At 40.7% G+C, this 137806-nt stretch overlaps 5 protein-coding genes across 16 annotated transcripts; 2 read left to right on the forward strand and 3 right to left on the reverse strand.

The window, feature by feature from the left end:
- Positions 1 to 7562: 7562 nt before the first annotated feature.
- On the reverse strand, positions 7563 to 15128 carry DNAJC25 (DnaJ heat shock protein family (Hsp40) member C25). The gene is made up of 4 exons (XM_041486321.1): positions 14799 to 15128; positions 13625 to 13777; positions 11215 to 11685; positions 7563 to 8266 (listed from the first exon to the last, which is right to left on the reverse strand). Exons 1-4 carry the CDS (start codon positions 15105 to 15107, stop codon positions 8144 to 8146), a joined length of 1056 nt encoding a protein of 351 aa, XP_041342255.1. The 5' UTR covers positions 15108 to 15128; the 3' UTR covers positions 7563 to 8143.
- Positions 15129 to 17859: 2731 nt separating this feature from the next.
- ECPAS (Ecm29 proteasome adaptor and scaffold) lies at positions 17860 to 75298 on the forward strand. Of its 3 annotated transcripts, none has more exons than XM_041486281.1 (49): positions 17860 to 17969; positions 24836 to 24966; positions 27937 to 28053; positions 29608 to 29726; positions 30816 to 30968; positions 32969 to 33137; positions 33612 to 33751; positions 34941 to 35022; positions 35267 to 35386; positions 35558 to 35643; positions 35902 to 35980; positions 37061 to 37110; positions 37670 to 37736; positions 37844 to 37966; positions 39063 to 39166; positions 40291 to 40414; positions 42359 to 42439; positions 42935 to 43169; positions 43705 to 43796; positions 45572 to 45706; positions 47661 to 47826; positions 48239 to 48411; positions 48881 to 48982; positions 50768 to 50891; positions 51794 to 51939; positions 52877 to 52931; positions 53689 to 53803; positions 54694 to 54759; positions 55005 to 55122; positions 56904 to 57071; positions 57920 to 57999; positions 58740 to 58845; positions 59439 to 59486; positions 60452 to 60573; positions 61657 to 61807; positions 62596 to 62661; positions 64379 to 64468; positions 64958 to 65024; positions 65659 to 65750; positions 65839 to 65905; positions 66140 to 66331; positions 67294 to 67502; positions 67987 to 68030; positions 68535 to 68727; positions 69304 to 69448; positions 70051 to 70156; positions 70310 to 70398; positions 71589 to 71660; positions 72469 to 75298. In XM_041486281.1, the coding sequence occupies exons 1-49, from the start codon at positions 17948 to 17950 to the stop codon at positions 72606 to 72608; spliced, it is 5541 nt and encodes a 1846-aa protein (XP_041342215.1). In that variant the 5' UTR covers positions 17860 to 17947; the 3' UTR covers positions 72609 to 75298. The 3 variants fall into 3 exon arrangements, with proteins under 3 accessions (XP_041342215.1, XP_041342214.1, XP_041342216.1); XM_041486280.1 differs by lacking the exon at positions 17860 to 17969 and adding an exon at positions 18183 to 18320; XM_041486282.1 differs by lacking the exon at positions 17860 to 17969 and adding an exon at positions 19360 to 19514.
- Positions 75299 to 76132: 834 nt separating this feature from the next.
- SMC2 (structural maintenance of chromosomes 2) lies at positions 76133 to 96902 on the reverse strand. Its single transcript, XM_041486338.1, has 25 exons — positions 96821 to 96902; positions 96003 to 96251; positions 94964 to 95113; positions 94246 to 94368; positions 93278 to 93316; positions 92985 to 93095; positions 92763 to 92807; positions 92058 to 92291; positions 91250 to 91399; positions 90357 to 90590; positions 89355 to 89514; positions 87389 to 87506; positions 86568 to 86706; positions 86201 to 86320; positions 85681 to 85885; positions 84966 to 85101; positions 83856 to 83980; positions 82933 to 83126; positions 82493 to 82636; positions 82056 to 82250; positions 81252 to 81452; positions 80341 to 80457; positions 78900 to 79060; positions 77540 to 77687; positions 76133 to 76656 (listed from the first exon to the last, which is right to left on the reverse strand). Exons 2-25 carry the CDS (start codon positions 96168 to 96170, stop codon positions 76456 to 76458), a joined length of 3618 nt encoding a protein of 1205 aa, XP_041342272.1. The 5' UTR covers positions 96171 to 96251; positions 96821 to 96902; the 3' UTR covers positions 76133 to 76455.
- Positions 96903 to 96938: 36 nt separating this feature from the next.
- PTGR1 (prostaglandin reductase 1) lies at positions 96939 to 121390 on the forward strand. 10 transcript variants are annotated; one of them, XM_041486327.1, is made up of 13 exons: positions 96955 to 97032; positions 97450 to 97578; positions 98364 to 98447; positions 109961 to 110110; positions 110565 to 110671; positions 112517 to 112562; positions 113256 to 113315; positions 114525 to 114692; positions 116485 to 116602; positions 116887 to 117042; positions 118583 to 118688; positions 119716 to 119834; positions 120728 to 121390. In XM_041486327.1, the coding sequence occupies exons 5-13, from the start codon at positions 110566 to 110568 to the stop codon at positions 120836 to 120838; spliced, it is 990 nt and encodes a 329-aa protein (XP_041342261.1). In that variant the 5' UTR covers positions 96955 to 97032; positions 97450 to 97578; positions 98364 to 98447; positions 109961 to 110110; position 110565; the 3' UTR covers positions 120839 to 121390. The 10 variants fall into 10 exon arrangements, with proteins under 10 accessions (XP_041342264.1, XP_041342262.1, XP_041342261.1 ...); XM_041486330.1 differs by lacking the exon at positions 97450 to 97578 and having other exon boundaries at positions 96939 to 97032; XM_041486334.1 differs by lacking the exon at positions 109961 to 110110.
- A 6988-nt stretch (positions 121391 to 128378) lies between these two features.
- Positions 128379 to 137790, reverse strand: TXN (thioredoxin). The gene is made up of 5 exons (XM_041486316.1): positions 137604 to 137790; positions 131600 to 131704; positions 130906 to 130965; positions 130033 to 130098; positions 128379 to 128599 (listed from the first exon to the last, which is right to left on the reverse strand). The coding sequence occupies exons 1-5, from the start codon at positions 137625 to 137627 to the stop codon at positions 128537 to 128539; spliced, it is 318 nt and encodes a 105-aa protein (XP_041342250.1). The 5' UTR covers positions 137628 to 137790; the 3' UTR covers positions 128379 to 128536.
- Positions 137791 to 137806: the final 16 nt, after the last annotated feature.

The raw sequence follows: 137806 nt of genomic DNA on the forward strand, positions 1-137806 counted from the left end.
GGAGGAGTCATCAGTCTGGGTTTGAGACGGGGACTCTGGCATCAGCTAGCAGGTGGTGAGCAATTGCATTGTGCATCACTTGTTTTTTTCCCTTTTTGTTATAATTGTAATATTATTTTACTTTATTTTCAATTATCAGATTGTTCTTATTTCAACATAAAATTTTTAATTCAGCTCTCCTTCCCACCTCTCCAAACTGTCCAGCTTTTGGGCAGATCTCTAGATAAGGTTCTCAGTTATTTATCTGACTTTAAAGAAGACTTGAACCATTTGCAACAACATGCTGACTCTGTAAAAAGACCAGTTGGGTTTCAAAGGTAGACAAAGGATATTCAAAATCTTAAAAATTCTTGACTACTGTAATCAGCCTGGAGAGCAAGGAAGGAAAAAAGGAGGGGGGGAAAATAGGAAGGTATTCCTCCCATAGGTTGTTCCTCTGAGGAGAAAAATACAAAGATTATTAATTGTTCACAGTAAAGAACTCCCAAAGCACAGAGGTGCCTGCAATGCTGAATACATACACCTGATTGGTGATTGGTGTCCTGGCCAGCAGCAGCGTTGTATCATAGTCCCCCCCTACAAAATACACCACAGAGAACAAGTACTGCAAGTATCACTGGTACAATACAGACAAAATGTCACAAATATGACACCGAATGAGTTCATATTGTAGCTAGCAACTGTTAAACTACTACAATGAATGTTTATAACAATTTTCTTTTAACACACTTTTCAGACCTGCCCTTATATCAGCCTTTTGGCTCCATGATCAGGTGCCAAATGAACTGTTGTGATTTAAGGCCAGATGGAAATTAAGCACAAAGCAACCACTTGCTCAACTCCACCCCCTCTCTCCACCTCCAACCCAGCGCAATGGGGAGAAGGATCAGAGTAAAATTAATACATTGTGATAACAACAGTTTAATAATTGAAAATACAGTAAAATACAAGAAGAAGAAGAAGAGGAGGAAGAAGAAGAGGAAGAAGAAGAGGAAGAAGAAGAAGAAGAAGAAGAAGAAGAAGAAGAAGAAGAAGAAGAAGAAGAAGAAGAAGAGGAAGAAGAAGAAGAAGAAGAAGAAGAAGAAGAAGAAGAAGAACAACAACAACAACAACAACAACAACAAAGTCCTTGACTTTGGATAAACACTATTTAGCAAAAAGCAAAACATTGCTGTATTATCAAGTCCATTCTCATTCTCAATCCAAAACACAGCACCATAACAGCTACTGAGAAGAAATTGACTCTGCCCTAGCTGTTACCTGAACAGCTGAATAGTTTGGAGTGGCAGGGTGTGTGGGATTTTATGAGCAAGTATGTAGGGCAGTGGGCACCTTCAAGATGTTTGCATCTTACCGCTCAGCAAGCACAGAATCCAGAAACTAGTAAACTACTTTTTAAAAGTGTGCTGTCACCCTGGCAGCCCAAAGAGGACCCAAATCACTGCAACATGTTGTACCTTGGCCCAGGCTTATTGAGCCATGGTCAACACTGCTCAGTAGTCTCAGGGGAAAAGAAGATCTCTGAATCTGATAATGAAATGAAAACAGACCATGCAGCTGGTCCAGCCACTGTGAGACACTGCAGCTGCTCCAACCCCAGCAACAGGAACTGCCACTGAAACCACTGAAACAGAATCTACAGGTGCCAATGTCAGTTGCTGCTGTACAGAAGCAGAAGAAATGTACATGAAAGTCAGCCTGTAAAAAGCCTTTAGCAAAAACAGTCAAGGAGGACAGGAAGAATAAAGAGGACAAAGAAGCAGCACTGTCACAAGGGTGAGTTACAGAGCCATCATCAAGGCTGTCACAGGAACTGGAGGAGGAGACAGAAGAGACAGCCACAATTTGATCCCTTTCCCTGAGTGAGCTGCGGGAGATATGAGAATATTCAGTCATTGTCCAGGTGACTGTATAATCACCTGGCTGCTCCAGTGCTGGGACAAGAGAGCCAATAGTGCAGCTTTAAGAGAGTAAGAAAAGCAGGGAGCTGGGACCACTTGCCATGAAACCGGGCATTGACAAAGCAGTGAGAAAAAAGACACAAGTCCTTTGTCTGTGGACATGACTCTTATCAAGTGTGAGGGCAAGGTATCCCTATAAAGATATTCCATGTAACTTAAGCAAGTGGGCTGCAAGAGAGAAAGGTATTAAGTACCTGAGGAAATTAGCCATATGAGAAGTGATGTATTTTGACCCAGACAATGTGCAGCTCACCCAGGTCCAGATGATGTCTTATATCCACAATTCATGGTGGAAATTTCTACAGAGTGCACCAACAGCACACACCAATCCCCTGTCAACAATAGTTTGGAAAGATGATGTACAACCAACAGTTGGGGTGATTTTTCACATCCAGGAATACAAAGACAGTATTCCTTCCCCCATCACTGCAGCTGTGGAAAAGCTATCAGATAAACAGGTAGATAAACTGAATGAGGATTTTCAGGATTTCAGAGGGAATATGTCCTGCTTCTCACCTATAGGGACTCCTGTTTCTACGACTGACAGCAGGTGTCCTCTTGCTCAAGATAGAGGATGTAAAAGATACACATCACAGGGTACCCTGTGGTTTTACCAGCTGACCATGCAGAGGATATGAGGAAGTGGGATGAACAATCCACCTTGATCCTCGATGCAGACGTGCAGGAATTGAAAGGAAAAACAAGCAAAGTGCAATTTTTTTCCAGGGAGGTTGCTGCTCTAGTCTCCGGCAGACAGTTTTCCAGGCAGAATGAATGTCTGGTCATACTACTCACCCTGTGGAGAGAAGTTCTAGTCCATTTCTACAAGATGTTAGTGGGGAACCTTCACATCAGTATTAGAGAGGCCCTGCCTCTAGCCAAGTGGAGGAGAGGGATGACTGGGTTTACTGGACTCTGTGGATTCAATGGCCTGGCACAGCAGCCCCACAGGATTAAAGGCTGTGGTAGACACTGGTGCACATTTTATCCTAATGCCATCAAGCTATACAGGGACAGAATCCATTTGTATTTCTGGAGTGACAGCTAACTCTGCTGGAGGCTAAGATTAGTCCAACTGGGAATTAGAGGCAAAAGCACCCTAGTGTGCCCAAAGCAGATACTCCACGCATCCTTGGCATAGACTGCACCAGTAGATGATATTTCAGAGATCCAAGAGGGTATTGGTGGGCTTTTGGTGTAACTTCTCCAGAGGCAGAGGAAATTAGGCATCTCTCTACCTTGCCTGGTCTCTCAGAGAACTCTCCTGTTGTGGGGCTGATGAAGGCTGAAGAACAGCAGGTGCCAGCCACCACCACAATGGTGCATGGGAGGTAATGACGCTCCAACAGAGACTCTGTAACTCCTACCCATGAGGTGGATTGCTGGCTGGAGAGACAAGGAGTGATCAGCAGGACCTGCTCACCCCTTAACAGCCCATATGGCAAGTGTGAAAGTGTAATGGGGATGGAGACTAAGAGCAGATTTTCATGGCCTGAGTGAATGCCACCTCAGAGTGCTGACACACCCAACATTCTGGAGCTTCAACACAAACGTGAGTCAAAGGCAGCCAAGTGGTGCCACCACTGACATTGCTGACGTGTTTTTCTCAGTCCCTCTGGCAGCAGAGAGCAGGCCACAGTTTGTTTTCACTTGGAGGGATGGCCAGTAGACCTGGAACTGACTGTGTCAGGGATGGAAACACAGCCCCACCATCTGCCGTGGACTGATCCAGACTGCACTGGAGCAGGGTGAAGCAGCACACCTGGAATATATTGATGATATCTTTGTTTGGAGGAATACTGCAGGAGAGGTTTTTGAGAAAGAAAATCCAAATCCTTCTAAAGTCCATTTTTTCCATAAAACAGGGTAAGCTAAAGGGACCTGCATAGGACATGTAAATTTTAGGAATAAAATGGCAAGATGGACGTCACCAGATCCCAGTGGACATTATTAATAGGATAACAGTGATGTGCCCACCAACTACGTGGAAATAAACACCAGCTCTTAGGCACTGGGATTTTGGAGAATGAACATTTCAAATTAATCTGATTGTAAGCTCTCTCTAACATGCGACACAGAAGAAGAATGATTTTGAATGGGGCCCTGGGCAGCAACAAGCCTTTGAATAAATTAGTCAGGAGATAATTCATGTTATATCCCTCAGGCCAGACTGAATAGGGCAAGATGTAAAAAATGTGCCTTATACTGAAGCTGAAGAGAATGTTTCTTCCTGGAGCCTCTGACAGAAAGCACCAGGTGAGGCTCAAGGTTGAATCCTAGGTTTTTGTAATTGGGCATACAGAGGATCTGAGGCCTATTAGACTCCAACTAAAAAGGAGATAACAGGCAGCTTATGGTGTCCAAGCCACTTTGGAAGTGATTGGTACTGAAGCACAGCTCCTCCTGGTACACTGGTTATAGTGGGCTGGATATTCAAAGGGGGGATCTCCTCTACACATCATGCAACCAATGCTATATGAAGTAAGTGGATTGCAATAGTTGCACAATGAGCTTGGATAGGAAACCTCATCATCCAGAAATCTTAGAAGTGATCACGGACTGACCAGAAGGCAAAGATCTGGGAATGTCACCAGAAGGAAAGGTAATGTGCTGGAGAGTCTCCACTATGTAATACATTACCAAAAAGGAAAGAGCAATGTGCCTATTTTATTTCAGTCCTTGCAGTCCTTGTGGGAAAGCACTGGAGATGGAAAGTGGCTGTATGGAGTCCCCCACAACAAGTTGCAGAAACTGCTGAAGGAGAAGGTGAATCAAGTCAGTTTGCAGAGTTGAAAGCCATCCAGCTAGCCTTAGACATTGCTGAATGAAAGAAATGGCCGATGCTTTATACTGACTCACAGGTAGTGGCAAATGCTCTGTGGGGCATTTGTGGAAGCAAATGGCTGTGTAGGGGTAAACCCATCTGAGCTGCTGCATTGTGGCAAGATATTGCTGCCAGGATGGAGATCCTGGTTGTGAAGGTGCGTACTCAGGTGGACCTGGACTGGCAACTCAAGGGTAAATTATTTCTAGCTTGGCAGGCCCATGACACCTTGGGACACCAAGGAAGAGATGCAACATAGAGATGGGTTTGGGATTGAGAGGTGGTCTGGACCAAGGGCACAGGTTATCCACGAACGTGAAACATGAGCTGCCGTAAGGCAGGCCAGGCGGGTAAAGCCTCTTTGGTATGGAAGATGATGCCTGAAGTGTAAGTATAGGGAGTCCTGGCAGATTGACCATATCATTCCCCCCTAAATCTGCGATGGCTAAGTGTCATGTGCTTACAGTGGTGGAAGCAGGCACTGCACGTGCCCTGTGCCTCATGCCGCTGCCTGGAACATCATCCTATGCCTGGAAAAGCAAGTCCTGTGGCAAAATGGCATCCCAGAAAGATCTGAATCAGACAGTGGAACTTCCTTCCTAAACATTCTCATAGACATTTGGGCCAAAGAACATGGCATTGAGTGGATGTATCATTCCCTTCCGTGCACCAGACTCTGGAAAGAATGAATTATGTAATGGACTGTTAAAGACTACACTGAGAGCAATGGGTAGTGGGACATTCAAATGTTGGGATAAACATTTAGCAAAGGCCACCTGGTTAGATACCAGAGGATTTGCCAATCAGGCTGGCCCTGCCCAAAGATTGTTGAGGTGTAGAAGGGGATAAATTTCCTGTAGTGCATACTAAAAACATGCTGGGGAAAACGATCTGGGTTATTCCTGCCCCAGGCAAAGGCAAATCCATCTGTGGGATTGCTTTTGCTCAAGGACCCAGGTGCACTTGGTGGGTAATGTTGGAGGATGGGGAAGTCCTGTGTGTGCCTCAAGGCGATATGATTTTAGGTGAAAATAGCCAAGATTTTAGGTGAAAATAGCCAATGAGTTAAATTGTATGATGTTCATCACTACGCAACACTCTATTACCACTTCTGTGTGTAGAAGTGCTAATAATAGCTGCATGTGTATCACCTCACGGCATCAATCCTAATCACAACTGTTCTGGGGATCTGAGCCTGACATCCCTCTGATCACTGCACTCACGAAAATGAACTTTGATAAAACCAAGTGCAGCAGTACCGGGATCAGAACTGACTCAAATGTGCAGCATGCAAGACCTCATACCATCTTTTCTGCTTGAAAGACTTACCAAGGATAAAGGCCAAAGTAATGGATTAAATAAATTCAACAAACTTTTTTTTTTTAATTGTGTGGATGTTTTATGAACATTTAACAGACTGTTCTATTGTCTAAGAGAATGATGTTTGTGTATCTATCAAACAGATAAACAGGGAAGGCGATGGGATATTAGGGAGTGTGCAATTTGACATAACACAGATGATATGGAATAAGCAGTGGGTATTGTTCTGATTACAGCTAGGGTAATTTCTTCTCAGTAGCTGTTACAGTGCTATGTTTTGGATTCAGAATGAGGATGGTGTTGATAACACAGCGATATTTTGGTTTTTGCTAAGTTGTGTTTATCCAAACTCAAGGACTTTTTCCCTCCTTGTCTGCCAGTGAGAAGATACAAAAAAAAACCTCCAAACAAACTGGGAGGGAGCATAGCTGGGACAAATGACCTAAACTGACCAAACGGATATTCCACAGCAGAGAACATCATGCCTGGTATTAAATTGTGGGGTTACCCAGAAGGCCTGCGGATCTGGGTACAGGAAGGGGAGTGTGGCATTTGTCAGTGGCTGGTGAGCAATTGCATCATGCATCACTTGTTTGTTTTATTATTTCCCATTATTATTGTATTTTACTGCATTTTCAATTATTAAACTGTTCTTATCTCAACATACAAGTTTTACTTTGACTCTCGTCCCCATTCTACCGGTGTGGGGGGAAAAGAGAGGGGAGTTGAACAAGCAGCTATGAGGTGTTTCATCTCCAGCTGGGCATAAAACTACAATACATGTTTTTGAATATGTTATTTCACAAGTTTTTGAATATGTTATTTTAAACAGAAAACTGAAACAACATTTCAAAAATGTGCAAAAGGTCAGGAGTAGCAAGTTCAAAACCTGTGCTCCCAGAACCAATCTCCACAGAAGGCAGCTAACAAGGCATGTTTTCAGCAGTTTCCTTCTAAGGAACTCACTTTTACAAGCGTGATGACAGGAGAGAGACCATGCTCCCATCTTTCCTTCCCCAGTAAAATTACTGAAGAGGAATAAGGTAGCAGAACCCCTTTTACCAGCAAATTACAGAAACTCTGCCCTGGGTTGTTACAGAGCAAAGCACAGACTGCTGTTATGCATTATTTATTCTAAGTACTCAGAGGTCTGATCAGAAGAGATAAATGTAATGAATACTTAAGATTTAGAATTTAAAACTAATTAAGTCTGCATATATAAACTTTTATTTACATAAGGCATCAAAACTGCCCTTTTTAACAAAAGGGTCATTTTTCCCTTTAATCAATACTTTGGTGAAAGAAATGTCATATTTTATAAACTAATCATCACTAATAAACTGGTGTACTTGCTGAACAAGCAGGTATAATCCAATGTACAAGATGAAAAATATCCAAGCATACTGTTTCATTAATTACTCTTTAGAACAAAGAATTAAGGCTTGTTTGCATCACAATGATGATCAATCATGCATCATTTATTCCCACAAAGAATAAAATCCATTTCCAAGTGAAGCAGGAATAGCAGTAGTCTTGTATAATCCCCATATTGTTTACATGAAAAACAACCAATTTGGCATCTTAGAAATTAGATTGAAAAGTAGGGGGAAAGAGAGGAAAACAGAAAATGGCCTTTGCTTCAGAATCCTTTATAAGCATTTTCAGTTTCCACTTGCAGAAACCCTTCAGCTTAAAGAGGAAAAGTGGGACTTGTCAAGGTTTGAACTAAAAACATTTTCAGAAAGACTAGAGTTATGGTTTCATTGATGATGAATATTAAGTGTCTAGCAAAAATACATTGTTTGGAATAATGAATTCCACACTGATATCCCCAAGTAAATGGCATATATACATTAGGCTGAGCCTGTTTTAATAGGTCTGATTTAAAAAATGGTAAACCTGTATTATGCTTCTGCCTGATGTAATAGTTCCTGAGTTTTAGATCACTGCTAAGCCACAGCAGACAAAACTCTGAATGATGTAATGAGAAGTTTTGCAAATCACTTTCAGCAACAGCACACATTTTGTTCAGCAACCTTCAATCATCAATGAAAGTCAGTCTTCCAGGTCCTTCATTTTTCATCCACCGCCGGTATCTCTTCCATCGGGGATCCATGGCCATCTTCTTCTTTAACTCCTCCTCTTGTTCTCGTTTATACACCTGGTAAGACAAAGAGAAGTTTCTGATAAGGGTGAAGAAACAGCTTAACTGAGCCTCTAGTGGGGTCTGTCTAAGTGTTTATTCTTCAATCGTTTGCCAGCTTATTTTTCTTACAAAAGACTGGTTTGCAGCGCAGAAGCAGCGCCTGACCAACACAAAGTGTTGGAGCACCTGCAGCCCAAGAGCCTACTACTTACTGCCCAAGATGCTTTGTGTTCTGCTGAGAGCAGAACAACCTTACTGTAAGCTCCAAAACATTTTTTTTTTTGCTAGAGAAGTAGATGCTCAACTAATTCAACAAAATACACACTAAGCAACTGCTCATGTTCTGAAAAGCTAACCTCGCGAGTCCCTTTCAGCACACACGCTGTTCAGTGCAGCTGTTCAGCTCCTCATTTTAGCTGTTCTCCCTTTTCAAAGTCATCATCTAACAGAAAACCACTATGGAACTTTTTGTTCCCAAGTAAGGTTCTCAACAAAGCTGAGAATATCTCAAATATCTCTGCATCCAGTATTTACAGTACTACAAGATAAACTATTGTATTCTGTCAAGAAATATTCTGTCACCGCAATGGAATCTACAGTTATCAACAGAGTCAATAATCTTAAAAAAAAAAAAAACCACAAAAATGCAACAGTATCTGCATTTTTATTCTGGAAGGCAGTTTATGTAAATGCAGCCAGCATAAATCTCAAAACCATCCATGATTTTATCATCTCAGTGTCATGTGACTTAGTCTGACTCAAAGGCCAATTAAATTTAGAGTTCCACTATGCATGAACAAGATTTTAAAAATATATTACGGATGGCTACACGAATACACAAACTCAATGCTCAGTGATCATAAGGGTTTTAAGAATCATTGGGAAACAGTAAAAATACTGTGAAGCTCTATGATGTCCCTGTGTATTGAATTCCTGGTCTTTCCCACCCTAAAGCACTGGAAAACTGAACAATACTTAGATAAACGTCTCCAGTGATGAAGGAACAGACAAGCTTTTGGGGAGAAACACTACAGCATTATTTTTCAGCAAAGAAAATACATTACTACGTTTCAAGTAAGGATATAGCAGTGGTACACAAAAGCACAGCTAGCAGAACAGAACAGAATAGAGCATGATTATTCTTCATTTCCAATAATACTGGACTGAGCAGGAGTCCAGGTGGCTTCAAAAAATCCTCTTCTACCACCTTCTACAAGTACTGATGAACTCATGACCAGATGGCACAGCAGAGACTGAAAACTTCAATGCACACAAGTGACCAGGTAAAACTCATTAAAGCAATTACCTACAAAGACACCACTTCCTTTTCAGAAAGTCACAAAGCTGCAAAATAGCTTGGATAAATATTACTATACAGGTGCAGTTGACATGTATTTCTCAGGGAAAATGAATTGCTAGCCACCACAGGAGACAAGTGTGAGCTAAAAAGACTTCACTTGTGGCAAATACAGCTCTTTCACATTCAGTGACCAAAACATCCTTAGTTAAAAACTGCATGGATGAGAAACCAGGGCAGTTTTTCTCTACTACAGGATATCCATCCAACCTCTTTCTATATTAACAACTGCTTTAACCAGCAGCACTACTCAGTCATGGGACTCCCAGACTGTTTCTTCAAAAGCAGCCAGGGGTGGATTACTCTACAAACTTGAAGAGGAAAACGGTAAAATAGGTGTTAATGTAAGGAAAGGATTAGCTGCCAGGTATGTATATGTGCTCAGTTAGGATGGGTTTGCTAGGAAACATTCTCTTATCTTGGATGTCCTGCCATCATCCCATCTCTTTTCCCAGCATATGCAGAACAGCAGCACCAAATCCTTTTCCCCTTAAGCAGACTAAGTTCACATTCCCATGTTTTTCTTTAGACACCTCCCATCCAAATGGCCCACAGATGCACCTCTGTGGAATAACAGAAGGGTTTTGTCAACCTGCCATGCCCCAGCATCCCAAATAATTCTGGACTGCAAATTCCATGCTGTGGCCAATGTTCCTTCTCCGCTCTCACAGAATTTTTAAAAATCACATATCACATATGTGACTATCTAGCATTGACTATCCATGGCAAGAGTAGAAGTTGTGCCTAATGGTGGTTTTTATGCCATCCCTACTTGAATAGATATACAGCACTGCAACAGTCTACGACTCACCACAGGCCAAAGAACTATCAAAGGACAGATGGGAAAACCAAACCAAAACAATAACAAACAACCAATCAAAACAGTCTGAGCCCAGAATTAACAACTTAGAAGACTGATGAAATAGGAGTTTCAGACAACCTGGGTAATGCTTATTAACAATTATTACTGTTTGGAGAACAGACAATAGTCTTCAACCTACTGTAACAGCACACTGTTTTTATTGCCCTGGGACTGCTGGATAACCAACATTAGTTTTTCCACCAGGGCTACTGATCAATAACATAGACAAGAGAGATTTTCAGTTTCCCTGAAGCTGCTGGATAGACCTAAAAGACTAATTAGCAAAAAAAGGTAAAGGTATGTGAGAGTAACTGGAACCAGTGGATGAACAGATAATAAGGAAAACAGTGGTGTTTTTGCATGTAACAAGAAGCAACAGCACTTGCCGGAAGAAAAAGTTCAAGGAAAGGACACCTGTAATATTGAAACATTTGTCAATACAGCCATCACAGACCCTGTCAGACAAGCCTTTAGAAACCTGAAAGGACTTCCAGCAGGACTCAGATGCATGCAAATTAGCTCTAGGAAAAGTGATGTTTATGTATAAGCTAGGAAGTATATTGTAATGAATATGTATAATCATGATGGAATAAATACCCCACTGTAAAATTTCACGACACATATTTGATTAGAGGATATATGCTTGGGGTGTGTCCAGTGCTGTAATAAAGCATGCCTGCTTTCTAATACTTCAAGTTGTGTTAGAAAGCTTATTTCCTGGCCGATTTCAGTACTGCTACCCACCTCATAGTTTTCTCGTATCCACAGCTGCCGTTCAAGAAAGGTCTCTTTTTGATGATCTTCCAGGCTGTCAAACTGAGACTGAGACATTTTCATGTACCTTCGTATGATATACAACTTCTCTTCCACACCATACTCTTGCCCTTTAATAGTGAAACAATAAATCCACCAACAGTACCAAACTATGTATTTGCACCAGTAAAAAGGAGCAAGAAGGATCTGAAATAGGAGGATATCATATATTTTGGGCTTCTGATAACCACCCTTTATATCTATTTTATTTTTAATAATGTCTTTGATAATTTCTTCCTCCTCTTCACGAATTTCTTCTTTAGACCGCCTGTTCTTGCCTTTTTCTTTAGTCTTGTTGAGTAAACCTTGTTGCCTGGCAATCTCAGTAGCTTGTATACGGTATTTTGGCACAGATGCTAAGTAGTTGATAGCTTCATTGTAACTACTCCACCAGCTGAAGAACTGTAATTTAAAAACAGTAAAAGTAAAAACCATGTTTTAATACAGACACATTCCTATCTGGGGGGCTTGCCAGGAAAAGAAAAAAGTAATGCTGTCACACACTTTTAACCACAGTTACATTACAGTAAGGGTAAAAAGTGAAGTTAACAGTACTTCTGTGGTATCACAGAAGCTATCCCTCCAGGCTCAGTGAAGCACTTGGAAAATGGATGTATACAAGTGAATCTCACAGCAATTTATGATGACAAGGAAGGCCAAGCAGACACTGTTCTGAACAATTTTGTTCCTGGGTAGATGGCAATCTCCTGCAAGTTAATAACAGGCTGTGCCAGCCATTCTCAGAAGCTTCTCTTCTTATATTTATAAATATAGGAGATAGTAGAGATAGTATACGAATATTTAAGTATAAAATTGTTTTAAAACAGTTCACTGAACATCAACTAAGTATGTGACAATCTTATTAGTCTGGCAGTGTCCACTTTACAAGACTCAACATACCTCCACGATCTCCAGCTGCCCTCTAGATTTCAAGGGAATGGGGGGAAAAAAAAACCCAGACAACAAACCAGAAATTTACTGCCCAGATGAACACACAATTGTAGAACATCCTGTACTGGAAGAGACCCACAAGTATCATGAAGTCCAACTCCTAGCCCTGTACATCACAACCCTGAGAACGCTTCCTTCTGAAGACAGAAGAAGCACAGACTAGCTGAGAGCTGATGTTACTCCCATCTAGCGTCTTGTAAATGACCTGAGATCAGCCATGGAAAACATGGAAGAAACTAGACAGGAAAAGAGGGAAAAAGTTAACAGCTCACTTTCATTCTTGGGACATCCAATCATGTCTCACTGACACAACTTTTTTAACCATGACACATCTCACACCATTTACTAAGACCAAGCGCAGACATAAACCCACTATACAATCTTAGCAAAGGCCAAGGAGCAGAAACAACAGAAAGCAAGATGGGCAAACCAGTTTACACAGATGCTTACACTGAATTTAGAAGCATTTTGCAGTTGGGACTCCAGGAAAGTGAGTGTCTGCACTTACAGACAAAATAAGAAATAAGATGTGAAATGAACATGGCCACTACTAAATCTGAAGATAAATTAGTTATTTGGATGAATACGCCATTAGAATTTATTATGCCAAGTTCTCAAATTCTGATCAACATACTTTTTATTCTAACTTCCAATATCCCACTGAACATTGACCTACCTGCACCACAGCTTAAGCTGTATCTTCCTCTCTTAAACTTGAGTATTTTTAATGATGTTTTGAACCAGTGATTTAAAAGATTCTAAAGAGAAGTTATGCACTTTTGTCCTCTTGTCATCAACAGCACAAGCATTTTCACCTAAAACACAGGGGGTTTTCTTGGCCTTGGATCTACCACCTTCAGAGTAAACTCTGCTGAACTGGATTTGCTTCTCTCCAGATTTCATCAATGTGGTATTTAAAATACACCGCAATGCGAGATTCACACAAGTTTAGTAAACTCCTGATACTCAGTCCTATCATCTGAATTGAGTCTTGAATTCAGTTTGCTACTCTGTTGTTTTTTTTTTTTTAATTTATTTATGCATCTTGACAAAATGACAACGTTATTTGGGGCACTAGTCCTGCCTGAGCTACTCTGAGCCTGCCAGGAAGAACCAAGTAAATTCTTCAGAAAAGATGCACCTTGTCTCAACAAAATTAAAAGAAACTTAACCTCTACCTTTGTTCAAGGTACCAAGGGCAGTCAAAAATCTGCAAAATACCTCCTGACTTCAGCATTTTTATGGACACCACACAGATCTGAACCACAGCATAGAGAAACAGGGCTCCTCACTGACACTTTTTATTAAATGGCACATTATGAGAGCTGCCGCTAGTTCTTTTCTTGTTCAGAAACTCACAGAGCAGTATGATGTAAACATGAAATTTTACCTGAAACACAGAGATGGCACACACTGTAACTAGGATTACTATTGTGACATCTACTTTAGGTGCCAGTCTCCTGCGGTAGTAGTGGTAGTAATGCCTGTAATACTCTTCAGGATGATCCAGCATGTAGTCATAATCTTTACGTGTTTCTTCATCCTGCAGGATGACATGAAAAACTCATTCAGGTTTAAATTCCTGCTTTCACTTGCTCTACTGCACATGTGTTTTACGTCTCATTAAGGACCATGCTTCTGTAAAACTGGCAGCAGCCCAAGGGAGTATGAGACATAGAGGAAATTTGTCGTTTTCTCATATTCTCTATTAATTTCTCACACTTATCTGCCCATGCACATATATGTTTAGTCATAAAATGAATAGGCAGGCACTGTGCAAAGACATTTAAAACTAGAAAACACACAAGCACCTAAAATCCATAGAGTAAGTTGTTTAACTTCAGAATGGGAAGTCCAGCTGGACTGGAGTTAATAAGTACTGCTCAGGAAAAGATTTTCAGATGAAAAACCTATTAGGAAATTGCTTTACAAAACTTAAAGGAATTAGTTTACAGGGCTATGGAACCTGTCCAATGGAAGGCCCATTCAAAACCTCATTGTTCTCATGTCTTCTGAGTTTTTCATAATTTTCCTCCATGTAACTGCGGGATGGGAAATATAATTTTGCCAGGCTCAACTGAATTCCTTCCAAACTCGTCCCCCTTCACCCCCGCAAAAAAAAAAAAAAAAAAAAAAAAAAAAAAAAAAAAAAAAAAAAAAAAAATTCTTTTTTTTATTCCCTTTTCTAATCCCTTGTAGCCTTAAAACACTTACACGTCTCCTTCTTCCATTCCTGGATTCCATCTTTGCCAAGTCACACATGCTTTGCCCTGAGAAGCCTTCCCTTACAGATCCCATATGCTACTCGAGTCACTGCTACTTTTAAAGGTATACAGCCAAGATAAAGCCTAGTCAGATCGTTATAAATAAATAAATAAAACAGATAAATAAATAAATGTGAAAAGAACGTATTCTAGACACAGAAGGATCTTCAAGAGCACTCCATCCTCCTTCCCGCACTCTCGGGCTGGCTACGGAAGGAGGATTTTTCGGGGTGTTTCTCCTCCCCTCCCTGACTGCTTACCGGAGCGGCTCCGGCCGCGGCGGCGGTCCCGCTCTCTCACCTTGAGGGTCTCGTAGGCGGCGGCGATGAGCAGGAACTTCTCGTGCGCCGCCTGCGCCCCGCTGCCCTCGCCGCCCGCGGGCTCCCCGCGGTAGCGGTCGGGGTGGTACTGCCGGGCGAGCTGCCGGTAGGCGCGGGCGATCTCCGCCTTGCTGGCCTGCCGGCTGACGCCCAGCACCTCGTAGCAGACTCGGCGGCCGCAGTAGAGGCGGTCGGTGAGGCTCCGTGCCGGCCGCGGCAGCAGCGCCGCGCACAGGTACAGGCACAGCGCCCACCGCCCGCCCGGACACCACCGCGCCGCCGCCGCCATTTCTGCGCCGCCGCCGGGGCCGGGCCGNGGGGCGCGACAGGGGGCGGGGGGACGGAGCGCGGCCTGCTCGGGGCGCCGGGCGCCGGGACCGGCCTTTGGTCCCCGGTTTGTCACGGGCTGCAGCCGGCCCGTTCTTGCAGGCGGCGGTGTGCCCTTGCGTTGCACCCACGCCAGCGGAATCCTGGGATGCACTGGGAAGAGCATTGCCAGCAGGTCGATAGGTGATCCTGCCCCCTGTACTCAGCCCTGGTGAGGCCGTGTCTGATCTGCTGTGTTCAGCTCTGAGCTCCACAGCTCAAGAAAAACACTGAGATACTGGAAGGGGTCCAGAGGAGGCCACAAAGGTGATTTGAGGTCTCAAGCATCTCCCTCATGAGGAGAGACTGCAGGAGCTGGGCCTGTTCAGTCCAGAGCAGAGAAGACTGAGAGGGGATTTCATTAATGCATGTAAATATCTCAAAGGCAGATGCCAAGAGGATGGTGCCAGACTTTTCAGTGGTTTTCAGTGATAGTACGAGGAGCAAAGGCCATAAGCACAAGAAGTTTCACCTCAACAAGAGGAAGAACGTTACACTGAGAGTGGGACCGACTGCTCAGGGAAGTCACAGTCTTCCTGTCTGAAGGTATTCAAAATCCACCTGAACATGTTCCTGTGCCATGTGCTTTAGGTGGCCCTTGCCTTGGCAGGGGAGTTGGAGTAGGTGATCTCCAGAGGTCCCTTCCAGCCCCAGTGATTCTTCCAGGGAAGAAACCTTTGAAGTACTTCCTGAGCCTGTGCCTGGTTTAGGCTTGCTCCTGGCAGAGCTCAGGGTCTGACCACCTGTCATGTAGGGTCAAACACAATTTAACTGGCTCCACGTTGGTAACTGCCTGGTGCACCGCCTCCATGGCACGGAATCATGTAGAACGCTCCTCCTGCTGCTGCCCAAAGAGACAACTGATAGGTGACCTCATCTATGTCTAGAAGTATCCTAAGGGAGGGTGACAAGGTTCCACCTGAACACGAGGAAGAATTTCTTTACTGTGCAAATGACTGCATGCTGGAACAGATTGCCGCAAGGGGTTGTGGAGTCTCCCTCACCTTAGAGATTCAAGAACTGTCCAAATGAAATCCTGTGCCATGTCCTCTAGGGTGGCTGTGCTTGAGCAGGGAGGTTAAACCAGATATCCTTCCAGCCTGACCCATTCTGTGATTCTGAGTGATTCTGTATGCACAGCTCCCTGAAATGGTGGCTTTGATAGCAGGTCTGCCACCTGTGATGTCCTGTACACAAAGATTTCTCCTGGAAAGGAGGATTACATCTCTACTCTGGTATAACCAGCAGGAACACCACCTCAGTGTTTGACCTTTAGGAAAGCAGATATGGGCTTGATGCTGCAAATATTCACCACAAAATGCTCAGCTCATCAGAGAGTATGTGCTGTTCTTAAAGCTAGAAATGAGTGTGCCTCCCATGTGGCTGGTCTCCTCCTCTGTCTCCTTTCTGCAATAATAAATGCTTGTAATTTCCATCAGTTGTGGATGGGTCCCACATCTGCTTCCTAAAAAAAAAAAAAAAAAAAAAGGGGGGCCACCTCTTTGCAGCTCATTACTCATTAGGGCCCAGCCTCTCAACACTGGACGCTGTGAGTGAACTCCTCAGACCATGACCTTAAAAATTGTGGTGGGTTGACCTGGGCTGGGTGGCTAGTGCCCACCAAACTGCTCTATCACTTGTCCTTCTCAGCTGGATGGGAGAGAGAGAGTAAGATGGAAAACGACTTGTTGGTTGAGATCAGGCAGTTTACTAAAGCAAAAGCGAAAATTTATGCACACACAAGCAAAGAGGAAGAAAGTAACTGTATTGTTTAGTTCCCATCCACAAGCCACGTCTGGCCATTTCCTGGGTAGTGGGACTTCAGGATTGTAGAGATTGCTTTGGAATCAAACACTATAAAAAATTAATGCTCCCTGTTCCTCCTTTCTCCCTCAGCTTTTATATCTGAGCTGACATCATATGCCACAGGATATGGCTTTGGTCAGTTTGGGTCAGCTGGCCTGGTTGTGTCCTCTCCCAGGATCTTGCCCACCCCCAGCCCCCTGGATGGAGGGAGGAATGTTGGAGAGGCAGCGCTGATGCTGTGCCAGTGCTGCTCAGCAATAGCCAGAACACCGGTGTGTTATCAGCACCTTTCCAATTATCAGGGCAAAGTGCAGCAAGGTGAGGGTTGCCGTGGGGGAAATGAACTCCAGCTCAGCCAGAAACATTGCACAGATGTGGCAAAAATGGTGCACAGAAGCTTTTGTCACCTTTTTTTTCCTGACTCGAGAAACAAGCTAGTCCTCTGACACCTGTCGCTTGAGCTCATGTCTGCCTTGGGACTGGCCCTGGAGCTTTCGGGAGACGTCAGCAGCTGCCCCCGTGCCGCCTGCAGGAAGCAGTACGGGAGGTGGGGAGCGGGCGCCACGCCGTCTGCTTCCAGAGGTGCCCCCGCGACGCCTCGGCTGGGGCATGTTGCCAAGATGCTCCTTACAGAGATCACACATGGCATGGCAGAGTTTGGGGGAAAGATGCGGTGCGGTGGTGTCTCTGAGTAACCCCAGAACGGCAGGGCAGGAGTTCTACGGAGTAGCTTTATTCCTCCGGGAAGCGGCTTTGGAAGAGGGGCTCGGCAGCGCCGGCGGTGGCGGGGGGGGCGTGGCTGTCGAGCTCGGTGGGCGGGGCCTTTCCCGGTTGTGGGCGGGGCTTTCCGCCCTCCTCCTGCTAGCGTCCCCACGGCCGCGCGGGGGCGCCCTAGGCCGTTCCCGTCCCGTCCCATCCCTGCGCCGCCGTGCCGAGCGCGGAGCCGGCGCGGCCGCCATGGAGGTCAGCGCGGACTCCGGTCAGTGCTGCCCCCGTAAACCTCCTCCTCAGGGCCCGCCGGGCGGGGCGGCGGCGGCGGGGCCGGGCCGTGTACGCGACGGGGGCGGGCGGTGGGGACGGCAGCTCTCTCTAAATATAAACTGGTGGTGACAGAAGAGCGGGAGCTTGCCAGTGTCGAGGGAAGCCGCCGGGAGCAGGAGGAGGAGGGGGTGGAAGAGGTGGAGAGGGAGGAGGGGGAGGAGGAGGAGAACAGACGCGGCCGCCGGCCCGGTGCCGGTGGCGGAGAGAGGTGGGAGGCGCGGGGCGTCTCTCGCCGCCTCCCCTCCCTCCTCAGCCGGCAACATGGCCGCGGCCGCCCAGGACGAGCTCAGTAAGTGCTCGCGGCGCAGGGACTCGCAGCGGGGGCTGGCGGGCGGCGAGCGGGCGGGCGACCCGGGGTTTCCCCGCAGCGGGTCTCCTCTGCGGTGGGACTCGGTCCCCGGCCCGGCCGGACGGTGACGGCAGCGGGGCCGGACCGGCCGCGGGTGGCCATCTCGGGAAGCGGAAACCGGGAGCAGCGGCACCTCCCGCATCCCCGGCCCCTCCGCGGACACGCCGGCGGCGTGACCTTGCGGGGAGGTGGCGGGGGCTCCTGGCCGGGACGGAGCCTGGGGTTGCCGGGACCTCCGACTCCGGGGAGCGGCCTCCGCCCACCGCTCCTGTTCGGGCGCTAGCGGCAGCGCCTCTGCCCGTCGGTGCTCTCGCCCTGCGTTGTGCGACTGCCGTGTTCGAACCACAGCAGCGATGTGAGCACAACGCCGGCTTGCACGTCCAGGGGCGGGTTCACCCAGCCCCCGGGGTGCTGTGCCGGGCCGTGGGTACGAGAGCGCATCGCGGCCGCCCCTGCAGCGCTCGGCACATGACCGGAGGTGCCGCTGCCGCCAAGCATTCGAGACAGCAGAGCTCGGCCCTGCCTTCTTGTCACCTCCGAAACCCTTTTTCAGAGACTCTGGGAAAGCACCCGCTCAGCTGCTCTTTGGAGAAGCTTATGGAACTTCAAAAAAAGCGGTTTCTTTTCCCTTGCTTGCCGTGGCCTGGCATAAAGATGGTTCTTATCTGAAGAGTTGATAGCTAGATAGCATATGACTCAGCCAAATGAGAGGGCCTTTGGTTGCCCTGAAATAGTATTTGGCAGTCGTCAGAGAGAAAGGGCAGAAGAAATACTTTGAGCATATTTGAGCACTATTGGCTTTCACTACTAAAGAATTTCTGTGTGCTGTTTCTTAATTTGTTTATTTTTCGTTGTTGCTGTTGGTTTTTCAGTTTGTATTTTTTGGTTTTGTTTTTTTTTGTTTTTTTTTTTTTTTTATTGTGAACTTCTGTGTAGACAACATCCTAATTCTGCTCTTTGTTAGATGTTACTGGAACTAGGCTGAGTGATATGATGATAATGGTGGGGATGTCCCTTATGTAGTAGCCAAGGTCCTATGGTGGAGTAGAGAAGAATCTTGATCCTGTGCTGATCCTAGACCTGGAGGACCCAAATGCAAGATATTTTTTCCATTGACACCTGGGATAACTTGATGTAAGGACAGTGAAAGCTCTCACTGCTGCTGTCATCCAAGAGATTCTGTTGTTAGATATACAATGCTATCATGATTCCCCTTGGTGAAGCCAGTCAGTGAGATCTCTTCTTTGTGTCTCCTTGGCTTTTATCTGTGTGTAATCTAACTTTCCAGGCTCCAGATCTGATCCTGCAAAAAATAAGTCCTCAGCCATGTGCCTGTTGCTACACAGCCCTTTCTCTTAAGCTGGGCTAAAAAGACAACTATCCCTAGACTGAGATTCACATTAATAATTATATTATGTCATTCAGGTTATTTGACCACAACATCTTTGAAAAATGAGAGAGTTTTATTGGTTTGCTTGGAATTATTTTCTTTGGGTGGGAGGAGGAATCTCTTCTTGGAAATTTATTTTTGTGTAGTTTGGGTTTTTTGTGGTACCTCTCTGTCATTGAATAGAAAATACTGTAATCTTAAATAAAAAATTAATTAAAGCTAATGGAAAAAAAAAGTAACTTCATGTAGAGAAAGAGATGGAGACTAAGCCTTCATGTGGGCTTGACGTCTTTTCATACATTCAAATAGGTAAATTTCAGCATATTTGGAAATAAATAATGTTTTTTGTAGGATGATGACTAGTCCTGAAATAACAAAAATAATTACCATTAGTTTTAGATTGGAAAACTAAGTTTCCTTGCTTTATATTCACACGGCTGTAGAAAGCTTTCAGCTATAGCCCCTGTCAAACATGGAAACTCTGTGTAAGTGCTGTGTAAAGGATGCTTCTCATTTTAGAGGACAGGTTGTTTGAAGGCAGCATAAGATATGGCAGTTTAAAAATCAATGCAAAATTAGTAAATTGGCCCTAAAGCCGCAAGAGTTCAGATGCAAGAGAGGCAAGTTAATCTTGAGTAATAGTAGTCATCCATTCAAATGGAGAACTTGTGTCTGGAATATTGCAAATTGCAGCATGGGTTCTGGTGTAGTATTCAAGGTTCTATAAAATGAAACAATAGAATGGGAAAAAAACATAATATATTCCTCCTCCAACAGGCCTTCCTAACCTTTTTCCAGTCAAATCTTGTAAAATGCAACCTGGTGAGTGGCCTGTTTGTACAAGTGCTCTCTTAAGTTTTTTGATTGTAGGCACATAAGGGGTTACTGGTAAAGACAAGAATAGCACTAGCAAATCCTGACTCACAGTTTGCTGCTATAATCATACTAGTTATATTTTCTCCCAGAGTCTAATAACATTTGAACAAGAATTTGACTCCTATTTTAGTAGTTGTGCAGCAGATGAGAACTTTTTTCTTCTGCGTGTGGAATAATGAAGAATTGCTTAGTTCTAGAGAAACAGAAGGGTGTGCTAGAGCTTTTGCTTTAGTAGGAACCTGCCCCTAAAACTACCCCTGCCATCCAGGAGGTGAAATTGAAATGCTTTTGTATCCAGAACTCTTCATTTGGTATAGGGCCCTTTGGAGAATATGTGGGGGGATGCTTGTGCATGTAGTGCTTCTACAGTGCTCAGGTAATAGAGGAGGGTCTCGGGGGTTTTTGTCTGATTTACTGAAGCCACTGTAGAAATTATTTATTTTGTAGCAGTTCCGCCAGTCTGTCAAACTGATAGTTCTCAGGAAAGTGACGATAAATTCTGACTTCATGCACAGGTCTGCTCTGTTTTGCAGACGACTCAGACACTCTTTTTAGTTCCTCAGATGTTTTGTGGTTAACAGTCAAACTATGAAGTACAGCTAGTTTGACATGTCCTAGCCCCAGCAGTTTCTTCAGTCAGTTTTCATAAAAGGAAGGGTGTGTGTTTTACTTGATACTCCGCTTTACAAATGTGCACTGCTGAGGGATCTCTGTGTGCTGTACATAATATCTATAAATGCCAGAGGGAACTGATTTGAAATAAAACTGTGTTTGGCTGAACCGAGAGATTTCTGTGATAAAAATACAGAGATACAGCATAGCCAGGCTCTTTTTTTTTTTTTTTTTTTGTGATTAAAATAATGAGGGTAAACTCTTTGAATTCTTGGCTGTATTGAGGTAGCTATTTCACTGTTTATCCATATTTTTTATCCTTTTTCCCTCCTTGTCTTTCTCCCACTTATCTTTGGCGAGCTCCATGTCATTTATTTACCAAATGGACGGAAAGGGCATGTTTTTTCTGTGAGCAGGTTGTGGGGTTTTACTGTTACTTTGGGTGACCACAAAGTCAGTTCTGAAGTAAGGAACCTTAAAATAACGTGACAGTTTTGTGAATGGTATTGCAGGATTTGGAAGTTAGTGTCTCATCGTCAGTGTAGTTTTTTTGTAGAATTTGTATCCATTATCTGTGTTTTGAAAGTGATTCCTTTCTTTTCTGTCTTTGTAAGGTTGTTAAGTGCTGAAACCAGTATTCCTCCTTGTAGTCTTAAATGGGGATTGGAGAGAACCAGAAGTGAAACATTCATTTTCTCACAGATAGATAGCTACATTGCCATGGTAACTTGGGAATTGCAGATTCAGTTTACATAAATTGGACACTGGTGTTGGAAATAGAGATAGAAAGATACATCTTGTTTTTTTGCCCCTTTTTTTCTTTTACATACAATGAAAGGAATGTCGTCTTCATATGTAATGCCTTTTGTTCAATTCTCCATATTTATCTTTGTCTTCTTGTAAACATCTTTTTTTCCTCAAGAAAGTGCCACAAAATTGGCGTTTTTTGTGAAAGTACTACACAGCAGCATGAAAAGAAGTGATTGTGCCAAAATATGTTAATAACTGCTTCAAATTCTGCATGGACTTAGTTGTATGTATTTTAAAAGTAAATCTACTTACCAGTTTTTTTTACTCACGCACCTTATTCTTTGTTGTGTTGTGTTTTTAAATCTATAGTAAAATGCTAACTGTCATAGCTGTGGCACACATGCCTTGTTTCTAAGATTGGTTTCCAGCTGCTAAGGCTTTTTCCAAACGGTTTTTGTCCTTTCTGCCCCTCCCCCTCCCATCCTCCTTGGTATGTAGTAAGCAAGTTAGACATCTTGCTTTACTTATTTCTACTACCAGATAAGTAGATACCCTAAAATTGCAATTATGCAGTTTTTCAGTTGGTAGTAGCGGCTGTAAAATCAGATGACTTTGCAGTAGAGGTATGAGAAAAGTAATAAACTTATCTCACAGACAGTGTTAAGAAGGGGGTGGCTTTTTTCCCCTCCTGATTTCTGTTATTATTGCTCTTATTATTATTTTCACCATTCTGGTTGTTGCTTGAAACTACAGTAACGGAGGAAGGTGGAAATGGGGCAGGTGCTTGCAATTATGTGCATTGCTGCGCTTCCTGAGAGCACATGCAAAGTGCATCTGTCAGTTTCTCTGCCTTTGAGAAGGTCTGTGTGTAGTCCAGTGATTACCAACAAATGGCTTTAGAACTAACTTCGGTTGTGTTTCCTTACACTTGTTTTTGATCGGTTGCAATGTGAAAGAACATGTTGAGAAAGTTCCTCAGTTGACTTACTTGAGAATGATGGATCTGAGGTGTTCTCCTGGAGTTCTAGGTCCACGGGGAAAGATTTTATAGTTTTTATTAATTGTTAGAGTAATTTTAGCTGCTTGATGTGACTTCTGTAGTCCCTTACTGCCTGTGTGGTAGTGAGACACCAGGGAGGTCCTTGAATGGGGGCTCATTGGGATGGGAGGGCCAGGAGGGGTGGGGGAAGGATGACACGAGAATGAAGGTGAAAAGAAACCAAATGTCATGATTTTTTTAAAAATTGAAACATGAGATAAGTGTTATAGAGCCCTTGACTAGCTGACAACCTGAGTAGTCTGAAATCTGTCTGAAGTGAGATTGACTCATATCTTCAGTTTATTGTATAGATGCTGCAGAGTTTTGGCAGTCGTTTCCTTGACAGTAAAATTTTATCGTCCTCTTGTCTGTTCAGTTGCCTGTCATATTTGCTCAGCAGAAAATGAAATTTTGTTAGTAGTATGTTTATGTTTAATCTGCATCTGGCAGAGGAGGAATGATGCTATGAATGCAGGGATAGCGCAGGTTTTAAAAGTAGGGCAGTAAAGGCTTCTGAAGCCAAATCATCATAGGTTTGCTGGTTAGAGCTGTATTTGCATTTCAACATCCCTTTTGTTCACTTTGGTTCTAACCATATCCATTCACCTCAGTCTTTACTGCTGCCCTGTACCAGTGCTATTTTTCTTTTTTTTCCCCACGGTAGTCCGTTACAGTCAGCTTGATGATCCTCCTCTGCTGAAGGAGGCCTCTCCTTGGTGTCCCTCTAATCTTAGCTTGTTATGGGTCACTTTACATTAGTCTTTGGGGAAATTATTTCCTCTTTGTAAGATGTTTTAAGACCTTTAGCCCTTTAAAAGCATTGGATCTCCTTGCTGCCTGTGGGTTTGGGTTTCATTGCTGCAGGATGAAAAACATGCTCCTGGTCCTATGCACAAGGACTCTTCTCGGTCCAGCTGTTGGGAGTGCTGCTGTTGCTGGAGAGGCTTTTGCTTTGCTTCTGGTGTAGCTGTTGGGGCAGATGCATGCTGTCACTTAAAATAAGGACTTCTAACCTTGTTTTTATAAAAACAAACGATCCTCAGCCTTTGTCCTTGAGCAATTGACAGAAGATTTTGCTGTCATCTGTTTTTGTGAAATGATTTTTTGTTTGTTCCTTTTTGGATTTGGGGAGTAGATCAGCTGGCCAGAGGAAGGTAAGCTGACACATTCAGCCACTTTGTTGAGTGATAGTAGGATCACAACAGTATGTCCTACATTTCATGCTTGTGCTCTTACTCCTATTGATAATAGTGCTGTCTTTTTGAAAACAGATCAGCTGCTTATAACAAAAAAGTAACTGGCTCAGCCAACATTTGTTTGGCTTTTCTGGGAGACCTAATTGCCCCAGTGGACAGGTGCTGGACAGGTTAGCCTGTGTCAAGATGTCACATGAATACTCCTGTAACCCTAACCTGTGCGTATCAAATTTACCGTGGAACAGGTGTCTCAAGCTTCAAAAAAACTGATTTTTTCACTCTAGATTGTTTCTTTTGTTTTCAGGTGTGTTTATGCAAAGGTGGCATTAATTGTTTTTGTCTTTGCTAGGAGAGGTCTCCCTGTACTTGTGAAGGCTAGTACTAGAAGCCATAAGGCTGGTTTCTACCATGAATCATTTTCTCAGTGGTAAAAAAGTGTGATGAGTGCTTTTGAGATATAAGTACTCTGATGACATTGTGAAGCGTTTCTTGTAAGTCCATTAGGGAATGTTCAGAAAAAGTTTCCTTGCTACAGAAATTTTGGGTTTCAACCAGTTTCTCTTTTTGTTTTTTATTCTTTAATTATTTGCAGATCAGCTGGAGCGTGTGTTCTTACGTCTTGGCCATGCAGAAACGGATGAGCAGTTACAGAACATTATTTCCAAATTCCTGCCCCCAGTTCTCCTCAAGCTGTCCAGCACACAGGAAGGAGTTCGCAAAAAGGTAAGGGTTCAATTTACCGTAAAAGATACATTGTCCTGATCAGGGAGAAGGAAGTGCCTGTGATGTATCATGATTTGCTATGCTTGGATGTTGTCTGTTGAGAATATTACTCTTTGAGGAAAATTTATCATTACTGTAAGAGAATTGGTTCATTGCACCTGTTAGGGCTTAAACAAAACAGTCAGTGCTTGTGTCAGCATGGGTTTTGCAGATGTATGGAGACTGTATTTGTTTCCACTTGAGGCCAGCTAGCTCTGAGTTTGCTTGGGACCAAGGCTTGCTGCCACAGGGACGGTTGCCTTGCCTTCCAGGGCTGTTGTGCTTCCACCTGACTTAGGGCACATGGGAAGCAAGCTTGCTTCTGTGCACAAAATACCATGAAGCCATACTCATTCACTTGGCTGATAACTGGAATAAGAGCAAGAACTAAGTAATTTTGAAGACCGACTGTCATACCTACCTGAAAAAAAATCAGTTCTGTGGTACATAAGACAGCTTTATCACAAAATATACTCAGGTATCTTAATATGTACCAAAACAGTTTGTTTTTTCCTGTAACCAGGCATAAGGAGCAAGGACCAGTTTTAGAGGTGGAATTTAATATTTATATATGAATACTATTTTATGTTATATAATAATAATAATAAATTTTTATATTATATAAAATTATTAATAATTTTCTATTATATAATGATAATACAATTTTTATATAGATAATTATATATAGAATATATAATTTAATATAAATTCAGTTTCCTGCATTAGGTTTTAGGTCTGGTAATAGGAGTGGACTGGAATGTTTTGGAGCTGAGTGCAGATGAAGTGTTGGGGGTTAGTGGTGGACAAGAAGCTTTTCATAAGTCTCTCTGTCTTGTAGAAATAGGGGAATGATCATACTGTCACTGCATTTGCAAGTAGATTTTAGAGCCTGCAAGTTACTGTAGCATAGACTTTTCTCAAAATTCTGCACAAAACATGTCCCTAAGAGTGATTACATGAAAGCAGATCTGTATATGTCATGCCATTCCACTGTGCTGAAGGACAGATACTCCAACTCAGATGTGGTGTTCTTCTGAATACCTGCTTACCATGTGTGCATGAAGCTGTGAAGAAAGGCATTTAACCAGCTGGTGAAATTTCTTAGGGTGTTTTTGTATGATCTTTTTCTCTAAGCTGGAATCTGTTGACAATTATTTGGGAGTGTTGGAAGAATCAGGAAAGGGGGAGGGCTAGTCTTTTGAAAATTAAATTTTAAGAGGCTCCTTGAACTCACACAGCCTAGTTAAGGGTGTATTGTAGTGGTAGCAGTTAATGGCTTTTTACATTAGAGTGAATAATGAAATAAAATGCATTTCTTCTTTCTTTTAGGTGTTTAAACTCTTGATTTTCATTCTTACCAGATGGTAATAATACAAGCGATTTTGGCACTTGATAATTTGAACAGGTTTCTTGAGTTCTGTCTCTTTCTCAGAGAGATCTATGCAGGCAGGGTTTTTTTTTCCCTCTCTAAAATAGTATGAATTTGTAACTGTTGCAATAAATTTACAGCAGAAAAATTTGGTAGCTGTCAGTGTTACTCAGTTTGTTAGTTTATCTCTGGTTTTGATCACATGCTTGCAGTCAGCTCTGCAGTTTCTCTGGATTATAGCTGGACATTTTTTTGTTTGAGACCTAGTCATGGAGTGGATGTAAAGATGGTGTCTTAAGAGGCTGCTCATATGCAGCTCAGCATCCATATGGTTCTGCAGTTTCCATTATGGGCTTCAGTGACAGCATATTATGACCAAAGCAGTGATCCCGTGAAAACACAGGACACCCTGGCTTTTTGGCTTGAATTGCTTGAAGTCAACATGAATCTAGAACTGGGTCTGACTGGTTTTGCCTGAGCTGAATTGACTTCATCTAATGTCACTTCCATTTTTTTTGCACCACCTCTTTTGAGAATCTAATAAAGATTGCAGGCAAGATGCAGATGTTCAGTGTGATTTCTCGGAATGAACAATTGTTCCAGAGTAGAAATTGTAGTTTTTCAATTTTCTTCATTCAGTTATGATACGTCGTTCAGGAGATTTACAAATGGCACTTTGGTGTTGCTAAGAATCTTCCTAATGGGATTGTAGAATCATGGGGATAATTCAGGACCTAGAAGGTCTCTAGACCAATCTCCTATTTAAAACAGGCTACTGCAAGTTCAGTTCAGGATGAAGGTGAAGATTTTATCAAGATAGGTTTTGGGAAACATCTAAGAATAAAGACTGTACAAACCATCTGGGCCTGAGCTTCACTGCTTGGTAGCCTTCATCATGAGGGAGTACCATGGTGCACCTCTCTTGTTTCAACACACTCTGGCCCCAGTTTTGGTTTGCTGTCTGTCAGAGCCCAGGGTCATTCCCCTGGAGCATCTGCCTGTTCCCATTGGCATTGCTGCTGGAGCTGTCCCTGCCCAGGTGGGACTGCACATTGCTTCTGCCTGACATTCACAGCACTCCTGTTGGCTTCTTCTCGTTTGAAGGATTTCAGTTCTGTAAAGTTCCACTCCAAACAGTTCTCATACACTTATTTGGTAATTTTATTATGGGTGGGGATATTATTTTTTGTTTGCTGTGTGAATTGGAGTTATTCTGCAGCTCAGTATGGAGCAGGAGTGCAGATTTCCAAGCCAAAGACAGTTTTGACAGATAGTAACCAAACTGTGGAGAGAACTAGTCATCTTCAGTAATCCTTTCTTTTATTTGATGGATGGTATTGATCGTGGTGTTGTTCGGGACTTTTGTGTTTGTCTTAACAGTGACATGGTTTCAAGATAATACTATAAATGATGGCTGCTGATTTCTTACAAATTAAATAATCAGTTAGATGAGGCCTGATTTGCTTATACTAAGCCTGCCTAATGGATTGAGGTCGACGAGTGGACCCCAATTGATGGTGGTTCTTTGAAGTTTATTTGTTGTTTTTTTTTTTTTCTGTCAGGTCATGGAGCTGCTGGTTCATCTGAATAAGCGCATCAAAAGTCGACCAAAAATTCAGCTTCCAGTAGAGACACTGCTAGTTCAGTATCAAGATCCTTCTGCAGTGTCATTTGTCACTGTAAGTGTCTGTTCTTCCAAGACTGTTTGCTGCTTTACTTTAGCAAGCAGAATATTCTTCAAAGCTCCTGTATTTAGCTCTGTCAGTTTTCTTAGCAAGTATGTAATTGTTACGAGGTTGATGTTTTAAGAGCTTTTTTATACTCAATTTTATAGTCTGGTGTGGTTGAAACTTGGTTTCTTAAGGCATTTTTATGTTCAAATTACTGACAGTTACTCTTGAGATTTCATGATTGCATGAATTGTCATTGCTTGTATTGTAAAGGGTCTGTTCATTGTACCAATCCTTATCCTGATATCTGCAGGATCAGAGTTTTACTTAAAACACCTTTATCTCTTTGAACACACAAGGACCTGTATTTTTATGTGGTTTTAGGGTCAGGACCTTAGCTGAATAAAATGAAAAAAATGTTATTTCATAGATTGTGAAACTTTCATAAATTATATAATTCAACCTAATTTAAAAAGTGATAATAGTTTTAAAATGTTTTTTCCAAAACTATGAAACGATTTAAATTTCAGTTTTGATAGGTCTGTTGCAAATCATCATCATGGAACAAAAGTGATTAAATCATAGGGAAACTTTGTACTTTCATTTTACTGTTAAGTCCTGTGTGTAGCATAAATTAAAAATATGACATCTTAGAAATGTATGGAGAAATACTTAGACTTTAAACAGCAGTGACGTACATAAAAGTAGTCTTAGGTTGTCCTCAGCAAGTAGCATTATCTGGAATTCACTTTTTAGAAATGACCAAGGCTTCTGGAGTGCATGTCTTGTAAAGCAAAACGAACCATCTTGTTTAAAGACGTACTTGACAAACTCTGTATTTGGCTGTACTTGTCAAAAACATCTGTTTGTTCATGTATCTCAGAGATGCATATTGCTTTGCATCATACGGCTTCGCAGCATTTTAACTCAAGTGTCATCTACAAAGTAGTGTAGTGCAGTACAACACTCCTCTTTGGCACTGCTTTCAGCCAGGTCATGGAGCACAACTCTTACCTCTGCAGTTCTTGTCTGGATGTAGATGAACAGCATAACAGTTAAATAGTCCAGTATTCAGTATTGCTCTGCTGTGCTGTCCTGTCACTGGACTCTTAACTACATTTGCAGCTTTTAAATGAGGTGATTTAGAAACATGTTTTCAAGAGAAATTTTGTCTATGCTGCTGACTTTGTATTTATTCAATATTGTATTTTGTTTTATTTCAAAAATAGGTAAGACAGATCATTAAATTTGCTTTCTTTTAAGCTATTGCTTAGTTGCAGCTGCTTTTGGTGAAATTGGCAGTGAAAAAGACAAAGCAGAGAGGGCTTTTTTCATTGTATTTTTCTGCCTTTTAAAGCAGAGGCCCAGCAAGACCTGCTCTGACTAGTCCTTGCTGAGTCTCCACTATAATGGTTGTCAGACTGATAAGTCTTAGGCTTAAGAAATTGGTCTTGCAAAACATATGTCATTTCCAATTATGTAACAGAACTTACAAGAAGAGTTTAAGGAGCACATACTTCTTTTCCATTGCTGCAATACTGTGTGCTTTTTCTACCCCTTTAGAATTTTACCATAATTTATGTTAAGATGGGATACCCCCGTCTGCCTGTGGAAAAACAATGTGAATTGGCTCCAACCCTTCTCACTGCAATGGAAGGGAAACCTCAGCCACAACAAGACAGGTATGACTACTTACTCTTGGAGTGAATTTTGTTGGTATTGTTTTAGTAAAATAATTTATATTAGTTGTTAAAAGATTTCTTTTCCTTAGTGCTGTCTTCATGACTTAGGATGTTCTTGCCATGCACAACTTCAATCAGTAAATCAGTCATTTGAGTGGTACAAGAAATTCTTATAGTCTAGTGCTATAATAATATACAGAATTTGCAGCAACAGACTCCCTATATGATAGGGGGTCTGTGTTATGATGGAAGTGAAATGCCTGTCCATATCCCCCATGCATCTTCATCAAATTCTGGTTTCCAGCTTAAGGCCAGACCTTCAGTAGATACCCCCTGACCAGCTGCAGCAGGAGCAGTGCTAGATGTCTCAGATTGGCCACTCTAAATTGGGAGGTAGTGTTTCAAGTAAGTAGGAATTGTAGCTAAGTTGTAATATGTGAAAAAAAGAGTGTTTGGAACTGCTGTGTACTAAGAACCTCTGTGGGTGGGCCTGGTTCTTACCTACACTGAGATTAGTTTCCACTGTGTTAGTATTGGAAAATGTCGTTAAAAACATGTCTTTGTTCACTCTACATACTGTAATGGTGTAAAAATATTTTTAAATTACATTACTGAAAAGCCTTGAGTAAAATCTTGCTTGCATTCATGAGATTAGTGTGAAAATACATGGTTTTTCTCTGTTGAAAAGGCAAGTACATGACTGAAAAGAGCTTTGGAAAATCTGGGTGTACTGCTATACATTGGCCAGTGTGTCTTAAGGATGAGACAGCCCTATACTGTATTTTGTGGCATAATTATGAAACTGTCAAAAATCTGGACAAAGACAGTGACTTTATCTCTCCAGATGTCTGCATGCATGCAGACACATCTATTCCATTTAAAGGACAAATCCTAACTTGTGCTTTCCATATTTAAGTACATCAGGTGATAAATAGAAGCCACTGGATTATGAATATGTTCAACTTTTGTTAAGATTTTCTTTTTTGGCTATTAAGGAACAGGTTTGTTGTAAAAGGTTTCTCTCTTGTATGTTATAAGTAAACAGGTGTGGTTTTTTAAATGGTTGCAGTAAATGTAATTGTTTTTCAGCCTAATGCATCTTCTAATACCAACCCTTTTTCACATGAAATACCCTGCTGAACCACTGAAAGCAGCAGCTTCTCTGTTTAATCTTGCTGAAAAACCAAAGACTGTACAGCTGCTTTTGGACTTTATGTTGGATGTTCTTCTTATGCCTTACGGGTGAGTTGATACCAGTCTTCTCTAGGATTGTTGTGTTCTTTATGTGTGGAACAGTACAAACTACACCCTTGAAAACATATTTAAAGTGTGCTGTTACTTCCTGGCTTGAATGAAACTAGTAGAAAAGTACAAAATTAGTTGATAATTGTAAGAACCAGATAGCCAACCCTTTCAAAGAGAAGCCTGACAAAAATGCGTGCCCATCTTTCTGCAGTTGAGTTTTAAGGCTTATGCTCTGAGATCATAAGCAAGAATAATCTCTAAAAACTTGTGCTTTCCAGAGTTGAACCTTTGAACAAGATTGGTCTTTTGTCTGTCTTCTAGTGAAAAATGCTCAAACTGCAGTGCTGTTGTCTTAGTGTGAACACTGTTTTTGAAAGCAAGAAGAATGTACAGAACAACTTGAATTTACTGATCGCTGTTTGTTAGGAACCTTCTAGTGTCTAAAATCAATACTTTCTCAAAATGTTTTTCCCACTTACTGGGTTTTTTTGTGTCTTTGTATTGCTAGGGCAGCTTTTGCTTTGAAAAAAAAAAGGGATAGTTTTGATGGTTGAACATGTTTCTATTTTTTTCTGGCAATAAAAATCTCATAGGATTTGAGATCATAATTCTTGCTCACCTGAGTGGATTAACCTGAAGGAATGAATTTAAAATAGCGAGCACATGGTCTTTCTCCATGTCAATTTGTTGGAGGCACTGCTTTCCATTAGATAATTAGGGGGCCACTTCCCTTTTGTTTGATATACAGAATCTTGCAGCTCACAGTTTCAAACGCCTGTTCTGTTCATGATTCACACTCCTCAGCTGGCCCATGTTAATTGCCCTTAGCTTCATCCATGGCTGTAGGTGCAACAGATGTATCCTTGGGCTTTCCAGTGAGACTTCGCTCCCTTCCATGCTTTAATACTCTGGCCAAGCATGAATTTTTAAATCACAGAATCATTTAGTTTAGAAGAGACCTCTGAGAAAACACTCAGAGACACTGAAAGTAGGAGGTGAAGGTTTTAATTTTCTTTCCAGAAGGTGCTAGAGAGTGTCTTGAGTTAGCCTGTGGCTCTAGTTGTCTGTCTCTTAAAGTATTGCTCCCTGGGATGAAGCTGTTTGCAGTGTTTTACAGCTAATTCATGCATGTTAGAACTTGGTCTGTCATTGTCCAGTTGTGAGCAAAAAGCTTAACTGTAGGGCTTAAAGCTCATAATAAGGTGTTTAAAGTTTTAACTGATGAGTCTTGGAATGAATTCCTGTTGTTGAGATTGTTTACCTCTTTTTGTTGCCTGTGTGCTGAATGCAAAATGGGAGGATGGCTGGGGCAAAAGAATTCTTGTTTGTCTGCGCAGTGCAATTTTTAGGCCATTTGGCCATCTTCCAAGGATACATGGAGCGGTGGGATGGCTTTTATAAAAGCATGAAGGTGAGCACAGGGCAGCTGGACTAGTCGGTCTTACAGGAGAACAAGCTCTGTAAACTTCTTCTGATTTTTGCTTTCCTTCTCTGCCCAGTATTAAAACTGCCATTTTCCAAGACATTATCTCATTCATTTATTTTTTTTACGTCAGGAAGTTTCCTGCCACTTGTGTTGCATATGCTTCATTGTTTCCCTTGTTAGGTTTATATTTTTTATAGAAATCATGCAAATGTTATTGGAGCTTTTAGCATGAGTTTCATGTAGTACAGCACGAGTATTTACTCCTAATGCAAAATAAATAATTTTTTCTGGTTTGTAAGCTAAGAACTCTTTCTGGAAATGTCAGTGGGCCGTTCTCTTTTCTAACTGAAGTTTGTTTTCATTTACAATGACATTGTTAAGGGTCTTGCAGAATATGTTGGGATAATTGGTAGCAGAGCCTCAAATTCTGTCTTATGCTAGAGTAATGGAATTAATTGAAGAAAAATAATCAAGTGGGACAAGTTATGTGTCTTTCTCAATTCCAGAATGTAACCAGCTGGTAATGTGGATTGGAAAAGGCTCTAATAAAAGTCTTTCCCTGCCTGCTTAGGTTTGTATTGAATGAATCTCAAAGTCGACAAAACGTGCCCTCAGCCCAGGGGTCTTCATCAAGTAGCGTGGGAGGTCCTGGAATCCCTCAGCCACCTCCAGGGATGAGCTTTTATGCAGCCAAAAGGGTAATTGGAGATAGTCCATGGACACCAGAGCTGCTAGAACAGGTATTTAGAGCTGTGGGGCTGGTCCATGGTGAATTGTGGGTACAGTAATGGGCACAGTTGTAGATGGAGGAATGGAAAGCCGGAGAAAAAATATGTAACTCATTCTGACCAGGTCTTTAGTTGCCTTGAGGGAATTAATTGAGAGATGTTGCACGATGCCTTGAGGAATTTAGCAGTGGTGAGGTAAGGAGGAGGGTGGTTGGGAAGCAGCCATGACTGCAGCCTACTCTTATGTTTTACTCTGAAAGGTTGCAACAGTGTCTTCTGAAGCATCCCTTTTCAGCAGTGGTGTAATAAGAGTATCCCATGATGGTAATGCTGGTACTTTGCTGCAGATGACTTTGACAGGAGGCAAGCTAAGAGATGGAGAGGATGTGAACTTCTCCTTAAGCAAGCAGAAGCTGCTGACGTGATACAGTTACTGTAACATCCACTTTCTTGTCAGTAACACTGGTTTTCCCTGGTGTTGAACAGTGTAAGCTGGGCATAGTGAAGTTCATTGAAGCTGAGCAAGTGCCCGAACTTGAAGCTGTTATACATCTGGTTGTAGCCTCCAGTGATACAAGACACAGTGTTGCCACTGCAGCAGACCTTGAACTAAAGAGCAAGCAAAGGTAAGGTCTGGATGGTTGGAGAAGATGGTGTTAGTATTCCTGAAACAGCTCTCTGCAATGAATGTAGTGCTCCAGAGAGACTGTGCTGGACGTGAGGAAGGCTGAGCTTCCCTGTATATCTGAAGCTGCCATGTCTTCCCACTGGGCTGGGAATGGTGTGGTTTGCAGTCTTGCAGCTGGAAATGTCATTTGTCTCCAAAGCTGACAGCTTTAGCTGTTTGCGTTTGATCATTTTTATATCACTTCTGAGCTATTTTGTTACCAAATCATAAAAAATAATGGTGGTTTCCACATTGTCCCCTGTGGATTATAAATTGTCAATAAAGCTTTAGTAAATGATTCCCAGAAAAGTATACTTTCATTTAATTTATTACGAGAGTAAAGAGACTAATTGTGAAATCAATCACCATCTAGAAAGTTTGGCAAACACTGTTGTTGTTACTACTGAAGCTTCTGCTCACCTGCAGTTCAACCTTCATCATCTAAAGAGAGTGCTTCTGTCTTTAACTCATGAAGAGGCCAGAGTAATGGCTGTTGATACTGTTTGCTGAGACATTGACAGTTAGAGATTTGCTGGCTTATGTAGGAGGGTGGAACAAGGCAGCCCATCTTTGAATTATGTATGTGGCTTCTGTAGAACTATTTAACATGGAGTCAGGTTTTTCACTTTCAGCAGCTGAAGTCTGTTCATGTAGCTCATGCGTGACAGGGGAGATGATTCTATTAAATGATGAAGCTTGATTAAGGAAGCTGTTCTCTCCTTCTCATGTCGTCTTTCCTTCTGATGAGAAAGATGCCCAGAGAGAAAAATGACTGTGTGAACAATATGTAATGTTGTCTTTTATATGTAATGAATGTCTTTTATAAGAAATGTATGCTGGTTCACAGATTACTGTTTGATATTCAATTGGTAGATTATCATGTCTTGTTTCAGTGCTAGAGAAGGGAACATGTAGGTTTCCAACAAATTACTTGATATCATATTGTCAGAAATTGTTAAAGTGTAATTAATTCACATTCTTTATGCCTGTATATTATGTGGATGTGGGAAAAGTGGTCAGAAGCAAACTGTGAAGTTCTATGTAAATTTTGGGACTGATATGAATATGAAGCAAAGTGCTGTCTTTTAAGAAGTAGTCAAAGGTCAGAATCATAACATATTTGTGTTTAATGTGTTTTTTTCCTTCAGTTTAATTGACTGGAACAATCCTGCTATTATCAACAAAATGTATAAAGTGTATCTTGGGGATATACCACTGAAAACCAAGGAGGTAAGATTTGCCCCCAGAGGTGTCTATCTTCTTAATTGCTGAAGAAGTGATTTAGTTGTCTTACTTTATTTTAAAAAAAAAGTATATGTATTTCTTTAATCTATCATTTCCTCTGATATCTGCTTTCACTGAATATTTATGCTATTTGAATAATGCTTTTCTCTGTGCCAGTGTGTTCTGATTTGCAGCAGAAGGTAATTTGCTGTTGTCCAGAGATGCATTGTTTAATCTCTGTTTCTGACAGGGATCTGTTCTGAAACCAGAAATGAAACGAGAGTCAGTCAGCACCCGTGTTAAATTAAAGATAGTTCCTCATCTTCTACGGTCCCGGCAAGCTGCAGAAATGTTCCCAGCTAACATTCAGGTGATGCTTATTTTCCAAAGCTACACTTCCTAATAAGTTTGATGATACAGTTCCTCCAGTACTTAGAGGTAGGAGGCGTTGTTACTGATGACAGTGTTTAAAGAAGAGGAGGAATAAAATCTTTGAAAGTGAAGCCAGACACTCTCTAATCTGCTCCTTCCTTTTCGTCAGGTGGTATATGATGGACTCTTCGGTGCAAATACAAATGCAAAACTGAGAAGTCTGTCATTGCAGTTTGTGCATCATATTTGTATCATGTAAGTAATTCAGAGGGCACATTGTTTTTTAGCTATTTGCCTAGAAGCCATTCTGTTTAAAAAAGATATAACTGAACTAGTGAGTACTAAAGTGCGGAGAAAGTAGGGGTTTTACTAAATCCAGAAACCTCAGTGTGTCTGTGCTTGCATACTGTAAGTTGTAATATCTGATCTTAACACAGTCAAGAGAAGTGATACTGGAGAAGAGCCTTTTCAGGGATGCAAAAGATAATATTTTGTTGGTTTCTCTAATTGCAGTTGTCCAGAGAGTAAAATAAAGCCCTTAGGTCCAATGCTTTTAAATGGACTTACAAAGCTGATCAATGAATACAAAGAGGTAAGATGAAAATTCTTTACTGTAATTCTTCATGTGAATACAAGCAAAAGATAAATTTGTGATGGAAACTGATGTATTTTTTTTTTTGTGTTTGCTTGAGAGTTTGCGGGAGGATACCTTTAAAGAATTTTTGTTGGAAGAGAAGCAAATATTTTAAAATGCTATATAGCAAAACTGTTTTATTTAACACCGATAGATAGATATGTGCTTGGGCACCAATTGCAAAATCTGAAGAAACAATAGTGTTAGTAATACAAAGAGAGAAGTCAAAGTAGTATCTAGTTGCCCTTACTCTGGAGCACACAAGGACCTCAACTCTGGATGTTTATCCCATTGTGTTAAGCATCTGTATGGGTCTGCTTGTTACACATTCCATCCTGTCTATCCAGAGATGGTATTGCTGTGGGAAGGGTTTTACCAAAGAGAACTGCAAATGCCAGTCTGGCCTGATGAGGTGTTTCCAGTGCCGTTTCAAAAGTCAAATTCCGCATGATACTCCTACAGGTATCGTAGAAAGGGCAGATGTTACAGATCACCTTTTCTGCAGCTTTGAACTGCTTGCTGCTTTGTTTGACCTTTGAATGTGACCTTCTGGCCTGAGTTGGCGTTTGAATGCATGGGACACCCTGCCGTTGGGAAGGGAATTAATAAAGAGGAAGTAAGCTCCTGTGTATAAATGTGCTGTATTGGTCATCCACAGGATGCATTGTGCAAACAGCTTCCTTTGTTTACAGCTCCTGTTCAGAGCAAGTGGTTTCTCTCCCTTTGCTATTGTTTTATATCCTCACTGAATCTCCTTATTTTTTTCTCTTGAACTAAAATGTAGTTAGCTGAGACAGAAGAGAGATTTGCATTTTGCCACAATTTGCAGTTTCTCTGTTTCTTAGACAAAAGTGTGCTCCATTTCTATATAACGTTTTTGTTCTTGGATAGAAATACTTCGTATTTTAGGACTCTTTCTCCATGAAAGCCTGCTTGAGCAATTTGAAGACAGGATTAAAGTAAATGTTTATTTATAAAATATATACCTGTGTGTATTTCTGGTTTTGCTAAATTCTGTTTATTGTTTTATTATTCAAGGATTCAAAACTGCTATCAATGGCATATTCAGCAGTTGGAAAGCTCTCCAGGTAACTGAAGCATCATTTAAGCAGTGGGACATTGAATAACTTTTCCAGAGTAACCAGTTAATTTATCAGCAGCAAGCTTTATGCCACCTACCAATTTTGGAGCTGAGTGCACAGTGCAGAGAAAAGTGTTCTTCTTGTGACAACTCCAGAGATGTGAAATGAAATATGTTTTTAACTGATAGCTTCTCTAGCAGTGATTAATGGCAGCTCATGAATTATGCACAGGATTTAAGAAATAGTTCCCCATTCTGGATTGCCAGAAATACAAATTTAAGGAATGCACAGCAAAGACCAGAATGCATGAAGCTAGGCAAGTGGTGAGTTCAGTCATGTGCTGGTGATCTAAGTGGTTGTCCATAAAATGTCTCACTTTATAAACTGTGTTAAGGGAGGGAGAATGTGCTGCTTTATGGTGGATATTGCTAAGATAGAGCAAACTTTCTGTACTGGCTCTAATTGTTGGATGCTTAAAATTTGGAATGAGGGGAAGACCAATGAAGTGTGAAGCATTTCATTTTAATAAAACAAAAGCTTCAGGAATTTAAATATCTTGTTTCAGCCGAATGCCTCAGCTCTTTACCAAGGATATAGCACTAGTACAGCAGTTTTTTGAAGCCTTATGCAAGGTGAGTGCTTGATGGGGCTTTGGGAAATCATTATTGTTTTCTTCTGATTTTTCTGAATTCTTGACACTATACACTGTAAAGTGAAAACTCTTGTTTTTTTACTGCAGGAAGATGCTGATACTAGGCTTGCCATTCAAGAGGCATTGTCTATGATGGTTGGAGCATATAGTAACTTGGAAGGAGCCCAGCGTACCCTGATGGAAGCTCTTGTAGCTTCTTATTTAATAAAGGTATTTTCAGTGGAGTCGAAATCTTAAAAAAAGAGCAATTAATTGTCTTCCTGTTTCCTGACACTTCCTGTTAGATAATTCTGGAGCAGATGTTCCTTTTCTTACTGAATGTATTGGCCTGTCTTAGAAAAGGCAGTGTGTGTACGCTCAGATAAAATATTTTTAACATGGCTTGGTGATGGCAAGGAAGGTAATACTGCGGTTCTGTATTTGTGTTCTGTTTAGCAAAAAACCAAATCCATTAAAATTGCATTGTATGTTTCTCATAGTCTTCTCTTTAGAAAACATTGAGAAGTAAATGCTTCAGGGACAGTCTTCTGAAACACTGTGGGACGTTGAGAGTTTGGTAGAAATAATCATTCACTGCTAAGTAGGGTCTCAGCAGGCTGTGTGATATGTAACATAAGGCACCTGTGAACCTCTCCAGGAGCTTAGCCTTGAGACACTAGTCTAGACTAAATCAGACTTGACTTACTCATCCTTTGAGTACCTTGTTTGTGTTCAGCATACACCAGAGGTCTGGATTTTCAGAAGGAGTAATTGTTGTATACTCTGTGTTTGCATAAGTAGTCAGTCTGACTGTGGAGGTTGTATGTATTTCTAGTGTAAGAGATAATTTTCATGCTGACAACTCCTTTGCTCAAGGGATCTAAATCTTCAGGCAGTACCTTTTTGAGACTGTGTTTACCTTACAGACACAATCAACACGCTAAGCTGGTATTTCTTTCCCACCTCTGGCTATGCTGTTCCTAAGCGTAGCTCTGTTTTCTGTGGCAAGATGATATATGTCAGTTTCATTTCAAAACTGCCTGGATGGAGTAGTTCAGTTTTTCAAGAATTGGTATGAATCCCTGAAGTGTATATGTGTTTAATTAAACATTTAATTCCCCACTTGTCTATATATGAGAACTTTGCTTTTCTTTCCCTATCTCCTGCCATATGAACTGTAAGCATGAGTAGTGTCTCAATGTCTAAACTTTTTGAGTCGTGTTGGTACCAGAGGTCAAAACAAATGACTGATGATGTACAAGGGGTGAGTGAAAGTCATTACTGCTGTCATTTAAGACTCCAAATGTTTATGTCTTTTCCCTTTAAGCCTGAAGTTCAAGTACGTCAAGTGGCCGTAAAATTTGCTAGCACAGTGTTCCCGCCAGATCATATCCCTTCCAGATACTTACTCCTGTTAGCTGCAGGAGACCCGTAAGTTGTTTTCCTTTATAAATGATTTTCTCATATATATATATATATATATATATACTTATGTATGTTTGTGTATCTGTATATATATGTGCGTACATATATATATGTATATATATGCATATGCACACACATGTATATACATTCAGTATAATATATATCTTTGCATTAAATATGAATACTTGTATCTCTGTGTGTAAGTTTGCACATAAATAATGCAAAGAAAATGTGGTAATTTGGAAATCAAACTTCACATTCTCGACATTCTGATGGAGAACTGTTACTCTACTCAGTGACAGTCTTGAGATTGTCCTTCTTGTTTCAGATGAACTGCAGTCACTAAAGCATTTCATACTAATGATCAGTTGCAGTTGCAAAAGTAAAAATGCATTAACTGAAATCACTTTTACAGTGTCTAGAAGTTATTTTTTCCTGGCAAATTCTGTCAGTCTATTTTTAGCTTGTATTTGCAGAGAGTTGAGCATGCAGTTTTGAGAGCTGTCACTCTCTGCTGAGGAGTAGGTGACTTGTTAAATTACAGTAATCATTTCATTTGTGGTTTTCTGTTATTGCAGTGTAAGTGATGAGGTTTTTTTCCCAACTTACTTTAATTACTAAATTTTGATGAAAGCAGCTATTGTGTAACTAAAGAAAGCTAAGCTGATCAGCTGCAACAACCAGCTCTGTCATTGCAGTGTCAGCATTGTTTCAGGAGTAGTTATCTATTGTTAAGTAGATAATGATAAACCTAGTAGGTGGCAGCTGAAGCTTGACTATAGGAAGTGATAGAGAGAAGTAGCAGATAGGAAAACAAGGATGTGGGAACCAGGAACTGATTGTGAACTAGAAGGATGTAAGAGGAACAGAAGTGAGCTCATCCAGACAGTTTTGCAAAGACCACTAAGTACTATCCTTTTTCTTCCTGTCTCTAAAATAAACAAATATTAAAAGTTGTAGTGGAAGATTTTTTTCCTCTCTTTTCTTTCAGAAAAAAAAAAACAAAAACAAATCCACATCTCATTTGAAAACTGTTCTCTCTCCCCCAGCTTCCCAACATATCTTGCTGCTCATTAAAGGCTTTTTGTTCTGTGCAAATAATGTCTGTTTCTCATCTTTTCTTCTGAAAGGCGGGAGGAGGTACATGGAGAAGCCCAGCGGGTACTGAGAACATTTTCTGGAAAAAATGAAAAGGAGAGTTCTGGGAAGCAGATGCCTTCCTTCCCTGAAATGGTCCATTATATTCAAGACAAGGTACAGTGCTTCTGTCACAGTAAATGACAAACAGATATGTGATACTCAGGCATGGGATAAGTGTGGGCTTGCCTTCCCTGTGTGTTTCCTACAGCTGCCCCAAGGAATGACATTAGTGAAAACCAAAGTAAGGACCACACATAGTATTTCATTGCCAAGATTACCACTCGTCGTCACTTTCTACTGGCAGTGATTGCAAGAGATTCAAGTGTTAAGTAGTGAGACAGATCTTTTAGTAAAGGAAGTGTTTTGCTTTCTTAAAATTTGTGCAGATGAGATGTGGAATGAGGAATCCAATTCTCAGGGGTTATAATCTAGCATGTTTTATAAACACAGTTCCTGAAGGTGCAAGAAGACTACTTTTTATTTGGCTAAAATATTGCCTGTGTTACACACTTCTGTCTATAGTAGCTGTACTAGGCTTATAAGCAGTAAAGGAGATGTGGAGAGTCACTGACAATATTTTTTCTTATGATAGCCTACCTTTTAAAAAATGTCAGAAGTATGTAATTGTGAAGCACATGTGATTTAGCACGAGATCTGTGATAGCAGAACTCTTGAGAGATTTCATGTGAAATATGTGCCCTGGTGGTGTTGTATTCTGCTCATACTCTGAAGTATTTCAAGTTCTGTCAGAAAACCTGATTTTTTGTCCAGAATGCTGACTACTTAAATAGATATTAAAAAATTAAGAAACCAAGATTCAGTTTAGATAACACTCCTAAATTCTGTTGCCCTGTAGTTAAAGTTTTCCTTAACATTTATTATGTCGCTAAATAATTATGGATCAGTGTAGTTTAATCACTAGTGACAAAAGCAGGAGTCCCTCAATCATGGGGGAATTAAAAATTTTTTGAGCAGTTTTCAGATCTTTATATGTCCTGAAGATGTACTAAAAATCCTAGAGGTATATTTATTTGTTTAGTTATCTCAAAGTGTTATTTTTCACATACTGTCAGTAATCTGTGATATTTGGAGATATTTGAGAAGACTGTATGCATTACTTGACACAAATGGCTGAGATGAAAAATGACTGTATGATTTAGCTTGATCCTTCTCTCCTTCTGAAAAAAAAATACATGTGAAAGAGTAGGACCCCGTCTCCTGGGTATGGGTGGGAAACCATTCGTCAAGGGAGTCACTGTCTGTTCACTAAATCAGGTTTTCTTTAATAACTCTGTATGTCATTAAAATTAGCATTGCAAAAGATCATGGCATGTTAAGGGGAGTTCTCTTCTGCAATTGCCTTGTGTGTTTACGCAGGTACAAGGCTGCCTGACTGACAAGCACATTGATGTGTCTGTTTGATACATACATACTGCTTTTCTGCAACATTTGCAGTGGGCGTCACTTAAAACCTCCTGTTTGCATGTTTTTCTGCTGGCATATTCCTGCTTGTGAAAGCTAACATTTACATGGAAAGAAGTTGCTCACTTGCTGCTGCAGCTTTCCACATAGCAGGTAGAGAGATTACCTCAGAGTCTCTCTCAGTCTGAGAGGCTCCCCAGACTTGGCTGGCACAGCACAGGGCACTCACCTCCCAGGACTGGGGGAAGCATGGCTACTCTGCAGCCTCTTCTGGCAGAGCTGCCATTTTAAAGCTTTCTGGCTGCCTGTCAGGGGGAAGGCTCAGAGTTTGGAAGTCTGTGAGGTACTTTACTTTTAAATTCTTAAGTGCTTCATTGTTTCCTGAAAGGAAGAAAGAATGTTGTACTCTTTCAGCCTCCTCTGCTATTCTCTCTCATGCATTGAGTTTTCACTTTCTGAATTGCTGTAAAATAGATTGAACTTACTATTACCAAGTGCACTGTGCCCTTTTTATTACAGAGCTGTTACACATTTTCAGGATTAACACAGTCATGTCAGCAAAATTTCACTGAGCTTTCCAACATCTCTGTTATTATGGGTCTGAATGGTTCACTCTTAATGTATTCTGTTGTTTAGGCCACTCACCGAATGAAAACTCCAGCTAAATATATGACTGGAACTTCAGCGTTGCCTTTTAATCCTGCCACATTTGGAGAGGTAATTGTCTGGTTTTACTTCCTCAGATATGTATACCACTATCTAGAGGGCAGTGCTCCTTGGGGCTTTTTTCCTAACAGAATCCCAGGCTCCAGTGATCTGTAGAAACAAACTGAGATGGGAAGTGAGATTTGTATTAGCACTGTGTCAGTTTGCATTTGTACACATTCCAAATTGGTATAGGGTATAGGCTGAACTTCTGCAAGGAATTACATCAGCTGATGATAAACCAAAAGTCTGCATATGATTTAATACTTAGACAGTGATATAGGGTTGTCAGACCTATTGCAGAAAGTGATCCTAAGGTTTGTTACGCTTTATATTTTTTCTTGTCTCTATGCTAGCTTTTCTGTCTATATTTGATAAAAGAAAAAAAAAAAACTGTTCTGTTTTGGTTACATTCAATACAGCATATTCTGTGCTCTTTTGTTTCCTGCATGGTTTTTCAAGTGCTTATGCATTCAGGATCCTGTGTTTTTCATTTTCTCTACTTAGATAGTTCTCTATCTGCGGATGTGTCTTGCTCACAGTGCTGGTGTGGTGCCAACCTCCCAAAGCTTGGCAGATATGCAAGATCATGCTCCAGCCATTGGGCGTTACATAAGAAACCTCATGTCTGGCAACCAGATATCTTTCTCTTCCTCTTCCTCCTCCTCTTCAAAAAGTGCAGAAACCAACCCTGTACATATATATATTGGCCTTCTTCAGCAGCTCCTAGCTGGTGTCGGAGGTAAGAAGATATGTGCAGCAATATCCTGAAGAAATAAGCGTCTTCTCTTGCTAGAAATGAGTGGTCTTGTTTTTTGAACTTGGCTTCAGCAATCATAGAGTTGAAACACAGACTATGTACTATTTAGTTTAAACTTGTTTTCTTCTGTGCTATTTTGTAGGTGGGAGAAAGCATAGCTGTAAAATTGCAGCATCAGTTGACATAATAGTGTAAAATTGTGAAGCCATTGTATATAACAGCTTCTTCACCAGTGAATGCTGTGTCTTCCTCACTCTGATAATAGTCTATCTGCCACAAGTGTAGTCTAAAACATTTGAATGCATTTTGAACGAATTGCTACTAGAGTGTTTTCTTTTATTAGATTCCCTAATATGTCTCAAAAATATTATACCTTATTATTCCATATTGTTTGTTATTCCTAATAGTTTACAAATAAATGCCTGAAATGCCTGATACTTCTTTACCTCTTTTTAGCACTGAATGTTACATTGTTGTAAATACTGTTTAATAACCTTGTTCTTTAATTATTGTTTAGGTTTACCAGTCATGTATTGTCTTCTAGAAGTTGTTTCAGTGTATCCAGAAAAATTAGCCACCAGATTTGTAGACAAAATGGATTGGATTAAGGTATTGTGAAAACCCTTTCTTTTGGTGTTTTTCTGGGGGGGTGGATGGAATTTGGCATTAGCAGAATCTGGCACATTTCCCATGGTGAAACAGGGTATTATTTCCAAATATGCACTTGATTTGAAATCTGGTATTTCTACTCGCAATCAACACCTCATAAAATGTTGTATGCGCCAGGATGGGGAAAATTATTTTTTGGTTCTTCTGTATTACTGTTTTTGTTCATTCACTTATATGTTCTAGGTAATCTGTTAGCTATCCAAGGTATAGTCACCCATTTTTTTTCTCTGCAGAAGAAAACTGAAGACAACATTCTGCACATTTTTGATAGCATGAATGTTTTCAGTGGGAAGATTTGAATGACTTCTTAGAAGATGAGATTAGTTACATCCCTAGTTGTTTTAGAGACCTTCCTGTGGAGATGTTTTTTCTCTGTTTATTAATCCCAGACAAAAAAAACCCAAACCTGTACACTGGAGTCTGCTTGGGAATAAGTCTAAGGGAAATCTGTGTTCTCTAGATTCTTTTCTCAGGCATATGAGAAAAAGCTCTCTGCTTTTTCATTATTTGCCTCAAACATCTAGGATTTTTTGAAAGTCTTACAGGTTGCCATTACTTTCACTGGGGCAATCTGGCAGAAACAAATACTTAGTCAAGTATTAAAAAACATTAGAATGTATTCTAATAGTTTCTTCTGATATCTGTGCTGCATTGCGCTGTATGCAGGTTATCACTTCTCATTTAAGTGCAGGTATGAACTACACAGGAGAATACTTAAAAACATTGCCCTTTTCAGTATTCCTCATCATTTGTAGGAAACTCTTCTTTGTCCTGGGCCTAGTGTCTGTTTGCAGAATTAAGCTTCTAGGGGTAAATATTGATAATACCGAGTTCCAGAAATAGTGTTGTAAATCATATTTTGTGTGTTTTTGCCTTGCCAAGTGAAGCAAACAGGTTGAGGAGTTTTTTGGAAGTCAGATATGTGATCTGATGCTATATTGAAGTTAGCATTACATTTCATGACCCTGATGGATCATTTCTTGTTTGTTTGCGTGGCTCATTTTGGTTTCTTTATGGTAGCCCAAGGCACTCAAAGATTTGGGTATGAATTTTTCATGGGAGTGTGTTGCATTATACATCAAATTACTGGTAGAGGTAAGATTATGTCTTAACAAATTACCCAAAGCTTCCAAAATTCAAATTTTAATAACTTACTTGGACAATGCAAGATCTCAAGTACAAATTAGGTAATTTTGCTTTGAGAACTTGATTTCCTGGACACTTCTTTTTGTCATGGTTGTGTTTGAATGGTTAACTCTCTTGAGGTTTTTTTAATTCCCTTTGATTAATGAAAAGGGTATGGAAACCTCCAGCAGCTCAGGGAAAGTGTAGTGGTTTAGGGTAAGTGTAGTGGTTTAGGATGTGAGGTTTTTTAGCACAATATGAGTGCAAAACCTGGAAGCTCTTAGCTGAAGACAAAATTCAGCCAAGAAGTCAATGTGCATGGTTTTGACACAGAGCTGGTGGGTGGCCCTCTTATGGCTGGTGGTCTTTCACCGAAGTGCTCAGTGTGTAATGAATGTTTTGTTGAATTGAGGGCTGTGTTTCTTACTAAATGATAATGCTGTTGGTTTAAAGTGTGCTTTCTGAACTAAGAACTGTTTATGTATCTCCATGACAATTGTCTTTGTATATTGAAACTCTTTATGAACATACTGGGTAAGAAGCTGCTTCCATATTTTATGGCCCTTTTTTTTTTTTTTTAACTCCCACAGAACTTGATGAACACTAACAAAGAGGAAATGCGTGAGCTTGCAGCCCTGTTTTATTCTGTAGTGCTGTCTACCATGTCTGGAGATGAGCTTAAGGCATCCTTGGAGCAGCTGATCAAGATGACAAAAGACAACCATGTAACTACCTTCCTTGTCTGCTTCTTGCTTTTTCTCACATCATGTAACTGATAGGATATCTGAATCTCACCATGTGTCCAGGATGTATTAACCTTAATCTGGGTGTAAAATTAACTAACTGACTTCCAGTTGGATGTTGAGAAGGGATTTTTGTTGTAGGTGAGTGCAACAGATCTTTAAATAAATTAATCTCTGAAGCTGTTAAAGTCAGTAGGAGGATTTCATGGAGACACGTCCCAAGCAAAGTACTGTAATGTATTAAACCAGTTTTAGTCAGCTAAATAGCCACATCCCATGGAGTGGTAATGGATCGCACTACCTACTTCATTCAAACTGTTTACCTGTTCCTTATTCCTGAGCACTCACAGAATCAAGAAAATTTTTAACTTGTTAAATGTTCAGCTCTTCCCTTCCTGAGCCATAGTCACCCACTGGATCCTCACCACCTCAGGATCTTGTGCTGTGTTAGAGCTGTGCCTTCTTCCTTCTTGCCCCACATGGGCTGCTCAGCAGACCTCCACAGCTGTATCTTTACATGCTGGGTTTGCCTGCCTTCCCTTCTCCAGCAGTTCCTTTTGCTTCCCCTTATCCTTATTTCTCCATTTTGCCACTGCAAGCATGGAAAAGGAGTTCTGGATACAAATTGGTTGGGTTTCTGTGCTGGTGTGTCTTGAATCCTGTGTGGGAGGGAAAGCAGTAGTATTTCCAGGTTCTGTTTCCCCAAAATGGTTTTGTATCAGTCTCTAAAGGACTTAAAGGGCCACCATTTTACATTGCAGGTAACAGGCTGACAAGAAGTGCTGATTGCTTTATGTTGTAGTTAACAGACATGATTTATTTTGAATCTGTGAAAGCTCTGCGTGTGAGCCAAAGCCATGTCATTGCTCAGTTTTGTGTAGGGCGCAGCTCCTGCAGTCACGAAGCCAGTATAGATGGGTCCCAACCCCCCCTCGCTTTCAGCCCCACTCTCCCATGTGAACCATGAAAGGAAAAAAAAGCAGGGTGTTCCCATGCCTTTGTGAGTCTGAATCAGGTAGAGCTCTGACTTGCTGTTACAAAACCACTTGAATTTGTACACCTAGGGGTAGTGGTGATCCTAGTGTCTCAGTAAGGACTGCTATGTGGACAACTAAAATGGAGATGAGGGAAGGATCCATCTTCTGCTGGCTTTGCTGCAGTGAGACCACATCATGGCCTGGTGGCCAGGCTAGGTTGAGGATCCCATTGTGGCGGCACAATTGCACTGGTGCAACATTTGTAGTGTTAAGAAACAAGAGGTATTATGAACTAATCCAAGCTTAAGCTCCTGCACCCCTCCCTTTGTTTTTTTCTCCAGCTAGGTAGCATTTGAGTCTCACAGCCTTGTTTCTCCACAAAATCCTTTTGCTAGAATTCACTTGTATGAATAAACATGATCATTAAATAGTTCCAGCATCAAATCAGAGAAATTAGTGTTCTTGGTGACATTTAATTGTATTGATTAGATTTCACAATTTGTGGCCTGCCAAGCTATAAAGGTATTGCCTTCAGCATTGGCCAGGTGTGAACTCATTCTTAGCCATGCAGATGCTATACTGCCTTTTACCTAAGCAGTATTACCATTTTGTCCCCTTTGTCTGAATATGTCTGGTTTTTAAGTAGAGACAATGTAGTTTGGGGTTTTTTTTTTAAGTCTGGCTACCAAACAGCTTTAGGAATGTGCATGCTGGTTATACATTTCTAATCTGTCTTCCTAGATCTCTTTTAAGTTTTGTTAATGAATCTTAAAGAACTACATTCATCAGAGAGCACTAACAATATCAAACTCTGTTGTTTTATTATGTGTTAGAGCTCTGCATTCTTTAGGGCAACTTCTGATCTGGCTTGTCCGTATGTGTTTTTAAATCAGTGCTTTGTGCAAAGTGTTACTTACTTTGAAAATGAGATTTTTTTTCACTGTTGGTGTTGTCTGTAGAGCCCAGAGGTCCAACATGGATCCTTGTTAGCTTTGGGATTTACAATAGGAAGGTACTTGGCCAAAGGAAAAATCAGAACAATGGAGCAACATGATCTAGAACAACCAAATACTTCAGTCATGCCGGAGCAAGAACAACTTATAAAGTCGACAACAGAGACAATAGGTAACTTCCTGCCTAAGACTTTGATGCATGTAACAGTTGGTTTTTTTTAGTTCAACCCAGGCTGAGAATTTTTCTGAGATGCTCAGCCCATAGATAGTTTAATGCTGAGTTCAATTTTTGTGATAGAACTTACAGCCTGTAGGAATATAATCTGATTAGATGTATGGACATTTCAGTAAAACCTAGGTGTACTTCATAACTTGCAGACCAACACAGCACAATCAGGAGTAATATTGTTGCCTAGATTCCTCTCAATGTCTCCTTTTGCTCCTATTTTTTTCTAACATAATGCTTCCTACTAGCTGTAGAGGAGATTAATGCTTTGCTTCTTGCATGGATAAAATACAAGTGCCAGTCCACTGCTAAATAGTAATACAAAATCTGAGTCATCCTGGTTTGCTTTTCCCTCTAGGTTCTTTTTTGGACAGTACTTCTCCCTTCCTTGTGGTGGGTGCTTGTATGGCTCTTGGGGAGATTGGCAGGAATGGCCCCTTGCCAATCCCCAACGAAGGAGCAGGATTTACAAAGCTGCAACTTGTTGAAAACTTACTGGCTCGAATCCCTTCCAGCAAGGAAACAAATAAGGCAAGATTTTTGTAGTGTTCTTATGATTCCTGTTCATTTCTTGAATGCTCACTAGGTATATGTATTACATGCCAAACTCAGCCTTGTTTTTCAAAGGAATTAGGCTTTTGTTGGCTTTAGTGAGTTGACGAGAGTCTAGGTCTTTCTAATATTGTCTAGCACTGATCACTTGTGCTTTCTATAGTCATAACTAGGGGCTTAAGAGATGAAAATGTGAATGGTCTTCATTTTAATTCAAGAAAAATGGGAATATCTTCCTTTACCTGCACATAATCCTCAAAGATAACAGGACATTTTTTCTGATCTACTTTGGAAAAGAGGTGCACTGATTGGTGTAATAAGCTGCTTGCATGTACATCTGATACCTTGAGTGAAACTTCAGCAAGGGTGAGAAATAGCGGGTTTAAAGTGCATCTTATGGACTTAAAGGAAGGTTATATGATGGTGGTATTTTTTGTTTGTATTTAAGATGAAGGAACGAGCAATACAAACGTTAGGTTACTTCCCAGTGGGAGATGAAGATTTTCCCCACCAGAAGCTACTACTGCAGGGTTTAATGGATTCTGTGGAGGTGAGACATTATCAGTGTATTATTCTTTATACTACAGTGAGTATTTCTCTTCGGGTGTTTTTTATGTGCGCTAGAGCCAGATTTACAAGGGGAGTTGACTTTTTGTAATAGTGCCTCTGGGTTTTTTAAAACTGCCTTGAAATAGAGAGCAGAGATAGACTTGGGGCTGGTAAAAGGTTTTATGCCACAGTTTAAAAACTTTCTAGTCCGGGTCTCTGTCAGTCTGAGCAGATACTCACTCCCCTTCAAAGGGCTTATGGATTTTTTTTTTTTTGTGCACTGTTATATAAAATCTCCAGAGCTTATATTAATGAAGCCTTAGGCCTGCATTTGGCCTTCAAAAGTACTCTGAAAGTAGGTAATATAAATACCTCTGAGCTACATTAGCTAATACAACTCACTTAAATTAGAAGTTCGTAGAAATATATGTATCTGTAGTCCATCTGAATTCATTATTGAAATACACTGCATTCTTTCACAGTACTTCAGAGCTTGTGTACATATTGCAATATGGCAGATAGCAAAATTAAATAAAAAATGCTTTTTTAGCATTTTTCATTTGCATCTTGTTTTGCCTTTCTTCCTTGGTGATACTGACATAGGATTCTGCATGGTAGAAGTGGCTGTTGAGTATCAGACAGGCATGCTTTGCTGAGTGCTCCAATTCTGATGTGATCAAACAGGAATGGTTTGGGTTGGAAGGGATCTTAAAGGTAATCTAGTTCCAACCCCTCTACTGTTGACAGGGCAGGGACACTTCACACTAGACCAAATTGCTCAAAGCCAATCCAACCTGACCTTGAGCACTGCCAGGGCTGGGGCATCTATGAGTGACCTCTTCTAATGCCTCATCACCTTCACAGTAAAGAATTTCTTCCTAATAGTTCATCTAAGCCTACTTTCAGTTTGAAGCCTTTAACCACTAGTCCTATCACTATACTTAGAATACTAAAAATACTGAGAATACTATGTACCCAAACATCAAAAGATGTTTCTGAATGCTGTGTTCTACTCCTGTAACTGCTTGGGGACATTACAACTTCCTTTATAAAAGGTGTGCTTGAAAAAAAAATTATTTATCTTATATTGCAGGAAGCTAAGGGCTTAATTCTCCAAGAGCCTTTTGAGCATTTTGTGCCTCTAGAGCATAAGGAAAACTGTCTATAAGGTACTCAGTGGTTATGGAAACCAGCTCTTACAAAATTCATCATAAATTCATCATAAGTACTGACAAGAAAGTGGCATATCTTGTTCATGAAGGCTCAGAGGATAGTGTAAGGAGGACAGTGAAGCAAAACAAGTACCATCTGAATTAATTTAATGTGAGAAAAGGTTTCTGCATCTTTTAAGACATCAGCTTCTGGATGGAATTACCGGAGACTCTTTCAATACTCCCTATTATAGTAAAGCCATATAGCCAATTTTCACTAATCACTATGAGCATCATTTTAACTTTGTTTTATTTTCATTCTGTTAAATTCTTTTCACCAAGATGAGCTTCTGCAGAGACTAGTAAATACTTTGTCAAAGATATGCTTTAAAAAATGTGGAAATGTAAGCTTTTATCACTCATTTCAGACAGTTTGGCATTGCCTCGTTTTCCATCAACTTCAGTGGGTCTGAGGTGCCACATAGTCTCAGAAGCTCACCAGAAGAGTGATGTTACTGTAAACTGGTGCTGAACATTGGGACTGGGAAAGAGACTGTGGTTTTGTGGATTAAGTGCCAGAAGTTTTGTTTAGTACTTCATTAGTACTGTCAGTGATGCTCTGATGTGTTTTTCAGGCCAAACAGATAGAGCTGCAGTTCACTGTTGGTGAAGCTATTACCAGTGCTGCTGTTGGAACCAGCTCAGTGGCTGCACGGGATGCATGGACAGTCACAGAGGAGGAATATATCCCTCCTTCAGGTAGGTCTTCCTAACGCAGGGGCTGGGTTGGGAAATATCTGGGCTAACACTTGGCTCCAAGCTTCATTTCTGTGGTGTTTGGTTTATAACAGAATACGCAAGAGAAGTTTTGTGTTTGTGGTTATATACAGGTTGTTTTAAGTCTTCATGTCAGTCTGCTCAGAGGGCAGAAGACTTAAATCATGGGCTGTTTAAATAGCTGCTTATGTAATTCATTGCCACTTGACTCTGTATTTGTTTGGTTTTTTCTTTTTTTGTTTGCCATGTTGAGTTAGTTTTGGGTTTTTAATACACAAATTTTTTAAAATACCACTTTGAACACTGAACAGGAAAATAGGATTATAAAATCAAATCATAAGTGTTTTCCAGTAGCTTCAAGTGATACAATTAAGTGAAATATATGTGCAGTAAATGCAGAAATTCTATTTAAGGACTAAGATTCTGTACCCATTGAAATACAAGTGTGACAAAAGGCTAACTTCAAATCAGGCAACTGTAAATATCAGTGTCAGACCTGCAAACACATGTTTTAATTTTGTGAGAGTGGTCTTAGATGTGCAGTGTACAGAAAGCTGAGCATGTTGTAAAAATGAAACCTTGCCATTGCTCCAGAAATTGTGAGTCCTAAAAAAAAAAAATTTTTGCCCTGAGTCTTAGGCAGTGTGAATGGTACCTCTTCATGGCCACAGGCTCTAAAACATGTTCATGAAGATTTAGGAGGATTCTGTATTTGTGTTATTTATTCTACTATTATTACTTTCCTGGTGACTCCAGTGACTTCCTGAATAAGCAGAGATTAAGGTGTCACCTGAGTACTCTTGAGTTCATTAGGTTTTTCATTATTTCCATTAAAATGAGTGTGGACTAAGTTCCTCCCCTCCACCTTTCTTTTTTTCACATAGATTTGAAAGTGAATGACGTGGTGCCCTGGGTCCTAGACCTTATTTTGAACAAGCACATCATCAGTCCTAACCCACATGTTAGACAGGCAGCTTGCATCTGGCTTCTGTCATTGGTGAAAAAGCTGAGTACCCACAAAGCAATTAAGGTAAGATATATGCCTTTCCCTAACACTGGCTCCTTGTCCCTATTTTTGCTTCTGGTCTTGTTTCTGTCCCTTCCTTGCCCTTCACTTCTGTTGTCTCTTTTCTCCCTGTGCTGGTATAGTCCTTACTGAGATCTTTTTGAGACACGGCCTATCTTTTGTTTCTAGAGGAACAGACTATCTGGCAGATGAACAAGGGTGTTCATCACCTTTGTAAACAACTGACTTGCATCCAAGTCAGATGTTTCAATGTAAATAGCTGTTGTAAGTTGAAGTAGCACTACATCCTCCATTGGGAAGTAGAGTTTGGTATCTGTATAGTGTACAGTGCTTAGGTTTTATATTTGGAAAATATTTGAGAGGTCTAGGAGGGGAAGAAGGAGAACAGAACTTGTGTTTCATGGTGTTTATCTTTGGTACCTAAGAGCAGTTAGAATGTGCTTCATGTAGTGTGTATTTTTGGTATGCTTTATGAACCTTATATTTAAAGTGCTTGTCCATAATGAGAAAATGTGAAAACTCCTATACAAGCACTAAATAAAACATTCCCAACCAAAATGTCCTCCATCTGCATAGAGGTACTATGGACTGTGATGGAATCAAGTAACCATTTTGTACTCTACAGGTATTGATAAAGAGCTTCGGGACAAGCTGCTCTGCAAATGTAAATTTTTATATAGAACATTGCCAAATATTGCACTCATCTAAACAGTGCACCTTGTAGTGAGGTTGCAAAACTCACCAGTTTGGGATTGGAGAAAGCCCCATATGGCTGCAATCCAGATTTATGGTGCATTGCTGCCTTGTATTAAACAAGGACAGTTCTAGTCATAAGTGGCAGCTCAAATGGGCAACTCCATTTTTACAGTAGCCTCTGTTAGAAACTTGCCTGGAGACAAACAAAGGATCCAAAATAATGTCCTCTTTTCTCATCTTACAGTCTCATCTCAAGGATATTCAAAGTGCATTTGTTTCAATTCTGTCAGATAGTGATGGTAAGTACTGCTGCATCTTAAAAGATATGTCTTTTCGTGGGCATTCAGCAGACTGGAGGGAATCTTTCAACAGGCATCAAGTCAACTACACTGTGTCAGTCAGCATTAAAAGATGACTATAGAAACTCCCCATTTCTTATCTTAATAGGAGTGATTCCTTTTCTAGGCATCGTGTGCAGAGATAAGAAGCACAACTTTTTTGTGCGTTTGGCTAAAAAGCACACTGCATTTGCCCCTTCAGACTGTAGTAACAGAAGTGGTGTTACTTCAGCTCTGCTTTGGGCAACAGGATGTATATAACAGAGTTCCGCATGAACAGAAACTCTGAGAACTCTTTAAGCTAGCACATTTTGCCTTACAGCTCTCCCCATGGCAGCTAGTGGAAAGAGTGTCATCCAGCAGCCTCTTCAGCACTGAAGCTGAAGAGAGTATTACCACAGTTGATTTCAGGTGCCACTAGCATGTCAAAATACCTATGGCTCTTGGAACTCTTTCTGCTGTTTCAAAACTTGCAGTAGCAATAGTTATGTGAAGATGTCACCTAATTTGAAGGGGTTTATGCCTTCAGAAGAGTTTGCAGCTTCAGAATGCAAAGTTTGTGTCATGGCAGACTAGATCTGCCCTGAAATGGAGAGCTCTGAAGTCCAATAGAGCCATGTTTGCTATGTCCTGATTTTGGTTGAACCTTACTTTTGAAATTTGTGTAGAGCTTAGTTACATGCTTGTCTTGAATTTTGCTTGGTAAAATCTCTTGCAGAGCTTAGTCAAGATGTTGCTTCAAAAGGTCTTGGGCTGATATATGAACTAGGAAGTGAACAGGATCAGCAAGAGCTAGTCACTACGCTCGTTGATACCCTTATGACTGGGAAAAGGTACAGTGAACTCAGAGCATAGTGAGAGAGTACTCTGAGTTATGTGTCTGGTGGGAATAAAAATGTGTGTCTTTTTTGTGTGGGAAGAGATGTTTTGGGGTCAAGGGCAAGCCAATCAGAGTCAAACTGAACATTTCTTAAATCAGCTTAGAGTGTTTTGTGACTGAAGTTGTTCTGGTTTTGTTCCATTCAGCAAAACTTCAAAATAATATCCGTCCTGATTCGAGAGGTTCAAATGGGTTGGGATTTGCTTAGATTTGCTACTTGCTGCATTGTGTAATTGCAGAGAACAATGACCACTCTGCACATTGTGAATGTTGTGGAAGTGGTGACCTGCTTGTGCTGAAAGGCACCTTTTGCTAAGGAAGTGCTGTTAATGGTCGCTTGTCAGCTTTAGTATGAAAAATGCTGGTTTTACAAGACTCATGGCTAGAGGTCATGTTGGTCAGTATTGGAAATGCTCTTTAACATCTAACCTGGTGTAGGTTTGGCCACTGAATCATAAAAACCTAGGCTTAGAGTGTAGGGATTCATTGGTGCTAAGCAGGAAGAAATAAGATGAATGAAAATGGTATTATTTCATTTTTAAGTACAGATTTGCTGTCCATTATATGGCTCATGTCTGGGCAGAACTAAAAAGTCATCATTCATTTTGACTTTCTACCTTTGCATAGCAAAACTTTCACTTGCTGTAATGTATTCTTAACATTACATGTGAGGTTAATGACATCCCTTGAAGTGTGTGTAGCTTTGCCCACCTGTATGCTTTTTGTGGGATTGGAATGAAAAAAATGTCAAGTTCCTAAGTTAATAAAGCAAAATTACATGTTCTGTAGTGTGCAGTGTATTCAACTGTAGAGTTTGGTAATACTGGACTTCTTTTCTATCAGAGCCAAACATGAGATGACTGGAGAAACTGTGGTCTTTCAGGGAGGTCTGAGTAAAACCCCAGATGGGTAAGTTTACTGATAGTCTCTGACAGAGACACAGTCAGTGCTGAAGCAGAATTCCCTAAAAAATCTCCTTCCTGACATTTTGTTCCTGCTTGTTCTCTAAGTTATTGTAACTATTTCTGTGTAATACAGATGTGCTACTCACCTTTCTCTGCCTGCTTTACAATGTGAATTGAATATAGCTTTAGGTGTTGTAGCATTTGTCTAACTAAACATAGTAACACTGATTTTCCTTCTGCTTTTAAAAGTCAAGGTCTTTCTACCTACAAGGAGCTTTGTTCACTGGCTAGTGACCTCAATCAGCCAGACCTGGTGTACAAATTCATGAATCTGGCCAACCATCATGCCATGTGGAATTCTCGGAAGGTAATGCTCTGCTTTCGTACAACTTCCATTCCCACTGTGAACTCTGGAAACAACAATACATTTCTCTATGGAGAAATAGATTTTTTCCTGGTTATATATTTTATGAATAACTGCATGTGTTGATGCTTTGGTGTTAGTCCAAGGCAAATTTAGCAGGCTGAGAAGAAAATTTAGGATTACTTGAAATTCTTAAAAGTTTGGTATTAGAGTATTCATATAATCCTACATTCCCCTCTGAATTATCTGACATCCTTTTATTTTTTTAAGTGTGTTTAGAAGGACAGTCCTTAATGTGTTCATTAAACAGTGATAATGTTTTGAAAACTGGATGAATTTTTGGATGCCAAAAAAAGTGATCTTTTTTATTTAAGGAGGCAGAGTAAAAAGTAACTTTTTAGCAAGTTGCTAAAAAGCACTGTTGTCAAAAGTATCACTTTTTAACTCAAGTTTTAATATTTTAAAACAGTGGGAGCTTTAGCAAAGCCAAAATACTGTTGGATCCACTTCCAGGTGAAAAAAGGAGCATCATAAGTTTGAAGATTTAGGTGTACTGTTCAGAGCTTATATGCGGGGACTCTTCGCTGGCTTCACAGAAGCATGGAAGAACTTGTTTTGAGTTCCTGACAACACCGCTTAGTGCAAAAAATAAGTCCCAGCTTTAACTCTCATCCAGGATGAGTTTGACAATTCAGCACCCCTCAAGACCTCCCTCAGCACTTCAAAAGCACAGGAGCATAGTTAGGTTCCCGACCCTTGTGGCATTTCTCCAGCCCAGATGAGTCAAGAAAATCCACTCAGAAGGTGTGGATTGAGCTTTGGCATTTGAAGAATTTGCAAAATCTTTTAAGTTGAAGGGGACACCTGGAAATCAGTGCTCTAAACCCCCCACAAGAGCTAAACAGAGCATGCTGTTCAGGCCTGTTTCAGAGCATGCTGTAAGGCCTTGGAGGCCTTACTTTTCTTTACACTTTCTGCAACTTCTTGCTTTTCATGGCAGTGGTCCTAACTGAAAATGTGTCTTTTTTGCTGTTTTCTAGATTAACCCAAACAACACATCCTGTCCTTTGAAGTCCCTAGTGTGGGGTTTTGAGTGGCAGCTTTTGACACTGCAAGTCAGAAAACAGGCAGTCATTAGAGGCAGTCACTGCACTGCCTTCACTGAGTAATTTCTTGGGCTATCCTGCCAAATCTTGTGGTACATCACAGGCAAGCATCAGTTCCACTGTATTAGAAGTGACAGTGGAACTAACAGTGTTGGAGAAAAAAAAGGTCATAGAAGAATACTGAAGTTTAAAGTAAATATGGACAGATGCAAAATTATAATTCCCAGAAATTTCAGATTTTAGAAATAAGGTGGTGTTATTTTGTTTTTAGTTTTTCAGTTTCTGAGTTACTCTACTTTTCTAAATCAGCAGAGTTGTAAGGAAGCAGTGGCCCACCCTCACCAGTTTAGCCAAGAAAGAATCTCTTTTGGAAGAACATATTTAAATAAATCTTCATAGTTTTAATTCACCAGTACTATTTCTGCAAATTAGATCAATCAGTATCTTGCATTTAAGGTTGGAAGAAAGTTTTGAAGTAGTATGTTGTCTGCTGAGTGTGAGATTACTATCTTACTGTAGCTGTGAGGATGGGCTAATTCTAGTACCATTCTAGACTTTTTGATGTGGTCTAACTCTAAACTATGTCAGTCAGCTTTGCCCCTGACTGTGGTGTGCCCATCAGCAATAACTGGGTGAGTGAACAATGTTTCAACAAATACTATTTTGTTGTTATTTCAGGGAGCAGCTTTTGGTTTCAATGTGATAGCTGCCAAGGCTGGAGAGCAGCTGGCTCCATTTTTGCCCCAGCTTCTTCCCCGGCTCTACCGTTACCAGTTTGACCCCAACCTGGGCATTCGTCAGGCAATGACCAGCATTTGGAACGCCTTGGTCACTGACAAGTCAATGGTGAGTGACCAGCAAGGTGTGGCAAGGGGCTTTGCTGCCAGCCAGCAGTGTATAGGAGATCCTGGTGGGACAGATGCATTTTGTGAAAGGAGGGGCAGTGCAGAAAGGGGTGAGGTACTGCTCTGGAAAGGAGGTACCTCATGGATGAGGTTGGAGCTTGCACAGAGGTTTTGCACTCTCATATGTGAAAGGATTTTGCTGACCTTGTCTGTGCAGCCAACATTAAAGTTTATGACTTACTTAAAATGGGGTCTTCCCGCTTTGATGTTGCTTTGATGCTGCTTATGGTAAGTTTTTCAGGAATCCTTATGGCCTAAGATGCCTTCCTAAAGGAAGTGCACTAAAATATAATTCCTCAGTTTTTAAGTGGGAGGAAGCTCATGGTTGGAGGCTGTTCCATCTGTTTGGAGCACTCCTCCCAGGTGTATTTCAGGAATAAGTGATTTTCATAAGATGCCCTTGCTCTGGTTCTGCAAGTCTTGGGATTGGATTTGCATTTTTTTCTTCTAGGAAAGCTGATCTTACTGTGAAGTTATTCACTCTAATTCCTCATCAAAACACAACTTCTTCTCGAGTAAATACATGTGTGGTGTTGCATTTTAACAGTTCAGCTGGTAAAGGCCTTAGGGGACTTTTCGTGTTGCATCTTTCACAATGTTAAGCACTCGAGCAGTGCTTAGAAAGGTGTTTCTAAAGTACAGTTAGAGAAAGTTTGCACAGCACTGGCAAGCATTAGTTCATCTGATGTGGCTGAAAGCAGGTTGTATTGTCCAAATGGACTCTTTTTTTTACAGAGTACTGGACAAGGATGCATAGCTGTACTTGTTTAATGATTTTTTTAATTGTAGGTTGATAAGTACATGAAGGAAATTCTTGAGGATTTGGTCAGTAACCTAACCAGCAGTCTTTGGAGGATCAGAGAATCCAGGTATTGCTGGGAAAAGTATTGGATTTGTCTTTGAACTTGGTTCTTTTCTCTTGTTCATCATAAACTTGTTAACCTGAAGAGGCTGAGGAGGAAAAGAGGACTTATCCTTTCATCAGGATACAGCCCAGCCTTGCAGCCTGCCCTTGAAAGTATGATAAAATCTTGAAGCTATTTGCCTGAAATTTTTTATTGCATGTTGCTTTATACTAAAGGACATCTTCTGAAGAATTAGTTTTCTGGTTACTAGTTCTTGCCTATCCTTGAATCTGAAATAATGCTTTCTCTTAGAAAACCTTGTCAATCTGACAGTTATGTGCATGGTAGCAGGATGCCATTTTTAATAAACTGCTTTTTGTTTTTAATGGTTTGTAGCTATGCTGTATTGAAAACCTCCATTTTAATTTCAATTCCATAATTCATGCCATTTTGGTTTCTTCTTACTGTATGCTTAAAGAAGAGAAGACTAAAACAGTTTTGCCACTGGAATGTTTGCAGTAGCAGTTTTCACCACAGCAGCCTTTTCACCTCCTATGACCTGTTTCAGTTTTTACCTGAATGAGTGAGCATTTTTTTCTCTGCCAAAGGAGACATTCTTGTGACAGAGTAGATTTAGTGTTTGGGAAAAGTAAGGAGTGTGAAATAGATCTCACTGTTTATTTATATTTATAAGGATATCTGAATATATACACCTATATCAAGTAAGAACACTGTGTGAAAGAAATAAAATTCCCTGTTTACAGTTGTCTGGCACTAAATGACTTACTAAGAGGAAGACCTTTGGATGATGTCTTAGGCAAGCTTCCAGAGATCTGGGAAGTTCTGTTCAGAGTGCAAGATGACATTAAGGTAATGGAACTGAGAACTGAACAGGAATCTTCAACAAACAGTACAGTGATCAAGCTCTGACAAGTGAGCTTGAAGCCAGTGGGAGTTTTGAGTATTAAGCAGACTAGAAATTCATGCTCCTTGAAAGTAAAATTTCCTTGTCACATTGGAAATTCTCTTTATGTTTGAAGTGTTGGGTTTTGTTCTGGCTGTGCTTGTTCTAGATGATTTGAGATTTTTCCTTGAAATAAAAGAATTCCTGAGTAGTTACTTAACTTTTGAATATAAAAAACATTTATTTTGGACTTCTAGTGTGCTGAACTGATATATGGTGTGCTGAACTTGCATATGTGACGTCAGTGTCTTTGGGTCCTTCCAGGTTTCAGCTCTGTCAGTGTATTGATTGTACCAGATACTCAGATGGACCAAAGCCAGAATATCTTTTAACAATGTTCTAATAATTTCTTCTAAAGATATTGCTACTTTATATTAAGTATTGACCATGAAGATAGCCTTGTCTTTTCTAGTGTTAATGCTTATTGATTAATATTAATCATTCTAGAAGAATAAAAATAAGATAAGTAATTGGTGACTTTTTTTTTTTTTTTTTTTAGGAGACTGTGCGAAAGGCGGCAGAACTAGCCCTAAAAACTTTAAGCAAGGTAAAACTACAATTTTGTCATAGGCACATATAGACAAGGCATATATGGTTTTGGTGTCAGGAGTGACCATAGACTACATTCTCTCAGAGGATCTCTAGTCTAAGATCCAGTTGTGAAAGACTGAACTGTGAAAGACTGCCCTAGAGAGCTTAGTAATCATCACCACTCCCATGTATTTTTGTTGATGCTAGTGAAGTCCTGCTGCTTGAGGGTAATGTGATGTTAAGGTATATACAAGCAAAGGAAGGGTGTAATAAACTGTGGGTTTTTCCTCTGATGTTTTTTGCTTACTGGGGGGTGGAATTTAAGTAAACTTACTGTAACTTCAACAGTTTACCAAGACTGACCAACATAGTTGACCAAGCCTGGTGGTACTGGTATGAAACAGAGTAACTGTGTACTGGACTTCTCTGTGACGCTGTTACTGACAAGGTTTTTTGGGTGTAGTACGCACTTGATATTTTGTTGGTGATCCTCTGAAAAAGTCACATGGGTGGCAGTGGATCTAAAGTGCTGTGTTTGAAATCACAGTCTTCATAGTGCATGATATTTTAATGCTGCAAGTGGGGATCTGGTTCCCAGATGTTGTTGTGAAAGGTTGTGATTGCAGAATCTGTTCTCATCTGTGACTTGCTGCTCTGCTGTATGGAATGATTGAGTCCCTGTGGCTGAGATAGGCTGTCCTTCAACTGAGAGGCTATTTGATTCATGTGTTCATCCAAATTCAGGTCAAAGCCTGCTAGGCTGTGAATTTGTCTTTTCTGAAAGTGGATTGTAGTTGACTCAACTTAGTTGGCTTAACTACCTTGTGGAGAGAAGATGAAGATGTAACAGAGCCTGGGCTTGGCCATGAGCAGTTTGTTTAGTTGCTGTTGGCTTCTTTTATCTAAAGGAGAAAGTGCTTTAATATAATCTGTGGGGGACGTTTGTGCATGTTTGCAGCACTGATTCTCACCTGTCCCCAGGTCTGTGTGAAAATGTGTGACCCCTCTAAAGGAGCAGCAGGTCAGAAGACAATAGCTGTGTTGCTCCCTTGCCTCCTAGACAAAGGAATAGTAAGCACAGTTGCTGAAGTCCGATCTCTCAGGTTAGTTTTGCACCATGTAAGTTCCTGGGGGTCGAGTCTTGACCAGAGACACCAAACTTATTCACCTGAGTTTCAGAATGTTCTTCATGTTTGAACTGACAAGTTGCTCCCCAAAAGAGTTTTCCTGCTGAGTTCTTTTTTCAGAGTTTAAACAGCAGCCCTGAGAACTCTGCCTGTCTTTTGGAAGTATGTGGCCTCTCTGCAAATGCCAGATTCAGGCATTTCCCAGCAGGAAGTTCTTTTCTCCCTGTACAAATAGCAGGCTGATCCAGAAACAGTGTGCCATGCTAAGGCTGTCCTTTGGGACTGGCATATTTGTTCTTGTTGCGAAGAAAAAGTCCCATGGTTCTTCAAACAGCCATGTCTGATTTCACAAATTCTTGTGAATATTGGCAGTTCACATCCCACATGTGACTGCATTTGGTCACACTGTTCAAATACGTTTTATGTCTTGTAACAGTTCAATGTTCTTTGATGTGTAGGGACTTTATATGCTTGTCAATTTATAACCTTGTTTATTCTTTCCTTTGACTGAGGGACAGAAAAACTGGAAAATTCAGAGTTGAAGCTGATCTTGACAAAAGTAATTCTTAGGAAGGCTAGAAGACTTCTAACAAAAGAATATTTCTTGAACTTTTTTCATTCCTTTTGGAGATATAAAACCCCTTTGTCAAAATGCAGCATGAGAGATGTGATCAGTCTGAAACTGACTAGTAAGGTTTGAATAGATTATTGTAACTTGTCTTTTCTTGGGCAGAGACAATGAATGTCTCAGGGTGACTTTGCCCACTGCTTGTTTAAAACATGGGGGTGTGTTATTTCTTCCCTTATCTGTCTGCAGTACTCCCTCTTTGCCCATTCCTGTTGTGATTCCATGGCCAAAGTAAGCAATCTCTGGCCAAAATATACATAACATCCCTTGGAAGCTCAGGGCTAGAGAGTAATTTTGTTTTAGCAAAAATTACACATGGTTTTATTTGAAGGAAGATTTATATTAGTGTATCTGGAATACAGGAGATAAGAGAGGCTTTTTAGATAATTTCGTGTGTATCTCTGTTGACCTCCTCTTTAATCTTTTTCCAGTATTAACACTCTTGTGAAGATCAGTAAAAGTGCTGGGTCTATGCTGAAACCTCATGCGCCAAAACTTATCCCAGCCCTGTTGGAATCCTTGAGTGTGCTGGAGCCTCAAGTCCTCAATTATTTGAGTCTTTCTGCAACAGATCAAGAGAAAGTAAGTGCAGCTGTAACGGGGAAGCATCAACTCAGCAAAGATGACAAAGATTTAATCTTCATTCAGTGAACAGAAAAATAGCAGATTTGGTAGAGAGGTGTTAAAAAGCAAAGAGAAATAGCTAATAAGTTACTAAAAAGATTTGGTCACGGAATATGGCTGGACAAATGTGGAGTTTTTTTTGAAGGATTGGGATAATTTTTATTCCCTAGACCACTGTATGTTTCCAAAAGTGAAGAGCAATTTTAGTCTTCTGTTTTTAAATGTCACTGCTGTTTTTCCCAAGGGATTAACTTTAGGTCTTCATATAACTTCAGTTGGAAGGTGTGCTTGTAGCACTATCGGCTGGAGGTGGATGTTGTCAGCACCACGTTATTTAATTGTTGTCAAAGAACCATATTAAACAATCACAGTCTCCTTGAGAAAGTGATTGAAACCCATTGATTAGAAACAAATTTAGCTAATTTCATTGTGATTCAATTAGATTATCCCTTTGCAAATGAAAAGGGAGTGAACAATGTGAACAGTTCAGTGTGAGTTTTCCCCCATTTGTTTTCCCACTTCCTCTCTCTCTCCCTGTAGAACACTTATCTGCCTATGAAAGGGAAACAAACATTCATAGTCTGTAGGCATAATTGCTTTCTCCATGCATCTGAAATGGACTTTAGTGTAACTGAGTTATGGCTGATGTTGTTGCCCTTTCTACTGTTTTCATGTTGTGTTTACACTTGGATTTGTTTGGTGCTTTTTCCTGTTGGTTTTTTTTTTTAATTTTGTTTTGTTTTTAGACTGCAATGGATAGTGCCAGACTTAGTGCTGTCAAGTCATCTCCCATGATGGAAACGATTAACATGGTAAGTATTGATTTCAGAAGGGTTCCAGTGTAAGGTATGTTGTAGAAGAAGAGGAATTAAAATGGAAGCTTTCCAGAATACCTCTTCAGGTTTGTTTTCTTATCACATCTCCATGTGGCTGTGTGTCCACTTCCTTTTTCATGTACAAACTTCTCATCATGCCACTGTTGCTTTCCCCTCATATCAGTTGTGAATAACTTTGGCTCCATTTGGAGTCAGATGGATTGCTTCATCATCTAAAAACCTGCCTGCTCTGATGAAGAGGGCATCCTTCTAGTGCTTTTCTTTGGATGGAGCCTCAGCTGATTCTAGATTATGTTAGTTAGCATATCTCTTCATCTCTAGCCCACAACTCCAAAACCAACTTCTCACCTGGGTCTTAAGTTGATGATAGTCATTGTTGGTAAGGCATAAATGCTGTTCAACCATTGTTTTGTGGTGCCTTAGATATTCCTATCTGGGTCTTGCCCATACTTTCATGGTGGAGGTACTTAGCGAAAATGCTGAAATCACTGGAAACACTGTCAGCAAATGGTGTTTGGCACCAGAGTTTCCTGCTGCTGGAGGAGGAGTTGCTGATGCCCAGATGCTGTACTGCAGGATCTGTCCTGACAAAACTCCTTGTCCTCTGTAGGAACCTGTCTCTTTTCAAACAAAAAAGGCACCTCTTTTCTGCTCAGGCATTGGATGCCAGGGGCATGTGGGCAGGTAGAAAATGTGAGGGTTGAGCAAGTTTTAGGGGAGTTGTAGCCACCAGAGCAATTTATTGTTTCCTTGGCTTCTGGAAAAACAGCAACAGCAAGCCCTCCTGTACATAACAACATGTGGAGTTGAGTTTTGGTGTCAGGTGGAGTGGTCTCTATAAATAGAGTGTAAAGCAGTTGGGAATGAAAGGCTCCATGTAAAAGTGTACTTGCTGCATCCCTGCAGGCTGCAGCAGCTGCTGCTGTCCCTCCTCCAGGCCACGTCGTACCCTGGCGGTCCTGGGGGATCAGCTGTAGTGCCCTGATCATTGACTGGGATTTTGTAGGGTAGGGGAAAGACAGTAATGGCTTCCCTGGAGTATTGTGGAGATGTCCTGGCTTATGAGGAACCTCCTTTATATTTATATTCTGGGGCTGGCTGGGAGATTATATGGATAATTTCCTTCACCAGTGATGGGGGAAGTAACAGTTGATCTGACTTTGGAAGCTCAGTTACCTTTATTTAGTAAGTGATCCTTGAATTTGCTAGAGAATGGACCTCCTGTCTGGAAACAGTGTGTTACATAGAGTGCTGGTAACATGAGGCCCAGTTTTGGATATATTTGGCCCTAGTTTGGATATATTGTTGCTTCCTGGTTTCAGAGAGTTGGGGGAAATGTTGAGTCCTAAGATACAGGTCCTAAGATACGAGATGCCTCTGCATTTCATTCTCACAAGTGTGTTAGTTTCAGGCTTCCTGAAGAGTTGGAGTGCAGGAGAACACCAGTTCCAGCAAATGATAGTTCTAGCAAGGTCAGCTCAACAGAGAGGTGGGACAGGAGAATCTCTATATGGTGGAATCCACTTCATGTGGTCTTCTCCTCATCATGCAGCAAGCTCTTGTGATTCAGATGAGGACCAGCCAGCAGTGCTGAGTGCCTCTGCTAGAAATACCCAAACTTAAGTTACCATCATGGCTTTTCTTTTTTTTTTTACTTTTTTACTCTGTCTCCCTGTCTCTTGCCTTTCTCTAGAGCTTGCAGTATTTGGATGTGTCTGTCCTCAGTGAATTGGTCCCTCGGCTGTGTGAACTGATCAAGAGTGGAGTTGGCCTTGGCACAAAGGTATGTCTGTGGTTTTAATAGTTCTTTTGGAAATGAAAGAGGGAATATAGAGCAGTGCCAATGTAAATATGGTTCCTTTGACTATGTCTTTTAAAGCAGCAGCTTGGGTTGATAGGTACTGGAGTCATTTGACATGAGTCCATCTCCACTACATCAGTCTACTGAATGTGTGCTGCCCTAGCCTCCTCTAGGCTACATGGCTGCTGTGCTCTGTGACACATGAGTGCAGAAGGCTGACCTTGATTGCTGGAAATCTTCTAGGATCTTCTGTCCTGACTGTGGATCCTTTTTCACTTCCTATTTAAATTCTTGTCATTCGTGTTTTGCGAACTTTTACTGCTTCTACTTTACTGCTCTTGGATTATGAGAATAGAGGTCAGTGGGTGTAGATCATGTCTTACAAGTGCAACACCACAGCAAGCATTAATGATAATAACCAGTGGCAAATACTGTTTTATCTTACCTTTGTTTCCCCTTGCAATCTTCCAGGGGGGCTGTGCCAGTGTAATTGTGTCATTAACCACACAGTGCCCTCAAGACTTAACACCTTATTCAGGTAAGATTTGTCTCTTAGTGTCAGGTTTTAAAGGAACTTTTTGTTGTTGTGGTGTTTCTTCCCTTGAGTTTAGCACAAGAATGATAATTACATGTTTATTTTTATCAGAGAGCTGTTTGAAGTTTTTGCTTGAGATTGGCATGCTTGGAATAGCTTGAGTACCCCACCAAGTTGGAAGAGGTAGAGGAAGGAGCTGAAGGAATTCACTAGCACTGAGTAGGAATAGGCAAAAATATTTCTTGTTTTTCTTGGAGCAGTCTAACAATGCCTATGTTAGGGCAGCACTGTCAGTATGCACTTTTTCTTTCAACTTAAGCTATGGGTGGACCGTGAACAGCGACTTTGCCTCTTTGGGTCTCTTCTGATAGTAGAAAGAACCACGCCTTTCTGTTGCAAGATAGAAATGAAGCTGAAAGCATGAAAGTGTGGAGTGCTTGCGTATAGGAACATTATCAGTCAATGTGCAAAACACCAGTGCTAGTTTAAACGTAACGACTCAGACTCAATAACCCCACATACATACAGTCAGGAAAAATGCATGAATTCAGGCAGTCTAATGAAATTCAGGCTATTGCAATTCTTGCCAGAGGAATAGAGTGTAATGCTTTTGATAAAGTAAAGTTTCTTCCAACAGGCAAACTTATGAGTGCTTTGCTTAGTGGCCTGACTGATCGCAACAGTGTGGTACAGAAGTCTTTTGCCTTTGCTATGGGGCATCTAGTCAGGGTAAGCTGGGCTTTAAGTTTTATTTTGCTTCTTTATAGGTAGTCTTCTTTGAAGCGTTTGAATAATTTGAGTCTCTTCCTTCTTACAGACTTCCCGGGACAGTAGCACTGAGAAGCTGCTGCACAAACTCAGCAGCTGGTACATGGAGAAGGAAGGTGTGTTGCTTTTGAGGTATTCTCTTACAGAATACAGTGCAGAAAAAGTTCCTGGTGACATCAAAGGCTAGTAAAGGAACATTTCTGTGTCATGATGCTTTGTTTCACTGGCTGAATAATTCCTATACAATGTTACACAATACTGTGCATTACTCTGCTTTCTAAGAGCCAAACCAAACAGTTAAAAGAATAATCCTGCTTCTCAATCTTAAGGTGCTTGTTTTGCTCTTTCAGAGCCAGTTTACAGAGCAGGCTGTGCTTTAACTGTGCATGCTATGGGACGCTACAGCCCAGATGTACTGAAGAACCATGCCAAGCAAGTGCTGCCATTGGCTTTTCTTGGGATGCATGAAGTTCCTGAAGAAGAGAAAGGAGAGAAGGAGAATTCTACTCTGTGGACTGAAGTTTGGCAGGAAAATGTACCTGGTATGTTGTATTAAAAATAGTAAAACTTTCTGGAAAGCATGAGACAAGAAATAGCATGCTTTCTAGAATTCCATTTTGAAAATACAGAGTTTTCATGGCAAGAGATTTTGGAAGCTTGTTCCCGTTTTCTTCCTTGCTCTAGATTTGTTTGAAGTTTGCCTTCTCTGGCTATTTAAAATAATTACAGGGGCATTGATCACAAGGGTGGACAAGCACAGTAGAAGTATTTTGAAATTGTGATACACTGAATGCCACTGTAATGTGGCTCTGATGGTGCAGATAACTAGACATCTTTGGAAATTTTTATGCCTACAGAGGTTGCTGCACATTTCAAAGTTACAAGAGCTTTGCCCTTTCTCTCTTTTGGAGATCTCTGTAGTAATACCTCTGGGTTTAGATTCAATGAATTAATCTATGCTATAGAAGTGGAGTTTTTTCTATAGATGAAGATCTGGATGCATTATAGTATTGTCTTGCTGACTCTTTCAGATTTCAGGTTTGGTTCCTCAGTTACCAGATGATTTTTCTGGAGTCTGAGAAAGGAGCTGAAAAAGGTTCTCTAGTGATCTGTTCTTGGAAGAAAAAAAACAAACCACCATTGAATTCCTTAGAAACAGGTTGACACAAGGTCTAGTGTCGGCTTTGTGGAAGGACTGAAATGAGCTCTGTGTCTAAATACAGAACAGACTTTATTTAGAACCCCTAGAAAAGAGTCTATCTTCATCCAGGCTGGGAGGAATTCTACATGCTTTTGCCTGAAGTTGACCTTTCTGATATATCTCATAGCCAAAACTTCACAGAGATCTATAACTGATTGTTTTTTTTTTTTCAGGGTAGCACTGGTCTTGTTCACTTGTGGTGGTTTTTGTTGTGTTGTTTTTGGGGTTTCTTTTTTTTTTTAGTAAGATCAAAGTATGTTTGTTTTGTATCAAAATTATAGTTTTCCTCCATTTGACTTGCAGGTACCCAGGGTGGGATCAGACTGTATTTGCAGGAGTTGATATCCATCACCCAGAAGGCTCTGCAGTCCCAGTCCTGGAAGATGAAAGCTCAGGGAGCAGCTGCCATGGCATCAATTGCCAAACAGACAGGCTCCCTTGTCCCACCACATCTGGGAATGGTGCTCTCTGCACTGCTGCAAGGCCTACCAGGGAGAACCTGGACTGGGAAGGTAAAGAGGGAATTGTCACCTCATGGTTTGCTGTGAGACCAGCAGCGTACAGCCCTTAAGCCAGGAAATGCAGTCTCTGCTGCAGAGTAACACAGTAAGAATGCTGATGCAGGGAGTCTGCCTTTTGTCCTGTGTTTAGCTGATACTGAAATGACTGGGACGATTGGTAGGTGGAATTCAGACTGCTTTAGGAGTTGGTCTCCCACTTAGACTAATTCCACTGTACCATTCCTAGCCTGGAGGGATGCTAGCATGTGCTCAGAGGTGCTGCAAGGCCCCTTTTTGCTGCCAGTTCCATACAGATAGAAAGTTAAGTCCTCTGCAGGATGAGTGGCAAGAGATAGACATTGCTTCTCCAAACTGGTATCAGTGGCATGTTTCCCCACTGCCCCTTGCAGAAGGGCACAAAAGTTTGCCCTGTGCAGCAGGACTGTGCGTTTTGGCTGTGTGGCACTTCTCAGTGATGTCTCTTCTGTCATTGCAGGAGGAGCTGTTAAAGGCCATTGCCAGTGTTGTTTCTGGGTGCAGGTAAGTGGCTTGAATGGGGTGGTACCCTCAGGATCTGAGATCTCAAAAGGGTGGTTGTTATACATTGTTATTGCATAGGGGGTTCTAAGGAGATTAAAGAAAGTTTGTTACCACCATCCTGATCTCTTATCAGTATGTGAAGAGCAAGTGATGCTTCAGAGAGACCTGCAGAAGTAAATGGTTGATTTAGAGAGGAAGAGGAGGATGTTGAGAGGCCAGAGTTGCTAAGAGGAAAGCAGAGACTAAGGGGGAAGATGGAGACCTTAAATGGGAAAAGGAGGAAGAGACAGAAGAGTAGTGAGGGAGAAAATGCCTTGGAAGCATATGAGAAAAGAAGAGAATAATACAGGGAGAGCAGACAAACAGTGAGAAAGAGCACTCCAGTGTAACTTCTGTTACAATTACTGGTAGGCGACTGAGTGCCTGGACACAGGAATTAATTCCTCTGTGGGAACAGTGGATTTTGGGATTAACGTGGTAATGTCCATGTGCCTTGCATTTCAGTGCAGAGCTGCAGAAGTCAGTGCCAGGTCAGCCCACCATCACAGATGTTGTCCAGGCTCTCCTGAAAGAATGTCGTAAAGAAAACCTGAAGTATAAGATGGTGGCACTGCGCTGTGCAGCTGGGGTGCTGCAGGCCACAAAGGAAGACCGGTTCCAGGAACTTGCTGATATCATCTTCCCCATGATAAAGAAGGTGACAGTTCAACTTCTTGAGTTTTCTCTCTTTCAAAGCAGAACACTCAAGTGGTGAAAGTCCCAGTGATGCTGGCTGCATGCCAGACTTCTGCCCAGAGGGCTGATAATATGAGGGATTCCCCACACTCAGTCAAGATCTTTGGTGGGGCTGAATACCGAACAGTTGGTGAGCCCTGGGGTGGTTCTACCTGTGCTGCCCAAATTCTGAATTAGCCCAACTATTCTTTAGACAGAGTCCTGCCTGTGATGTCCACCACTACCCTGTTAGCACTTGAGAAGTTCATTCCTGACTGCTCTACAGGCAGCAAAAGGCTCCTGGGAAGCTGTGTAGAGTGCTTGTGTTTAGTATCAGCAGAGCCTTGCAGCTCTGGGAGTCAGACTGGTGTAGCACAGGCACGTGTCTGGGTGCCAGGCCACAGAGCCTGCTGTGCCCCTTTGCAGCTGCTGGCAGTGCCAGAGCTGGGCACGAGGGCTGATGTGTGCAGGCTGCAGGGGAAGACTGAGCTGCACTGCAGTGTGTGCCTAGCCTGCCCTCATCCTTCTGTCAATCACACCTTCCCTCATGCCTCCACAGAACTCTCTGGAGAGCATGGGAGCAGCTTTTCCAAAGCATGATGAAGAGGATGAGGACATGAGGGAGAAAGAGGTTCAGATGGAGTCCCTGATCTGTGCCTTCGAGACTCTGGGCAAAGCCTGGCCGAAGAGCCCAGAGACACAGCGTAAGTCAGCTGATGACATGCAGAACAAACTGTGTTTTCTTAAAATGAAAAGCAGGAGAAGGGAAGCACCTGGAGATCATGTGCAGAATGAGGAGGGTGCTGGAGAAGATGCAGGATCTCATTGCAGCCAGATTGTGAGGGCATTCAGTGGGACAGCTGCCCCAACTGCTTTCATGCAAAATAAGCCATCCTTCTGAAAAATCTTTACTGTTGTCTTAAATTCACTTTACAAAAATGTTTTGAGTTTATAGATATGCAAGATGAGTGAGGTAGTGTGTCTAATGAAAAGAAGCCTAACTGCTGCTCACATTTACATTTGTATCAAAGCTAGTATAAGAATTTGGAATACCTGGAGAGAGTTGGGAAAAGATTGGTTTTATTAGCATGCCGGTGTGTGTAATGCAGCTGTTTTGTCTGCCAGCATTTGTAATGAGTGAGTTGATGTGAAGATTTTCAGGGTCACTTGTTACAGGATGTTGACTTGGTCATATGCAATGATTAGCTTGATGTCAGTTGTTGAGGAGCACTTTGGAGACAGACCAGTAAGTGTTTCCTTCTGCCTTTCCATATGGTAACACAGTGATGTCATTGTTCTCCTGTAGGTTGCTATCGCCAAGAGTTTTGCAAGTTAATGTGTGATCGTCTGAAACTCAGCACATGGAAAGTGCAGCTTGGAGTGCTACAAGCCATGAATGCCTACTTTCAAGGGTAATTCTTCTTTCTGCAGTCCACTTTAGTGATTTGTCTTCTCTTTCTTGCTTGATACTGTTCTGTGAATTTGATGACACTGAATTGATGGAGAAGTTGAGCAAATTTCTGTCCCAGTGATGCAGGATGCCTGACTGTTTTTGCATTTGACAGGCTCTTGCTGTTTGATGAGGAGCACTCTGACCCTGTGGCTTTGACAGAAATACTGTTGGAAACCTGTTCCTCTATCACCCATTCTTTAGGTAAACGGACTTCTCCTGGTTTGTGATGGATGATGAGTTGCTTGTTAATGCCATTGTCCTCTGGGGATTTGTGTGGTAGAGGAAATGGAGAATAAGCAGAAGTTGACAGAGGTAACATTTAGCCATTCCTTGCACTGTAGTGATTATTATGAAGTTGCAGTGTTCAGAACAGCAGTGTGCAGGGTGCAGTTCACAGAGAAGCGCATTCCTCTGGTGCAAGAGAGCTCTGCAAGGGGAGGGAAAGGCAGACAGCAGGCCGTGCAACCTCTCACAATCAAGCTGTTCCTGATTTAATGAAACACAAGCTTTTCTGCTCCACCATTCAGACTTCTTAGATATATATGCATTATGTATCTAAGATTATAGTACCCAAAAGATACCCCAAATTTTCCCAGATAGCCAGTGCATGAAGCTCCAAGGCTTAGAGGCAGTTTGTGCTCTACTGGAGCAGGGCACCCTTATATAAGTGCTGCTGGTGTCATGTTGACAGTCATGCACCTCTTCATTAGTTTGGTATGTGTTCCCACTTGTCCTGTGACTGTAACAGTGCCCCATATCTCATATGTGCATGTGTCTTGTTTCTGATGTGCCTAAAGACAGCACTTTAGTGCTAGCTACCAATTCAGAGACCCCATTGGAGAAAGTTTCTTTTAGGTATCAGTCCTCGTGGAAGGAGGACTAGGGTCCTCACCTTAGTAAGATTTTAGCTCAGAGACCAAGTAACTTTTTGTGACAAGATTGTGCTTGATGGCTGGCATGGGGTTTATGTACCCTCACTTAATCCTGCTTGTTAACATTTGTATGGTATCCAACCAGTACAACTCACTAGTACATTCTGTTACACACAGAAGTTGTCTGCCATCACCTGCAGCTATGGCAGCATTTTGTTCCCCACTGAAATATGTAAGGAACAGTAGCTCTGTGGTACTGGCAGAGGCAACACACAAGGTTTAGTTGACTTGTCAGCCTCCAGTTGTTGACTTTCTGCCATTCAAATGTGCCTAGTGTTCAAGTGGGCACTGCAGACTGACAGCACAAACAAGAGCTCAGTGATCTGCGTTAGTAAAAGTGGTCTGGAGATCACAGAGGTGACTTTTTGTAAGGTAGCTTTGTAGCCTTTTGTAAGGTTAATGGATTTGGTTCTCAACGTGGTTTTGGGTTTTCTTGTCTGTTTTCTTTAAATCTTTCAGAAAACAAAAGCTACACGTCCATAAGAACAGAAGCTTTATCTGTGATACAACTGCTGCTCACCAGACTACAAGGTGAGACTTTTTACTTGTCACCTGGAAGAGCCACTGTGTGATAAAGATGGTACCTGGCTGTATGGCCTGGAACTCTGGAGAGATGGCCTTACCTTCTGCTTGCAGCATTGGGTGTTTCTAGGGAAGCTGGGACTTGGAAGTAGGAGAGACCTTGAAGTAACCAAGGCTGATATCAAGTTCTAAAGTAGCATTGGATACCATTTCCTTTGGTGAGGAAAATGTTCAGGAAGGAGGGTCCCACATGGAGCTCATAGAACTGTCTTGTTAGATCTGTGTTAAGTTCAAGCTCTACAGAGGTGGGAGTTCCTCTTAGTACAGAAGAGTGATTTTTACATTTTCAGTGTCAAGTTTGGTTTCTCATTATTATTTTGTAATCAAGCCTTGCAGAATTGTCTTCATAGGGTGAGGTCTTCTTAGGTCTCAGGTTCATATGTGTCTGCAGTTGTTACGTAGCAAATTTTTCCTTTGGGTTTCTGGTATGCATTTAATGTTTCCTTTATTCTGGCAAAAATCTTACATGCCTCTTTCATCAGCCATTTGCAACATGGGAAACGTGGTTCTTCAGGCCTTTGTGCTGACACGTTGCAGGCTTAGACAATGACACCTGGTCTAGAGAGGTGCAACTCCCTGTCAGGAGGCAGCACATGCACCTGAGCATCCAGGTGAATCTGAGTTCTCCTGGAAGTGAGCTGTGAGTGAAAGGTTGAAGCAGTCACTCTTTTAACCTGTCTGGGGAAAGCAATGTCCTTTTGGAATTTTTTTGGTTTGTTTGTTCATGTTCAATGTCTGTCTATCTTTATCTGCACAGAAGCTCACCAGTGGGAAAGCCTGACACAAGAAAGCAGAGAGCACCTCATTCGTTCGTTGTCTACGATGGCATCAGATAGCAGACCTGAGCTACAAGAGAGGGCATTTGTGTTGAAGAGAACACTTGAAAATCTTGACTAAGTTGTAAAACATAAATTTCAAAGTGCCATGTAAAACAAAAACAAAAAAGTGCAGTGGTCTGAAAACCAAGTGGGGAAATGAAGATTACTCTGTAGGATGCATCATTCCTGGCCAAAATAAAAAATGCCTTAAATTCTTTTCCCCATTAATATTATTTTTACTCTTCAGCTGGTCATTACTTGTTTTATCAGCAATTACCTCTCATCTGCCCTAGAATGTTTGTAAGTGTGCAACACAAAAAAAACTCAAGGGCAAGATGCTTTTTTTTTTTTTTAATAGGCAGAAGAATGTTACCCCGACCCCCTATGTCCTTCAGAAAAACTGTTGAAAATCTACCAGCACAGAAAGTAAAACCATATTTAGTTTTCACATTTTTTTGTATGTAGAGATCTGTTAACTGGTGTTTACCCCAGTAGTGCTGGTGTTTATCTGTAGAGAACAAAATCCTTCCCTTGATGAGGCCTGTGTTCTACTCCTGTGGTTTCCCAGGGGCAGGGTTTCATCTGACACCCACCTCTGCTTCTGCTTGCTCCTCCCTTGCAGCCTGTTGTCTGTGCATTGTGAAAGGCAGAGTACTGTTAACTTCACTCCTTCCTCCTTCTCTGACCTCAGCATGGATTGACCAAGACTATGCTTTCCCCAGCTGGCAACCTTGGCCTCCCAAACTTTAAATGAGAACTTTTTCCCCAAAAGGATGCACAAGAGAGCACTTTACTGAGCTGTGTGGGACAAAGTTGGGCCTAGTTGGTACCCAGGTGGAACACTGCTCTTCTGAAAATTGTTTTGCATGGACACTCCTTAGCTCCAGGAAATAAAAAAAAAAAGAAAAAAAAAAAGGAAAACAATCTTTTTTAGATATGTTTTTGAAGAGCGTTTGAAGTTTGAAAATTACACATTTTTTTAATAGTAGTGGTAATGTTTTATTCCCTTCCTGTTCGTAAACCTGTTCTTGCTTTGGAAACCTGTAACAATTTAGACTTGTCAATATTTGTAAGAAACAGAATCATCTGTCATTTATCAGAGCCCAAGTCATGCTGGTTTCTAGCAATTTGCACTTAAAGAAGATTATATCTGCATTAACATGGGAGTAAAATTGCTGTATGGTGATGTGGCCCTGCTGCCTGTCTCCTTTTTTCTCTTCCTCCTCTGACAAAAGACAAATCTGACCACTATAACAACAAACTTTAATAGTGTGAAGATAGCACTGCTCCATAATCTGACCAGTATGTGTACAACTTTTTGGGGATAAATGCTTTGCTGATGGTGAAATAAAATCATTAGTGTGGGCAATATCATGTTCATGGCTTTCAGCACCAGAAGGCTTGTTTCTTTTCTTGCAGTCTGCAGCTCCTTTCAGATCTGCTGTTAAGGAGAGGATTGCTCAGATGACATCATGTTTCCTCCATGCCCACTTATTCAGATTCAGGTATGCAGTACCTGCTTTCCCCTCAGGTGCCATTCCCCAGTCAGTGTTTCCTGGTACTGTAACAGTCTCGTTGTCTGACTTGCTCTCCATAGGGAAGAATGTAATTTGTGCACACCTGGTAAGAGAACATCAGGAAGAAATGGGCAGAGCTGTCCCACTGTGGCTCTTGTGTAGCAGAAACCTCAGCGAGCACTATTGCATTGTACATTAGAACTGGTCAGTGGGCAACTCCTTGGTGCTGGGAGCTGGTGCTATGATGCTTTGATTTACACCTTGTTGCAGGGAGCTGCTCTTTGTTTACGTGTAGTTTGAACTATTGAGCACAGTGTACATTTTAAAATTTTACTGGGCAAATCAGTTTGCAGTATCTTTAAAAACTTGCTTACCGTGACATGTAGTGTCATGAGTGCTTTTTTTTCTTTTTTTTTTTTTTTTGTATTAGGTGAATATTACCAGTGATACATTGCTGTAGCAGTTCATTGTCTGACTTGGGTTTTTTCATATTGGTGAGTGACAGTAACAGAAAAGCAAGAGCCTCCATGTCTCTGGTAATTGGAGCTTTCACTGTGGACTGGAGTATTCAGAGGCAATGCCTCTTATGGTCAAGTGACTGTACGTAGAATAACTGTAATCATTGTCAATAGTAACCTGAATTTCTCTATTGGGGATTTACACTAGAGGGAAGAGCGTATTCTAGGAACTCTATAACAGCTGGATTAACAACTCTGGCCAAGAGTGTTAGGAAGGTTAGAGACGGTATGACACTTTCTGAATCACAAAGCAATATGTCTTTCTCGTGATTACAGAGCAGATTCAGAGCTCCTCTCTAAAGCATGTGCCTATACACAAAACCTACCTGTACAAAAGTAAATTAAGTCAGAGGTTTGATTTCTACCCCCCTCACATTTGTAAACTTGATAGGATTAAAAAAAAAAAAATAGATGTGGCCTTCCTAGAGTTTCTCCTCTAAAAGTGATTGCACTATGTAAAACACACTGTACTTCGCCCAGCATGGGCATTTCTTGTGCTGCTGCAATGCTTTGTATACCTGGAGTGCAGCGTGCAGACTCGACTTAGCACTCCTGCTCTGACTTACAAGCTGTTGCTTAAATGGATGTATATTGAGAAAAGTTTTCTAATGTTGCAAGATCTCCATCAAATTTACTGCAATCTGTACTGTCCAAATATGTGAATGGTCTGACTGAAAGAAAACCCTCCTGCTTACCAAAAAGGTAAAAACTAAATAAAAGCTGCATGACCTGTTCCTTGGAGTAACTGGTAGTGTTTTTTCTGCTGTGGTGGGTATTTTATAGTGTTCTGTGCTCCAGATTCAGTGTGTGCTGCTGTTGTTCTCCGTGCTGGCCTGCTGCCCTCCCCTCATGGTGGCTCTGCAGCCCTGGAAGGAACGGTGTGTTTTTGAACCCATAGCTTGGTCTCCTGAAACCAGGCAGGGTTAGGGAATGTGTCTGAATTACAGACACATTCTTTGCATTTATTACACATGCAATCTTGTATGTAGTATATATACATGGTAGATGGGGCCATGAGATTGAAAGCTTACTAAAATAATATTCAAGAACTTTATTATCCAAATTATTCCAGACACACACACACATTTCACCCCCAGTGCAACCTTAATTATATCTACTTTTCTAAACAGTATTCAGAAAGGAAGAAAAAGAAGGAAGGGACACGGATGAGGTAAGCAGAGAACAGCATACTAACACAAACCTCACCTATGGTGGCCGCCAAGTGGCTGAAGTGTGATCTGGCAAGGGAAATGCTGTCAGACCATACACAGACCATGCATGGGTCCAGAGCTGTGGTGAGCAGAGACTTACTCTGCAGTGCTGTGATAAAGCTGTTTCGGACTTGGGCCCCACAGACATGTAATTTCTATCCAGTGAAAGCAGCAGGATACATTCAAGTAAGTTAAAAACTGAGAAACTGTTCAATTCTGAGAATGCACTGTTCAATGAAAAACTTTGAGGAAGGAAAGCATACACACAACCAGGCTGTGTTGCATATCAAAGTTTATATTTAGTAAAAACAGGTTAAACATTGTAAAAGCAGCTTGGGAGTTAGTTGTTGAGGATTGCTTTGCTCCTTAGAAAACAATTACATACCAATGACACTTTTCTGTGGAATTTGACAACAGGCGAGGAAGACTGTTACTACATTTTGCAATAGGTCTTCTGAATAGAATCCTGGTAGCTGAATCAGCTTTTCCTCATCTAAAGGCTTTAATTTTACAAAGCTATTACTGATATACATTTATGTGTAAATGTTATAGCGGAATGACAGGAATTATGGCCTATTTTCTATGAATTTCAGTTCTTAAAAAGCAGATAGAAAGATAAAAAAAAACACATCTAAAACAAACACATCTAATACAAATATTAGCAAGCAACGGGGGAACATTTAACTTGCAGCTGCATGAAGATTTCTTTCCAAATCACCATTCAAACAAAATGTTTTCTCAGGTTTCTTGAGGGCAGTCTCTTTTTTCTTTTTATTAGTCTGACTGTATCTTGCAATAGTGGATATACCATCCACAAACCTGGTCTTGTAGAGGACATTTGCGTTGTTGAACATTCCATCCTTCAAGGACACCACAATAAACTAAAAAAAAACAGAAGCATTTAAGATAAATGTTGCTATCCAAACAACACTAGAAAAGGTTTCCAAAGAGAGGACTCCTTTTCCTTCATTTGGCTAATACCTCAGTAATAATCTTTAAAAAATATTCTAAAACTAACCAAGGCCCAGCAGAATGTGCTACACAGGTCAATGTAAACCCACTTTTCCTGTAGCTAGTGACACTTCTGTCCATATCCCAGCACCTGGCCTGGGATACAGTCCACATGCAGCATGCCTGTTCGTGGTGGAAGAAAAACCGGAAAGAACTATGCCACTAATTATGAAAGAACGTAGGGTCTTACCTAGTCAAAAGATACTACTCAAATAATTTTGCAGTACTGGTTCCTCTCCTTACTCTCATTTGGAATGGTTAAGTCCTTACATCAAATAGAGACTGGTACTGCCTTTTTTTCATGTACAGGTCACAATGATACAGAGATCTTTTCCAGTAGTGCCTGACTATTTTAATAAGATCAACATAAAATATCTGTAACCTCAAGTTAAAAATCTCTAGGAAAAAAGAATTCAGGATGCTGTGATGCTTGAAATTGAGTGCATCACAGATACTCCTCCCTACTGCTCCATTTAAACCAGTGCAGCAACAACAGTCAAGTTTCACCACTGCCATGTAAATTTAGCTTTCAGCTGAAACAACTCAGAAATATAACACACATCTGCAGAATAAAAGAGGTAAACAGCTCAGATTCCTCAGTGCCAGACTGCCTTTGGAAATAATGGATGGAACTCTGAGCAATCTGGCCTGGTAGAAGGTGTCCCTGCCCATGGCAGGGGATTGACCTAGATGATCTTTAATGCCCCTTCCAATCCAAACCATTCCATTACCACAATAATTTCAAGATCATACCTGGGAGTGTCTGAAATGAGTTTGAAGCATCTGCCCAATATTCTGGGTATGAGAGAGATCAAGGGCTGCATCCACTTCATCCAAGATGTAAACTGGGGCAGGCCTGAAGAGGAGCATGGCTAAAATCAAGGATAAGGCCACCAACGATCTATTGTGGAGACAAGAAAATTATTATTTAGTATTGTCTGAAGGGCTCTGGCTTTTGACAATAATTGCTGAAAGGCAATGAAGATGGTAAAGGGTCTGGATCACAAGTCTGATGAGGAGCAGGTAGTGGTGTTGTTTAGCCTGGAGAGAAAGGGGCCCAGGAGGGACCTTATTGCTATCATCTACAGAAAGGAGGGTGTAAGCAGGTGAGGGTTGGCCTCTTCTCCCAGGTAATGAGACAGGCCAAGAGGAAATGATATCAGGAAAAATTTCTTCACTGAAATGCTTGTCAAGAATTTGAATGGGTTGCCCACAGAAGTGCTTGAGTCAGCACTCATGGAGAGATTTCTTAGAAGACATGTAGACGTAGGGTTTAACAACATGGTTTAATGGTGGACCTGGCAGTTAAGTTAATAGTTGAACTTGATGATGTCAAGAGTGTTTGTCCAGCCTAAATGATTCTATGATACTAAAATAGTCCCTCAAAAGCACATTACTGCTATGGTTCTGAAGAGATGGAATGATAGTTTCCTCATTTCAAAACATGAAGTCTTCTGTCAGAAACAGCAAATATTACTTCTTCTTATTGGAAGATCACATTAGTTGAGTGATGATATTTAAAATTATGCTGTTGTTTGATTTCCAATTCTGAGTTTTGCAGTGATGTTTTCCCACATCTGATTCCTCAAGTATTCTGTCCTTAGGAAGTTCTGTATCTCTGTCTCAAATTCTGTTTCTGCTTTTCAGTTTGTAAAGATCTCTTTTCCTTAGAAGTTGCAAAGGAGCACATGCCCTACACAGTAGCTGTACACACTGGAGAAGAAAACTGTTGCCATGACACTGCCTTTATACCAGGCAAACACTTGCCTATGTAGATTTTTGTGGTTACAACTCAAGGAGGGGAGCATTTAATTCAACATTACATCAGTACTGCCTAGAGTTTAATGTGGTTTTCTCACCATTTAATTTTTTTTTTTGCCACTTCTGTGTGACAGGAGTAAATTCTTGTTTGTTATCTTTTACTAAGTAAAGCATTGTTCTAAGTCAGAATGCATTCATAGTGCTTCCAACATTATATTGAGTCCATTTGGAAGGAGGCAGAGTCCCTGACTTGACAAGGAAAAGGTTAATTTTTTTGCTTTTCAAAACTTTAATTAGTTAGACATATCAATTACATACACAATGACAGCGGAAAACAAATTAAATCACCAACCTTTGTCCTCCACTAAGTTCTGTTAAGTTTTCCTTCCAGGTGTTTCCTAAGGCAACTCTGAACTCCATACCAACAAAGACATTGCTAGTTTTAGAGGCTGCTAGCATAGCTCTGGCTCCAGGTAGGAGTGTTGAGAAAATGGAACCAAAGTCTTCATTCACCTAGAAGTCAGACCACAAAAGATGTGTAAATGTGCTTTGGATCAAGAGCACAAAGAGTGAAAAACTTAGTGATGAGCAGCACGACACTCGAGACGTCTTTCCCAGTTCAGCATGGTGACTTCCCATGTCACGGACAGGACAGCAAGAAAACATTAGCTTGATTTTTTTTGTACTGAATAGAGAAGCAACACCAAAAGATATGTGACACCTCATACTAAGCATTTTAAAGGATCCAATGAAAGATGTATTGGAAGGCTTCTTTATGCTATCAGACAAGGAAATGGTTATGCCCTAACTCAGACTTACTAACTGGCAAATTGCAATTTCTCTCAATTAATGGACTACTACTAAAAGTACAAGCACCATGTAAGAGATACGTGGTGGCATCCTCCCCACTCTTTTTCTTGCCAGGTTTACTTAAGCAATGTCCAGGTATGGGATGGGATGCAACGTTGTAAATGCAGATTAAAATTTCCTAGGTTAAGGAATTATCTGAAAACACACTTATTCCACCATGCGTGATGCTTTTGCATTACAGCTCACTAATTTCTGCCAAACACCCTTTTTACAATGAAAAGGTACCATTTTGTCAGTCATATCCTAAGTACAGGCAGGATAATTAATAATTAAACAGATACTTCATCTATGTGCAATTTAATCTTGGTTAAAATCAATCTTCTCAAAGGCCAAAAAGCACAAGTTCTGTTGGTACAGTAGAAAAGAAAGTGTCAAAAGATTTCCATCTAGAAAGGCATAATTTTATACTTCTCTTATAATTCATTATATGAGAGATCTGGTAAAAAGGCAGGGTGCCTAGGTAACAGAAATATAAATCAAATATTGCTCCACCCCAATATTATGTATCCTGACAGTAATGGAAGCAGTACCCCAGGTCCACAGCCCTGCACTGTAGAAGGCAACATAACAACAGAAAATTTCTACTCTGGTAAAATATTGGTTTAAGAATAGAAAAGAGGCCAAAAATAAAACCCAGCTGTATTTCAATATGACTTAACCTTCTTGAAATATTTGTGGACACTAAAAGGGAATGAGAAAGTAGTTTTGCAGGTCTAACTGGACCTTTACAATTCTCAGAGAATTTATGTCTTATTCTCAAAAGTGGAAATAAACAGGAGAAATAAAGTGTTTATTTTTAAATATAGGTCAGGGATATTAGTTCTGAAAACAGACCTTTTTTCCCCAAAGAAATATGGAAAACAGTAATCTAAGATAAATCTGATCCTTTACTAAAACATGAAGATGAATTTAATGTGTCATACCTTTTTCCAAGCAATATCTAAAGCTTGTTTTTTCTTCCGGTCAAGCTCTTTAATAACTGCAAGAATTTTTATCTTGTCGTTCTCTACAATTCTTTTTTTCTTCATTAAGTCATTGTACTGGTGCAAGGAGAAGAAAAGATTGATTTCAATGAACTTTGTGCACAAATGCACTTTGTGCTAATCTTACAGCTTCACTGTATCATTGTGTAGCTATGAAATAGTCATTAACCACAAGATTAAAATCCAGTGCATTCATTTAGCTGCATGAGGGGTGTAAATTCTGGGATTATTTGCAAATTAAAGCATCAGAATATTCAACAATCAGGAAGGGGGAAGGACGACATTGCTATGAAAGTTCCGCTTCCAAGTTAGTCATGTTTCATTTGCTTTTCCATAGAAGAAAGGATAGTTCTCGAGGCTGACAGAAGGAAAAGTACTAGAAAAGTTGAAGGATAAAATTAGTGGGCAGCTTTCAGACAATCCTGGAATAGCCTGAAGATACAGATTGATTCAAAACAACCTTGCTACACCGTCTTGAAGATGAATATATTTTTGGTCTGCAACTTTTAATTCAGGATATAGTTCTCAGATAATCTAATGGATGCCACAAAGCCTGCTAATGCTTCAACTTAGGATGATCTGAAGTAGGAAGGAAAAAACCAAAAAAAAAGTATTTTTTATCATCCAAGGTCAAGATTATGAGTAACCTAAAAACCTGATATGCCAATGAACAGTTCAAAGATGTAAGATTAGTATGAAAAAACCAGGAAAAGGATTGGTTTTATTTTTGGTGTATTGAGAAAGAGAGCACTTGAAAACATAAAGCTACATTATATATATCTGTATATATTGTATATACACCATATGATCAGCCTGCCCAATTTTTATAGATTAAAGCATAGAATATTTACCCTTTCCTCTGCATCAGAAAGCATGTTCATAGCTTTCGTGTTCACATTCCTTCCCAACTTCTCTTTATGCTCCTGCAATTTCTGCAGCTTCTGACTTGCTTCTTTAGGGTTGCTACTTTTGAAATCATAGGCTGTGTTTGGCTGGCCAAAGAGTGCTTTGTCTGAAGCTATCCACTTGTATTCTTTCAGCATTTTGGCTACCTTTAAACAAAAGGTTATGTTGAGCTTTTTCCTCACCCTTCTCAAATGTGAAATAAAAATTAAAACAAACAAAACCAAAAAACAAAACAAACCAAAACAAACAAAATAAACAAGAAACCCAAAACCCCCCCCCCCCCAAAAAAAACCAACCCACCTACATTCTGAAATTACCACATTAATTCTTCTACCCCAGTGCAGCACAAGTACATATCTTTACAATGTATTGTGTGATTTCCTTCACTGTGGACACATTTAAGGTCACTTTCATGTACATCTTAATTACTTGAAGCACTTTTTTCTACATCTAAACTCTACCAATGTCACTGCATCATGGAATTACCTTCTTTAATTAGTTATCTAATTTGTCCAGACAGTCACAATGTTCTTACTGATCACTTTCTCACTGTGATCTCTGTTACTCCATACAGATGTGTGCTCTTTTACAATGAACAATTTCCACTCCCTCTGCCTCAGATAAAAATTTTACATTAAGAGCTGCAAATATGACAGTGCTTAAAGGAAAAAGGCTACTTCCTTTGCATGTGGCAAGGGAATAACCATTCTTGGTCACAAGATGTGAAGAAAAACACAAATTTAAAATACCTTGGCAGCAGCATCAGCAGCTTCTTGTTCACATTTGATGATGCTGTGTTCTAATTCTTTAATCTTAAGCTGTAATTCATTATTTTGCTCTCTGTATTTTGCCATCTCTGCAGATTTGTCTTTAATTGCATTATCATGGAATGCAATTACTTCCTTTTGCTCAGCAAGCACCTTCTGTGCTTTCTCTACAGATTCCTGAAAAAGCAAATCAGCAGACATTTACTGGCCTCTTTTAAAGCTGACATTAAAGCTTTATTAGAACTAACACAGCAAGGAGAAAAAATTCACATGTGAAAGTGAAGCAACAAAATAACTACCTAGGCTGATTGAGTATAGTAAGCAAATCTGCAGAAAAAAAATACGTATGTGAGGTTCAGAGGATCACAGAGAGTAACAATCATAATAGATAATGAAACACAATATTTATTCACTTTTACCTCTGTTCTAGCCACTTCATCCATCAGAGCATTAATGTGTTTGTGGTAGGATTTGATTGCTTCCTCTGCAGCTGTTATCTGTTGTTTATAGGAGTCCTGCTCTTGTTTCATCTCTTCAAGTTCCAGAACTAAAGCTTTGACTTCCTAGAGAGATGTTTTCTAATTTATTAGTTATACTTAAATGGAAAGAATTAAGATTCAGTTTGATGTAGTAGTAAATGATGCAGAAGATTAACAGCACCTATTCTTGAGCAAGGGTGTAATCCCACAAAGTAAAGGAAAAAAAAAATACAAAAAACCTCAGTCAGTGACCATGTCAGTGACTACACAGTAATATATTAAGTCCCAAAACTGAGAGTATTAAAACCTCAGGAGAATAAAACTTTCTGATTTTTGCACTTTTAACATGGAGAGAACTGCCAACAGAAATGAAGTTTTACCTGCTGCATGTCTTTTATTTTTTTGCTTGAAGTGTCTGCCTTTTTCTTGGCATTGTCTAGATTCTGCTCCGCATTTTTTCGCTCTTTTAGACACTCTGCTTCTGCATTTTTAATTTTATTCTCCAATTCCTTGTATTTTTTTTCTGCCTTCTTTTTGCTCTCTTCAGTTTCCTTTAAAGTCTCTTCACAAGATGCTGCATCAAGGAGTACTGAGATCAAGCACTGTTCTCATCTTTAAATTTACATCCTAAACGCCAACTGCAATAAATCTCTCTTTGCCCCCAACAGAAAAAAAGTGGTTGAACACTCACTAGTTGCTGAAGTCAGATATTTCAATGACTACTCTAGGACATCTTTTTTGACAGAGGGAAGAATGTCAAGTTGCAGGATCAAAAAGTAATTAATCAGACAGCCACGTAACAAGGCACCATCTCATCCCTAGAATACTACTTCTAGATATGTATCACTTCTGTCCATTTTTTAGATGTTTTACTTGCTGCTGCATTTTGTGCAATTTTGTATTTCCTTAGCTACACAAAACACTATTTCTTTTCAATGCTTTCTTTTTATGCAAACTATATTACTAACCTTAAGTACAGATGGCCTGAAAAAAGCAAAGATTACTCAAATATGGGCTTAAATACCATTTTCGAACTTCTGTGCAAAGACGTATTTTCCTTTATTACAAAGTATATAAAAACATTCAATAAGAGTATAACCTTTACTATAAGAGAATGGCCACCTTTAAGTGAATCATCTCTATGCAAGTATACTGTGATTCTGTGTAACATGTTCTAAAATATAAAGCTAGTATTTTAAAGTACTTCTTTCTTAAATACAGAATGTGTCACTCAAACAGCCTGATATCCATCTCATTCTTAGCAATTAGTTTTCAGGTAAAAGAGTAAGAACACATTTGTCACCAATGGTTTTCTTCAGGGCAATCAGCTCTTCCTCTTGTTTGTGGTAAGCACTTTGACAAAGCTTCTTGTGCAGCAGCTCTGCTTCCTCAGACTTCATCTCCCATTGCTGCTTCAGGTGTTGATACCTTTGGAGACAGTAGTGACACATATTGCTATAATAGAAGGTTACCCAGCATCTCACTTTCAAAGCTGAAGTAAGTAGATGAATATCTATGTTTCATTTCTCATGTGAGATACAGTGATAACAGCAGGGCAAATAAGCTTAAATGAATGAAAATCCAATATAATTGCTTTAATAATAACTGTGAGGTTTACAGGCATGTAAGTTCTTATATATGTAGCTCCTGCTATTTAGCCCTGATCTGACCTATTAAAACAAACGCAATTCATGGAATTTTGGCAACAACTCAGACATCACTTTTTTCCCAACTGGCAGCATGAAAGATGTTAGGGTGAAGAACTGTGGAAAAGATATCTAAAAGCAAAAGTTCCTTCCTCCTCTTAGCGATATTTCTGGAAGTCTACTGCAGCTCAAAACAATTTGAAAAAATAAATCCAGCTGGTAGGTAGCATGTTATGCAACACTACCTCTTTATGGCATTTTTGCAGAACTGACTAAATATATTTTTCTGTTCTATCGTTTAACATGGTATTCAGTAACTGAGTAGCTGAAAATCAAATATACTTAATATTATTTAATTTAAATGCTTACAGCAGTATCACTCAGATAGTCCTCTATTTCCTTGTGAGAAAAATAAGACTGACTACAAATTGAATTCTGTACAGGTGTTAAAAATATGTCTGGAACAGATCCATTCTTCAGTAGACTTCATGAAAATGCTACCAGTTTTAATTAGATACCAATGTGTACCCTTCCCCCCCGCCCCCGTATTATCCAAAACAAAGGGGTTCTGGATGTGTTTTTTAAAAACTGAGTTCGCTTTTTGATTACTGAACTTACTAATTATATTGAGAGGAGAGGGAGGAAGGGAATTACTTTCTGCATATTACATTCTCAAAAGGCCTATGGCCTCCCAAAACAACCCGTTATATTAAATTTACTCAGCCACATTAAGAGAAATTATGCACACTGTATAGTGCAAACCCTACCTTTCAGCAACCGTCTTCAAGCTTGCCAACTCATTCTCTACAGCTGCAAGTTCAGATTCCTTTTTCTTGAGTTCTGTTTCAACATCTTTCACTTCTTGAAGTTTAGACAATATTGGTGCAGCTTGTGAGGATGCACCTGTTCAATGAAAAAATTAAAAAGCCAGGCTGATTGGAATTAAACCAGTGAATTCACCACGGGTAATTGCAAATTCTAAACATTAATAATGAGGCAGGTTAATGACTTATTTTAGCTGAGAAACAGAGAAGGCAGCTAGGCTAAAGCTAGGGTTCTCAGAAGAGAAAGACTACTTTCTCTGTTACAGAACATAGTTCTGCAGTCTTTGAATACTATACACGTGTGTCTTATGCAAACAGCTAACTTTCCATAGTTTATGAAATTATCGCAAACCAATGATGAATTACTTCAAAAAGTGCTTGAATTCCAAGCACTTTTACTTCTAAGAGGATTATACAGTCGAATAAGATTTAAGTATTTTAAATCTAAATTACTTTATGTGAAGTGTGTCATTAATTTTTTCTTCAACTAATTAATATTATTTCAGCTCAAGACAACTTTAGTTCAAACGTATTATTCCCAGTATGTATCTAAACAAAAGTGTTACTGTTAATTTTTAGAAAAAAATATGCAAGTGCAGTAAACATATCAACAGACACACAATGCTATAAGTATTATATGAATAAAACTAGCAATTGCCTCCATGCAGAGTTCCTTGGGGATCAAACACATCTCCATCAAGAGTAACACTTCTCGTCATTATCCTTTTGTCAAAAGTCACTTTCTTAGCGTTATCCATGTTATTACAGACCAGTGTTGTTCCAAAGACATATTCCATTGCTTTCTGAAGTTCAGATTCGTATCCAATTAGAGAAAGGGCTAAATGCAAGTTAGCACGCCCAGCCTAGAAATCAAACAAAATGCAATTAGTATGCCTTAAGTTATAGTAAGTTTCAAATTTGATTTCTGTCTTTTGTTGATAATAACTCTTCCAAAAGTATCATCACATTTTAAAACTCCAGTTACAAATGGCATAATTAATACCCATTTAAACCTCACAAAATTGAAAGGATACAAAGGAAAACAAAATCAATATATCCTCAAACCCTGTACTATTTCTTATTATAACAACCATTAAGAATCTCAGGTTTTTAGTACAGATATAAAATTAAAATGGGACAGAAGCAATATAGTGTTAAGAGGGCATTTATTTACATACCAAGCTTTGGGCCAACTTGACTATGTCTTCTTGAACACACCTGGCTGAAATTTTGTTTAAGGGAATGATGGTGTATCGATGCTTTAGTTCACCCTTCTCTAAAAGCTTTTTGCCAGTAACCTCAAATGAAAAATAGTTACAAAGCATATCTGAGTACACAAGTGATTTTATAAAGTAAGACAATAGGGCATTGGAAGAAGAACGCATTGTTATCACCAACTATGCATGACTTTCTTCACCCAATTAAAACATGTACATTGGTCCAAACCCCTCTCAAGTATTCAGTAACAAGGCACGTGCTTGCCAACCCTGAATCATACGACCACATCTCAAAATTTAGAGTTCTGTACTAATGAAATAAACTTACTTCTGTGTCCACAATAATGTTATAGAGTTTCCCTCCAGCCACTGCTTCCAGGGCTTTGGCATTGGATAGATCTTTCACAGTGAAAAGAGACACAACAGGGCCTTTCACATTGTTTGGATTCCAATTCTTTTCTGGATGTCTTAAAATAAATATAAATTATGGCTATGAATCATGTCTGTTTTTCTCTCACACATCCTTAAAAAATTTCTATTTAAAACCCATGATAATGGGTTTTCCCATAAGCAATTCCAAATTCTATCAGAAAAAGAACCCCATGAAAAAAATGTTAAATTAAATACACCACAGGAAGAGATTCGACAATAAAGAGTCAGTTACATTGTCATTAAAGAATGTAATTCCTGATTTATTTCTATATTTTTTCAATGGATTTTTCCAATGGGCTCTGTTATTACCACATCTATAGGAGTATGTTCAGCCTATTACACAAAAAATTAAACATGGGGATACAGATATTTGACTGGAATTATCTCCAAAGAGCAAGTCTACTTGTGTCCACAGGCAGAAAACAATGATTATGTATTTCCCAGTTTAGACCTTTGGATTCCATGGGTTTAGGTATTGAACTTATGACTTGGAAATGCCACCAGACAAAACTTTTAAATTCTAGTGACTTAGATAAGATTGTAACATTTCCTGACTCTCCCCTCACCTTCCCCTTCACTTTTCATCGTGGGTAAGACAGTTGTTATTCACTAGCAGCAAGAAAAAGACAGCAAGAGCTAAGACATTGGTAGAATTATGTGGAAAAAGGCCCCCAAAAGTCTCTTCAAGCGTCTTTCAGGATCACACTGAGATCTTACTTGTATGTAAACTGTAGATGAGGAAATTTTGACATTAAATTTTCACTCAGTTCTCTTAGCCGACTGATATCAGAAATCAATGCCTTCTTTTTTGCTAGGAGGGCTTCTCCTTTTTCTTCTTCAAAGTTGAACACAAGCAGTAGAGATATATCCAGAGAAGAGAAATCTATTAGCTTAAAAATTGGTATCCTACACTGTTTATCTACACATATGTAGAGAAGACTTAAAAATTCTTTGTTAATTTTCAGACTAAATAAATCAATACCATCATGACACCAAACATGCAAAGAAAAAGTTTAAAGAGTAGTGTTCTTCTCTAAAGGTTAATATGGAATATCAGCTAACAGTAGTGTCTAAAACAAATATTACCTGGCATAAGAAATAAACTCTAAGAAGTGTTTTAGGTACAGAAAACTAGGAAGCAATAGGGGTGTTGGTCTCTTTTACCATCTAAATTTTAGCTGGAATTCAATTGTGCCATCAAACTTCAAATGGTCAGCCCAAAGCTGATATAATCTAATTATTTTAAGCTGCTGTCTGTGAAAGTTTAAGAGTTTGCAGAGCTTACATCAGAGGAATTTGTGCATGACAGCAGTGTACTTGATTTTTCATTTCCCTCCTGGGTGAGATGCCCAGCAGCAGCCGTCATAGTGCTATTCTTTGTGCTTCTACTGAAAAAGCACAGATATAACACAGTTTTGGCTACTGCTAAGAATACTGGCACAGAACCAAGGCTGTCCCCCCAGTCCCTCTTCCAAAAGCCAGTAGGCTGTCAGTGGGCAACAGGATGGGAGAGGACACAGACAGGATGTGAGGTCCATACTATTATGAAGGTATGCTCATCAGTAAAAGCTAAGGATGAGGGAAGGGATCATCCATTAAAAAGGTCTTTGTCTTCCAAAACAGCCTTCCAAAAGAGCAGACTGAGGTCCTACTTCACAGGAAGTGGCTGAACACTGCCTCCTAATTCCTGATGGGAAGCAGAGCATAAATTCTTTTGTTTCATCTGTATCTGCATCCTCCAGCCAGCTCCAAGAGAGAGCTGCCACTGGCCAAGGCCAAGACCATCACTGATGGTAGTGAAGCCTCTGGGATAACATACTATGGAAGGGGAAAAAAAGGCCAAACCTATCTGCAGTGGCTGGAAAGAGGAGTGACAATATGTGAGAGGGACAGTCCTGCAGACACCAAGGCCAGTGAAGGACGTGCTCCAAGCACTGCAACTGAGATTCTCCTGCAGCCTGTGGTGCAAACCATGCTGAGGTAGCAACATGGACCATGGAGGTCCACAGTGCACCTGTAGCCTGTGGAAACCAACACTGGGGCAGGGTCCTGTCAGAACCTCCAGACCCACAGACAGATAAGCCCATGCTGGAGCAGGTTTGCTGGCAGGATATGTGACCTCCACAGGGGACCCACACTGGAGTAGCCTGTTCCTGAGGGACTGCACCTCATGAGAGGAACCCTTGCTGGAGCAGTTTGTGAAGAACGGCAGGCCGTAAGAAGGATTCACACTGGAGAAGTTCAAGTTCAAGGAGGACTGCCTGCCTTGAGAAAAACCCCATGGTGGAGCAGGGGAAGGGTGTGAGTCCTGCCCCTGAGTAGGAAGGAGTGGCAGAGACAACATGTGAGGAACTGACTGCAGCCCCCATTCTCTATCCCCCTGCATCACTCATGGAGAGGAGGTACGGAAAATCAGAAATTAAATAGAGCCTGGGAAATTAAGTTAAAATTATTTCGCCAAGTCAAGTCTATTTTGCCCATGACAGTAATTGTCAAGCGATCTCTCCCTGTCCTTATCTCAACCCATGAGCTTTTGCAGTGTATTGTCTCCTCTGTCTAGTTGAGAAGGGGTGTGATAGAACACCTTTGGCAAACACTTGGCATCGAGTTAGGGTCAACTCATGACACTTCTATATTCCTTTGCAGACTGCCCCAAAATTATGTATCAGAAGTCTGTCCAGACCTGAATAGTTCAGCTCCTTTATTTGCTTCTCTAAGGTTATTTTCATTTTTTCAACAGCTTCCAATGCGTTTCGGTCTTTCTTGTAGCCTTCATCCATCTTTTTAACTTCAGCTTCTTTTGCCTTTAATTCTTTTTGTGCATAGTTCAATTTCATTTGAGCCTATCAGGAGTAAGAAAATATGGAATCAGATCTTCACAGACAATCTTGCAGATACAAATTTAAAACATTAGCACTATCATATCAAGCTGTCCATGTAATTTATGAAGTTTTCCACTGGTTGCAGATATGACAAAAACCAGCCCTGGCTTTTGAGAATAATGGCACAAGTTATTTGGAAACAAAACCACAGGTCTTGCATTTAACTATGGCAACATATTAGAACATGAATAGACTCCAAGAAGAAACAAAGTCATTTAAGATGTGATATACCTGTCCTAGTTACTCTACAGAGAAGAATTTCTCTGTAAGTGAGACAAGGAAAGTGAACTTTGGAAATTTAAACTCCACTATCAGAACTACCCCAGCAGAGGTCTTCTATCTTAAGACAAAACAAGCATTGGCTCTTTCAGTCATGTGATGAGCATACAACTTAACTAAGGAGAAAACAGTTTCTTCTGAACACTCCATTTCATAATCACAGGCATCTTTATTTTGATTCCATTAAGTTTAACTGTCAAAATCTCTTTGATTGTATATCAAATAGTCCTAATTTTTTCCTATTCAATACTATTGATCATTTGAGTACAGCGAATCCTACTTTATATCTCAAATGCCAGTTTCTAATACTTCCTCACAGCAATGCTACAGGATTTTCCTGTGCAAGGACATTTTGTTTATATTTTATCAAAAAGTTAGTTTAATGCACATGTCAAAATGTAAAATATCTTGCATAGATATTCTGCACCCCTTTTCATTTTCTTTCAAGTACGTGTCAATTGGTTTTCAGGCAATTTTCAAAAGCATGAAGGCAGGTCTAAGACAGGCAGAGGTTTTTTTCTTACCTGTTTAGCCTCTGTTACTGCTTGGCTAATTTCATTTTTGCAGATCATCATCTGTCCTGAAAGAGTAGCTTCTTCACCATCCTTATTGCTGGACAGGCCAGCAGATACAGCATTAAAATGCTGTTGTGCTGCAGCCAAAGCATGTGCATCTTTTTCACTTTCTTCCAGTAAAACATTTAGTTCTTTCTCTAGATTCTTTACTTCTTTCTCCTTTGACACTAATACTTTAGAATCCTTCAGCAAAACAAAGAACAAAAATTTAAAAAAAACCCCAGAGAACCTGAGTCTATTACCTTGAAATTAATGTTGTTTAGGTGAGGAGCAACAAGTAGTTTCATCAACTACACTTCTAAGACCCTTTGTCAGATTTTGTGATCTTGCAACATGTCTTTGCATGTTTTCAAATGTGCTACTCGCCCCATGAGTATACTGACTATTTACAGAGAAATGAAATACAGGCAGTGGTAACAGCTCCCCAAGAACTAGGAGAATTATCTCGCTCTTCCCAATATCTAAAAATGATCCTACTGCATAAAAAACCATCAATTGTCAAAAATATGCAAGGCAGAGATTCCTCATTTAATTTTAAGAGTAACATACATCCAGTGAGCATAACAATTTGAAGCTACAGAGACCTCTGCTGAGCTTAAGAGAAAATTTGGAACTGTGAGGAGTTGCTCTTTATTTGTATTTGCATCATGTCTTTTTCTATTGGGAACCTACTACCTACACTGAACAAATTAAACAAAGCCCTTAACATTTGTCTCTACTTTCTTAATGTAATTCTTGCCAATCACAGGATTCTTCATACCATAACAGGAAAGAAAAAGCCAGCTGTTTCCACAATCTGAATTAATTTAGTATGTAAATAAAATTATATATAAATATCTTACCTTCTGCATACGTGTTACCAATTCATTATACTTAATCTCTTCACCTTTTAAGTTTTGCTTCTGGAGATCAAGAGCACTTCGTGCTTTTGTATTAACTCTTTGATGTCCTGAAAGAGCAGCTTCTAGTTCCTGGAGTTTACCACCAGCTTCCTACAATCAGTAATAAAGGGAATTTACTTTAGCCTGTGAAACCAATGCAGTATTTGTAATACTTCATCTTCTGTTCAGAGCTTTACGCATAAGGAAATCTGACCAAGCAGGCAGTCGTCTCCAACACAAACAGGTCAGACCATCTCTCACCTCTGAAATCCAACCTAACTAGAAGGTACTATTGAAGACCCACATCACTCCATAAGATGGGACACTGTCCCTGTACAGAAGGATTTAGACATCCAAAGACTCTATGGGCCATCCTGTGTCTTGTTAAATTGACTGCCCCCAAAACTGAAGCCAATACTGATTATTGTGAAACAAAACCTTGCCTACTTTTCTTTTGAGACATCAACAAAAGGGGAAAAAAGCCTTTGGCAAAACTTAATGTTGAATGCACAGAGCAAAAACTTGAAGTCAGTTTTTTATGCTTCAGTTATTTTTCATTTGCATTTCAGACAAAAAAAACCACCTTTAAATAGATGTCTTCTAGATAAAACCGAATAATCTAAGCACAACTGCATAACCTAAGCAACACACAAGAAGATAAAAATTCAACAGTATATTATCTATGCAAATAACTCCAGTATCTTAAAATTATTTGTATTTCTCCTTGCTCCTCAGGTACTCAGAGGAGCACAACTCTGTTTTTATTTACCTTATCCTTTTCCTTTTCCATCTTCTCTATGTCTTCATTAAGTTGTTTTACCTTCTGTTCCATTTCAGCCCTTGACTCCCGAAAATTCTCTATATTAGACTGCATTTCCTTTAACGCATCAGTGGAGGATACCTTTGTTTCTTCAGCCATAACAAACTGATAAGCTACACAAAAACGGCTTAAATGTTCTATTTCTCGTACTAATTTCTGGTATTCTAGATAGGATGCTCGTTCCTGGACAAAAAAAAAAAAAAAACCTCTAAATTTTGATGGAAAAAACAGCGTTACATAAGACTATTACAGAAATCTTTTAAGCACTCTAAACATCAGTATTTGTAAGTAAGAGGATGGATTCTTCATGTTATTCTCAGCTAAAACAATATTCATATAATTGACTGCACACCAGAAATACCACTTCACTTAATTTTTTTAAGAACTAAGACACTTTTAAATCTATTTTTATCTAGTTCTCTTGTTTTCTTCCTTCTCCCTACATCTCTCGCTAGGATTTCCCGGAAGTCTAAAATGTCACATTCTCTGTATTTGGAAATATGACAAAATTCTTTCCCTTACAAAAGGGAAAGAATTGCAGCGCTAGAAAAGATGCTATTGCTTTAGCCAAAACTTAATGGTTCAGGGTAGCTGTGAAAGTATTTTTTCAGTACTTGAAGGACCTATCTTACCACCCTTCCAATTTTTCCATACCTCTTTCAGTTTCTGTAAAGTTGGACTGATCTCCTCATTTAAGACCTGAAACATATAACAGAAGATTTATATTCTGATTTTACTGAACTCTAAAATTTAAACATGTCTAGGCATGGATATCTAGTTCCAGGTGCAGAATTGAAATATTCCAGAACATTGTACAAAGCCAGCATTGAACTAGTTGTTCAGTTATCTTTAACAAACATGAATGAAATGTAGTACCATTTGAATGCTTTTCAGTTTGGATTCCTTCTTCTCTATGGTTTTCTGGGCAGCTATTTTCTTGCACTCATACAACCTAGTTCCAGCTGCTTCTTCAATCATAGCTAAAATCTAAAATAAAGCAATGCAAAAAACTTTGATGTTTCTTCTTACGTTAGATTGGTTCAATTAAGCTGAACATCTCATCTCCCTCCAACCTTTATTTTTGTTGTCCCCCTCCCAAATTATAGATTCTTATCATTCAAAACAGTTCAGTGAAATTTCAGACAAAAACACTCCCACAACTCTCCTACCTCTGGCGGCTTCATATTTAGAACTTTGGTTATTTGTCCCTGGTGACAGAAAGATAAAACAAGATCAGTGGATGTGCACCATGAAGTAGTAAGAAGAAAAACCAAAACCCAAAACCCCCACTCACTTTTATACATTGTCCTATAAGTTCAAGCACTTAAAAATTTTTTTTTGCTACAACAGTAATCTAGTTTACTCAATTGTTTAGCTCTTCAAAGTTCAGATAAGTCACTCTTCCAGGTAATATACTTGAAATGGCCCTTACATCGTATCTTAGGCTAATCCTTCACAGTCCTGATCACATCTTAAAGGAGTAATGCAAATATTTTTCTTAGAGTCTTACTGGGTTGCTGATGTTAACAAGCTCCTAATCATAAACCAGCTCTATTGGTGATGTAGCTCATACATAACAGGTAGAAACAGAGTATGTACAAAACTGTTCCCACCTTTGCCATCCACTTGGGACAGTTACATTTGAAACAATAAATCCTGCTGTGTTTTATTATTCCTTGAATTAACATTTCAAATATTTCAGGGATTTGCCTAGTCCCTTACAGTCTTAATTTTTCAGCTTTCTTTTGATAACTGTGACTTAAGGAGGTACATATCTCAACTTCTTTCAAGATACTGTCTAACATGGAGCACAAATAATAGCAAATAGAATCTGCCATTTTATAATATTTATAAAAGCAATACCTATCTGTTAAGGATAAAAAAAGTAGAAAATAAAATGGGAACATCTTGTGGAAAACTTTTGCTAACATGAGGGCCACATGAGGTCTTGTGCTACAAGATGTGTGTTAGCGTCAAACTATGCTGTACTGGAAATATTAACAACTTAAAAGACTTCATTTTTTCTGGATAAGATGCCACTCTAATTAGGAAACTAAATGTTTTCCCACTATCTCCTCTGTCTTAAATTTAGTGCAAGTCCTACTTTTTCTGGATTTTATAGAGATACACACAATACCTGCATAATGAGGAAGTGAGGATTATTGACATTGAGTCCAACAGAACAGAAGAGATCCTGCACACGACTGTTGGCAGCATTCACACCATTGATAAGATACTTACTTCTACCTCCAACAACAACCTAGAACAAAGACAAAAAAACCTGCTTGGTGTTGTGAGAATATAAATTGTAATAAAGCATAAAGAAATCTCAGCATATCACACCTGTTATATCTTTGCATACATATGTATGTGCAGAACATCAAAACAGAACTTGTTTGACATCTAAAATATTTAACTAAAATATAAGAAAGATTAATCATTGAGGACAATACTGTCAAGAAACCTTCCAAAAGCTCTACTTTAAAAAAAAACAAACAATCAAAAAATAATCAAAAACCAAAACTCCAACATCTTCATGAGAAAAACAAAGGTTCCTTTGCTCTTGGAGCCCACATTTAACACAGAGTTCAGATATTAAGAGGAAAGATATGAAAGCATAAAAAGCCGCAAGATAGAAAATTTTAACTTGCTTTATGAACATTTCTAGCTAGTACACTGGACCTACTCTTACAGATTGTATAACTGACTACACTATAGAAGCAACATAGAAGCCTTACCTCTAACGCAGAAACTCAGCGACGTTAAAAATCACCCTTCTTTTTTCCCTTGATCACTCATGAACATGGCAAAAATGTAAATAGGTTATGAAAAAAATACAGATATTAAAGACTCACCTGCCTAGTCACAGTGATCTCATCATTAGATTCAAATCCTAGTGGACTTTGACTTTTGTTTGAATTATCAAAGCGAATAGACACAGTTGCCTTTGTAATTCCAGCTTGCCCATTCTTATAAACTAGATCTTGCAAGTTGGCAGCTCGCACCTAAGTCCAGGGAACAGATAAACACTTTTTTGAAAGAGATTAACATTTTAATTGTACTAGTGTAAGTTTTGGAGAAATTAACCAAAAAACCAAAGATCTAGCTGCATATTTATGAGTTCATGTGAACTGACACATGGGAGCTGCAAGGTGCTATCATTGTAAAACCACAGCCAGTGTGTGCCAGTCTACTTTTACTTATCCAGATAAACTGCATGTTTCTGCATGAGGGTCCTGACAAACACTGAATACATCTGTAAAAAAAGCCAGCTGACAGTAAATTTATTTAACAAGCATTTATTTTTCACAATGCAGTTCACAGGGAAATATTCAGAAAGTGCTCCTTGGAGGCCTGCTGACTTTGTCTACAGCTGGGGGAAGGTAGGGATGAGAAAGAAAGCAAATTCAAAAATCACCTTCAGACAGAGATTAAAATTGATGTAAAAGCACCCACTTTTTTTATAAAAATAAAGCAGATATCTCTTAAATAGCAGGCATGGCATGAAAACCACTTTTAAATTTTTTTCTGATGAACCAGACTTTAAGATTCAATCCAGAACTGAAAACATTTATAACAAATGAGTGAATTAGTGCCTTTAGATGCAAAAAGGACTTTTGGCTTGAAGTTGTTAGCCCTTCAGTGGTTATTTTTAGTCTGTTGTTTTAAGCCACATACTTTGTGTAACTGTGGTATGTGGACGAAGTTGTTAACTCAGCCTTAATGTAAGACTGAGCAACAACCACAGAGACCCAGATTCATGCAATGAAAAACTGAAATAATTAAACTGTTTCTTTCAAAGAAGTACCAAAGGTCTTCCGCGGGAGGTTACTCACCAGAGTAACATGAAAAGTTGCTAACAGAAGACATTTCTCAAATGTCCCATCTCTTTACCTGTGACAGATTGCTGATTCCCAGCACGAAACAGATGGAGTCCAAGATATTGGATTTGCCACTACCATTCAAGCCAGTAATGGCATTGAATAACGGGTCAAAGTCATTAATTTCTGTCCTCTGAGCGTAGGACTTAAAACCTTCAAGAACAATTGACTTAATGTGCATCTTCTCAATGTTCCTAAGGGACCAGGCAAAGTATTCCTCTGAGAGGCACTGAGAAAGGTATCCGAATTATAATCCTATATACTTCAGAGTAAAGAAAAAAGAATAACCAAATTAATCATATTGCCAAACAAACAACTAGATCTGAGAAAACGGAAAGGACGCGTGCCTTTTACAACCAAAATATCATGCATTTATAAGCGAAAAAAGCCAAGTAGACCACAGATTCAGGCAGTATCCCAGCTGTGCATCAGCATTTCTAGGGGGCCTGACTTTACACAAAGTTTATCACGACACCTGGGCACAGACTCGCGGCAAAACCACGACTTTGTCGCAAAGCTGGCCGGAAGCGAAGGAGAAGAAAAGCCCCGGGTGCTCCAGAACACGGCAAAGCCTCCCTTTCCCGCTTGCAGAATTGCTGTACCTGCTCAGCCACACCGCCCGCGAGGGGTAAATCCCAGGGAAGCGGCAGCCTCGGCTCTGAGGCACCGCGAACAAGGACCCATCAGAGCCCCATCCACAACCCTGCCGCCTTCATCGCGCTGCCTCCGCGGCCCCGCCAGTGACCCTGCTCCGGCGAGCTCTCCCTGCCGGCCCTGATGCCAAATCGGCCGCGGGCAGCCCTGCTTTCCTCCCCGATCCCGGTGCCTTACCCGCTCAGCCCCGTCCGGCGCCGCTCCCCGACGCCCGCAAAGATCAAATTTTGGCGCCGAGCGTCACAACCGTTAGGGGAGGTGCCTGATGGCGGCCGCCCCGCGCCCTCAGCCCGGCCCGCCCTCCCCGGCGGGAGAGGGGCGGTGCAGGGCCGCCCCTGGCGACTCCTGGGAGAGGAGCGGGCAGGGCCTGGATGCTGCCGGAGGGGAAGGTGGGCAGCCCAGGGCAGGCACGGCAGGCGGGCGCGACTGGGAAAGAGCTCCTGCGGCTCCGACGCGGGCGGGAGCCGGCGGAAAATGGCGGGTGCTGGCCCAGGGAGGGAGAGTGTCCGGGGCCCTGTGGGCCCCGAGGGAGATGGGGAAGGCACGGGAATGCACTTGGGCGTTCGTGGGGAGTTCTATAGCGAGACTGAGGAGCTTGAGCGTTAGCTCCGGGCTGTTGCGTAGAAGTGTCTTTGTACCTCCCTGAAGTTATATCAAAATGAAGGAAGTGCTGCTCTATACTTCCTACGCGCATTCCTACTATGCCACCCCCTTCCCCCCAAAAAATAAAAAAAAACCCCAAGCGCCATTTATGCCTATTCAAATCTGTTGCTATGACTTATACACACATGCTTCCATTCAAGCAGATTTAGGAGAACTTGCTCAAAATGTGTGAGTACGTGTCACTGGAAGAACAGTAGCTGTCTATTGATTGCTGCACTGGTCCAAGCAGGAAAGCAAAGTTGGCTGGATGCGTTTATTCGTCCCTGATCTTGGTGGGGTTTTTTTTTCCTTTTTTTTTCCTTTTTTTTTTTTTTTTTTTTTTTGTTTGGTTGTTTGGTTTTTTTTTTTTTGTTTTTTTTTTTTTTGGTTTGGTTGTTTTTTTTGTTTTTTTGGTTTTTTTTTTGGTTTGTTTTGTTTTTTTTTATTTGCTGTGTAAATAGACCAGGACTTTGCAGGCGGGCTCAAGCTGTCAGCTGGACAGCGTTATGACTTAGGTCTGCTGTAAAACTTGGTGTCCTGGACTACTGCGTTTGATGTTATTTCGGTAATTTGAAATAATTCAGATTGCAGGTCTACATTACATTAGGGGAAAAAATATAGTGTATTTGCTTGCTTCAGGAATTATATTTGATGCATCTGTTTAAGGCATTAGTGTGACAGCACTGCTGCTGGAAGTACTGTAGCCAAGAGTACTTGATGGTCCCTTATCTGCAGTTCACTTGCTTACATCTGGAACCTGTACTGGGAAAAATTATTTTGAATTTGGACAAGAATCAGATTGATACTGTGAAACTATGCAACCCACTCTTTATTTGGCAAACTGAAAATGTTCCCAAATTATTTTTGAGTCTGTCTGCTGTGGCAAACGTGCCTGAGTATTTCTTGCCTGCAGGTGGGTTCCTGGTTTGTTCCCATTAGAAGTGGCTGCTTGGACTACACTGAAGGTGGCACCTGGTTGTTCTTCAGATGGCCAAAGTTATTTTCATTGTGTGGTTGATGGAGCTGGCAGCTGGGGAGCCAGTACTGTACCTGCTCCAGCTGTTCCTTTTCCATCCAGGTTAACCACAGCCTGAAATAAGGAAATGGAAATAAAGCAGAACCAATCCTGATGTGAGAGGCTTCATCCTATAAGGACAGCCAGGTTTGTTCCCTTTTAACATATGACATGGGAAAGAAAAATAATTGCTTAAGTGTTAAGAAATAAGTTCTTAAGTAAGTCTGTAATAGCTTTGGTGTCATAAGGCTTAAATTTGAGTGCTTCATTTTAAGAAATATAAAATCCAGTTGTAGCTATTTAACATGCAGTTAGCACATTGGAATTAGTATAACAAGTGGTTTGAGGAAGGAAAATACATTTTTAGCAGGTGGCTATCTAGGAGCGGTTTTATTCTTGATATAGTAACTTTATTGAACTTCTGGGAAGCAAAATTCCAGCTGTTCAAGGAGCTAGTCAGTAGAATCCTCTGTGAAACTGCTCTATTGGACAAGAGGTGACATATTTTTAAGGATACCTTCCATAGAGCACAAGAGCTAGTGATCCCCAGTCACAAGAAATTGTTAAGGAAGGCAAGAGATCAGCATGGGTGAGTCAAACAAAAAGGCAAGAAGGACATGCAGAGGCAGTGGAAGCAGGTACAGGTATCTGGAAATATAGGGAGTCTGATTGTGTAGGTATGGGCTGAGAAAGACCAGGGGGCATCTGGAGCTGAATTTGGCAAGGAGTGTGAAGAATAAGAAGAAGGGTGTCTACAAGTGTGTTACTTTGACAGGAGAGGTCAAAGAAAGCATACACACAGATACCACTGTGGGAAATGCAAGACTGGCTAACGAGTAGCAATGGATGAGGATGAGGTACTCAACAACTTTTTTGCCTCAGTCTTCAACGGCAAACCACCTCTCTTTCCACACCCTTAGAGTGGATGGACAGCAGAGTGGCAACTGGAGTAGCAAAGTGTTTCCCACTGTAAGTGAAGATCTAGTGGTGGGATTGCATCTGTGAAAAATGCCGTCCTAGGGGTCCCAGAATCATGATAAAGAAGCCATCCTGCAGTGACATGTGACACGTGACAGATTTGCCTCTTGCCCCTGATCAACACTGGTCATGGATGTGAGCTCTGACTGAGATATTTCCTATGGTCTGTAAATGTGAGTCTTCATCTAGCCCTGCCTCAGAGACAGATTGGTGAGTTAAACTTGTCCCTAAATTGGAGGATTGTCCACCACAGGACAAAGTCCAGTTGTGAGCCTATTACAAGCTATAATTTTTGATTTCCTTATGAAAGACCTGGTCATGACCTGGAAGACCAGAATCTTTTCTCACTACCCTGAACTTGGATCCAGCTGCATCCAGCATTCTCAGTTCCCTAGCAGAAGAAAGTCCCTGATAAACATGAACAAATCCAGTGCAGTCACCAAGATGATGAAGGAAAACCAAGAGAGAAATGGCTTTGTTCAGTATCCAGAAACAAAAGCTATTGTTTCTACTGCCATCTTTAGCTGCTTAGCAGGACAGTATTAAGAGGATGGAACCCACCTCATCTGAGGGGAATGCACAGTAAGAGTTGATAAATGTTGTTTGCTAAACAGTGTTTTCCAATGGAGAGCCCTGAGATTTCCTCCTGCCAAACCATGTCAAAGTCAGATATTAGAACAGTGAAATCTTTACCTTTCAAAATACTACAGCTTCACATGTCTTTATGTAATCTGATCTGTGCTTCCACTCTTAAAATTTGTTTCCTTGGTGTTTTGGTTTAGGGCAAGTTTGGGAGATAACTCTTAAAGGGGCTTTTCTACGAAAGCAGATTTAATTGCTCCTCCCCCCTTCAACTGGTTCGGGAGAAAATATTTTTTTGGAGAAAAAGTGGAAAGAAACTTGTTTATTAAACAATAGAACCCAAACAATATTAAACAATAAAACTTCTCACTGCTCAAAAAAAACCTAAAAAAACTCAGAATAGTCTTTTCTCTGGATTGCAGCTCGTCTCACTCAGTTTTTGATTAGTTTCTCTGGTGCTGGAAATGTTGTGGCTTAGGTTCGGCCAAGGGGCTTCAGGTGGAGCTGCTGGTGTTTTTCTGGGTGTTCAGTCCAGATAGGACATTCTACTCCTTATCTCTATATTGTCAGCTTACTACTAAAACTAATATATATTTTAATTCTACAAATATGTACATTATACATTTAATATATAGCTATACACAGACAATGGTAGTAACATTTAGCAAACAGTGATATTTATATATAGTTCTCACTCAACAATTAGATTTTTTTTGAGGTACACATCGTGTTCTTCTATCTTTTTGCATTATTTACTATGTCCAACTTGGTCTCTGAGCAAAAACAACCCTATGAATGGGTTTGTTTGTACTCGAGGCAGGATTGATTTAAATTGTTTTCTCTAACAAACTCTTGATATGTACTACTGGGACTTTGTTTCTGTTTGTTTTGTGCAAAGGTTTAGATTGGGCAGGGCTCACTCAGTTAGTGGAGTTTCGGGTATTAATTAACTAGGTGGCTTTTGCCAGATGTTGCTTTTGATTTTTGAAAGATCTCTTACTTAAGGTTTTTAAGGTGGTTTTTAGCAGTTTATTGTACTTTTTTACTTTGTTTGTAGCTGGTGCATGGTAGGGGATATGGTACACTTACTTGATGCTATGTTTTTTGGCTCAGGTGCTGATAAGGCTGTTTTTGAAATGAGTTTCATTGTCTGACTTAATTTTTTCAGCGGTACTATGTTTCTACAGGACTTGTTTTTTAAGGCTCAGGATGGTGTTACGGGCTGTAGCATGAGGCACAGGATAGGTTTCTAACTACTTTGTGGTGGCTTTTACTATTGTGAGCACGTAGCTAGCGCTTGCTTTGGCGTGTTTGGGGCAGTGTGATGTAGTTAATTTGTTAGGTTTCTTTACACTTGCACTTGGATTACTGCTCACTATACTATAAGGGCTTTACTCTCTTGGCTTGTTTGATGGTAGCACACGTTTTACAGTAATGGATAATTTGAGAAATACTGTTTATGGTTAAATCTACTTTTTGGTCTCGTGCTTACTTATACGTGGCATCTCTACTCTGATGACTTGAGGCATCATGGGCTTATTGAGCTAGGAATAACTTTTTTTTGTGCTCTCAATCTAGGTTTATCTTGGACACTTCTATTTTTGAAGCTTGGTCTACTTGCTCATTGTTTTTGTGTTCTTTATTAGCTTTACTCTTGGGGACATGGGCATCTATATGGCGGACTTTTACAGGTAGCTTCTTTACTTTGGCAGCTATGTTTTTTTACTCTTTAGCAGCTTAAATTGGGTTTTTTTACGCTGCTAATTAGCTTCTTTTTACTTCTTTAGCCACTTTTACAGAGTATTGGCTACTATCTATGAATCAGTGTAGAGGTAGAGCTTTGGCTATTTTTTTTTTTTCAGCAATGTTTAAGGCTAGTTGAACAGCTTTGAGTTTAGCAAGTTGGCTTGATTTACTTTTTTTTTCAGTGGCTTTTGCGACTTGTGTGGGGCTCTATACTGTTGCTTTTTATTTTTGATTTATTTTTACTATGTGACAGGAACTATTAGTAAAAAGAGCGTATTGTGTTTTTTTTGTTGGCAGTTGGTTATATGGAGGAGCTCCTTTAGCACGTGTCACTTCTTGTTTTTCTTTATCAGTGAGACTGAAGTTTTCACTTTTTGGTTAGTTTGTAATTATTTTTAGAATTTTAGGGCGATTTAGCTTTTTAATACGGGCGCGCTGTGTTATGAGAGCAATCTACTTACTTTATGTAGCACTGGTGGTATGGTGGGTAGAGGGAATTTTTGCTTTGAACATCTATTTTAGTATTGGTAATTGGGGTGCTAGGAGGAGTTGTGTTTCAGTGCTTATCACTTTTGAAGCAGCTTGGACTCTTTTATAGGCTGCTAAAATTTTCTTTTCTGTTGGAGTATAGTTGGCTTTAGACTCTTTGTAGCTTCGACTCTAAAATCTTAGTGGTCGGCTTTGAGTCTTTCTAGGCATTTTTTGCTACAGGCTCTAGGACAAACTATGGTTTTCGGCTGCAGAGTAGAGCACATTCTTTACATTTGGTCTTGTTTTGACTGGGCTAAGGGTTACCATATGAGCGATTTCTTGCTTAATTTGGATAAAGGTTTGTTGCTGTTTAGGGTCTTAGTGGAAAGTGTTCTTCTTACGGGTGACTAGATAGAGAGGGCTCACGATTTGATTGTACTTAGGAATTTTCTAAAAACTTATGGCGCTTAGGAAAGTTTGTGGGGTTTTTTTGTTGGATGGTGGAGACGTTGTGATTTTGTTGATGACATCGGTGGGAATTTGACGCTGTGTATCTTGTTACTTACTCTTAGAAACTGGATTTCTTGAGCAGGTTTCTTGACTTTGCTCTTTTTGATGGCAAAGTTGGTTTTCAGGAGAATTTGGATGATTTTTTCTTTTTTTTTAAACACTTTTGCTGTTGTCTTTCTCTATACAATGATGTCATTAATATATTGCAGATGTTTTGGAGCTTCACTTTTTTTTAGTGTACTTTGGATCAGTCTATGGCAGATGGTAGGACTGTGCTTTTACTCTTGGGGTAGTTGGTTTTAAGTGTACTGCACGCTTTTTTAGGTGAAGGCAAACTGAGGCTTGCATTCTGCTGTTAGCGGAATGGAGAAAAATGCATTGGCAATGTCAATAGTGGCATACTACTTTGCTGCTTTGGACTCTAGCTCGTATTGGAGTTTTAGTATGTTTGGTACAGCAGCGCTCAGTGGTGGAGTTACTTCATTCAATGCACGGTAGTCTACAGTTAATTTCTATTCTCCTTCAGATTTACGCACAGGCCAGATGGGGCTGTTGAAAGGTGAGTGGGTCTTGCTGCTCACTTTTTGGCTTTTTAGCTCACGGATTATTTTGTGGATGGGGATTACGGTATCTCGATTAGCTTTCAGATTTACGCACAGGCTAGATGGGGCTGTTGAAAGGTGAGTGGGTCTTGCTGATCATTTCTTGGCTCTTTAGCTTGCGGATCATTTTGTGGATGGGGATCACAGCATTTCGATTAGTTTTGTATTGTTGGCGGTGCACTGTTGAGGTGGCAATTGGCACTTGTTGCTTTTCTACTTCTAGGAGTCTTACTGCAGATGGGTTTTCTGATAGTTTAGGCAAGGTATTCAATTGCTTGACACTCTCTGTCTCTACAGCAGCTATTCTGAATGCTCATTTGAGTTTTTTTGGGTCTTTGAAATACTTATTTCGGAGATAATCTATGCTTAAAATACATGGGGCTTTTGGGTCAGTCACAATAGGGTGTTTTTTTTACTTATTTCTAGTCAGGCTTAACTTAGTTTCTACTAAAGTAAAATCTTGTGATTTCTTTGTCACACCAGCAATAGAAACGGATTTTGTCTTCACATGTTTTGATGGAATTAAGGTACACTGTGCACTAGTGTCGACTAAAGCTTTATACTGTTGTGGTTTTGATGTGCTAGGCTAACGAATTTACACCGTCTAGAAAACACGATTTTCTTTAGCTTCTACTTGGCTAGAGGCAGGGCTCTTTTAAGCTTGGTTATTTTTTTTTTTTTGGACATATGTTTTAGAGGTTTTTTCAAGGGGATCGGACATGTCACTATCATTATCATACTTGGTAGTTCGGCTATGGGCAACTGGAGTTGCTTTTTTTTGTGGTGGAACTTTCTCTCTGAGCTCTGTTTTCCTTTAATTCATGCATTCGTCGGGCTAGAGCAGCTGTGGATTTTTTATTTTATTGCTTCATGTTTTCTTTACAATTACGCAGGAAAAACTACAGCTTAGCTTGTGGGGTGTATTTTTTCTTTTTATTTGGGGAACGTTTGCGTTGGGTACTAGGGTTTTTTTCCACTTTCTCGAGCCACGCGTTGGGCGCCACTAACTGTATTTGTTTTGGTTTAGGGCAAGTTTGGGAGATAACTCTTAAAGGGGCTTTTCTACGAAAGCAACTCTCATTGACATCCCTCTTCTTTTTTTTCCTCATGTCCCTTTAATTTTTCATTTATCAGTGTCCTTAATCCTGCAAGATAATGGGTAACAGATACCAGATCAGATGTATGTATATGCTAAGCAGGCTTGAGCAGCGCGTTTCCATCTTAAGGGAGAAGTTGGTTGTGTATGTTGCAAGCAGGAACTTGTTCAACGGTGAAACTACCCTTGTTATATTACAGAAATCCAGGAGGGGGCTTCAGAGAGATCGCTGGTGCTTGAGGGCACGATCTTGAAGTTTGTCACTTCCGAGTTCACTTAGTCACTATGCCGCAAGAGATGCGTACACTGCAAGGGGTTGTTTAACGTTTGCAGAAATCTGTACTTTTAAATACTCAAAGTTTTATTTGGCAGCTGTAAAATCAAGCAGATTAAACATTTCTGTCTGTGGGGCAGTGACAGTCCTGTTGCTGCAAATCTAAGAAGTGAAACTGAGCTACAGGATGTTTTTTTACAGCTTTGATAAAATTTTGCATTTACTGATGTTACAGCAGGTGTTTGTCCTGTATCAACATTTAAGTAAGGCAGAAGTAAAAAAAGTGCCTAAAAGAAGTTTGGGGTGCTATGCAGTGACTGTGAAAGCACAGCTGGCCCTTTAAGTAGTTTCAGCTTCTTTTGTCAGCCTACATCAACTGCTGTACCCCATGGAACCATAGAACTGCTAAAGTTGGAAAAAGACTTTTAAGATCATTGAGTCTAACCTAGCACCTCCATGTTCACCAGTAAATGAATGTAGTTTATCTATGTAGTAGATGTGTCCTCAAGTATCATAACCACTTTTTTTTTGAGCACTTCCAGGTATGGTGATTCTGCCAGTTCCCTGGACAGCATGTTCCAATGCTTTACAGCCCTTTCTGAAGATTATTTTCATAGCACCTATATTAAATCTCCCTTGGCTCAGCTTAAGCTCATTTCCTCTCATCCTGTCACTTATTACTTGGAGACTGGCCCCCACCTGGCTACAGCCTCCTTTCAGATAGCTGTAGAGAGTGATAAGGTCTTACTTTAGGTGCAGTTTCTGAGAGCTGAATCAGCTGACCTATTTCTGTGATGGTGTTGACTTCCCTTTTCACTTCCTTGTGTGAACTTGCTCCTTTGAACCTCTGTTGGAATTGCAGCCTGATAACAAAGTGCAGGGTGGCACAGTCATTTAGCAGAATGAAAACTAGTCACCTCCAATCTTTGACCTTCTTCCCAGATTTGATAGTATTGCATAAGTGTAGTTGCAGCCTTATTGTTTCATAATGCAGTGTCATGCTTGCATGGATATTTGCAGTATGGTCTCTGCCAAAAGTAGCATGGGAGTGGTTTGCCTTTACTTTGTTCTTACTACAGGGAAAAAAATACAATTGTGAAAGAATTGTAAGAACTAAGCCAGAGGTGAAGAGCTGGCAATTTTTGCTAAAGCTTGTAAGAACATGGGATTTGAGACCATTTTCACTCCCAGGTAATTGGTAATCCTTGTATGTGTATGGGAAGTCCCGAGGTAGCCTCTGGATTATTACTCCCTTGGCAGTATCTACTGCCAAGAACTCCTTTTATGTTAGTTTGGGGGGGGGGGGTTTTGTCGGTTGATTTTTTGTTGTTGTTGTTTTTTGGTGGGTATTTTTGTTTGTTTGAGTTTTTTTTTTTTTTAACTATTTGTTCCTTATGCTGGTTTCTGGCACTTTGTTTTGAAAGGCTGCAGAAGATTAATAAATTAGATCTTAGATCGGGGGGGAAGAAAATAGATACAATGATGATTACCAGAAAAGTTTTGCTGTTGTGGTGATGAGTGAATTTCTCCTCAGAACCAATCTAAACCAAACTAATTATGTCTGAGATACACTTTACTCAGCTTTTATTCACACCCTTTTCTTCCAATGTGTAACTGCTTCAGAATGGAGATAAAAGGAAAAGTACCACAATCATATCTTGCAAATTATGACTGTCAGGAAGATGAGCTGTTAAGGTAACCCAAAATTTGAATTGAACTAATGTAACTGACAGGTTTCTAAAAGGATTTTGTCCTCAAGGTTAGATTTGGGTGAGTGCAGGCTAGGAAATCATAGCACACCATTCAGGAATAACGGCTGAGGTTACTTAAGGAGGTTACTTAAGAAAGGTAAACTTTTCTGATTTGACTCATGCTGTCTTGAAAGCTCTACTGCCTTTCTGCTTTAATGTGATGATTCCCAGATTTCAGGTATATTAGCTCTTCAGTCTATTGAAACTATTTCAATTTTCTCAGACTTGTCTGTGTCTTCTTCTCTAGTTGCTAGTATGTATTATGGTATTCCAGTTTTCACCTCTTCCTTCTTCTCTTCCATTTTCCTCTGAATTGTGAACCTCCTTACTCATGCTGATTTTGGGAACTGAGCTATGATTACCTGTGTGAAGGTGCTTTGCTTTCATGTTCAGCTCTGCTGCAGTTTGCAGCAATTGCAGTGTCTGAACACAGGTGGGATCCTTACTTTGTTACATATATTGTTAGTGCAAAAAGCCAGGACTTCCCAATCCATTACTACTTTCCTTTATAGTCTTTGTTATTTGATAACTTGATGGGCTAGACCGCAGGGCAAGGAGGGTTTTAAGGACATCAGAATAAATGCTGTCTTGGACTTCAGTTTCAGCAAAGGCTTTGATTATTCTTTTTTGTAAGAAAATCAAGCAGAAATGCATCACCTTATTTTTAACGGCATCTTCTTATCACTCTCTGGGCTGTTCGTTCTCAAGTTATCATAGCAGCAGTCTCTTTACTGTAATGATTATAATGGTCTGTGAAACACTTTATACAGAAAACAGAAGTGAAACAAAGAGTTTTAAATCTACCAGCAAAATGCTGCTAGAGGAACATTCCTAATAACAATTTTGAGTCAAAATTTCAAACATATTGGGAATTTATTTGCAGAGACATGTTCAAAGAAACAACAATTTTCAGGCATTTATATACACTATAACATTCAAGATTTTTTATAGACACTCCAAAAAAATCTACCTAATTTACTGCATCATGGTATATGTGTTTTGTTTCTTTTAAGTACTTCCAGAACATTTAATCTATCTCCGTTTAATGGATAACCCAAGTTTTATCCGGACAAACAGTGCTTTATTAAATTTACTGTCCTGGTTAGACAATTCCTATTGATTAAGTTTTCTGGGGTGTACTCAGCTACAAAATGGCTCCCTTACTTCTCCTGCAATGTGCTAGTCAAGTTTTCTGGGACGTATAGACCTTTGACTCCTTATCTTTCTTGTTCTGTGACTTCTAATTAATCTCTGGTTAATTGATAACCATTGAATAATTCTTTGTTGAATTTTGTTCTTCAACTATTGATTAGGTTCTCTAAGAGGTATGGGTCCATGGAGTTCCTTCCTGCAGTTACAGTGAGGTAATTTCTCAGGGTTTTCTACTGACACTCAGCCAATACAGATCTAAATAAAAAACAGCTAAAATCACAGTCAAACTTTTTTAACTAATTAAATGCAGTTCATTACAAAATTTTTTAAAAATCACAGAACTCTTGGTTAACTAAGATATAATTAAATGTCAAAAGAAATGTATTATTCAAACCTACTGACATTGAAAACAAAGTAGTATTACAGTTTACAAGAGGAGGTTACTGTTCTTGGAACTGAGATTGTGGCTATGACATACTTAGTTCAGTCAAATTTAGCTGGAACTCACAAATGTTGTTTCACTGCTGTTTATCCTTTGGAGTTATTTAATGTGCTTAAGCAACGTAATCCTTACCACTTCTTATAATTCTATATCTAAACATACAAAATCATCTTGGTTGTTAACCTGGAAATTAGTTTGTGGATCCATTAATCAAGCATGTGTCTGTATTGTTTTCTGTTTGATTTGGGATTGTTTTATGACCTACAGGAAAGTCTCCTAGCCTTGAAGTGGCTATAATGATGTGATTGCAGTAGAAAAAAAGAGAAATAGTAGACAGAAAAATTGTCCTGTTTCCAAAATTAGGCCTAAATATAACAAAAAAGGGTTTAGTGAAATTAGTGTGTCAGTATTGTTCCTAAGCAGGATCATTGCTCTGCAAAGAAAGCCCGTGTATTCCAAAAAGTAGGGATGTTTGATAGGAAGGTGAGGATTCATGTGAATAGGAGATCTGAGAGTGGAAGCACCCGAAGAAACAATAGAAGAGAGACAGAAATGGGCAGTACTGATGGCACGTAGATTTGCAGATCGTCATGATTACAGCACGTTTGAAAGGGCCAGGTAGGGAAAACAGAGGACAACCCGGAGCAAGTAACAAGTTCCTGTACTGAGATGTGAAGACTCAAGCTACTAAGATAGGATAGTGGGACAGTAAAGAACAGGGCTGGAGTCTTGGAGGCATACAAACAAAAGAGACAAAAAGCAGGGAGTCAGTATTGATGGTTCACAAACATGTGACAGGATGGAAGACAAAGCATTTCTGAATCACTGTTGGCTCCCCGGGGCTACAAATGGCGCATCAGTGAATGGCTGCCAGCCTAGCCAGCATCCCTTTGTCCCTGCTCATTCCTGGTTGGAGCACTTGGGTACCTATCTGAATGCAGGGCACATAGGTGGGACAAATCCCTCTAATGCTTATGAGTGCAAGTTAGTGAGTGGGATCAGTTTTGTGTTTTTCTGAACTCACCTTTTGCTCCTGTAAACATGTTTTCTCGCTTTGCTTTGTTAGTACTGCAGTGTCATGGTATCTTTTGTTACAGCCAAACACTATTGGTACCAAAGCAAATGCTTAAAGCAGCAGATACAAATGCTGGCCCACTTACCTACTGTGGAATGCTTTGATTTTGATGATATTTCATTTTGTGAAAGGTGATTTCCCCAGCACACACTTCTGGTGCAGGAAACCTTCGCTTTCGTGGTGTTTCTTTGTCATTGCGGAACACGGAATATCTCTGTTTCATCACAGAAAATTGTCAAGTGCTGATTAGTTTCTGGATTTGGTGGCAGACTCTTTTATCTAAATAGTGCCCTGTTCTCCCTGATCCTTGCATGTGCATCTTTAAACACGTTTTGCTTTTTTTTCCCTCAGGTCCTTGGTACTGATTAGCACTTCTGTCTTCATGGGTTTTGTGGCTATATATTGGTTTCTTTACACTTTTCGCCCTTCATATTGTACTTGTGAGTTTTCACAAAAAGTGAAGACTGTCCCCTGCAGAGTTTTCTCCCGTGCTACGTACCTCATTGCAACATAGTGGGCAAAATGCCAAAATTTGCTATTGTTTCTTAAGGTGGCTCGTAGATAGAGGCTTAGCCACACAAGCTCTCCTTGTGCTGCGAACAGCGAACATGCCAGGGCGCACCCCATGAGTGGCGAACGTATTTGCTATGTTAAAGTATGAATTGAGCAATGAAATGGACATTAATTATTAATTAGGTATTTCTGCACAGAGGTAGAACTCTTTAGAGTTTCAGGGCTCGATGGGTAAAATGTAATTTGAAGAAATTCCTGTTGTGGTGGATAGTCTTGTCTCCCGACTGCAGTATTTTGTGAGTTCTAGAACCGCAGGTTTTATGCATTTAGCACTGCGTGCTTGACAACATGCCTGTGCAGCTGGCTGGGCACTGAACTTGGAGGGGTTTGAGGGGTTGATCTCAAATCTTAATGGGAAGGAGGTGAATCATAATGGGTGTGCCTTATGCTATGTTTACTTACTTCCAGGAAAGTGTACTGAGAGTGGTACCTACTGACAGCAGCCGTTTTCATCTTTTATAAGTGTATGTGACTGAGGGAGTCCAGCCAGTGACTGAGCGGACGCAGAAGGTTGTTGACTTGTCAGCAGAAGACCCAGTTTTCGCCTGCCTGCTCTAAGTATAAACTTCTCTTTTTTTGTTCTTGTTGATTCACTTGGTTTACGTTTAGGTTCAGTAGACATCTCAGGTAATGGGGACAATAGACATAAGTTTTAAATTTTATTTTCTAAATATTTTTTTTTCCTCCTAGAGCTAGTAGATTTTCCTTCTGTAGTATCTTTAGAGTGGGAGTTGTACATTTTGCTAGGATGACTTCCCACATGAGGACTTGCTGCCAGCAGGCAGAAAGGTCTGACAGGTCACAGGAAGGTCTGGGTTGCTAATGCAATAAGGGTACTTTTCTGGCATTTTCTTAACCTGGTGATATTACCACAGACAAGCAGAGGCTTTCTTGTGTGATGGCACATTATTGAGATAGGTATTTTTTCTGATGAAATCTAAACCAGCCCCACGAGCAGCCCAGCACTGTTGGGCATCGCTTAGACAGGTGTGCTTTGTCTGTTTGTACACAGGATGGTGATTGCCAAGGCATGGGCTCTAAAGAAGCATTTTGATGGTTTTCCCAAAACCAGTGACTTTGACCTGAAAAAGATAGAGCTACCAAATCTAAAGGATGGAGGTGAGCAGAGCGCTACTTGTTACTTCTAATTTTTTCTGGAGGTTATATGATTATTGATGTGTGGCTGTAGATCTATAAAACTGCATGTTTCTCTTTGGAATTTCAAAAATTGCTGGTTTGTCACAACCCATGCACCTTAAGGAAGAAGGACAGTTGCTGAAGAAGTGTACTGATGGGGTTGGTGGTTTCAAAGACGCCTTGCCTTCTGATAAGGCCCTTAGAAACAGTGATTGAATTCTAAGTCCATTGCACAGCAAGCGGGCCACTTTTCACAGTTTCTGCTGCCTAGTCACACTTGCTACCCGATGACAAAGGCATTCGAATGTGTTTGCAAATGGAAAAAATCACCAAAGTGATGTGGCGTCAAAACAAACAACCACAAGGGAAGGAAATTTGTTTAATGCAGAAAAAGAGAAGTGGATTGTGACTCAGAACCAATGAAGTAACTGTATTAAGTTTCTTACATGCTTTCCTAGTAAAATGTTTTTATCTACTTTAATTTTCAAAATCTTTGGAAAAAGATGGAGAACATGACACCCTATAGGAGTACGTTTTCAGTGGAGTTTTTCATGCTGATAGAGAAAATATTGAGGATAGTGGTTGGGGAGAAAGGAGTGCCTGCACTGGGAATGAGCCTGCAGTTGAAAGACCTCGGGGCTGAAGATGAAAGATGGCATGATTTCTGCCTTCGTTCAAAATCTATTTTTTTTTTTAGCATTCCTTATCTTATTTGATCTGTTGCAACAAGAAGAGAGGTTGAATATAAATAGAAAAAAAAAAGACATTTTCTATTCCTGTGTTTCTCTGTTTTGAAAAGATTAAGGAATATTATAACTTACCATCATATCAATAGCAAGAGCTCTTGATAAAAGAATGAACTTTGATTTTTGGTTTCACATGGACATTTGTACAGTATTTTCTTGAGACTCATCCCACCACTTGTCATTTACAAAATTTGCCACACTTTAAAAGGTGTGTAGAAATAACTGTGCAGAAGGACATTAAAGTACCAATTATGTTTACAACTTAAATGTTTGAAAATGGATTTCTTCCTACATTTATGGATATACTTAAAAATGTAATGCGTGTTGGTATTTAAGAACGTGGAGTATTTTTTTCCTTCATATTTTAATCCTTAAAGCAAAAAGAGGCCTAAGTTCACACTACAATGACACTTCTAAAGGCATTGGCCTTCCTTGTTATGATACATGGCTTTTCTGCTCACTCTCGAGTAATGGGAAGGTACTTACATCTGAGTACATTTCCAGCTAGACCGCTGCAGCACAGGCAATGAAAAATATTAGTAGGTGGAGATGAACTGCTAAAAATGCTGTGTACATGAGAAGTTTAAAACATGTTTAACAATGTCTTTCCTAAGAATTAGCATTGTTAGAGACAGTAAAGTGGATTAGGCTATTTAAAAAAGCTAAACTAATGCCTTCTGTTTAAGGCAGCCAAGGTTTGTATTTGACCTGTGCCACCCTCTTCTGGCTTAATCATGGGATGACATTTTATATACATGGAAATTAAATGAGAATTTTGTTTAGGAATTCTGGCTGCTTGACTCTTCTGTAGAGAGAGGAGACACATGCAAAATTGCAACGTTGAAAATAAGATAGTTTGCTAAAGCTACACTGGAGAAATTTTCTTTTTCAACAGCATACCAATAACCCAAAACTAAAGAATGTCGTAGTTGTTTCTGGAAGGTTTTTCCTAAACAAAGACAGGATGTGGGGGTTTTGAGGTGTCAGGAGTTCATATCAATTTAGCTGAAAGACTGACTTGTGGAAACTATGCTCTACTGCACTGTTAATATCCAGGAATTTGCTTTGTCTTTCGTTGCAGAGTTGCTGCTTGAATCAGTGTTTCTCAGTGTTGATCCTTACATGAGGTATACCTTTTTGTCCTTTCTGAATTTCTGGCTAAAGAGCTTCATTTGAAATGCCATTTAAACATCAAACAACAGTGGGCGGCACCCACTGCTGCTGTCAGTGTCCCAGTGCCTTTGTGTGCTTTTTAAAAAAATGTATGTGAATTACAAGACTCAATATATGGAGCTGTGTCAGATTTAGCTAGATGTTGGGGTAACATTTCTGCTGCCCTAGACTTTTCTTGGAATCAGCTGTTGTTCCTTGTCATGTCTTCAACTGCAATGTACTCAAATGAGACTACAGCCTCGTAGCAGTTCCTGCTTAATTTTAACTCAGCAAACTTGTACTTAAGGACACACATTTTAAGTTGGACATTGCTGATATACCCAATAGGGGGTAGTTAAAGCATAGAGAGACTGGGTAGTTTGAAGAGGCATTGTGGACACTACATTCAGAGATAATTCTCTGAGTCTCAGACGTCTTGGAGTGATGGACCATGCTGGGAAGATTAATGCTTTTATCCCACCAGCACTCTTGCTCAGGATGCCAAAGTAGCTGGCTCTGGAAAACATCTGGTTATGCTGTTACAATGACAAGCTAATTGTTATCTGTCAACAACAGATACTCTCTTTCTGGGTCAAACAGAAAACTGCTTCCTAGCGTGTCTGGAGCGTTATTAAAGTTGCATGCAGTAAGCTGTGTTTGTGTTGCAGACCTTACAGTCGAAGGGACATGAAGGAAGGTGACATAATGATAGGCACACAGGTTGCCAGGTAAGACTTTCAGTTCCTGTTATCAGTGTGCATGGCAGATCACAACAGGAATGTGCTGGCACTCCAGACATTTGCAGCCTATGTTACACACATCCTTGACTTGTGTCTACATACTTCTGCTACTGACATTCTTACCTGTAAGTGGTTGGAATGTTTTTCCTCTAAGAATCTCTTTTGCCTTTCTGGAGAGCATATAGACCTATTATAAATTCTGTATGTTGTTTCTGGTGATAATGTCTTCAAAGGCAATTTTTACAAGTGTAAAGGACCAACCACTGTACTTGGCATGCATTTTGAACTTCACATTTTAAAACCTGATGTGGTAGTAGCTGCATGTCTGCAACCATGCATGCTATCTACTCCACTTGAAAATATCTCTGCATCACAAAAGATACAGCCCGAGCCAAAGGGTTATATAACTTTAAATCCATCCTTTTCCCAAGCTTGTGGTAATGTAGCTGCACACGTTTCCCTCTGTTGGCTTGTTCCTGCTGTGCTGCCTCTTAAGTTGCTGCCTAGGAACATCTGTGGTCTTTGACTCTTGTGCTTCTCTGCAGAAACACTGAGGGCTGGGGTGAATTAACAACCAAGTCTAATGAACAGAAGGCCAGCCGTTTCTAGTAATTCTAAGTTGTTTATCTACCCCTTTCCAACACAGTTTTCTTGTTGAGATAAGAAAGTGGAATTGTCATTTGGCATAGAGATGCTGATATGGATATCTCCCTGATTTTAGATACTGCTTTTTTTCTGATTTCGTTACCCCAAGAGGTTCCATCTTCAGGATCTTCAATTTTTAAATCAGGTGCAGGTTTTTCTGAGAACAGCAGCCTATCAGCAACTCCTTGCTGTTCTATGCTTTAATCCCAGCATCCTCTTTCCTGCATTCTAACTCACAGAAACCTGATCTCAAACCAAACTTGTGCTAGTCAAAGAAACAGTTGGCACTTGTGTGTGAAAATTTGGTTTATTGTGGGCGGGGCTGAATCTAAAATCGTCTTGCTGGTATTTCCCTCATGATAAGAGGTTGTGGACATTTCAGGAAAGACACTTGACACCTACAGCATCAGGAGGTATGGGTTAAAAATCATGATGTGAAATATTTCTTTTCTGAATCACAGGAAGAATGGAAGAGCCAGTATTGATTTGTTTCTAACAGGATATGTTTTTATTTTTTTTTCTTTTGTTTTGTTTTTGGTTTTTTTTAAACAGGGTTGTAGAAAGCAAAAATCCTGCTTTCACAGTGGGGGCCTTTGTCGTGGCTAACAGGGGCTGGAGAACTCATTTTATCTCTGATGGGAAAGACCTACAACTCCTTCCTTCCAACTGGCCGGAATCACTCCCAAAATCTCTCGCTCTTGGAACAGTTGGCATGCCAGGGTAAGTTTGGAGATGAAAAGGCAACTATCCCCTGGATTTTGGTGTGCAGGAGGTTTCTTCCTGTCTGTATTGACCTTTGTCTTGTTGTACCACCATGCTGCCTATTCACACTAGTAAAAAAGGTGTGCTTCTGGATGCCCTAGTCCTGTATAGGGCATGAAGTATAGCCCATCCTGAGCATCAGAGAAGATTTGCCTTGGAGATTATCGTGTCTCTCCTTGAGGAGCTGTAATAAGTCAGAAAGAGGATCCAGGAAGAGCTCGAAATAATCTAGTTCAGTCTATGTTAACCTCAGTGGAAACTCTCAAACTTCACTGGCACCTGGACTAGGACTCTGATTTTACTGATTGGGCTCTGTTGCTATCACTGTATTTCCAGAATGAACCCCAAAATGCAAAAGATAAATGCTGTATCATGCAGCAAAATAGATGTTCTTTAAATAGCACTGCAGCAGACAGAAGTGTTGTGCTTTGGAATCTGTGTACTGTTGGAATCTCTCAGTCATCTGCTTGCATTTCTTACTTCATTCTCTGTAGTTTTTATGGGAGATCAGGACTCAGGCAGTCCTAATCTGGAAGGTTTTCAAAATGATTGTAAAATTTTGTGTGGTGGAGAACTTCTCAGATTTCATTTTAACATCAGTTAAGATGCATGTTTTTTCTAGATGTCTTACAGAGGAGTTCAGTTAGCTCTTTCAGTTGAGACCATGTGGGAAGCTCTGAGCTTGAATTTAGAAATTAGAAGAGTTCTGTGGGATTCTGGGCCAGTCGATGAACTACTTTAGTGGTTCCTACAGATTACTAATGCACTGGTGAGACCAGAAGTACAGGTTGGGTCCCTCACTACAAGAAAGACTTTGAGTTGATGGGGCACATCCAGAGAAGGGTAACAGAGCTGATGAAGTACCTGGAGCACAAGTCTGATCAGAAGCAGCTGAAGGAGCTGGACTTGTTTAGCATGGATAAAAACAGGCTCAGGGAGATCTTACTCTTCTCTACAACTACCTGAATGAGGTTGTAGCCAAATGGGGGTCAGTCTCTTCTGGCAGGTAACAAGTGACTGGACAACAGGAAATGGCCTCAAGCTGCAGTAGGGGATGTTCAGGTTGGACGTTAGGAAGAATTTCTTCACAGAAGAGATTGTCAAGCATTGGAACAGACTGTCCAGGGAAGTGGTGGATTCACTGTCCCTGAAAGTGCTCAAGAAACAACTGGATGTGGCACTTAGAGCTAAGGTTTAGTTGATCAGTGGTTGAACTCAGTGATCTTGGAGGTCTTTGCCAACCTTAACGATTCTGTGTTTCATCTAGTAGCCATAGCACAGTAGTCCTCTGGAGCAGTGAGCCCATCAGTTCAGCAAGTTTTTTCTCAGCCTTTTTATCTTTTTCTGCCAGCTTTGATTTGTGATGAGTATAATTTAATCTAGTAGATATCAACTGGCAACTGACCTCTGTCTACATTGGATTTACTGTCTCTTCCAGTATGTAACTGAGTTGTCACAGAGTTATCTGTGCTTCTCCTTCTGACTAATGAGCACAATGAAAACTGTTTTCACCTTAGAGAGATTTCTGCCTCAACAACCTCTTTCCCAGCAGTGTATCTGTGGGGTTTTTTTCTGGGATGGCTTTGAAAAAGCCAAATTAAGAAGATTGGATTAAGTTTTGTATTTCACAATATAGGAAAACTTAATCTTGTTCTGGTGGTGACAGTATTTTGAATCAGTGTGGCCAAGTCACATCTGTGTGTCTGTCATCTTTTATTCGTCACCGAACATTCTTTCCTTTTTTTTGCAGCCTCACTGCATATTTTGGTCTGCTGGAGGTCTGCAAGATGAAGCCAGGAGAGACAGTCCTGGTTAATGCTGCAGCTGGCGCTGTGGGCTCAGTGGTGGGGCAGCTCGCTAAAATTGGGGTGAGTGGCTTGAGCTGCTCATACTTGCTGCTGAGAAGACATAGCTGTTAAACAGGGCAACAAGGCCATGAATGATCAGTAGGACAAGCATCCCTGAAGGCATGCCTGCACTAGGGTTTTGAGATGGAAAAGCTCCTGAGAACATAGCAAATCTAGTTGGATGTTTCAGGAGCTCATATGCTGACAACAGCCTTACTTTAAGGGTGAGCCCTTCACCTAGCACACTGAGTGTCAGCCTCTGTTGTCAGGGGATGTTTATGAATGTTTTTCTCCTTTCCTTGCAGGGTTGCAAAGTGGTTGGCTGTGCTGGCTCAGATGACAAGGTTGCCTATCTGAAAAAAATAGGATTTGATGAAGCCTTTAATTACAAGACTGTTAAATCTCTGGATGAAGCACTGCGTAAAGCCTCTCCTGATGGCTATGACTGTTTCTTTGACAATGTAAGTTCAGAGAGAAGGCCTTGCCTTGAGCAGCTGTCATTTTCTTTAAACTGTAGCAGGAACTCAATATTGTAATCATCTAATTGAAGTCTACACTAGGATTTCAATATGGAAATCCATTTAATCAAGCAATGGTCTCTGTAGGAGCTTACTGCTTTTCTGTTCCCTTCCCACACATGTTTCTGCAGCTGACTTCTGAGCAGTATCAGAAAGAACAAAACCGAAAAGGCAAAGCTGGATTGTTGGCACTGTTTGTAAACGAAGAGAGGTTTTACTTCACTCTCTGAAAAGCATGGCACATTTTTGGAAGTGAGGGTCACAGTAACATGAAACTGATTCAGTCCATTTCTGGCCCCACCTTTGGCCACAGGCAGTTCTCTGCTATTGCTGAAAGGGGAGTTGAGTGTGGGTGGCTCCACATTATGTGGTGGTGGAGACTGCACTGGTACCTGTAAACAAAGCAGAAGCAAGGCCCACTTGCAAATTTACTGGAGCAGCCCTCATAAAGCTTCTGACATCTCTCAAATATAGCTGGAATTAATGGGGACAATGTACTGTTCTTGATGGGTGTTTGAATGTGAACATCTTGTTTTGAGGGCTAAGAAAATTTAACAGTATGGATGCAGTTAAATGGTGTCAGTTCACTTTCAAGATAAAGAACTACCTCTGTCTCTTTTGATTTCCTACTACAACTAACATATGTATCATACCTGATAATAAAATACCTCACCACGGGGGTATTAGCTGATATACTGGCCTTAAACTCCCTGGCTAGCTACCCAGTTTAAAAGAAACCATCATCACCTCTTTAGCATGTCTTTCTTTCAGAAGTGCCTCTGCTAATCCAGGGATGAAGGCCATGGTGTTTTGCCTTTCTCTGGCAATTGAAAGAATGTTTGGTGTCAGGGCAAAGTGCTTGTCTCTGTGGCAGGAGCTCCTGCCACTTGGCCTTAGCCTTCCAAATTTCATGTCCCATGCTGCTAAGGTCTTAAATAGGTTTTATGGTCATGTCCATTCCCTTCATTCTCACTTCTGACTTTTGTGCAGAGCTCCTCACAGCAGTATATTTTCTCACAGATTTTCACTATTAAAAGCTTCTTTTCACAGCACATCCCTATTTTGGAGATGAGAACCATAAAGTAAAAAGTTTACATCACCATGATGTAAAGATGTAAAATTGCAGACTGGTGCATGGGAAAAGCAGTTGGTGCTTCTTAGCACCCTTAGGAGGAGAGATCTGTGTGCTAGTCCTTCCTGATGCTTCCAAACCAAGCTTCATGAGGCAGATTTGGAATTAAAACTAATTCCATACATTCATAACTAATTTTTAGAAGAGTGAGATTGAGTCCTCATAGCACTGTGTAAATCCAAGGGTTTCTGCAGCCACCAAGTCTTTGGAGTAGTGGAAGTCGCTTCCTTCAGTTGAACCTTTTGGTGCAACAATGCACTGTTGGCAGATTTTGGCAGTCAGTGCTAAACACTGGATTGTCTCTAATGCACTGGATTGTCTCTAATGCTGCACATGCTCTGGTTCTTGTAGGTGGGTGGAGAATTTGCCAGTGTTGCTATCAACCAAATGAAGAAATATGGAAGGATTGCAGTCTGTGGCGCTATCTCTCAGTACAATGACTCTGTGCCTCAGAAAGGTGAGGGCCTTTATTGTATCTAAAATGACTTTGTCTTTGGTGATGGCACAAATACATAATGGCAGTCTACTCTTTACTTCCCTGTGCCTTTAAGTGTATTTGGGTAACTAACTACTGCTGTGGCACGTGTGGGACACCTGGACCACATGCTCCTTGTGTGTACATGCACTCATCCTCCTTTGTGCACACTGTCTGGTGAACATCAGTCGATTAGGAATGAAGGAGTGGCTAAGATACTTAAAACAGGACTCCACATGGCCCTATGAAACAGATATAGATCAGCAGAAGGCAGGTGTGGTGTCATGATGCCATTCATACAGTAGTATGTACTTTAGTATGAGATAATGGTTTTCCCTCAGGTTTTTAGATGATGCAGCTTAAGCTTTCTGGATTGTTGTTTTTTTTTTTTTTTCCAGTAAGATTTCACCTGCTAATAAAACTGCTGAGAAATGTGGCTGAATGAATATTCGTTTTCAATAGCATTAAATTTTCTAGATTTGCCTTCTAAAAGAAATAGGAGGACTGTATTCTCTTTGGTAGCTGACCGGCTTTGGACTGTCAGATCATTATAAAAAAGTGGAACAGCTTTTGGTAATGAGGAGACTATCAGACATTTTTGTGACTGAGGAAACTGTTTTTCTAGAATTTATAACTTAGATCCTGAGAGTTAGAGAGAGCACGAGAGCCTATCAGGCTATCAAACAAGGTGTTAAAACAGTATTTTTGAGATTCAGCTTAAGTCTCTCAGGTGAAGCTGAGGCCACTTTATTTCTGAATGAAACTGTTTTCAGAATTGTTTAGCTCCACAGCTTTATGGATCAGGCCTTTGTCTCCCTAGGTGACTATCTGTCCATGAATCTTCGATCTTTTGTGCTGGAAATTATCTTTGGAAAATATATCTGCTGCTTCTGGCTGAAAGAAAGTGATCCAGTGGTCTTTACTGGCTAAAAGCTCATTTTATGCATTGGGACTTTTTCTGAATTAAACTGATATTGCAGGTGGCTTGCTGTTTTTTTTTCTCTTGCAGGGCCTTATGTGCAGATTCCCATGATTTTCAAAGAGCTTCAAATGGAAGGATTTATTGTGAGCCGATGGAGCAACCGCCGGGAGGAGGGTCTGCAGGCCCTGCTGAAGTGGGTTGTGGAGGTAGGGAAGGAAGGAAGTTGTTCGTAAGGTGTACTCACATTGCAGAGTGCATCTTTGAAAGAGGTCTTTTGTCATGGCTGTTTAGGTGAGGTCCCAGCATGACGCTTTCCTTCTCCCTGCCTTGAGACTCTTGGGGACACTTAAACTATAGTGAATATGCCTGATCTCGTGTGTTTTGTTGAGACGTGTGATCTCAGCTTGTAGACTCAGATATAATCCAGAATACATGTAAGCTTTGAAGAAGCACGCTTCCAGAATAATTCAAAAATACTTACCTGATAATGAAGATTTTCATAGTTAGAGTAATTCCTGTATCTCTCATTCAGTCATTTGTAGTATGGGCCAGGATTTCCATTGTAGTATCATGCTGAAGTTACTGGCAAGAATGAATTTATAGTACTGGGAGCTGGGCTTTAAAGGGATTTAATAGGGAATTTCTTGTATTTTATTTTTCTAGGTGGAGGCTGAGTTAGTAACCGAGTTCATTGCTGTGAGCAGTTTGTGAGTGTGGCAGTAAAGGTTAAGAGGCTCTAGCTTTTACAAACATGAGGTTTTGGGATGGGTCAGGTTTTGATCACTGGATTTGCAATTCCATATTTCTGTATGGGTAGAGACAGACCTGGTTTTGGGTAATGATCCCCTACCTGTCAACTGTTTGGGGACCAAGTAGCAATAAATCTGTCCTGGTATGTTTTACTTCCTGTTATGGTTCCAAGTAAAAGGTTTTACAACAAAAGCAGATCTTCACAAGAGCCCACCTGGTTTTGCAGTTATCCTGGTGCAAGCCAGCGTGCGTGTTTCAAATGGAATATATATGCTGGAGAAAATATTGCTGCAATTTATTCAGTTTTGATGGATGAAAATTCAGCAATTTTCTTTCTTATTTTTGACAGGGGAAGGTGAAGTACCATGAACAAGTCACTGAAGGATTTGAGAACATGCCAATGGCTTTTATAGGAATGTTAAAGGGAGAAAATCTTGGAAAAGCTGTTGTAAAAGTGTGAAAATCAGATATTCCTGGGAGGCTGGCGCAGGAGAATGTGATTCTGTCAAATGCTTTTAATTCACTTGTCAAATCATGTGATTGGTATGTTTCAATCATTTTGCTAGCTGTTTGGTGATGGTAACTTCTGTTAATAATTTGGCTATTAAGTCTAAGTATAGTCCAGTTGCTTTGCACTTGAAGAAATTGAGAATTGCTTCCCAGAGCTACACAAAACAAAGTGCCTTAAAATTGCTGAAAATCAGAACTGTAACAGATCTGATAGTAGCTTGAACCTTTATATGAGCAGGCTTGTAGAGAGGAAAATCAATTTGAAAAGCTTTGCTAACTGATGGCACATTTAATTTTTACCCATTGATTTGGTCCAGAACTTTGCGAGGGGGATTTTTTTAACCCATATCAAGGAGCAGAGAGCAAGCTAAGCTAACAACACTTGGGGATTCCAGCTTCCTCTCTAGTTGGCTTTTTTAACATATTTTCATTAAACAGTGTAACTATCTCAGTTATTCTGAGAATATGGAAAGGAAAAATAAATCTCTGAATATATACTTTGCTTATGTTGTAGTTCTATTTGTGGAACTCTCTCTCTCTCTCTCTCTCTCTCTCTCACTTCCTTGTCATTAACATGGAGGAGCTAAATATTACAAGGACTTGTTTATCCCAGCAGATCTCAGTGCAGATTATATGGATAGATTACTAATTTCCTTGAGAAATTTGTTGTTGGTGTCCAAACTTGGAGCTGACCTTGCCATAGTGTTCACCCTGGCTCTCCTGGAAGGTGAGATGAATATGATGACTCCCCCCGTGTTAAACTGGTGTCCAGCACACACAATGTGCCAAACAAAGGAGACACACAGATTAGCAACTGTAGATATCTTAGATGTTCTGAAAAAGAACAAGGACCTGTTACTACGGGATACAGACAGGCATTGAAGGTGATGGTGATCCATTTTCAGTCACTGTGGAGGACTTCTTTGTTAGTTTGAAGGTTTCATTACTGATCCTTGACGAGAGATCCCAGGCAGCCTTAATATCTTTGCAGTGCCAGGGTTAGATGCTCTCTATGTCAAAAAAAAGAGATCACTTAAGATGTAGATTGACAATACTTGCTGAGTGGACTTAACAGAACACACCCTGAAATGCAGGTCAGCTGGCCACTGGGGAAATAATGAACCTTGCCACAAGTGAGGAGGAGGTTCTGGGAGCTTTGTAGTGTTTTTTGAGGAGAATAAATTGACAGTTTGAGTAAGCTCCAGTGCTGTGGTTTTACACTGGCCACTGAGGAAGATCTGTGGACTAATATCACTGCATATCACATAAAGTGGTAAACCAAAAAAGGGAACTTCTTGTCAGTAGGCTTCAGATGCACTGAACAGAAGTGTGCTGTTGTGTGGTATCTCTTTGTTGAGGAATTTTCAGAGGGCTTGCAATTCCTAAAATACTGAATTAAATCCTGTGAATTAATGATCTCTTGTTTCAAGTAAAGGGATGATTAGGAAATGAACTAAGAACAGCCACATGGAGTTCCTGTCCCTTGGTCAGAGTTGCAGAAAGATTTGTCAGTTAGAACAATCCTGGCTCAGCCTGCTTCCTCCTGAAATACTGATCTGTACATTCCCCTTGCTGTGTGCAGATTTTATGCTTCATAAATGATTTTGCAAGGCTGTTTAACCATAAAAATATAATTTTTCTGTGTAAAATCAACACCACACACCTCTGAGCCTCTGAACTTCTCTGGGGAATATAGCTATATCCTCCTGAAAATCCAAGTTTTCTGTTACACGTCAGGAGCGCTGCCACTACATGAATAATGACAATTCGATCCCTCATTGTCTGGCACTGTTTGGGGGTCTTGCAGTAGTTTCTTACTGTGAGCCTTATTGTCCTCAAAGTTCTAAGTTTGTGGAACAATACCTGGATTTTTTCACATGTTGAAAATAAAAAGGAAATACTAAAATTTTGCGGTTTTTTACTTGTGGCAGTGGCACAAGGCAGGATGAAGGTCGCTCTGTTTTGCCCTGCTAGTCAAGCAGGCTAATCCTATGAGTACAGCCAGGGTAATGAAGTTAACAAGGTGCCAGGGTCCAGCCTAGAACAAAGATGCAGCAATGTGTTGCTGGCATTGGCTTTTCTGCCAGTACATGGCTCTGTGTGTTTTTAGGGGTAGAGCATGGGTAGTACCTTGCAGGCAGTCCAGCCTGTCCTCTGACAGCTGCACGGGGCCTGTGAGCAGCACTCTGCCAGGCACCCCCCTCTTCTAACATTATCACTCTGCAGCTGATCTTAAAGGCTTGCTGGGAAGGGGTGAGCTCCAGTGGTCCCACTGGCTGTCAGAAGGTGTTGCAAGGGCTTCCCTGGGGCTAGGTCAGTACAGCAGTTCTTCACTGCGTGTGTCTGCAAAGGTGGAAAGGGTGTCAGCTCAGCCCAGGGTGCAGTGGTCATTCTGAAGTCACCTTGCAGCTGTGGTTATCTGATACTCAGCTCTGGTCTTTTTCTGGAGTTTTTCTCCAGTCCACATGGTCATGTTTGTGCCACTATATAAGTTACAGTTCACAAGTAGGCTGGCAGTGGGATTCTTGAGACTTTATTATCCCAGTTAATTGAGGATGTAATATTTGAGAGTGAGAACAAGAGGAAGAGTTTATGTTATCTTAAATGTAAACAGCTGCAGGCTTCATAATTTGTTGGCTAAATAGCTCTTCATTTATACATATAGTTTTTTTCTAGAGTAGTGGTTTAACTGCTTAATGCCTTATGCTTGCCTGTACAAAATGAAGCAGTCTCTAGAGTTGTTCCAGGCTCATAAATATGCAACTTTTATGTCCTCTTCCTAAGCAACATCAAACTGGCGCTGGTGGCAATAACTTGTCTGAGCTCTCGACACAGTGGGTACCTCCTTGAGGAGTTCACCATGGCCTGCCACACCAAAGATGGCCTCAGTAAGCACTGGGAATTGTTGCAAAGGGCTGTGGGTTGTTGAAACCAGGGAGCTATCCCTGGAATCCATGTGAGGTGAGATCTATTCCACCACTGGATCAAATCCAACCTTAAATCTGCCACCACCTCTGCCTGTACTGCAGCAAGCAAGCCATACCTCTGATCCTTTGCTTTTATTTTGCTCCTATGATCCCTTACTTTAATTGTTCACCTCCACCATCTGCTCCAGACAGGCTAGCTTGCTGCTGGGCATTACCTGCAGTGTAGGGAGATGACTCCAGTCCTTATCCTCAACCCATCATCACTAGCTCAGTGTGGGCTCAGCCTCCTTTGGTGCAATCCTGCATAGTGGTGCTAAAACTGCCCACAGTGTTTCCCTTATCAGCAGGATTAACAGATGCAGTACTGTTCATGGTGTGTGTCCTTGCTCTCCCCCAAGTGTCCCTCTCAAAGGAACTAGAAACAAAGGAGGTTGAAATACCAGACTTCATTGTCTCCCTGAGCAAATGTCATGGACTTATTCCAGTAGAGGGGAGATGACCCAAGCCTAGTCTAAAACTCTTCCTCCTTCTATGCCTTCTAATGCTTAGCTTCACCACTCCCTGGAGTCTGTTTATACCTCTGCTACACCCATGACAAATGTTCCAATTCCTGTAAGTCGGGCAGATGGTGTCACCAGGATAGTAGGAGCCCACCTTCTCCCATGCATTCCCTTCTAGCCCGTTACCTCTAGGTACAACCATCACCCCAGCACTGTCAGAGAGGTACAAGCACAGGGCATTCACAGAGCCTGCCTGTTATACACATGTATAAAACCCACAGACAGCCGGGGCCACCTTGTGGTGCTCTGCATGGCACAAGCTTGTGTTTGTCAGCTGCAGGTAGAAATAGAACTTCATGCAGCTCCCATGCCTCCCTCACCTTGTCTGTCTACCAACCTGGACCGTAGGAGGAAAAAATTGCATTTCAGGTGGATGTCCATCTCCACTATCTCCTCAGGTGTTTTCATGTTTCTCAGACTCATCCAGTTCATTGTTATCAAGGTTTTTTTACTGGGGAGGCTGCAGGGGTGGCTTCTGGTGAGGACCAGAAGCTGCCACCACATCAGATAGACCCAGTAACAGCCAGCTCCAAAGGGGACTTAACCAATGGCCAAAACCAAGCCCTCTGTGATATTGGAGTTTAAATAAAAGCTCTAAACTGTAGTGGTAGCGAGAAGGAACAAGAACATATGAGAAAAAGCATCTTGTAATACACCTTCACCAGGTCAGACTCTCCCACCCTTCACCAAGGGCCATGGACTAGCACAACAGTTAATCCAGCAAGGATTTCAAGAGTATGCTCCTCAAGCCAATTCCTTTGGTGGCTGAAAGCTGCATGTCAATAGAGCACAACACGGAGGAGCTGCTATGCCAGTTTGTTGACATTGGTAAAAAAATATATGTAGTAGATCCAGCTAGTTTTAATGTTAAAGAAATTAAACATTGAAATTATTACCAATACTCTTACTAGAATCATTCCAGAGGGGAATTAAAGTCTCCATTCAGGTCAAGGAAAGAAGGGAAAGCAGATGGCTAGCTGGAGTTGCAGTTAGGTTGACTGCTGCAAGAGATGGGAGACCTGCGTGGTTAAGCACCTCACATGCATGACATACATTTCTCCAAGTGTACAACAGGCCTTTCAGAACCCCTGGATGGAGGTAAGGAGTGTCACTATTCCACTGCAATCTGATCAAGCACAGTTCACATGCCCACTCACTGTGATCCCTTGGCCTTTCCTTTCATGTTAGTCCTCTCTCATTAAGCCTAATTATTCCAGCTATGTGTTTTAATTGCTGTACTCAAGGAAGTACTTCTCTTCCTGTTGGCCAGCCCATTATAAGCAAGCTACCTAACAGGCCTGCAGACTAAAACATCTTGTTTTTCTCGTTTGACAGCAAGGGACAGATCCCAGCTATTTCATAGCCAAATTACACAGACTGCAGTCATTGCCTGAGGGGATAATTTCTTCCTGAAACCCTTATTCCCAAAAGAAACCTTTCCATGTTGTTTTTTTTTTTCTGCTGTGTACATCAAGTCTACGAAAAATTCAGGTCAGTTGGCTATCTACTCTCCTCCCTCTTACAGACATCTTTGCCAATCATTGGATCAAAGCAGCCAATTCTGTTCATGCAAGAAGCAGACCACAGAGTTTAATGAAAGAGTGAACGCTGTGCTACTGCCTGGCCCATAGCAATACTGGCCTCACACCTTCACACAAAAAAAAAAACAAACAAAAAAATGCATCTACCCAGCTGTCTATGAAGTATCATTACTTAATACTTGTGGGAGGGCATATGCCTTAGGCTTTAGCAAGGATACTCATACCCATACCATTTAGAACAAAATGTTTATTTGCTATACCTAGGCTGGTTAAAGATTGAAACACCCACCCTGTCCTTGCCTGTTGAAAATTCAAGCCACTTCCCATCCTGAACTAGGGTTCTCTCCTCCCAGCAGGGGGGCACTTGTGCTCTAGGACCAGGCTCCTTATGTATAACCAGAACAAAGCATAGGCTTTGCTTTCCATCACCTGTAATGACAAGGACCAACTACAGTCAAATTCTGGCATTACTTTGCATTTGAGGACCATGTGTTGTTTCCTTTAAAGAGAAAGTTTACCTAACAGGGAGATCCTCACTGCATATTCTTCAAAGAGCCAAGCCTTAAAGAATATCTTTCAAATTATGCTATGCAAGTTACTTTCATCACAGTATGCCTACATACCAGCTCTTGGGAGGGGAGGATACTGCAGCACAGGAAGCTGAACTCACTGCCCTTTTAAAAACTGCTTTGCACCCCTTGCTTCAGCACAAGAAGTATTCCAGCTATTCTGGTCTTCCCAATCACGTCTTGCATTTCCAGTCACTGCCACCTGGATTGTCCAAGGCTACTGCAGAGTAGCACTTTATTAAAAAACTAAACAAAGTATTAAGTTAAACTCAACACATAAGCAGCAAAGCACCACAGACTGCACCTTTCCCCTGCCACAACCTGGTCTGGTCTTGCCTCAGCAGAAATACTGTATGTTGCAGCACACCTCAGTATTATTTCTTAAGGATGAAGTGGGATGCCAGGGCCTCTTACTGAACTTCATCTGGAACTTTCAGCAGGAATTTTTTAAACCTTTCTTGCTCAGTTACTGCCCAAGGGAAATAAGCAGGCCATGCAGAAACTGCTTCCAAAAGCAACGCTTGTTTGCAGATAGTGTGTGTTCATAGTGCATTCTTACTACAGCTTCATTATATTCTCTCCTCACGAGTCTGTCCATGGCACCACTTGGGGTAGTGGTTTCCCATTTACCTTTGAACAGTTCAAACATGCAGCTGCACTTCTCTTAGTCAAATAGCCAGAACTACATGGAAAATATTTTTCATGTTCTTCTCATTGCATAATCAGAACTTAGAACTTATAACTCAGAACTTATATCCAAGAAGAGCCTTGATAGCTCACTCTCAAGTAAAGGGTGTGGACTTCTTGGACTAGAAAAATCTTGTTTCAAATTAGGAACATATACATTAAGCTGTTCAAGGCCCCCAGTCCTCCAGAGTCATCAAGAAATTCATGCATGCTTGTGAAGTGAGTGTAAGGCTGAGTCATGGGTGAGTTTCCTACCACAAAGACAAGAGGCTCATTCATTCCACATTGTCTGCATAAGCAGCAGGAAGTCTAGCTTTTCCATAAGTGATACTCAGTGAGCAGCACAGCTCACTCAGCTGTACTCACTGCTAGCTACAGCCCTGCTCCCTTCTTCACTGAGTTCTTGTACAGGACAACATCCAAGCCAGCAAGGAAGCCATTTTGATACAGTGGAAAAACAATGTTCCCCTTGGTTACAGTGCCAAGAGTAGATAAATGGCAAATATAAAAAGGCTAGCATTCATCTAGACAGCCTTCTTCAAGACTGGAGGACCACAGAGTCCCAGTTTACTGTCCAACACAGTGTCAAATGTGTTCTGAGAGTGCAACAGTGCAATCAAATGAAAATTACACAAGTACATAAATCTAAAATTCTCTTGACCATAAGACATTACAAGTTTTACTTCAGTCATTTGTTCCAGACTACTGCGTAGGAACAAAGCAGGCCAACTCAGACTAAACACACTTCTTTACTAATAGTACCAGAAGGTACACATACAAATGGCAAGGCAAAAAGACAGCAAGTCCAAGTCCCACCTTGCACTTCCATGGTAGGATTGGTATAATGCTCTGGAAGGACAAGTCTTAGCTTTGAACTCTAAAATGCAGCTTGAAACATTTTAAAAATCTTTTAAGTAAAAACATGTAATGAAAGAAAACTATTCCACCCAGTGACTACCCTTTTTTCTCTAACTCCTCTTTTGGTATTTGTAAACTAGATTATGGCATAGTGACTACCATCTGAGTAGGGTGGCAGCAGACGCCTCCTAAAGCAACTGTCATGGATCCCAAGCCAGCAACAGACGAGGCGGCCTTTGAGAAGTCTTTGTATACAGACAGTACTGTTTTAACACAGCAAAACCTGACACTTACCTGACATTATAAAATTCTTAAGCTTTTTGTTAAACACACAGCAATATCCAAAAGTGAGGAGTTTATACTTTATTTTACTCATATATGTGGACCAAGAAGATAGTTTGCACCATTTAATCTAGCTAGCTTGTTTTTTTTTTTTTTTAAGTAGAAAAGTTGCAGGCTGTAATTTAGCCAAAGCAGTCACACTTCAATGTCTTCATGGCTGGAGATTAGACTAGACTTTTAATGATCTCTTCCAGCTTCTCTTTATTGGCCCCAGAGAACTCTTGCACCTGTAAAGAGAGATTGGTTTTTAGAACTCCTGCATTCAATGCTTCTTAACATTAGTTGCATAGCATCCAGTCACATACACACCTATTCAGCTCTGCTAAAAACTTTTTCCCACTCTCAAAACACAGAATATTTTGCAGATGTTCACATATTTATTTCCCACTCAATTCAACTCATGCAAAAGTTGAGAAAGAAGACTATCAAACTTCACTTCCAGACTACCATTAATCCTGGATCAAAATTATGTAAGACTCAAAAAGAGGCTTGAAGAGACTCTCAAGGTCCCCACATATCAGAGGTAGCTCAAAGTCACCTTGAGTTCTCAGGACCTTACCAATCAAATTCTGGAAGGACTGTTCCAAATGACCTACCCCTGTGCCTGGCTTCTCCTGTGAGAACTGATCTTCTTGCAACTTACAGAGCAGAAAGATAGAGGCAACATTCATCTGCTGTCTCAAAAACAACAGCTCTGTCCTCCTGTATCTACAGGGGTGGAAGGCAGAGAGCGGACTACACTAACAGGCTGTAAAACTGCTTGCTTGATACAAAAAGCCACACATTGACTGTCACACTGTAATCACATTTCTTCCAATGACATCATGAAGTTGCAGAAGGTCACCGTAACAGAACTGTCAAAGGTTCGTACTGACCCCATACTGAACTGAAAGTCACCCTACCTGTGACACTCAACTATCCAAGGTGCAATTCCATTGCCTTCAGCCATGAAACTTACACCCAAAGCACTGTTTTTCTTTAGACAAGCCTACCTTCAGCTTGCTTCGCAAACTAAAAGCACATTCAGCTCAGCAAGTTTGTGCAGAGAGGTACTCAAACTACCCTGCCCAGGCAGCCCACTGTGCTGTCAGAGCACAATCTGCATCTCACCTCATCCATCTCTTGGCAGAGCAGACAAAAGAGGTCTGCTCAGTCCTTAAACAGGGACAGGACCTGCACTTCAAAGGTTATACAGCCTCTCTGTGAAATAAACTAAACAGTTTGTTGTATATAACCTCAACCAGGTTAGAGACTCCTATTTGGGCAGGATTCCATAGGCACCTATAGTCATTTCTCTGCTTCAACACAAGCTGCATGCAGATAACAAACACTGACCAAGTAAAAGGCAGGGTGCTAGGCAGATAGACCAGCAGTCTTAACACAGACATCACACCCCACTGTCTCTCATGATATTGTCTGTAAGATTGACCTGTACCTAACTCAGTTCACTACCTGTGAACAACACAGTTTGCATCACCAGTTAACTGCTGGTTACATTTGCTGTGGTGCAAAGGTGAACTTGCTTGCTCTCAGGAGTGTCTTAATGCTAGTGGTACCATAGAGACATAATCAAGAGAATGCAGACTAAGTAGTCCAACACTCCCTATCTTCTTTCAAGTGTTTAGCTTGCCTGCTCCACTTCCAAAAAGGCAGAGCCTACCTTCTTTCCATTCTTGTAGAACTGGAACGTTGGCATGCACTTCACATCACAGTGTGAAGCAACATCCTGGAAGAGATAAAAAACCATCTTCAACTGGGCATTCTTAAGGATGTTAAATTTAGAACCCACTCTAGCTGACTTCTGTTTAGGTGACAGGGTAAAGCCATTCTGCTCAAGATAAAGCAAGAGAACTTCTGCTAGTTCATCACTAGCAAAACCAGTGCAGTGTTAACATCTCCCTGGAGTAAGCCTTAAAGATCCCTTTTTCAACATTTAGTTAATGCAACAGCAAAACTGTACTCTGTGTTTGGAAAAAAGCAAACAGACTTCTGCATCAAAAGAGGTGTCTGCTTGTAAGGCTCAAGAGCCCTATGGCAACTCTTGGACTTACATGTGATATTTTCCAAGTACCTGTCTGACAATGTTAAACTGCAATACAGCAGACATTATATTGCACTTAATTCAAGACTTAATTTCATTTTTAATGAAAGAGGAAACAGTGCCAAGAGCAGTGGAGAGACCAGACAGATCAGTAGGTTATGAACCATTAGGTTTAAGGAAGATTGCATCAAAGCAGCTTAAGACCTCAGACTAACACTCCCTCCCAAAGTAAAGGATCATTGCTTCCGAGTTATCTAACACATGCCATAGGACTTCAAGAGTAGTGATAACCAAGGCAGTTTGTTCTGTTCAGTGTTCCTTGCAAAAAAAAATTCTTTCCAGCTAAATCCCCGTGTTTCAATTTTAAGTTGAAGTAAACTCTTGTTTTGTTTCAGATTTTGATTCAAAATATGTGAAGACATTTTGAATTCTTGTCTGTCACTTGCAAGGAAATCCTTAGCTGCCCTCCCTCAGGACCACCCCAGACCTTACCTGGGCATCATCCACATCGATTTCTATGAATATCACATCACCATACTTCTCACACAAACTCTAGAAAGAAATAAAAAGAACTATGCAGTTACAGTGTTCCAGGAAAGCTTCCTGAAAAGATGCATTCATATAAATTGAAAGGCTGCTGCTGCTTAAACTGCTAGTGAAACATGCTTTGTTATCTTAAAGCAGCTATTTTACTATCAGAGCAAAAATTTTCTTTACTGCTGCAGACTGTTTCTGGAGGAGTTTGTGGAAACATGTTTTCCCCACAAAGACTCAAATATCTTAAGACATAGGTGGAAGGCCTTCTCTAGCAGCCGTCAGCTGATCACCAAAAGATGCTACAGCTACTCATACCATATCAGGAGATAACACAGCCACCTAAACACAGCTGGAGAAGTTACATTAACCGTGTACAGAAGGTTGCAATGCAACTGGTGGTCTGCATGTACCTAAAATACATGTAAGCACCAGGACAAAAGCTAAACCTCATATTAGTTCCCAGCTGTATCAATGGTCAGTCTATTTCACTTAGTAATCTTAAAAATAGATACTTCTGCAACTTCTCACTTTTCCAGAAAATGCTGGCAATCACATAAGGCAAAAGGAACTTTCCTCAATGTTACTGTGTAAGCAACACAAACATTTATACACAATTTAATGCAGAAATAAACCCAGAAAAACTACTTACGTGGAAAAAGGGCTTGATAATTTTGCATGGTCCACACCATGTGGCAGAGAAATCAACTACTAAAAGCTTCTCACCAGCAGATTTCAGTTCTGCCTCAAATTCAACCTAAAAAAAAAAAAAAAAAAAAAAAAAAAAAAAAATAAATATTAACATATTATTTCCACCTCCTTTCCTAAATGATGTAAGACTAATCCCAATGCTGGCTTGCTCTCAGACCTAACACACTAATCATTATGGCAAGTCTTAAACACTTAACTGGGTTATTTGTACCATCATGGAAGTGCTTCAGTATGAATTGTTTACATTGGTGCTAGCAACAGTCAGTGTCTTATGTCTCACCAATTAGAAAGCAACCACAACGCTCAGTCAAACTCACTGAATTGTGGAAACAAGCTAGAAATTCTCTAGTTATGATGCTCAACTCTGACAGCTCTGTATTATCCCCAAAATATGATCCTTAGAGTTTCTTATAATCCATATTCTCATTTCTGTCTTGGCAGTAAGACTTTCATCTTCGTCTGGGACAGACTTGCCTCTGCAGAATTTGGAAAGAACAGACACAAACCTTTGTACAGTCATCCACTCTGGTGACTTTTGCAATCAGTGGCTAGCATTAAAATGATTCTGTGTGTTTTACTCTAAAGCATGTTTTTGAAAGCAACTTCATAGGATAGTTATTTTTCCAAGTGAACCCACATTTGACATCATTAGCCAAAAGCAATGCTACACATATAGACTACACAAGTAAACACCCAATACTTATTCTGAGTCTTCAAGTCTGTGTTGAACTTAGTCACACGGATCATCTCTGGACAATATTTCTTGGAACTAAACATCTTACATGCCATTACTCATTTTTGCTGGTCAAAAAGTGACTGCTTTAACAGAACTGACAGACATTAAAAGCAATAAATACTTGCATGCTAGCAAAAGGCAAACAAGTATCTCAGAAGCAGAAAGTGCTGATCATCTACTTTCTGATACTGTCTGTGTCAAAGAAAGAACAAGCCACTTCAATAATTTTCAACTTTGTTGTATTGGCGATCAAGCTTCTGGAGAGCTGTTAGTATAAACTTCAAAAGACAGCTGCTTTAGTCCCCCCCAGCTTAATGGAGCAAAGCAGTGGAATCCTGTCAGCAACAGCTGACTGAAAGCAGTATGGTGACTGCCAGATGTACACAGGGGTTGGTTTTGCAGTGCAGGGGTTAACTAATTAATACCTGCTTCTGCAATCAGCCAGAATAAGTTGCCACTCGACTCTAGTAAGCAAAAGAATCTCACACAGTTGAGGAGCCAAAGTCAAACTGGACATGAATATATTTAACAAGCAAGCAGAGATCCTGCATGAGCATTCTTATCTATGCATAATCCTGGGTGAAAATCTTCACAGCTTCCTGTAACTTCAAACACACTCAGCATTACATCTCTCTGTTAACAGACTTTTCCCCTCCCCACATAGCTCTCTTCAGAGGCACAGCATCCATGTTGATTTTTCTATCCTTGCATCTTGGACAGTCACAGTCTACTCTGCTATAAGATCAGTAGTAACACTCCACACCACCTACTCTCACTCTGAAAGAGCCAGGGACAGTTAAGTTTTCTGTCTCCCTAGGTTCCCCGACTCCTGTACTGACATAGTATGCATTCCTGCACCCATTCCCACCAACAATGTTTATATGTCCCTGGACACAGCAACCCACGCTGGCTGGTCCCTCCCAGTACTTACAAATTCCTCAGTCAGGCTTCACTCCTTTTGGCCTTGAAATCCTGCTACTGATTTTTGGTATAGCTTCTCAGACCTCTGCACTGTAACATCACCACTCTATTGAATCCACTTCCCACAGCTGCCAGTTAGACCATCCTATTTTAACCCCTAAGTCTCCTGTCCAGCTGCATAATTACTGTATTCTGTAAAAGGAAGCCAGCCTTGGAATGCATTCATCATATGGACACACACCTGAGGTTTGCTATTGCATAGAACAAAGAGAAAGTGGGACAGCATGATAATTACAGCTGGTCACAGATACCATTCACCACTGGTGACCCGGTTCTGACTACAAATCAGGTGTTACCCTGCAAATCATCTCTACTATCTACTAAAATTGCTGCAGGACAGTGAAATGAGATGCTGGGTTCAAAGGTGTTACCCATGCAAGTTAAAAAATATTGAACTAGTGAGAAGTTCTGAAAGTTTTTCTAGTGAGCTTAATTTCCCTGGAGGAAGGAAGACAGAATCAGGGTATAACAAAAAACAAGCTGCTTGACCAGTCCAACTGACTTCACTAGTTGTCTTTCATGTTAACTGTAAAGTGACAAGAATTTTTATGAAAAACTAAATAATCTGTTTCCAGAAGAGATAACCTAAAAAACTAAATAATCTGTTTCCAGTCTCACGTTACAAGACTATTTGTTATGCTTTGAAAGGATCTTAGAGCTTTGTTAAACAGCATTTTCTCCAGGTAGCAGGGGGAAACCTCAGCTAGCATGCTGGTCAATATTGGTTTGTTCTTTGTGGTGGTGGTGTTTTTGTTGTTTGGTTGATTTATTTATTTAATGGTCAACTACAATCTCTCTGAGCACACACAAGCCCTCATTTTACTTGTATTGTTGTCCAACAGAAAAGGGCATGCTACCTTCAACAAACACATTGGTAGAAGGCATCTACTCTGATACAAAGGGGAAAACCCGTTCTTGCACTGTCTGCAAGAGCTTCTATGAGTGAGAGCTAGGTGGAGGTGGCCCTTTTCCCTGCACACCTCTTCAGAAACAAACTAGTTATAAAGGCCAAGTAAGAAGCTCTAATAATGAAAGCCTCTAGTGCCTCAGAGGTTCCCAGCACCAGGTAGTGCTGCTGGCCTCCTTCAGATGGTGCTGAAAGGAGGTGCTGCTCTCAGCAACAGATAATACAGGTCCACACTATCTGGCATATTTGATTAAAGCTTGGTTGTAAGCATTATTTTCAACACATATCAAGTCACCCTTGAACTTGTCCAGTGATCGGCTGACTGCCAATGGTTACTATGTAATTTAGCAAGGTTTTTTTAAATACAGAAACTAGCATAAACAAAGCAAAGGTTCAACTACCTGAACTCCCTAGCACATGCCACTTCTAAAATTATTGCTTATAGCAAGAGCTGCAATTTTTCATCATTTTCTTTAACTTAAATAACAAAAGAGGCAGCTAGAATAAAGAGGAAAGCTTTGGCAGCATCACCTTTTTAAGTTTATACACCCCATTAGCTCTGGCTACAAAAGGCTACAAAAGGATTTGACCATAGTCAAATCTTCTTACAAGTTACACTGGTCACTCACCTCAAGACTACTAAAAAACGATCAATACAGCTCCTTCTGTGCTACAGCAGGTGCTACAGAGGGATCAGTCAAGCATTCTTAGAAACTAGTCTGTTTCTGAAGAGGTGTGCAGGGAAAAGGGCCACCTCCACCTAGCTCTCACTCATAGAAGCTCTTGCAGACAGTGCAAGAACAGGTTTTCCCCTTTGTATCAGAGAAGAATACAAACCTGCTTTACTGAAAACCAGAATTAATCCAGAAATCCCAGCTGCACTGTGCTTGAATACTCTGGGTGTCACTGACATTAAAATGCTGTTGTCAGCATGACTGTTGAGTTCACACTCTCCACGAATGTGTAACCAAAGTTCGCTTTAACTCCAGCAGACTATTAAACAATGCTCATAGCTAGGAGCATAGTGGAAGCCTAGCTAACTTAGAGCTCCTCCAGTGCCATGTTTGACTTGCCATGTTTAATTTGTTCCTGTGTTTAACAAAAACCTTGACCCTTACACCAAAAGTTTGCCCCTTCTGTGCCACCATAAACAGAGAAGGGGGAAGAGATACAAAGCAGAACAACAATTCCAGGTTGCATTCACACACCATTCTCTCCAGGACCTGAATGATAAGGCATTTCATTCCTCTTAAGGATCTTCCCGCATTCACAGGTTTTCGAGCTGTGGTCACAAGTGTTAGTTTGTATATTTATGTATCAGATCCCAACACCTTTGCAGTCCAGCGGGAGAGGTCTGACATGCTCTTTGTTTATAAAGTGAACTGATTGTAGAAGAGCACAGCCTAGAAAACAAACTTGGATGTGTGAGAGACTGGAAAGACTGAGGTCTCGAAACAATTTGAAGCGCAGATGCGTGGGGGAAGGGGCAGGTCAGGCCTTGCTCTGGTGAAGCAGTGCACTGCTGCACACCCCCCATCCCTGGAGCCTGTATCCCAGACACACAGTGTCCGCCAATCATGGACACACTGGAGGCAAGGGGTATTTAAGGCCAAACACGCTGCTAGCATATATCTTGACCCTACCTCCTCTTGAAATTTCTATCAGCTGAACACTGCTGGGACCCAGCAGTTAGTAGCTATATGTGCCCTTTTTAATGTCTTTTCTGTCTTTTTCTGCTTCTAATTCTATCTTCTCAGAATCTCTGAGTAACTTGAAATCAAACAGGTTTAGAGTTTGGTAAGTTGAATGGGCTAAGATAATGCTTTGAGAAGTGTTTTAGGTTGACTGAATGTTGCACGGAACGTTTTGCCAAAGTTCCCTGATTTTCTAAAGTCGCCAGTGAACTCTTTTTTGTTGTTTTGACCTCTTGAGAGTATCTCGACAGTATTTCTCCCATGTCTAACTCAGAGTACAAGAACAGCTGTAAGCCCTGTTAAAGACCTTGCTGAGCGACTTTTTGGGGCCTTACAGAATGCCCACAGAGCATCACTAGCAGATGCCTCAGAATGAGATTAAAATGATACCTGCACCAAATTTCAAGTTCACAAAGGTGAGACTAGCCCAAAAGGATTTTTCTTGAAATGAAGAACTTGTAAAGTTTGCATGGAGTATATTTTTTCAGACTTGGGTTCCTAAGTTACAGCTAACAAATACTCTATTGTTGTCTATCAACCACATCAGCTGCTGTGCACAAGACCACATGCTATTTCATCACCAGCAGGGTATTCTCCATGTGTTGGTCTAGGCTTTATTTCTATTTTGTATCTCAGAGCCACAGATGTGTTTGTATTCACATAACCATCCAAACAGTGATGTACTGCATTAGGGTTGTGAATATGTCAGACAGCACTGTAACAAGGGAAATACTTCTTATGCCAGCAACTCCTGCTGTTTAAGTATGGGGAATGGGCTCTAGCAGCTCCTTTCAAGTCAAGAATGGATGAACTTTTCCATGATGTCCTGCCCAGAAATGCAACAGAACTTAGGCCAAACTCTAAGAAAGCCACCTGGTCTCCCTACACACTAGCAGCACATAAGGCAAATCAGGACTGCTAAAGTAAGGTGCTGAATCGCAAAATCAGTTAGGCTGGAAAAGACCTCCGAGATCATCGACTCCAAGCTGTGACCCAACTCCACACTGTCAGCCACACCATGGCACTCAGTGCCACGTCCAGTTCTTTAAACATCTGCGAGGACGGTGACTCAACCACCTCCCTGTGAAGCCCATTCCAACGCCTAATCACCCTGTCTTTTAAGAAATTCCTCCTAATGTCCAACCTAAATCTCCCCTGACGCAGCTCGAGACTGTGTCCTCTCCTCCTCTCGCTGTAGTACCCTGCTGTCCGCTTGAGAAATGAAACCTTTTCCTTAAGACTTTAAAGTGCGACCAGCAACAAGCCATCACAACGTGAAATTGCATCACCTCCCTGCTCACTGCGGCTCCCCGGAGCCTCAGGTCGCGCAGTTTTTTGTTCCCCCGCTCTGGGGTCTGGCCGAGCCCTCGGCGCGGCTTCCCCCGTTCCCGCCGCATGGGCGAAGCAGGCTCCGCCTGCCCGGGCAGCACACGGGCTCGCACCCGCCATTTCCCGCAGGCCAAGGCCTCTCGAGAGCCCAGGGCAGCCCGAGCACCGTCCCCCCCCCGCCAAGCTGCCCCCGGCAGCGCTCCCTTCCCGTTCGCCCGCCCGCCGGGCAGTGATGCTCATCCCGCCGCCCACCCGTCTCACGGCGAAAGGACATGGCCGCCTCGCCCACCGGACTCACCAGGCTGCCCACGGTCTTCACCATAGCGGCGACGGCTGGGAAAGGAGGGTCGGTGGCGTAAAGGCAAGGAACCAAGGGCCTCGTCCCCGCACTCGGCTCGGTTATCCTCCCTCGCCTCCCGCCGTCCCAGCGCTTCTCCCGCGCCGCCGCGGCCGCCCTTTTATGCCCGGCGCCCCGCCGCGCTGCGCATGCGCAGCACCCGC

This window comes from Pyrgilauda ruficollis, unplaced genomic scaffold (genome assembly GCF_017590135.1).
Source record: "Pyrgilauda ruficollis isolate IOZ18807 unplaced genomic scaffold, ASM1759013v1 scaffold75, whole genome shotgun sequence".
NCBI lineage: Eukaryota > Metazoa > Chordata > Aves > Passeriformes > Passeridae > Pyrgilauda > Pyrgilauda ruficollis.

What these genes read in the sequence shown, in the direction of transcription:
- DNAJC25 (XM_041486321.1), bottom strand. Translation starts at nt 15,107, where the DNA reads ATGGCGGCGGCGGCGCGGTGGTGTCCGGGCGGGCGGTGGGCGCTGTGC. An exon ending in CCGCCTACGAGACCCTCAAG is followed by an intron (nt 13,778 to 14,798) that starts GTGAGAGAGCGG and finishes GTCATCCTGCAG; the next exon opens with GATGAAGAAACACGTAAAGA. An exon ending in GTGCCATCTCTGTGTTTCAG is followed by an intron (nt 11,686 to 13,624) that starts GTAAAATTTCAT and finishes TTTAAATTACAG; the next exon opens with TTCTTCAGCTGGTGGAGTAG.
- ECPAS (XM_041486280.1), top strand. Translation starts at nt 18,293, where the DNA reads ATGGCCGCGGCCGCCCAGGACGAGCTCA. An exon ending in CACCAGAGCTGCTAGAACAG is followed by an intron (nt 33,138 to 33,611) that starts GTATTTAGAGCT and finishes GGTGTTGAACAG; the next exon opens with TGTAAGCTGGGCATAGTGAA. An exon ending in GCTGAAGTCCGATCTCTCAG is followed by an intron (nt 60,574 to 61,656) that starts GTTAGTTTTGCA and finishes ATCTTTTTCCAG; the next exon opens with TATTAACACTCTTGTGAAGA.
- SMC2 (XM_041486338.1), bottom strand. Translation starts at nt 96,170, where the DNA reads ATGCACATTAAGTCAATTGTTCTTGAAGGTTTTAAGTCCTACGCTCAG. An exon ending in TGCCCTGAAGAAAACCATTG is followed by an intron (nt 83,127 to 83,855) that starts GTGACAAATGTG and finishes TCCTTGATGCAG; the next exon opens with CATCTTGTGAAGAGACTTTA. An exon ending in GAACTTAGTGGAGGACAAAG is followed by an intron (nt 77,688 to 78,899) that starts GTTGGTGATTTA and finishes TCTCCACAATAG; the next exon opens with ATCGTTGGTGGCCTTATCCT.
- PTGR1 (XM_041486330.1), top strand. Translation starts at nt 110,566, where the DNA reads ATGGTGATTGCCAAGGCATGGGCTCTAAAGAAGCATTTTGATGGTTTT. An exon ending in AGTGTTGATCCTTACATGAG is followed by an intron (nt 112,563 to 113,255) that starts GTATACCTTTTT and finishes TTTGTGTTGCAG; the next exon opens with ACCTTACAGTCGAAGGGACA. An exon ending in ATGACTGTTTCTTTGACAAT is followed by an intron (nt 117,043 to 118,582) that starts GTAAGTTCAGAG and finishes TGGTTCTTGTAG; the next exon opens with GTGGGTGGAGAATTTGCCAG.
- TXN (XM_041486316.1), bottom strand. Translation starts at nt 137,627, where the DNA reads ATGGTGAAGACCGTGGGCAGCCTG. An exon ending in TTATCAAGCCCTTTTTCCAC is followed by an intron (nt 130,966 to 131,599) that starts GTAAGTAGTTTT and finishes ATTTCTTTCTAG; the next exon opens with AGTTTGTGTGAGAAGTATGG. An exon ending in TCGATGTGGATGATGCCCAG is followed by an intron (nt 130,099 to 130,905) that starts GTAAGGTCTGGG and finishes TATCTCTTCCAG; the next exon opens with GATGTTGCTTCACACTGTGA.